Raw genomic sequence first — 143,845 nt, 5'->3', positions numbered from 1 at the left:
TGTTTGATCTGTTGTTGTTGCTGTGATCAGAATCAGAATACTTTATTGATCCCTGGGGGAAATTATTTTTTGTTACAGTGCTCCATTTTAAACCAACATGTGATGAGCTTTGATCACCTACTGCAGTGTTTATCTGCAGTGTCTTTTGTATTGTGTTCTCTTATCAGAGCCACAGAGAGTAAAACCGTGGAGTGATATCATGCCAAGTTGTTCCCTGTATTCTAGTTTTGATTTATGTTGAAATTCCTCAGACGAGAACAAAACTTGGCCAAGGAGAGTTGTAGGTTTAGTGGAAATTTGTGTGTTGGGGGTGAACAAACAAAGGAAACAGAAGAAGGAACAAAAGAACATTTTGATTTTATCATGATTTATCATTCAGATCAGTTGCACTTGTCTGAGAACATGTGTATATCTTACAATAGAGAAGTGAGGAAGAGAGGAAGAGGCAAGTTTCGTTGGAGAGATGACTTTTAAACTGTGAGACATAAAAATATTGAGATGAACAAGACAAAGCCATGAACAGCAGGTCACTGTGCCTATAAAGAGAAAATGACTTCACAGTCCTCTCTTGCTCTTTACAGTGACTGAGCCATGGATATGTGTGCACAGACAGACAGAGCGTGAAGTCAGGAACTACTTGTCCTGCTGTGAAGGCTATTGTGCGCTCCAGAGTTTCCATAGGTTCGTCACTACTGACAAGATGTGATAGATTCTAACGGATATTTTCTCAGAAAAAAAGTGCGCGTGTATTTCCATTTGTGATTGCATGCACATGTATTACGCACGCCTCTAAAAAGTGTATATTTTTTCATATCATAAATGTACCAGAGATAGGCGGTGTATGTGTAAAGCCCAATGCATTCTTAATGAATATAAGCTACACAGTAGTTGTAGCCATTCTCCACATGATTAAACAAGCCACTTTCTCAAAATATTTTACCATACATCCACAAGATTTGTAACACACACACACACATACACACACCTTTCCGTTTCCTGTTCCCGTGTTACCTAGACTTGTGACTTTCTTTGGGTAAATTATAAAACACATCTGTAGACATACATTATATAGCAAGAACAATTGCAAAGATGTCGGCGTGGATGTATGCAAGAACCAGAACATGCTTCCTGTCTCGGACCTTCAACTGTAGTCTAGTTGTTATGTACACATACAGCAAATGCCACTGATCAAGTTCTCTAAGTATAATAATTATATATCTAGAAAAAAGAAACTAAGAAAGGAGGAAAGTAGAAATTGTGTTCTTACTCAAAATACATGTATTTTTACTTACTACCATCCCACAGGACTGCTTACCATCCATTGTATATTTTTGCTTCTTTATATGTGATTTTATCACAAACATTAAAATATCTTTGAACATCTAACCAGATAGATCCCACAATGTGGTTCCCATTAGAACTAAGCGCGCCTCTGCAGGGGGCACAGCGCAAAAGTTGTGCAAACAGTGGTAGCTGCAGTAATTACAGCAGTGCACTGTCAGTCAAAAGCTTTGCTCAAAGTCAAAGAAATTCATATTAATATACCAAGTAAAGCACGGGAAAGGAGGCCGGAGAACAGAGTTTAAAGAGTGTGGAAAGATGGGGATTTTAAAAAAGAAAGAGGGAGTGCACTTCCTCGGGGGTACAATGAGCATACCCAATGGCTGGAGATGATTAAGTGATTTTGAATTTTATAATATGCACTGTTTTTTTTACTCTGGGAAAACTCTGGGAGACACGGGGTCAGCGCAGAGCAAACTATTTACCTTAATCAGTCCTGATCTACTGGCATTGAAGGTTTTTAGTTTCATTTGAGTAACTTTGTCTACAAGAGCTGCCAGCTCACAGCCCTGCTCAAAACTGTGTAGTAGTGTAACTGTGTATGTGGCACAGTGTAAACACCAATGGTCTATTTTAAAATAATAATTATGAAGCAATATTTTTTATCAAACATTACCATGCAGAGTGGGCGGCATTTTCATGACAAGTTGTGTTTTTTTTATACAGCAGAAATGTGATGCAGCTCAAGTCATCTGTGACTGTTTCGGTCCTAAAAAAGCAGATGCTGTAGATTAAAATATAACGGACCTCTCTCAAAATGCTGCATTTAAAAATGATCAAATCTGTTATCACCTCACAACTGCAGGTAACATGATCTCAAAGTTGGCTGCACTCACACGAACTCGAACGAAATGTATGAATTTCACCAACATGATCTGAACCTGAAGGCTGTTTCACACTAAAATGCATGAGCTTTTCATTTTATTTAAGAAATATAAGAGAAGGAAAGTGGAAGCTAAAGTGACCGTATAAAGTTCAGTGTACACCAAAGGGTAAAAGAGAACTTGATAACATATGTGGGTAAAAAACTCGCCTCCTGAAGCAGGTTGTTCATGTTGTTTCAGGCTTAGACTTTCTCTTTCTGATGATTATTTCCCAAGCTACAGTACTTTCACAATTAACTATAGAGGTGTAGTTTTAATTTTAAAACTAACAAAGTTACTTTTGCAGCCAGGGTTTTTACATATTTGTAGGTGTTTCCCTTTCAGAGGGCAACATTTGGAAAAGAAAGTATTCAAATGGACCGCAATATGTGTTTGTGTTAGCAAAGCAGCTTACTGCATTATTTATTGCAAAACAAAGGGCAGAGCATCATATGTTTCTGGTCTTCAGTACTTCTTCTGGCGTATGGGCGACATGGGAATGCATGTGTTATAAGACACAAGCATTCTATTGCATACAGGTATAAATTTCTGTACCAATTTACAAATCTTGCCTGTTTTTTTTTTAACACTTGGATGTGTTACATATTGAAATGCCTCCAGATATAAATCTTAATGTTACTCCGATATGGAATGTTTTCAAAATAATATCGCAATGGCTAGGCTAGGCTATTGTGTTTGCATCCGCTCCATTTTGGTAGCGCTAGCTAGATTCTGGAGGAATTTAGCTAGTGCTATAGCTATTCTGTGGGATTTCATTATTTTCTCATTACTCAACAACTCCAGGCAGCAGCGCAAAAACATTTACGCATCCAACACTGTTATTCATTCACCTGCCTATCAGATTTAACTCCTTATATTCCAAGTGGACAAGAATATTATACCAAATTGCTGACTTTAGCCCTAGTTAGGTGTTGGTTACACTGCATGGGGTTTGCAGTAATGGTGTACATCCGGTGGAGATTTAGCACAGAAGTATGAATGCATTGTAGCAGTAATTTCATTAACACAAACCTGTTCCAATGAATCCTCCACTGAACATTTCCTGATGCTGTACAGTACTAACTCTGTTCATTAAATTCAGTGTAAATGTGTGTCTTGTATTTGACTCATCCTACAGTTAACTTTGACAGCGCCCTTGTTGTGTTATTTGGATTGGCACATTCATCGAGCTCTCATTGGGTCTGCTTGTCTTTGACTCACTGCCCTTGGTAGTAAGAAATCATGGAGAAATCAGTCACAACAGCTTGCCTGTTCGTTAACGTCTGTGGAAAAGTTTTAATGTGTGTTCTGTATTTAAGTTATGCTAGACTTTTACAGCATCAGGTGTTATTTGAATTGGCAGATTACTCAATCCTCATTGGGTCTGCAAGTTTTTGCCCCACAGCCCTTGGTACGATAATAGTCTCTGTCTCTGTGTTTATGAAGGAGTGCACTGTAAGGAGATCACCCTTTGTACTTCCATTCCTGATAATTTGCCATGCAAATTACATTAATTCTGCCATAAGTGTGGCATCTTCTTTTACACTGTAAGTAGGGCTGCCACAAACGATTATTTTGATAGTCGAAAAGTCACCGATTATTTTTGCGATTAGTGGACTAATCAGATCATGCATCCATTGGACGTAAAACCTACAGCTTGTTGCACCAGCATGCTCTTATATAACTATCATTAGCTTACAGCTTTAAGTGTTTAAGGTATGTGCTAACTAAAAATAAAGACAAGATGATAGTTTATTAAATTTTAATGAAACAGCCGTCTGCTCCTTGCTATCTAACATATAACAGGACACCGGAGTATAATCTCGAGCATCTCACACTTCTGATAATCAGCTGTCTGCTTGACGTTTATTCAGCTGTGTAAAAACTATAACTTTAATCTCAGCCAAACCGATTTACTCAGGAACAAATAAAATACAAAAAAAAAAGCCAAACAATAACATTTTTAAGTTATCTAAGTGACTTATATATATTTAACCTGAGTAGCAAAAGACGGCGGTGGGTTTGAAAACGATTTGCCGGGAGTCCGGTGTTCTCACCGGCTCTAGTGAGCCTTGAACTTCGGCTAGCTATCGAGCTAGTGGATAACAGACGTCTCCGAAAACGTCGGAGCGCTTTTGAAAATATGTGGTGTCTTGATAAACCAAGCAGATATTTCAAGTTCACACAGCTACATTCTCGCCTGAAAATATGTTAAACGTTTATTTTGTGACCCAGAAAGTATAATAAGAGTAATATTAAAACTAACTAGCTGCCGCCATTGTTGGAAACTGAGCAGGGCAGCGCTATGAATTCTGGGATAGGTTGGGCCACGAAGTATACACCCGACCGATCCTTTAAATCTGGGGAAACGAAGGCCGTATTTGTCGGTGTCTTCGAATTTGGAAAGTCTTTGTTGTGTCGCTGTAACGTAATTAGCCTACAAATGTGGGCACAGGAGGATGCTGTTCCTGAATTTGGACACAGCTACGATACCGGACACTACTTCTTCTTCTTCGGGGTTTAAGGGCAGCTGGCATCCTTATACATGCAGTGCTGCCATCCTCTGTTTCAGTCCGTTATTAAACTCCTAAATCCTACTATTATTAATTTTGGGATCTTACAAAGCTTCAAACGACGCGTCGACTATTAAATTCGTCATCGACGATTTTGATAGTCGACGTAATCGTGACTAGTCGACTAATCGTGGCAGCCTTAACTGTAAGCTACAAGTTTATCTATAACTTCAGTTCTTATATCTGAAGAGATATTATCAGTATAGTCTGGAAATCTGATTTTAAAGAGCAGGAATGGAAAAGAGTGGCTGATTCAGTTTTTCTTTTCTGATAAACAGACAATAGACATGGCTCAGTATTTTTCTGTATTCATATTCACATGAAGACTTACATTTTATCTTGTAAGTCTGTGTCTGTGTGTGGATATTGTGTGTTGTGAATTACAAGTGTCTTCACCAAAGCGCAAATCAAACAGCTTAGAGTTTTCCATTGTGTATTTAATAACAACAGACACTAACAGGCCAGCATGTAGAACAATACAAACCACTGAATAAGCAATTAGACGTTGTTTTTATTTGTAAATGTAGAAATTTACGTACAAGATGGCGCCGAGTATGGCAGCCTTGTCGCGAGCTCCCCCAAGCAACAGCTTTTTTCTGTGTTTAATTTTACTTTTCCTTTATTTTTTCGCGAGTAGCACATGTCTCCTTGTGTACGACTGACAAACCTTACTGGACATAAAAGACGGTCTTTCTTATTACTTTCTGGAGTTCAAGTTTTGCAACACGGACGCTCCGTTTGCAGACCCCCCATTCATCTCACCTGAGACGCCTTTGTTCTCTGGCCCTGGAGGCCGCAAACGCCGACGCAGAGGGAGAAGATCTGGCGTTCTGGTTCCACTGAGACGGCGCACTAACAGACCACCGTTACCCAGTTTATTACTGGCTAATGTGCAGTCTCTGGAGAACAAGCTGTGCGAGCTTCGGGCACGGATCTCATTCCAGCGAGAGATGCGGGACTGCTGCGTGATCTGCCTCACAGAAACCTGGCTATCGGACAAGGTACCGGACTCCGCAATACAACTACCGGGGTTCTCTGTGCACCGCGCGGACAGGTCACAGGATCTTACTGGGAAAAGCAGAGGCGGTGGTGTGTGTTTCATGATCAACAACAGCTGGTGTGATTATGCGAACGTGCACCCGGTCAAATCCTTCTGCTCACCGGACCTGGAGTACCTGATGATTAAGTGCCGGCCATTCTGGCTACCGAGGGAATTTACAGCAGTGATTATTACGGCTGTTTACATTCCCCCACAAGCCGACACTGACCGAGCACTCAGGGAACTGTACAGCACGATCAGCAGCGAGGAAACCGCACACCCAGAGGCAGCGTTTATCACAGCCGGAGACTTTAATAAGGGAAACCTGAAGAAAGTCTCACCCAAACTCCACCAACACATCCATTTTAACACTCGTGGAGATCGGCTACTCGACCACTGCTACACCTCTTTCCGGGATGCGTACAAAGCCCTCCCCCGCGCCCCATTCGGCCAATCAGATCACCGCTCCATCCTGCTCCTGCCCGCCTACAGGCAGAAGCTGAAACAGGAAGCTCCAACCCGGAGGGCGGTGCACTGTTGGACGGACCAATCGGAGTCTGCGCTGCGGGACTGTTTTGATCACGCGGACTGGGAAATGTTTCACGTGGCTGCTAGGGACATTGATGAATACACAGACTCAGTCTGCGGATTTATCAGGACATGCGTGGAAGATGTCGTCCCATCCAGAACAGTTAAATCCTTCCCAAATCAAAAACCCTGGATTAACGGAGATGTTCGCGCGGCACTGGCGGCACGGAGCACCGCCTTTGCCTCCGCGAACACATCGGACTACAAACACGCACATTACCTACTCCGGAAGACGATCAAAGCAGCCAAACGTGAGTACAGGGACAGGGTGGAGCAACAGTTTGACAACCCTCGGAGTATGTGGCAGGGACTAAACACGATCACAGACTTTAGAGGGAAAACCAGCACACCGCAGACCACGGCCTCTCTGTGTGAGGATCTAAACGTATTCTACGCTAGATTCGACACAGCGAACACCATGAGACCGGACAGTGTGCGCACCGCGGATGACGTCAGTGCGCACACTGTGTCTGAGGAGGATGTGCGGAGGTGCTTCAGGAAGGTGAACGCACGCAAAGCTACTGGTCCGGACGGGATTCCCGGCCGCGTCCTCAAGTCATGCGCGGCTCAGCTGGCTGGAGTGTTCACGCACATCTTCAACCTTTTCCTCTCTCTGTCTGTAGTCCCAGCCTGCTTCAAAATGGCCACCATCGTCCCTGTACCCAAATCCTCCACCATCTCCTCATTGAACGACTGGTGACCTGTAGCCCTGACCCCCATCGTAAGCAAATGCTTCGAGAAGCTGGTCAGGGACTTCATCTGCTCTGCACTACCCGACTCACTGGACCCTCTACAGTTTGCATACCGCCACAACAGGTCCACTGATGATGCCATAGCCCTGACACTACACACTGCCCTGTCACACCTGGAGAAGAGAGACACCTATGTGAGAATGCTGTTTGTAGATTACAGCTCAGCATTCAATACCATCGTTCCCTCGAAGCTGGACAGGAAACTGCAGGATCTAGGACTGAGCAGCTCCCTCTGCAGCTGGATCCTTAGCTTCCTGTCTGACAGACGCCAAGTGGTCAGACTGGGCAGCATCACCTCATCCCCCATCACACTGAACACTGGTGCTCCACAGGGGTGTGTACTGAGCCCTCTCCTGTACTCACTCTACACCTACGACTGCACAGCCACTAACAACTCCAACATCATTGTGAAGTTTGCGGACGACACTACAGTGGTGGGTCTTATCACCAACAGTGATGAGACGGCTTACATGGAGGAGGTCAGCGCCCTGACCCACTGGTGTCAAGACAACCATCTCACCCTCAACGTCGCAAAGACAAAGGAGTTGATAGTGGACTTCCAGAGGTGCAGAGAAGTACACACCCCCATCACCATCAACGGCGCTGCTGTGGAGAGAGTGAGCAGCTTCCGGTTCCTTGGAGTACATCTGGCTGAGGATCTTACGTGGTCAGTACACACAAACAAAACAGTGAAGAAGGCGCAGCAGCGCCTCTTCTTTCTCAGGAGACTGAAAAGATTCGGCATGAGCCCCTGCATCCTCAGGACCTTCTATCACTGTGCCATTGAGAGCATCCTCACTGGATGCATCACCACCTGGTATGGCAACAGCACCGCCTACAACTGCAAAGCTCTCCAGAGAGTAGTGCGGTGCTCTGAACGGATAATTGGAGGTGAGCTTCCCTCCCTCCAAGACATCTACAGGAAGCGCTGCCTGAGGAAAGCGGGGAGGATCATCAAGGACTCCAGTCACCCCAGCCAGAAACTGTTCAGACTACTTCCATCAGGAAGGAGGTTCTGCAGCATCCGGTCCCGTACCAGCAGACTGAGAGACAGCTTCTTCCACCAGGCCATCAGACTGCTGAACACTTCATAGACACCTCACCTTCACTACTGGAACTTTAACATTATGCACTCCATACTGTACAGTAACGCCACTGTTTTGCACATGTCTCACTCTGTATATTTTATTTTATATATTTTATTTATTGTTTACTCTATTTAATTTGTAAAATATGTGTACACACACACACACACACACACACACACGTAGAAAAATATTTAGTATACACATCCAGAAATCAAATCAAATCAAATCAAATCACTTTTATTGTCACATCACATGTGCAGGCACACTGGCACAGCACATGCGAGTGAAATTCTTGTGTGCGAGCCCCACAAGCAACAGAGATGTGCAAACACAACAACACAAACGAGCAAAATACAAGAATGGCCAACCTGAAACTAATAAATATATGTACAATATATAATAGTGTATGCATTTCTGGATGTGTATACTAAATATTTTCCTACGTGTGTGTGTGTGTGTGTGTGTGTGTGTGTGTGTGTGTGTGTGTGTGTGTATACACATTTTTACAAATTAAATAGTAAAAAAATAATAATAATAATAATAATAATAATAATAATAATAATAAAATATATAAAATATACAGAGTTGAATATGTGCAGAACAAGTGGCATTTATATACAGTGTGGAGTGCATAATGTTGAAGTTCCAGTAGTGAAGCTGAGGTGTCTATGACGTGTTCAGCAGTCTGATGGCCTGATGGAAAAAGCTGTCTATACTATTATATATTGTACATATATTTATTAGTTTCAGATGTAGCCATTCTTGTATTTTGCTTGTTTACATTATTGTATTTTGCACAACTCTGTTGCTTGTGAAGCTCGCACACAAGAATTTCACTCACATGTGCTGTACCAATGTACCTGCACATGTGATGTGACAATAAAAGTGATTTGATTTGATTTGATTTGAAATTTGTAGTATTACAGTAACTGGTCAGCAGAAATCTAAGAATTGTGCAAATCTCACATATTTTAAATATGAAATCAGTGATTTGGGTTTCTTGATTTGAAATGGGCCTTCCTTTTCTTGAAATATCCTCAACTGCAGAAAATGTTTTAAAGGTGCCATGAGGGTTTTTTGGGTTATTTGATGGTAACATAAGATATCCTTTTCTCTAAATTACAATAAAGGCCAGAAAAAAAGTCATAAGGCATGCCAGCAGAAATCATACAGACTTAGAAGACCAATTAGCAACATTGCCACATATAAAAACATATTTCCTGATCAGGTCACAAAGAGGCTGTTGCGCCAAAAACCTAGTTGTAGTGTAACTTCAAAAAGCGCAAATCAAATCAAACTGGAAACTAAGATTTTTTTCACCTTCAAAGTAAAGTTGTGCACAACTTTTTACTTTGACAGAAAATACTTTGTTTCTAGCTTACCTTGCACTCTTGATAGTTTCACAGCTACTTTCAGAAGAGTTTGCAAATATTTGCGGATAAGATGGCCTCTTCCATACAACTCTTGAGTGATCGTGGCTCAAGAGTTGGGAGGTTGCCGGTTCGGGCCCCGGCTGGAACAGCCTCGGTCGTTGTGTCCTTGGGCAAGACACTTCACCCGTTGTCTACTGGTGGTGGTCAGAGGGCCCGGTGGTGCCAGTGTTCGTCAGCTTCGCCTCTGTCAGTGCGCCCCAGGGTGGCTGTGGCTACAATGTAGCTTACCATCACCTGAATGGGTGGATGACTGGATGTGTAAAGTGCTTTGGGGACCTTAGGGACTAGTAAAGCGCTATACAAATACAGGCCATTTACCATTTACTAGCAACCACGAATATCAAGCTTTCAGTGCAGCACCACATAAACCCAATATATTTGACCAATTTCATGTAGCAAAAACAATCACTCACCAACCGGTTGGGGGAATAAAGATTTTTCCCAGGCAACTAGTGGTTTTTATGGGTACTGACCAATGTGTAAACTACCAGTCTTCACAGCAACCTTCAACAGCCACACGCAACCACTCAGGGAATTGTACATCGAAACTGGAGTCTCTAATCCTGTGTTATTTGGGCCTTGGGAAGACCACAGTGTTTTAGAATAAGTACTAATAAGGCACTCATAATTCTAATATTTGTATGGTAAGGAGTTATAGGGTTTACCACTCTAGTGTATTAGTATGCCATTATGCTGACATTTTCCAGTTAAAGCTGATAAATCCTATTAGTTTTAAAATTAGATTTGGACTGTGAATGTTCAGTTATTTAACATGTGTACCATTTCATGAAGTAAAAGCAGCAGAGGCAGTGACTCGCACTAGAGGAAGGGTCAGAGAAACATCAAAGTTATAACACTTTCTCCTTGTTGGCTGTCAAGCTCACTTATTGTTACGTCCCTCTGCAGCCCCTAATCTCCTCAGTGTGTTCAGCTGGTGCTAATTGGCCACACCTAGTCAGGTGTTGATAAAAGCACCTGAGGCAGGCTTTTGGCAGCCTCACTAGCTGTGCCTTGGTGGTACCAGCCATGTTAGCCAACCTGCTATGCATTTTAGGATTAAAACCTCTTCTCACCTACAATCTGGTGTTCGTCTCCTTATTTATGTTGCGGCTATTGAGCCGGGTCGGAACACTTATTTAAAAGCAGGACTCAAGATGCAGGGTTCCAAGTGAAACGACAGTGCCTTAATTTACAGTGAATTTTTAACACAGTTGAGAAAGGCAAAAAACAGTCCAGTGTCTGAACATTTTTCTATCCAGACAGTATCCAGTTCTCTCCCAAATCTACACAAACATCACCTAACCACTCCACATCAATCTCCAAGCAAACCTAGCCACAAGGACAGGCAGGTAAGAACCTCTTTGCAAACAGAAAAACAAAAGAGCAAGCTTTGGAGGCAGCCTTTACTGTCCCACTAGCAATGATTCAGCAAAGACTGATTCTCTGCTGCTTCCTCGTGAAGCTGCCCAGATGAGGTCATCAGGAGCAGGTGTGTGATTAGCACTAGGTGTGTGAGCCAGAAGGCAGGAAACTAGCCAGGTCTGAAGCATGCGCATTAACAAGTGCGCACGTGCACACACAATGACACATACAATGTCATTAAAACATATTGGAACGGTTTTAAATAGATAATAATGGATTTGGTTATAAGTGAACTATATATTTTTTTAAAGCGCACTACTGAGAGTGTTTTCTCTACCTTCTGCTTTTCTCTTCCTTTCTGAACCCCTCAGGTTCTCTTCCCTGAAACGTATTAAACAACACTCTATTGTGACAACACACCACATGTAATGCAGGTTGCAGTCTTCATAAGGTTTAAGCACTGTATGCCCTGGCATGTAGATTGACATATTATAATCAAACTGAGACTTGGAAGACAACAGTTTAGCTGATGACTGATACGCTCAAGTGACAGGATTTTAACCCTTGTGTGGTGTTCATATTTTTGTTACTCAGCCAGTGTTCATGGGTCTGGTGGACCCGCTAGAGTTTTGGCTTTCCAAATTAACACTATCAAACAATTTTATGTTAAATTACTCAACAGATGTTTACTTCATCCCAATTACAAGCCATATGAACAGCAAACATGGTTAATTTTTTCCCTTTACCTTTGTTAGATCACATTTATGAATTAATGTGCTTCTCGTTTTTGTTTTTTTGTTTTTTTTTTATAAAATGTTATAAAAACATAAATCAGTTATAATCAAGTGGAGTGAGTGGAAAGACAACACATTTACACGTGAAGCAATATGTTTCACAACTAAATGGGATCAGCTGCTCATCAATGGTGACATTAGGCCCAGGGTTGTAAAACAGGGGTAGGTGGTGCACACACTTATCCCACACTGTCCTGATGGCAGCTAGCTTGTCTCTCTGCCGTCGAGCTGGTCTGTCGTCTTGGCTATCAAAACGGATAATCCTGGAAATTTTGTGGAAGTTTTCCAGAGACATTGATGCACGGAAAGGTTCTTGCCGGTTTCTGCATCCCACAGGATTCTGTGGATTCCCCTTTGGACCTGAAAACTCCTGCAAGGATAAGAACCCCAAAGTAGGCCTGCAGATCAATTTGGTCCATCTCCTTCCACCTCTCTCCAAAAACACACCTTCCTTCTAGATTACTGCAATCCAGAATAATTTTCTAGATGTAATCTGGGATGAAAAGCTCAAATGAAGACTTGATGTCCTGCACATGAGTAACTGTCAGCCATGTTGGCCCTGGCTTATCACAGTAGCAGCTCTGCAGGGTGGCTCATTTCTTGGGCAAGAAGACCATTCAATTTCACCAGTTATTGACATCCATATTTCTTCACTTGCTGTCTGGTGGGCTTGTTCTGGTCCTGGAGCTGGCTGCAGATGGGGTACTCGTCTTCGTTTTGTTACTAAATGGTGCTCAACCTCATCCTCTTCTTCAAAGTCACTGTCAGACTCTAAATTTTCAGAAATGTGAAATATTCTGAAACCTCTTTGTCAACATCATCATCCGAAGCCACTCTCTCTTCCAAAATCAATTGGATGGCCCTCGCAGCAGATAATCTTTTGCCATCTTGATCAGTTGTGATAAAGAACCACACTGGCAAAGTCTTATTTATAGTATTATGCCCCTAATTTGCAGGTGGGACAGGGGATGAGAAAATTTGGATCCCTCAAGAAAGAGGGTAAAATGTGTGGAAATGTAAGAGCAGACGGTGTTGATAGTTGAATTTTCAACAATGTTGCAACTTTGTGCGGAGCAGGAGGGGAAGAAAACACCATCAGCAGCACCAGAAAGGAGGAAGACAGAGTGTGGGAACACAGGACCTGCACTTTCAACACTTTTATTAGGCCTGGGTCCAGTGGACCCGAACACCTTGTATGTAATGTAAATGCGTGGGGGGAGGTACAGTATGAGGTCATTGAAAATTAGTTCGGATTCATGTTCTTCACAGAAAATAAGCCAAAGCCAATGAATTTCAGGTTGAAAAAATAATTAATTGTTTAATTTTTCTTTTGAGAAAAACTGAAAACGGGTCTCACAGACCCGAACACCATACAAGGGTTAAATAAACAGGGTTTTAAATTTTTTTTAAAAAATGCTTTTTTTTTTAATTTATTTTTTTTACTATGGGTGGGAAAACCGTCCATCCATCCATCCATCTTCATCCGCTTTGTCCGGGGCCGGGTCGCGGGGGCAGCAGCCTAAGCAAAGAGGCCCAGACCTCCCTCTCCCCAGCCACCTCCTCCAGCTTATCCGGGGGAATACCAAGGCGTTCCCAGGCCAGCCGAGAGATATAATCTCTCCAGCGTGTCCTGGGTCTGCCCCGGGGCCTCCTCCCGGTGGGACATGCCTGGAACACCTCACCCAGGAGGCGCCCAGGGGGCATCCTTGTCAGATGCCCGAACCACCTCAGCTGGCTCCTTTCGATGTGGAGCAGCAGCTGCTCTACTCTGAGCCCCTCCCGGATGGCCGAACTTCTCACCCTATCTCTAAGGGAGAGGCCAGCCACCCTTCGGAGGAAGCTCATTTCTGCCGCTTGTATCCGCGATCTCGTTCTTTCGGTCACTACCCACAGCTCGTGGCCATAGGTGAGGGTAGGGACGTAGATCGACCGGTAAATTGAGAGCTTCGCTTTTACACTCAGCTCCCTCTTCACCACGACGGACCGGTGCAGCGTCCGCATTACTGCAGCTGCAGCCCCAATCCGTCTGTCGCTCCCTTCTCCCATCACTCGCGAACAAGACCCCGAGGTACTTGAACTCCTCCACTTGGGGCAGGAACTCATCCCCGACCCGGAGTGGGCACTCCACCCTTTTCCGGCTGAGAACCATGGCCTCAGATTTGGAGGTGCTGATCCTCATTCCCGCTGCTTCACACTCGGCTGCGAACCGTTCCAGTGCGAGCTGGAGGCCCTCACCCGATGAAGCCAACAGAACCACATCATCTGCAAAAATCAGAGATGAGATTCTGAGGCCACCAAAGTGAAAGCCCTCCGCCACTTGGCTGCACCTAGAAGCAAGATAGTACACCAAGATAATCTAGGTGGAAATCAATTACAGTGTCACCATTTTATAGGACACTGACATGTGACTACACCTAGTTCAGTGTTGGCCTACAGGTGTTTCCCATCAGCTGTTGAAGGAAAAACACCCGGTGCGTGACATCATTGAGGTTTCCACCCTCAGCAGATTTGTTACACTCTGTCATTTTGTAGTGAAATGTTCCTGAACACATAAAGGAGAGAGGAGTTTAGGCAGGCCTCTCTCTAAAACTGTTTAGGTATCTTCCTCGTAGAATATGGCTCAAAAAATTTTTTTGCAAGGCATTAATCTTCTTTAAACCTTAACACACAGCAAGGAAGTCAGATGAGCTTGCTTATCCAAGGTTTAACATATAAATATAGTGTATTGACGTGGTTAGATGACAAAGTAAACTTTATTGGACTAAATAAAGGTCCCAATTCTAAGAAAGACTACAGTGATAATAGCTGTAAAAATATCTGTAATGTATTTATTCTTCCATTAATAATAGCAGAATATCGTAACTTCCAAACCTCTGACCACTAATCCTGTGTCACAGGAAGTTGTCCGATAAGCGGTCCATTTGTGGCAGAAGCTTATCAGCGATACAAGCCAGACCTGGTGAGTAATGACGAAAATGAAAATATAAACCACATACACTAAACAAAAGACAAACCTACAGATCTGTATCTGGGTAAAAAACGTCAGCACTAATATTTTAAACAGACAATATAATGACTTAAAATGTGTAAACTATGATAGAGTCTGGTAGGGGGTCATGCAACAGAACATTTAAGTTTTCTACAGCCAGAAAAAGAGAAAGGGCAGAATCAGATTAAATGCACAAGCAGCAGAAGAATCAAAGCTTTGACAATAGTACAGTGTGGTTTGTTGTTTTAAGGATTGGCTCCTTTGCTTTGTCACTCCAGTCTCCATCAGAGAAAAGCCAAAAGCTGGACTGAATACACATATGGAACTGCTACATTCTCCCTGTGTGTTTATGTTGCTCAACATCTGTTGAGAGTAACTACACTGACCACAAATCTCTGTGCCAAAATAATGGTTAAGTATTAGCATAGAGATAAAAGCAAAAAAGCCATTGCCGTTCTCTTAGACTTTATGGAGTTATATGGCACATATGAGGTGTTACACCTGATTAACTCATGACAAAAACATGAAAGTGTCACGGTCCTGGGTCTTATGACCCAGTGTTTTGAGTTTCAGTTCTTTTGATGTTCATAGTGTATGTTTAAGCTTATCAGGTTTCCTAAGTTTATTTGTTATCATGCCTAAGTGTTTCTAGTTCTTATTATTTCCCCCTCGTGTTCCAACTATGTTAAATCTCCCTTGCCCTTCGTGTGTTTCATGTCTGTTGTCTTATGTTGTTATGTCTGCCTCTCATGTTCCTGTTTCATTTTGGAGAGATCTCGTGTTTTTATATTATGGATTATGTTTTGAGTCCTTTGTGGTACTGTTTCGTGTTTCCCTAGATCTCAGTTATGGTTATCTTAGGTTTTGCTCTTTGGCTTCGTCATATGGCTTCCCTGTGTTCCATGTTATGTCCACTGTGATGGTTTTGTACCATATTTCAGGTTCCTATATTCTGTCTCCCCAGTTGCTGTTAAGTTTGCATGTTTAGAATTCAGTCAGTGTGTTTCCTGTTTTACTTTGAAGGTCCATGTCTCATGTGAGTGTTTCTAGTTTTGCTTCCCTTGCCTCGTCCTGCTTTATTACCCTCAGCTGTTCCTCCATGTGTTCCCACTTCCCCTAATCACCTCCTGTGTATTTAAGTCCTCTGTTTTCAGTGTGTGATTGTCAGGTCGTCTGTTGTCCACGCCATGTTTCCTATGCCATGCTTCCAAGTTTCTTGTCTAGGTTTTTCTTATTGTTTGTTTAGATTTCCCAGTTTAGGTTTGTGTTAATTTTGCTTCAGTTTGCCTTGCCCTTTGTTTGTACCTTTTTTACCAGCCATATTAAACGGCTCGCTTTTTGTTAACATTCAAGTTTTGTTCCCTGTTCCTTGGAGTCTGCATTTTGGGTCCTTTTTCAATTCATACAGTCTGCCCTCGCCAGACTGTGACAGAAAGATTAAAAATGGGAGCAAAGGCAATGTGTTGGATTGAAAACTAAAATACCACTTAAAGAAATAATTTACCATGTCTATACAGCTCTGTGGCTCCATATGTTACACTACTGCCAACAGCCTTTTTCTCCTTCATGCACTACAAAGGTTTTATATGTATATATCATGCACATTATCTTAGAACAGTATCTTAGCTGTTCCTAGGACTGCGCTCTTCTGGACAGAGATCTCGGATGTTGTTCCTGGGACCAGCTGGAGCCACTCGCCTAGCTTTGGAGTCACCGTGCCTAGTGCTCCGATTACCACTGGGACCACTGTTACCTTCACCCTCCACATCTTCTCAAGCTCTTCTCTGAGCCCTTGGTATTTATAAAGCTTCTCGTGTTCCTTCTTCCTGATGTTGCTGTTATTCGAAACCGCTACATCGATCACTACGGCCGTCTTCTTCTGTTTGTCTACCACCACTATGTCCGGTTGGTTAGCCATCACCATTTTGTCCGTCTGTATCTGGAAGTCCCACAGGATCTTAGCTCGGTCATTCTCCACCCTTGGGGGCATCTCCCATTTTGACCTCGGAACTTCCAGGTCATACTTGGCACAGATGTTCCTGTACACTATGCCGGCCACTTGGTTATGGCGTTCCATGTATGCCCTCCCTGCTAGCATCTTGCACCCTGCTGTTATGTGCTGGATTGTCTCTGGGGCATCTTTACACAGCCTGCACCTGGGGTCTTGCCTGGTGTGATAGACCCCAGCCTCTATGGATCTTGTACTCAGAGCTTGTTCTTGTGCTGCCATGATTAGTGCCTCTGTGCTGTCTTTCAGTCCAGCTTTGTCCAACCACTGGTAGGATTTCTGGATATCAGCCACGGTATGTACCGGTGGTACATACCGTGCAGGGACCTGTCCTTCCATGATGGTTCCTAGCCTCCCTCCTCTTTCTTGGGTTTCTGCTGATGGTTGCAGCTTTCCTAGCGGCCTCTTCATGGTTCCCATTTACCTGCGGGATCCCCGGGTACTTGTAACTGTCCTCTATGTCTGCAATGTTGCCTTCTGGTAGCTCGATCCCCTCATTTCTGACTACCTTCCCTCTCTTTGTTACCATCTGACTACACTTCTCCAGCCCGAACGACATTCTGATGTCATTGCTGTATATCCTGGTGGTGTGGATCAGTGAATCAATGCCTCGTTCACTCTTGCCATACAGCTTGATGTCATCCATGTACAGGAGGTGGCAATATATATATATATATATATATATATATATATATATATATATATATATATATATATATATATATATATATATATTGCGAGAGAGGGAGAGATATGTACATATATATGGTGTATATGTACATGTACATATATATGTGTGTGTATTTTCCTTCTTTACAAGATTTAGACTGGAAACATGTAACAGAACAGGAAACAGGATAAAGAGCTCTATGTACCACAAATGGAGTCTGAAGAACTTTGACCCTTCTGCTAGTCTTTCATGGTAACTAAATTTATGCAGGACAGGTATAAATGCTGAATTACTTAACAACTAAAATTGAGGAACCGTGCATCAGTGATCATTTCAAATCCCCAAGAATAAATGACACAGTATGTGAGAGAAATGGGGGTTTCCATTGTTCTGACGTCTGTGACTGTGTGTCTGTCTCAAAGATGCACATTATTCAGACTTTCTCATGTGACTTGTAGCACTGTTGTTTGATGACTCTTATCATCAAGCATCAAAGAGAATACAGCTCCCTAAATTCCAAAAGCGCCACTAAGAGCTTAGTCCTTACTTATGGCTGCCAAAAGACTTGTGAATCAGCACACAAACTATACTGTATGAGCTATGATTTAAACCTAATGGTATGACTACAGCACTCTGTAAATCACAAAGTAGATGCAACTAAGATGTAAAACAAGGCAACAAAGTGCTTAACTGTATGTATAGGTATCTCAGTTCAAGTGCAGAGTGGCGTTTTTAAATTAAATTAAATATTTGATGCTAGCATGGCTACATGCTCTCAGTGACAATGCCAACACTATGATAATGACCTGGTGTTAGTCAAAGCCATACTGTAGAGCCTATTTACTTCCTGTAACTCCCAGTCAACAAAAAGTGGTTGCAGTTCCCCTAGAGGGTGCTGGATGAAAGTTCTCAAAATAAGTGGCCACCAATCTTTCAGCACTACAGATTCTTGCAAGCGCTTTTCATGACAAAGAAGCTTAGAGAGTGGGTGCTGTGCTATTTTAGAAAGCCAGGGGTCAGCAGAGTGAATATAGTTCACACTAAAATTTGAAAACAAAACAAAACAATTGATTGTATAGATGTGTCACTTTATCTATTCACTTAGTCCAACAGCAATGCTGACTTTACACTTGCTAACTAACACCAGATGCTAACAAGATGCTTTTAACAATCAGCGTGACACCAGAGCATTGTCATGTTTGCAGACCTAGTCCAGTGCTATTACACTGATAACATTCCCACACACAGAAAAACAAAGTTCATCCCATGGATTTATTTGACTTTTTCAACATATTTTAACCTGAAAATATATGACCATCATCTCTGAAGCAGTGTGTATGAACAGAATATACTTATCAAAATCGATGAAATTGACTTTTTCATCCATTTTTGTAATTTGAATAGATAACCAAAGAAAAAGAGTGTAAAGGTGAAACTGACATGGTCAATCTGCATTTGCACCATTACCTATTTGTACCCTCACAAGCTCTGGGTAGTGACTGAAAGAATGAGGTCATGGAAAAAAGCAGGAGAAATGAGTGTCTTTAAAGGTTGGCTGGGCTCCCCCTGAGGAACTTGGTCATTCAAGAGGGACTTAACTTACTTTAAATGAGGTAGTTGAGGTGGTTCGGGCATGCCTCGGGGATGCCTCCTAGGTGATGTGTTTTGGTCATGTCCTAAAGAGGAGAGACCCTGGGGCAGACGGAGGACTTGCTGGAAAGATTATATGTCTCAACTGGTTTGGATCCAGTGTTCGCCCAGATGAGCTGGAACAGGTGTTCAGGGTGGGGGAAGTCTAGATTTCTCTGCTTAGAATGTCTTTCCTTAATCCTTCCACGACATGGAAGGATTAAGGACAAATTGATGTAAGAAAAAAAAAGTTAGTACCCAACATTTATCTTTATCATTTATGCCTTTTAATTCCATAAAGTGTCAAGACATGCCTAGAAGCTCTTTACCCTGAGTTATTTAAACATTTGATCTGGTGTACCCATTACTAACAAAAGCACTTCCCACATGAACTGTGATACATGTTGATAGAAATGTTGTGGTCTGACACTGGGAAGCCTGTATTCATTCTCCTCCAAGTCTCAGTCACGTCAAGTAGTGGAAGACAACACAAAGCCATATGTCCAAAGGTAGAAGAGGCATAAGCCCTCAGCATGATAATGATCCTTTAGCACAAAAGCTAATCCACCAAGGAACAGAAGACGAAATAGAGGCTTATAGAGGGCTTCAAAACTATGATGCAAGTGAGAACCACCTTTACCCGCAGGTGGTGTTTTATAGATAGGGATGGGTATCGTTTAGGTTTTTTCCGATACCGGTGCTAAACCGGTACTTTTGAAACGGTGCTGGTGCTTAAACGGTGCTCGGACCGGTGCTTAAAGAATGGAGAACACAAACTTTGTCCAAAAACCTCTTTATTTTTAGCAGTCTCTTTTTTTCTGCAAAATGATTACCAAGTTAGCCTTTTCTGTAGATACAACATACCTCTTTTGGTTGGAACCGGTGCTCAAACAATGGAAAACATAAACTTTGTCCTAAAATCTCTCATGTTTAGCTGTTTTTTTCTAAAAAGATAACAATGTTAGCCATTTCTGCAGCTATAGGGCAAATATGGTATCACTCTATCAAACAAGAAGACAGCTGCATGTAACTACAACGGTGTTTGCTAGTTCACATTACGTGCATTAATTTAATAACGTGGTTAGCCTACTCAACGTAAATTACACGCAAACAACATTAAGCTACTCACGCAGAGAAGAACGGCTGCTGCTGCCATCATCATCCGTCATCATTTCTGCTACACTGGCAGGGCTAGGGGCCAGGACTCTCCTCTCCTCGTGTTCTTGGGGGATGTTGCTAACTTCGGGTCCGATAACAGGCACCACACCCGCAGTGGATGTGCACGGTGTGAGGGCTTGAAGCAAGCTATCAAATACGGTGCATTTCTCGGCTTTAAAAAACGCTATGCATCGCCAGGTGTTTCATCAGATTCGAGGTGTTACCTCCTTTGCACAGTATCAGATTAAAGCACTTGTTGCAGGCTGCTGAGTTTGCACCTTTTGCTGTGAAGGTACAGCCAGACTTTTGACCGCTTCACCTTGGGCATTGTTAATCTGTAGCTCTGCTCTAAAAGAACGTTCGTACCTGGGCCTCCCTACTATCCTTGGAAAGGTAAAATGATTGGCTAGAATCAAAAGTGTATGACATCTCAGGGGGGGGGAAAAAGCACTGAAATAAAGCACCAAAATGTGCACTGCTTTTCGGTCTGGTTACTACCGTTTACCCATCCCTATTTATAGATAATCAAATCTTTACTTGTCCAAGAAGCCAAAAATGTTCCCACAACTGCATGAAATGACTTTGTTTCTTTTTTTTATTTCTTTCAGACACACACATTAGCATTGCAAAATTCAGCTATAACAAGTGGCAAACTTTCTCTCTGTGTTTACCCAGCTCCATAGTGATAAAAATAATCCAGATACAGAGCTGCTGTGGAAACATTTAATTTTCTGATTGGGTTAACAGGTGGAGTGAAGTTACGTCGCACCTCTAAAATTGTACTCGGGTGTGCTTTCAAGGTTCCATCCATCATTAAGAGGAGTGTGCTATCATCAATACCACGGAGACTGAACAAGTTCGGCTCTACTGTCACTCTTAGCTGAATCATTTTATTGCTGCGCCACCCTGACTCGGTCTCATCCAAACTCGGAACTCCTTGAAAGAGTTTCTGAAAACATAGATGAATAAATGCTCTGCTTTGTATATGTTGGCAGAGAATAGATGACCACCTGTAGGTAACAATGCGAAAGCACCTTTTCCTTATTTGGCTAAGAGAGGGGACACATTCTTTAATTCTATTAGTGTAGCCATTAAATCTGTTTTCATATGCGCATACTCTCTTCTCTCACCCTCACTTTACCTCCTGCTGTCTCTGATTTGCCTCACATTTATTCACTCCACCCTTCTCTCTTACTGAGATATATACACAGTGTGGTTACATTAAGCCCATTAGCAAACAGTATGGAACCAGTGTGAGTCCTTGCATTATTAGTCATGAGGGCCAGTACTCTGTGGGCCTAGCTGTGTATGTAATTGCACAAATTCATCATCATTAGGAAAGCACAGCACAACACTCCACTGTGGTCTGAATGGAGATTAAGAGGAGCAGCTCAGAGAAATGTATTCTTGTGAAACTTTCTATGTTCTAATCTAATCACATGATGTGATCGAATGTGATATAATTTTATTTAGTTTAATCTATTTGTACACTTCTGGTCCATGTTTCTAGTCATTAAAATGAGGAAGTAGGAAAAAAACTGTAAATCTCTGTATCATGTATATATGTATATTACATGCAGTAAAACAATTTCTCCTTGTTTTGGGGGGGGACACAACTATAAAAACTGCCTCCATGAATTTTAACCAAAAGCAGACCCTTCATAACCTTTAATGCAAATTTGATTAAACAACGAGTTGACAGATTGTGGCTGCAATAAAATCAGTGAAAGAGACACTTTTTGTCTCAGTTCCACACAGTGAGGAAATACTTGGCTGACAGAAACTGCAAGAGTAATCCACAGCAGAGTGCCAGTGCATTTTCTGTGCCAGAGCAGCTCATACAAGTGTGTAAACACAGACTGAAGGCACAAAATTGATTATAAATCTGAATCAAGTAATTATCATGTAATTAAGGAACCAGAGTAGTCTTCTTGAGGTTTTGCAGACACATGACTATTAACAACATATCATTAACTTGTTGGAAACTTTGGATATGTGATAATCATAGTGACAATGAGGATCAAAAGAATAAGACCCCACCTACACAGGCTTAGAGACTGATCAAGGACCCCATTTTTACCTAGCAACCCACCTGCCATAAAGGAAAAATGTGAGTTTCTCATACAGTTTTTGAACATCACTGATGAAATCACAATCACAATGTTGGCAAAAACCGCTAGCATGTTGCTGCAGTCACACAGAGTTTGCATAGAAGTGACATACATACCTACACTGCTCATTTACTCTCCTAGCTGTAGTGAAACTGCAAAGTGCAACACAAATCAGACACAAACATTTGCAAAGGAAAAGCTGGCTGCAACACTGAGGCACAACTTTTCCGTTTCCAGTTGGTGTTGCACTTTTTCGAGTTTTGCTGCCAATAGCCTGGTCACTAGCAAGTATTTGCAACCAAACAACTAACAACCAAAGCAACAGGAGGTTTTTGGTGCAACACCTTTTTTGGAACCAGTTTTATCTATCAAGAGACAAAAACTTCCTGGAACCACTTCCAACCTATAGGGAATACATGCTTCCTGAGCAACCACCAGTTGCATAACATGTCATATGCTGGATAAGTCTTTACCAATGTGCGAATGAAGTCACAGGAGAAAGTTCAGTACACTGTTATAAGCTGGACAGAGCTCTCAGATGTTGATCCAGGGAGTTGCTGGAGCCACTTACTAGCTTGTGGATCACTGCACTGAGTGCTCTGACTACCACTGGGACCACTTTTACCTTCACCCTCCACATCTTCTTAAGCTCTTTTCTGAGCCCTTGGTACTTCTCCAGCTTTTCGTGTTCCTTCTTCCTGATGTTGTTGTCATTCAGTATTGCTATATCTATCTCTACGGCCGTCTTCCTCTGCTTGTCCACCACTACTGTATCCAGTTGGTTAACATTGCCGTTTTTTCTGTCTGCATCTGGAAGTCCCACACGATCGTAGCTTGGTCATTTTCCACCACCCTTGGGGGAGTCTCCCATTTTTACCTCAGGACTTGCAGGCCATACTCGGCACAGATGTTCCTGTACACTATGCCGGCCACTTGGTTATGGCGTTCCATGTATGTATGCCCTGAATGCTAGCATCTTACACCCTGCTGTTATGTGCTGGATTTTCTCAGGGGCATCTTTACACAGCCTGCACCTGGGGTCTTGACTAGTGTGGTAGACCCCAGCCTTTATGGATCTTGTGATGGGACCTTATTCCTGTGCTGCCATGATTAGTGTTTCTGTTCTGTTTTTCAGTCCAGCTTTGGACATATCATATAGGAGCCTATCCTTCCCTGATGTTTCCTCTTCTTGTTTGGGTTTCTGCTGTCTCAGCTATTCACTGAACATGTGGTCGGTTGTGGCCATCTTCCTGATGTATTCATGGATGTTCGTTGTCTCATCCTGGACCATGTTTCTGATACTCACTAGTCCTCGGCCTCCTTCCTTACACTTAGCGTACAGTCTCAGGGTGCTGGATTTGAGTTTAAACCCACCATGCATGGTCAGGAGCTTCCTGGTCTTGATGTAAGCAGCTTCTATCTTCTACTTTGGCCAGCTTATTATCCCAGCAGGGTGCCTGATCAAGGGCAAGGTGTAGGTATTGATCGTCTGGATCTTGTTATTCCCATTCAGCTGGCTCCTGAGGACTTGCCTGACCCTCTGCAGGTATGTGGCAGTTGTAGCTTTCCTTGCAGCTTCTTTGTGGTTTCCATTTGCCTGTGGGATTCCCAGGTAATTGTAGCTGTCCTCAATGTCTGCAATGTTGCCTACTGGTTGTGTGATCCCATCAGTTCTGTCTATCTTCCCTCGTTTCATTACCATCCGACTACACTTCTCCAGTTTGAATGACATTCCAATGTTGGTCACTGCAATATATCCTTGTGGTGTGGATCAGTGAATCAATGTCATTCACTCCTGGCATACACCACTCAGCAGCTGGATGTCATCCATGTACAGGAGGTAGCAGACAATTGCTGGTAGATCCCACACTTGATGGTGACTTGTGCTATTGGCTTGAAGTGTGTGTGTGTGTGTGTGTGTGTGTGTGTGTGTGTGTGTGTGTGTGTGTGTGTGTGTGTGTGTGTGTGTGTGTGTGTGTGTGTGTGTGTGTGTGTGTGTGCATATAAAGCCACAGTGTTCCATGCTCACACACACACTAATCACACAAAATTCTGCCATTACAAAAGGATAAATAAATATTCTACTGAAATAGATTTTTTTTTTAAAAACAGTCTGCTTTGATGATAGGCTTTTCATGCCTTCCTGCAGAGCATCATCTGCAGCGCATCACCCTCTTCTACCAACATCTGCAAATTTATGGACATGGAGGATGCGTCCTGCTACTGAGAGTAACCGCAGACATTTCGAGTTTGACAGTCAATAAATGAAGCTACTTTCTGCTTGCTTACTGACAAGGGGTCGCCACAGCAGGCAGCACAGCATATTTGATGTTTTTTTTTGCCAAATGCTCTTCCGGACTCCCCCACCCAGAGGAAGGGATATGCAGACTGGAGGTGAGAGAGAATCCCCCATCCCTTGGGTTATCCTGATATCAGTAGCCAATACTGGTGCTCACTGGATTTCTATGGTGAACCAAGTGTTGCTTAAAGACAAGGCAACACCAAGGGTCATTTTAACCTTTCTGTTTTTCTTTAATCATCTTAAGGACGCCACACTAATATGTGAGCTTTAAATATGTTAGTTTGGTAGCTTTTTCCTTTGCCAGGTTAGCTGTTACCTCGTAATTCCAGTCTTACTACACAGCTGAGATAACATCTACTCGCTCCGGCTATATTTTTAGTTTAAAAATGTGAAAGCAGTGTCAGTTTTTCCATTATTTTATACTTTTGGTTTGGAACATGTTTTACAGTATATTCACTCATGAGCCAGCATTAAGGGAGAAAAGCAGCAGTCCTTTATATTCCAGCTGCAATTGAACAGCTTGTATGGTTGCATTCTGTCACTGAATACTAAGTAATAAAGTCTGCAGCCTAAACTCTGCTAATAGGCCCATTGTTACCTCACTGTTTGTAATCTCTCACATTATTTCTCTCCCTTTCTCAAGACTGAATATAGTGGAGCAGTCTCAAAACTATTTGATTGTTCACAGTTCTGCATCCACACACAATAAACCAGTGAGTAAGGAGGAAAAAGTTGTTTGGATACTGCTAAAGATCTTATACTAAATCATATAAAACACCATTTCCCTTTACTATACAGTATCTCCTTTTTGTTGTCCATGCAGTAGATTTATTGAACACCAGCTATATGTAAAGTTTATTACAATATATTATCATTTCTATTACAGGGCTAATACAAAGTTAATCCCGTGACAGACTAACGACAGATCCAAGGTGTACCCTGCTTCTTGCCCTATGGTAGCTGGGATGAGTACCAGACTCCCCGCGATCCTGAGTAGGATGTAAAATGGATGGATGGATATTACAGTTAGAAATGGTATTATAATTATTACATCATTTTTATGGAATATTAACACAATAGCATTTTTGTTTATTCATCAAATGTGTAAAAGGGACTAGAGCCCTTTAAAAAGTAATGGTATGCTTAACTGTTCTCTGACACACATGTAATCTTTCTTAATGCTACTTTATTCCTTCAGTTCATCATTTACTTTGCACAAAAACAAAATTTTCCTACATTGGTTCTTACTATTACACAATGTTTCACACTTTTACATTTAACTAATTCATTCACGCTTCCATTCGCTAAACAGAAACTTGACACCAAACATGTAATCACCTTACAATGGCTGATTGTCTCCTGTCTGACTGCTGATGACCTCTCAAGCAGGGAAGTGTTATTTTAGGAATAAGGCCGTATAGACCACACATGCACACGCAGATATACTTACACATACAAAAGCACAAACAAACACATAGGACAAACCTGATCTAAGACTTCCACTCGTGGGAACTTAAAGAGCCATTTAACTAAAACCAACTTACTACTCTGAAACGAGCACATAGGATGGCGCAACCTGTAATTTAGGTACAGCAAGCTGGTCATATTATACGTTTTTCATGAGTCTAAGCAGTATGAATAGGGGTGTGAGGAAATTTTCTGCTTTTTTTTACCTCACAAACTTTTAATTTTGTTTGTGAAGAGTCACTGAAAAATCTTTTTAAGCTTAAAAGGACTCAATCTGATTCCTCAGAAATTACACAGGTTATTTTCATGCTCTGGTTAAGTGCAGTCGGTATGCTTTATAAAGTCCTTTTACTCAGGGACATCTGTCTGAAACTGTGCATCACATTTTCACCTCTGGTAAACGGTAGTCTGTGAGTATTTCTAAATTAGATGGCCATTATTAGAAGTCCCAGACTTTTCTAACCCTCTGTCAGCCAAGTGGAAGCTATCTTGGCTAGTCTTTTAGCATCAATTCATATGTAAATTAGGTCATTACCTGAGAATTCTGGAGGGGAGTGGGGGTGTGTGAATGATTGCTGATTTCTAACTGCCAACTGCCTCTTTGTTTGTGTGTGGGGGGGAGCTGCTAAAAGCTGTGAACTTCCTTTTGTGTTGAGGTGGATACAATCTCACTGCATTTAGCCTAATCCTTCATTGCCCTGAAGAATTCTGTGGTGTACGAACCTCCTCTCCAAGGAAAGAAAATGCAGAGAAGACTCACCACTCAGCAGGCCTTGGAAATGATCCTGAGTGAAGTCAACCCTTGTGACTCGGATGGAGAAGACCTAGAACTTCAGCCGGATTCGGACTCAGAGCTGTCTGATCAGTCTTCCGGTTAGGTTTCATTTCATATCATTTCCTATTTCATTTCAAACAAGTAAGTGGATGTAGTAAGTAAGATATTTCAGACATTATTCCGATACAGAGGAGGAGATACTGGAATTATAATTAGTATCTATGCATGCATTTGTGATTTCGTTTGACCTTCCCATTGCTCACAATTTGAATTTGTTCACACTGCAGATGAGGAGACTACTTCTCAACCTAAAAAGAGAGCTTGTTTGGGGACTGAGACAGCGAAAGATGGCACAGTGTGGCGTGAAGAACAGGTGGGGACCTGTCTCCCTTTCACCCCAATAGAAGCGTACGCTGCAGATGGAGAGCCAACGGCTAAGGCCAGGAAAAGTATCTCGAGTCGCCTTCAGACCTTCCTGTGTTTCATCACTCTTCACATGCTTCATAGCATTCAAGAATGGACTATTCAACATGCACAACAAACGGAGCATGTTCATTGGTTCATGGACCTCCCTGAACTAATGGCATTTATTGCAATTGTCATCTTGCGGGGGGTTACTAGGGTTCCATCACTACGTGACTGCTGGTCAGCAAACCTGGGAAACCCACAGATCATTGGAACTATGCCGCGTAAGTGCTTCCAAGACATCATGCAACACCTACGCTTTGATGACAGGTCCACCCGCAGTGATCGAGCAAAGACTGATAAGTTCGCTGCAATTTCCAGTGTGTGGGGATCATTTGTCACCAACTGCATCACGTGCTACAACCCTGGTCTACATATCACCGTTGATGAACAGCTTTTTCCATCAACGACTCGGTGCTGTTTCCTGCAGTATATTGCAAGTAAACCTGACAAGTTTGGGATCAAGTTTTGGGTGGCTTGTGACCTAAAATCCAAATACATTTGCAATGTCTTCCCATATCTTGGCAAGGACCCCAATCGTCCCAGTGGGGAGAGACTGTCTGAAAATGTAGTGATGAGGCTGATGGAACCATTCCTAGACAAGGGCAGAAATTTCTTCTCATCGCTGTCACTTGCGCAAAAACTTCTTAGACAGAAAACCACCATCCTCGACACAGTCAACAAGATTCGCCGGGAAATTCCTCAATCCGCTAGACACACAGATCGCAATGAATTCACCACTCAGGTATGTTGCAGGTCTTTTGTGGTTCTATGTTTATGTGTTTCATTGTGTGTAAAAGTGCTATGGAAATAACAATTTATCTTATTTCTTAGGTGTTTTCAACCTCTGCTGCCACGCTGATGGCGTATGCGGCCAAACGGAAGAAGACAGTCTATATTCTTAGCAGCATGCACAGCGTGGTTCAGACTGATAACACCACCAAAAGGAAGCCAAACACTGTCACCCTTTACAACACCACAAAGTGTGGCGTGGGTGTGATGGACCAGATGGTGCGGGAGTACACTGTCCACAGAGGATGCTGTATCAAGCATGCACCGGGACGCAGGAAAGACGGGTGGACTTCCTGGTGGAGCTTGCAAGAGAGTTGGCTAACTCTCATATGGCTGGGAAGAAGGCAAGAAAAGAACAGTTGCTTCGGACACAACCCTCCACACGACCCCTGGAAAAAGAGCCATGTGTCAGGTCAAACACAAATGCAAGAACAATCATGCCACTGTGCGATGTGTTCACTGCAACAGATACACATGTGGTAAATGCAGACTACAGATACCATGGCAGTGCCAGGATTGTGAGTGATTGCTGAAAATGTTGAAATGTACTCACTCACTTTTTATTATTATTTGTAAATATGTGTACAAATGGTTGGTTTTTTGTACTGTTTTTATCAATAAATCTCAGCAACAAGGAAATACACCCATGTGTGTTGATTTCTCCCTAAGATGGCAAACTGAAACACAAGTTTCCTTGTGGCTCAGGAAACTAACCACTCCAAGTGGCTCAGCATGGCCCCACCTTATTTACATAACAAAAGCAGCTGTTCACAGGTGATTAAGGATATTAGCTAAAAGCCTACCAGCCATTTGGCTGGAAGGCGGGTTTTAAAGGTAGAAAAGCCAAATAGCTACTCTCTGGGACTTCCAGTGATTTATGTCATGTTTGCATGTTCAATCCCTAGGTGAACATGGTGGTCACCGCAACGTCTTGCAATTGGTCACTGAATGCAAAAATCACGGAGCAGTCACTGATTTTTCTAGTCATGATGTCATAATGTCCTAGTTTTAATCTAGTATGTCTGACCCATAACCCTGATACTAACCATTGGTTTATATTGTTGTACCTATGTCCATCTTTTTCTACTCTTTATTAACGAAATAAAATAGACTGTAAATTATTTTCTGGTCAAATGTATGACATATATCCTTAATAGAGATCAATGATATATCTGTGGGGAAAAATAGCCTCAAACGGGTCAAAAATCCTGAAGAAAGGTGGTGGGATTGATATCGCCTAAGCACAGGCATTCCCATTATTGTTGATGCATGTCACTTCTATTCACTTTGACTTTGAGTATTTTGTGGCCAATTTCTGATCATTTTGAGCATTTAACTTGATTTATTACACTTCCTCAATGTGCTACATCCCTGTTTCAGAGTCAGGAAGCATGTAATTGGCTTAAGTGTCCTGGATGTTTTCTTAGAGACACTGGAGGGGGAAAAAAAGCCAGTCACGCATGCTTTCACATGAAAAGACACCACGATGGAGAAACAAAATGAAAGACATAAAATGAGACAGACAAGAAAAGTAGCCAGTGAAATAACCATTGTTATAATTAAAATTGGAAAATGTCTTGGTGGAGCTGAGCCATAATTGATCTTGCGTGTGAAGCATCGGGTTGATAACATGGAACAACCACAGCTGTAGACTTACTGATTAGCTACAGTTGTGGTTTTATCATCTCAAACGATTATGTAAAAGTGTTTGAGGGAAAGTGGTTAACATAGAGATCTTCAATCCAGAAAATACAGAAAATTAAGAGGCGGAAGAATGAAAAGGTTTTCAATATTCCTCTTGCCCACACTGAGCTTTTTACAACTCATGTGAAAACCAGTGATATCTGTTTAACGTTAAGCACAATATGAAGAGATATATCATGTTTCATAAAATAAAATTTGTAGCCACTAATACTGGTACTGTCACTAAAGATCTCCCTGCAGAGGTGACCTCAATGAACTCAAACAGAGGTTTCAGCCAAGTGACGCACATAAATGCAGCCTTAAATGTTGGACAGAACTATTTGGCAATGTGTTAAGGGTCACTTAACAAAAACATACTAAGCCATATTTTCCAACTAGCTTGGACAATTTGGTTCATGTGGACCATTGTGACCACTGGGAGTTTCTCTTTATCGCATAGAATGGCCAAGAAAATATTTTGCTAGTAAAACCTTTAATGAACTAGATGAAGTGGGGCATTGTTTCCTGGGATAAGGGTGCTAATTTGTCTCACATCTTTAGTGTTTCATCTTCAATGATACACTTGTTTCTACTTCTGTTCATTCTGGTTTGCATCTCCATCCTTCAGCCACTTCCAGCTCTGCCTCCTTTCTTTTTGTAAGTGCTACTGTCTCCAAACTCTTCCTTGCATCTTCCCCCTTCCACCCGCCTCCCTCTCTTTCACACACATTTATGCTGTAAACATAAAATTCATGTGTCAGTTAAAATCTGTGCTGAAGAGGGTCTGAATACTTTGACCAATTTGGAAAATGTTTTGGAACATTTGGCAAATTGAACATTTGAACCCATTTCTTTAGTTAAATCTATTTAAAAAATGCCACCAATAACAGAGTTTGACAGGAATGAACAAATATATTTTCACCAACATCTTGATTCCCAAATAGCTATTAGCTAAGATATATTTCTATTTCTGCATGGTGTGGAGAGCTCCTTACAAAATAAAAAATAGGAAACTGGACAAGTGAAGGACAAATGAAATGTCAGGGCTAAAACTTTTCAGTATCCGAGTTATGCCTAATTACACAAGGCCTGCCAAAAGATCTTATGGAAAGATTAATCTAAATTTGAGGCTTTTGGTTAAAATCACTATCAGTACGTACAGAGCAGATCAGAAGAGGTGCACAACAGTGAGTCTCTGCACCATTCTTTAAACATGGAGGGTCTGTCATGGTTTGGTGTTGCCGATTTTGTTGAAATTGATGAAAATTACAAGAGAAAAAAAAGTACAGAAAAGTACTTTCAGATTGCGATCCACCATGTACCATCTGGAAAGTAATTGGCAACAGCTTTATTTTTCAGGTTTTGGGGGGAGGGAGGGGGGGGGGGGGGTTAAACACTGTCAGTCATGGATTGGCCTCCCCAATGCAGCGGTGAATCAGCTTGACAACAGAACAAAAGGCAGTCAGCATCCAAAGATGAGCTCTGAGTATATTTCAAAAAGTCTGGAGAACCATACCTGAAAACAAAGAAATTACAAGCTTTCCTAAGATAGTTCAGGCTGCGTTGTAGAGTTAAAGGTGGCCGTTCACTTTTAAGCTTGTTAGAAATGTACAAACCATATTAACCTAATTTCCATGTCTGTTTACACATTTCAACAAAGCTGCTGCTCCTACTTCCCATTTCGAAATGTAAGGAAGTGGCTCAAGACTTGTGCACAGTGCTGTACATACAGACAAAGATACTGCATAGCCCCACACATTTAGTGCATCTGTTTTCTTTTTTTCATACACTAAATAATGATACTTTCAAGAGGTTTTCCCACAAGAGTTTAATCTTGCCAGAAACTCACTTAACTTCTTATTGGCATCGCTGTGGAGATGATAGGACATTGTATTTCTGATTTATATGCTGGCATCTGCCATTGCTTCATCTTCAGACGGTTAGCAGCTGGAAAACAACAGAAACTCCATAAAACGAAGCCCAGAAATTCTTAAAGATTATTAGATTTCCTTCTTATATAGCCAATATCAATAGAAAGTTTACTGTTTTTTGCATAAATTATATGCGTTCAGATAAGAAATGTATTCCCATTGTAAGGATAATGAGATAAATTAAACTTGTACTATACACCAAATGTCAACTGTACACTGTACATTTCCTTTCAAATGGTAATATAAAAGAAATGGCCCTAAAAACCATAGTTTAAATCATCCTGAACCCTGTAAGATCAATGCTTTTTTTTACTACTTATCTATACTGAAATGTTCATACAGAAAGAAGCATTTTAATGCAGTCTCATTAGACGTGGGCCCAGGCAGCTCTTTGACTGTGACTTGATGCAATAATCAGACTGATCTCACGCACAGCTTGTCATACATTGAAATTTATGCGGGACGTGTTGCAGTCTGATTTTAAAATATTTAGTGTATTAAAAAATAAAGCTATGACATTGTATCCACTGAGCTCCCTCAGTCCAACATGAGAAATTCCTGTCATGATTTGAAGGTTAAAGGATTTAAATGCAGGACTCAGAAACAGGTTGTAGTAAACAAAAAAAAAACAGAACCTTTCATTGAGGTTGACATCAGAGTCCCAAATTACAGCAACCTCGGAAACATGTGCATGCAGAGGAAAAACAGACAGTAAGAATGAAAGGAAAGACCGGATTATACATGCACATAAAGGTAATCTGGGGCAGGTGAAAAAAAAGACATGGCTGAACATAATCAGGATAATCACACACAAGACATAAAACTAAAGTCAAGCCAGAAACTAACGACATCAAACACAAAGTAACAAACTACACACAGAAGTAAGACACTGACACTCAGAGGAATACTTGGGGAGGGGAGCGGAGGGGAGAAAGAATCCGATGCAAATAATTAATAGACTCTAAAAGGAAACTATATTTAAGAAGTGGCAAAATGTAAAGACTAAGGATCCAACAGCAAAAATTCATAAACTCCAACAAACCCCAATTATTAAAGCTCATGTTTCCATGGAATGTATGCTCCTATCACATTTGGTCTAATTGTTTTGGTAGCTAATTAAGTCACCCCTGTGGGCTCTCTTTATCCTTAAAGCTTGGGCCCCCTACCAGAGCAAAGATACTCTACCAGACGTCCTGCACCTGTGGTAGAGCATCTTTGCTGTCCCTAGGACTGCACTGTTCTGGACTGACATTTCAGATGTTGTTTCTGGGATCTCCTTTAGCCACTTGCCCAGTTTGAGGGCACCTACCCAAATACTCCAGTTACCACAGGAGCAACTCTTTCTCTCAGTCATTGGTAAAATGCCCCAAATCTTGTGGACAAATAACCCTCTTTAAATGAAGGGACAACAATGTTATCTGAAATCTGGCCGGTACAAAGTGTGGATGGTTTTGAAGGGGTGACACTGAAAAAGAAGGAGAAGTCGGTTAATGTTCTGAGTGTTCTGAAATATCCCTCATGCTGATTGCCAGCGATGAGGAACAGGTGAAGGAGGCAGGTGTGGCTCAAGCCAGCGTGGAAAAGCACCACACACTCTCTCGGACAGTCCGAGAGAGTGTGAGACACTGACACTTTAAACCAGTGGGTCAATTACATATCATTAGCATGAATGCAGTTTCTAAGTGTATTCTATTCTTATCTTGCTTTTGCACTTTTGGGTAATTTATGTTTTATGGGGAGTTTAGATAATATATTATACTGTTTACTATTAACACATAGATAACATCACTATAAGCACGGAGTCAGCGGTTTGCTCTGGACTCTGCAGTTGCAGTTAGCGGTCAGCACATTCAGCACAGCAAACTTTTGTTAATCTTCTTACACCTTTACACACACATATGCGCACACAAGGCAAACATAACTAAATTTGGTCTCTTACATACAATTGTGACATTTTTCATTTAGTCACAGTTGGATATTTTGTATAGATGTTCTCTTTGATTTGGTGGCTGCACTCCAGTGTTAACCTTCATCGTTAAGTCAAGCATTAACAGGTGGATTACAGCGTGCTTCTCAAAAATATCCCAGCAGGTGAATACTGTGCGGACACACTCACTACATCCAGTGTGCCTGTGCCTCTGTTAGAGGAAGTATGTCTGGTGCCTGATTGTGTGCCTTTATTCCTATCTGTTCTTCCTCTTCACACAGAGCCTGCTAGAATTAAAAGCTAGCCGGCTAATTAGTGTTTGGCCTCTGCTTCTTCTCTAACCACCCCCTGGTGCTCTGTGTCCTGAGTGGCTTTGACACGGCAGGCCAGCACCTAATTGGATCAACACAGTTATTCACATTATTATCTATGCTGAGGTTTTCTTTCTTCCAAAATTTTATTTGAAACACTTATAGATATAAGGATGTATAAACTGAACATTATATTCGCATGCATTTGTGCACAGTCAAACACATCGATGTTATCTTACATATGTATGTAAAACGGATTTTGTAATCTCATCTATTTGATGATAAGGTTCTGTGAGCAGTTTGCTGTTGTTGTAATGCTATTTACTATGTAAGTAAAGACTTGGGAATTAAGATAAAGACTAAGCTAAGTGCTTTATTGAAAGCTGAAGCTCATAGGAAACCCTATTTCGACAACAGTTTCATAACTGGAAATCAAACATGTCAAATTTTTCAGCATCTCTCTATTGTATTTACTTATGTCTTCAATTTAGCAATCTCTTAGGTTTCTTCTTAGGGTTTTCCTCTATATTGTCATGTTTTTCTAACTTGTCTTTAATAAGATATGTTGCTTTTTTGCCTGACTCCTTTTGATTGTTTAGTCTGCAATGTAATGTTTTAAAATCAAAAGTGGAAATCAAAAAAGTCCCTGGAAAGGGCATTTGGTTGTCTCTTCCTGTTGTATCTAAAGATTTGAATAGCTTTTTCTTTCTCTTTATTTGTGTTCCAGAAGTGTAGTTGTTAACACATTTGCCTATTGTGTGAATGAGCCCAGTCAAAGACCAAGAGGAGTCAGAAATCCACACGAGCCATCCGAAGATAATCCACAAAGTCTGTGTGGATCCACTATGGCTAAAAGACTTATTTGAACATTTGCAGTCATTTTATTTTCCCCCATGCTTTAATATTCTGTATGCAGCAATGTAACACAAAAGTTTACATTATATCCTCCAACTTTTTGTTGGAGGATATTTTGAATGTCTGTGAATACTGGCCGTGGCTTCCACCATCACCCGAAAATATACAAAGCTAGTTTCTGTTGAATACATTGGAGCATTTGGTATTTGGTATTCTTAATATACCTGCCTGTTTGTTAATGCATCAACAGCCATATAAGTTAATTTAAGTTTGTCATTACGGTTAATTGTCTCCCTGTGATCGTATATATTTATCCCGTGGGATTTATAGTCCAACACTGTATGTTGTGGAGAGGGGCTGAGCAAGAGAGGAAGATGAAAAGGGGATAAAACACAAAGTAATTATGCAAAACTATATTGAAAAAGACAGATAAAGAACAATGAAGACAGAGTGCATGTGTATCTGGGTGTGTGAATGTTGAGGCTACATAGTAGACCACTTCATCTGCTGCCCATTTGGCTCCAATTAGCTTGCAGCCCCCTCTAGCTCCAGCTTCCTCTTTCTCTACCTCCCTTTTACTCAGCCCCCTCTGTTCTCTCTTTACAGCTACCCCCTTTGCTCAGCTTCCTACACCAAACATCTCTGACACAATTACCTCCAGTAACCTTTCTGATGAGGCTCTGTGTGTGCAAGGGGGGAGGGGGCGGCAGCTACGTGCGCGGATGCACATGTATCTATGTCCGTTTTGAGGCACCATATGTGTGTGTGTGTACCTAGCCTCCTGCTGCCTTTTTCCATAACAGGCCACCACCAGGGCAGTCCCCACCGTCTGTTTTAAAATATAGGCTCACAGACTGAACAAAGCCCCCACAGTAAGCCCACTGAGCTGCACAGGGGTTGGACTGCGAGTCACTGCATTGGTATAATGAGCACTTATGGGGATTTCAACACATTAGATCAGAAGATTCCACTGTGATCCATTTTCACATGCAATGGGGAAAATGTCATTTCCTTTAAAAAAAACAACGTTTGAATGATACATTGTGCTTTTGTACAATTCAGTGATGGTCAATGGTCACTTCCTATGTCATCATGCTTACACTGAAAATATCAACCAGCTTTGTCCACATGCGTGTATAGGCACGTGTTTCTGTTAATGAACTCTGTAAGTGCCGGACCAATGGGTTGTTTTAACTGCCGTGACCTTTGGTATCAAGATTACATCAGCCTGAGCACATACACGTATATTCTCATGGTCCAGTTATTAACTCAAGCTCACTCTTGGTGTTTGTACTTTCTCTAATTGGCCTGGGGTCCCCTCAGGATGAGCACTTATTGAGTCATTTGGAGTCCCTATACCAGTAGACCACCCAGGGTTAATTACTGCGAATGACCTTTGACACTGTGCCTCTGTGTTGGACATCACACCCTTTATTTCTCTCTGTTGTATCTCTTCCTCATTCAGTAATTACACATGCTGTATTTGGACTTTTTATTTTATTATTATTATTATTTATACAAAGTCATAATCTGTTCTGTAGTCCACTGCAATCTTTAAATTCTGGGATTTCTTTCTTTCTGTCAAAAATTGATAATGTTAGCAGTTTTGTTCTGCATCTGTGCTTTGACCTGCGTGCTAAACTTAGCATTCTAAAAATGTTAGCATTAGCACTAAATTACTAATAGCTCATTAGAGCTAAACAACAAATAAAGCTGAGGTCAGTAGGATAGTAATTAGATTACCGATTGACACTTCATCCTCACAAATTTCTGCTAAAAGACCAAAATGTCTGTTGTGTAGTAAAAAAAGAAAGACTAAGGGATCGCTCAAATCAAGGGTGGGCAATTAGTTTCCCCCGGGGGCCACATAAGAAACTGCGACTGTTGTTGTTGTTGGCCCCCACCAATAACATGCTCAGTATTAATTTTTTTTAATCTCTTTACACACACTGGTGGGGCCCTCCACAACAGTCCCAGTTTGTCACGTGGCCCCTTGGGAAAATGATTGCCCACTCTTGCATTAAATGGCGCTTAACACCCTGGGGATCACAAATGTCTGTGCAAAGGTTTCTGGTAATCCCTTTAATGACATTTTTTTTAGGTCTAAACCAAAGTGGTGAACCAGATGGGATACTGTCTTTGCCTATCCGGAGCCCAAGTGGTAGCAGGGCTATTAATGTTTAACTAAAAATTTTAAAGACGCTGTCAGTTTTTTGGACATTGCCTTATTTGTAGACAATGTAAAAGATGTATGTGGCTTCCAGGTCTAAAAAGTGAAAGCAATGAAGTGCTTTAAACCTGCAGTCTTAGTGTGCTACCAGGATTTCTGTTTGTGTTATAAAGCTGGCAGGATGTTGATGTACACTACAATCTAAACTGCAACTATACTGTTGCACATAGCGCAGCCTACCATCAGGGCTCTTAAAAATTTCTGGTATCTATTTACATTACATCAGACTCTCTATGTGATAATATGATATGGATGCATCTCATGAAAGTCCTTATGAAACCGTACAGTTTCTAGAAGCTCCGTGTTGAGTTCCTGCACATTACAGTTTGGAGCTATGAGCTGTTTGGCTAGTCTGATTTGGAGATTTATGCATAGCTCCACTTTTCTCTTCGTTTGGGACAGAACAGCTGCGAAGGAAGTTTAAGACGGATGCATTATCCAACCATCTTTTATTGGTCAAAGACATGAGACTTATCATGCTGTGTTTGAGTGAGTCATGAGTGCTGGAGCAATACTCCCATTGTTGATGACCGCACCAGGCTAAAGTCCAGCTGATAGACGTGATTTATATTTAATGTTTCCTGTTTAAGTACCGTGAAAACCATAATGGTGGATTTGTTTAGTTTATCGGAAAACATAACAAATCCTTAATGGTACACTTACTATTCTGTGATGTACTATTTGTCCACACTTCAAGCAGCCAAAATGACAATATGAAAGTTATTTTACATAGGCGAATTTTTACATTTCCAGAGCAGCTGCCATTATTAAAAAGTTTGAAAAGTGAGATCAAAGTGAAAGCTGTGAATGGCTCGTGCAAAAGGAGGAAACTGGTAAGACTCTTGCAATTAGTGTTATAGCTATTTAGCTATCTAGTGACATCATTTGGTTTGGTCCAGAAATGCATCTGAATTCCATGTGTTTGGTAATGAGTACAAGGTCTTCAAGACGTCCTTATTTTACTAGGCACGGATGTGAATCACTTTTTATTGTAATGTTCAGTGCTTCAGCATTCAGAAACTGCAAAATGGCCTGTGGACAAGGCTAACCCAGTGTTGAGAAAACACTAAAGATCAAAGACACTGCCCATTGACATTAAGTGCCCCAGCCTCCAGGTGGTGAAGGTACAGCAGAGTATAAGCTGGTATGGATGCAGTGGTTTTTATTTCGGGTTAGAGTGGGGACAGAGGTTAACCGACTGACAAATGGTCTCCCAGCTTTTATAGATCTGAGGAAAGGAAACCAGAACACACACACACACACACACACACACACACACACACACACACACACACACACACACACACATGCCACTAAAAAGTGAAGAGGAGGGGACTAACTGTGGCCACATTTACAAGAAAACTTCAACAAGCAGCCTAAAGCGAAGAGGGTTTCCTTTAGGAGTGCATGCTCTTTTTTTACCTCCTGACACAAACAAATGATTGGTGTTATCGAATCAAACATTAATGATAGACAATGACCATTTTTGGGCAGGGCTACTGGTGGAATGGATCTTTAAGAATTCATTTCCCCCAAAGGGTGAGTGGTAAAACAAAATAAACTAAAATAAAAAAAATAATTTATGTTTTGCTGCTTTGATGAGATGCCCATCCATGAGTTTGGCAAGCAACCAAAGCATGGTTACCAGTAAGCCTAACTAGAAACCACCCAAACAGCACGTATCTCCACACGGCCACTTCATTCTCTCAATTCATTATCTTAATGTTAGAAAATGTCCATCTGGAACCAGATCAGCACCAAATTGGCCACTGCAGTAGACATTAATTTAAAAAATACTTGGATGGGGCTTTGTGCATGAACGAATTCTGAATATGTTTGTTGCTGAGATTATTATACGACTATTTTGTAGAGGCTCCCAAAGCCTCTTTTAGTCCCCTTTGAGATGCACTCTTTTCGTTTAATCTGACAGCATCTGAAGGCATCAGTTTCATGTCTGCCCGCTTTTGTCAGTTTTGCTATTAACATTTACCTCTCACTTTTATCACTGTTCAAGTCTGCGTGCATAGCCTGACCTTTATGAATAGGCACAAACAATAAAGGACTGTTTGTCAGTGTCTGCATCCTGCATTGCTCAGCTTACTAAAAGACATGTATTGGAAACGCCTTCAAAAGCAACAACATCAGAAAAAAAACAGACTTTTGTGACTCACCCATCTGTCAGACTCTGTCTCTCACAGTTATATGCTTCTGAAACTAATGTCACAGAAGCCGCCTTTGTGGCGTCAACAAATATCAAATATTTGTTAAAACCAGCTTTTTTTTCTTTTCTTTTTTTGCATACTAGACTAAATCTGAATATGTGTTTTCATTTCAACACTAGACATCTCTCCAAAATCACCAAACACCTTTTTTTTCTTCATGTTGAGGTTTGTCTCACTCAAATGGAGGCACAGTCTCAGCAGTAAAGAAAAAGAAAAACAGGAGTAAAATCATTTATGAACATTTCCAAAGCGAGAAAGTTTATTTATTTATGCATAGCAACTTCATTAAATAATCCCAAACACAGAGACAGGTCATCTTCTAACAGTAGATGATACTGTGGTTGTCATTTTAGGGTCTGCATCTTATAGACCCTGTGCACGAGAAAATGCTAACTTCCTGGTTTGAGACTGAATGTGGGGTTGTACATTTCCGGTAGCTTTACTTTGCGGTCAATCGCTACTGCGAAGATATACTCCAAAATCATGTCCAAAACTCGAAAACGGAAAGATCGCGTTAAGTTACAAAGAGCAGAAGGTGGGAACACTCACCGCTGTTGTGTCATAAAAAATCTAATGATCAATTTTGACGTTTAAAGAGTTTAGATCGATCAGTTGTTTACATCACTCAACACAAGCAGAACTGCATCACTGCAGCAGAAGACACATCATCCACATTCAGAAGCACATCTCTGTATAGTGACTGGTCTTATGATTTAAACAGGCAAATGTTCAGCATTCAAACTACAGGTGAAGAATAGTCAAACCAGATGTTTCCCCGTTATGTCGAGATCAGCTAGTCAAGTACACACCTACACAGCATGTTAACAAACCGTGAAAAAAGCCACACAAAAAATGAATGATTGCTGGTAACGGTTTCTATACATTAGTATTTACGAAGGGTATGTTGTGACTTACCTTCAAAATTACAGTGGTCCCTTGCTAATAACACGGTTCACTTTTCACCTCGCTGTTTCACAGATTTTTTTAGTGCAAGTTTGCACGGGTTTTTTTACGTCACATTGTGTCCTGCGTCCTGATTGCTGCAGACGATCTCCTCCGTGACGTCTCTCCTGTACAGTACAGAATCGCTGCATCGATCGCTAGCAGTGTGACTCTGAAGTGCAGTACTGTATGTCCACGATGTCCACGAAACGCTTTGCATCGTCAAAAAATAAAATTGGCTACTTGATTTCACCTATCGCTGGTTATTTTTAGAACATAACACCCGCGATAAACGAGGGACAGCTGAGAAATATAACATTTGAATCCCTTTTCTCTTTTGCTCTGAGGCACGGGGAAAAAATATCGACAAGTCGATGAACATCATTTACAGATATATTGGGTAAATGCCCAAGACATCTATAGAAATGTAAATCACTGCTTGATTCATTCATTTGCTTAACTTGTTTTGGACCATAAACAGGGCGTGAATAGGACACCGGAAACAAAGCTCCCCACAGGAGTTTCCACACCGGAAGTAGCATGCTAACGTGCACATAGTCAATTCCATGCTGAAGTTTACCAATTGTCTAATTGGTTTGCTAAAGCGTGCATGGATAGCTAGATATAAGATGATTCCTCTCTAATTATCTAAGTGTCAAAGTGTAGCAAGAATGTGAAGAAACTTCTCAATCCAAATTTCAGTTGATGTGCAGTAAGTTCTTGAGGGATGGATGAGTACTGCCACTTGTTCCATCACATTTCCGGGTATGCCTCAATGAACTTGTAAAGAACACAAAGATTAAAGTGACTAGTGCTGAGAACTGCATTACATTGGTAAACATCAGCACTAGTCACTTTTAAACTTGATTGAAACTGCACAATGAAGCACTATGCCAGCCACGGCTAGTGCAAAATCTGCAACCAATTAGAGAAAATCAATAGTAACTATTAGTAATTAAGATCTATGTACAGTACTTGCATGTTCTGTGGCTTTTGACCATATCGCAGTAGATGACTGTGTGACATGGTTAACTGGCACCGAATAAAATCTCATTTTGTCTCGTGACAATAAGCAAACATGTAGCAGCTTGCTACCCTCCCCTTGCATGCCCACATTAGTGGTTTTCTTCAGTCTTTGCTACATGAATACACGATAAGATTAAGAGATAATCATGTTTAACTGTGATTTAGATGGAAGGAAATTACCATTAACCAAGAACAACCTGAAGTATTACATCCAGCAAGTTAGAAACAATTTAAACGTGTACAACTTTAGGCCCAGAATAACAGCGTACGCAGTATCCATCACTTTTGGTTCTTTTGCCGTCTCTTAAATAACCAGCCAAAACTGAATTTGTTACAAAACACAAAGAAGAAACAGCATGAAATCAGGGAGCCCTCCAGAACCCATACTGGACATCAAACAGTGTTCTCAGGGTTCAAACAATTTTCCTCTTCAGCGATCACATATCTATTCACTTCTGTTCCAGCCCATTATTCAAGCAAGCTGTTTAACCCGCGCCCATGACCATGGGTCAGACGTTCAATTAAACTAGTAAATCTGAGTGAATCAAGCTGGAATATATCCTGCTTCCAAGATGAACCCGATTCAAGTTGACCGGCTCAGGCTGTGGTCACAGCAGTGCACCCATTCACTCGTTTGCTGGGTTTTTTTCACTTGGCTGTAAACGGACACCATTAGCCAGTAGGGTCGTTAAGCCACTTTAGGCCAATTAACGTTCCTTGACACGCAACACACTCAGCTGGAAAGCTCGTGTTTAGGTTTTAACAAAGACAAAAGAAGTGGGAGACTGTGAGGAGCACGAAAGCTGTTTTTTATTTAATGCTTAATAACAAAACATCCATTATTGTGTTATGCTGGCTGCAAATTAAAGACTGACGCTTTTCAAAGAGGGAGTGAAAGGAAGGAAATGAGAAGGAGCGGAGAGGTAGAAAGGTCAGGTAAGGAGAGACCGAAAAGGAAAGGATGTGAGGCAGTGAATCAGAACTTGGTGTTGATTTCAGTCTGTATCCCACGGTAATTTACAGTATTTTTAGTCTTACTAGAGGATTTTTGAGCATCCTGAAATGCTTTAATGACTACACGAACACATTGCTCATTCAATAACTACAAGACATAAAAGGGAAACAGAAAAGCACTTGCTACAATATACTGTAACATCTGTAATCAGCAAAATGAAATGATGACAGAGACAGACGGGGGGAAAAAAGCTAAAAAATGTTGCGGTTTCCAAATAACAGAGAAGAGAGGAAGAGAGAGAGAGTGAAAAAGGGAAACCCTTAAATGACTCAGTGAAAAATATTTATTCAAAAACAAGCAAAAACAGAGAAAAATGCTGAGATGTAGTGCTCTTTAGGTGATTATAGCCTTAGTCCCCAGCCCTGCAATAAAAACTTCATATAAATATATAAGCTGTGTATTTACCAAATACAACCACAGTGCTGTTTAGAGCCCTGTCTGAATTCTGCTACAAGGTACATGTTAAGTTCCTACCAGACAAGCAAGAGAGAGGTTCTCTGACACGCTGTATACAACCAAATGAAAGGGGAAATGGGAAGCACATTGCAACAGATTACATAATGTTGGTCTTGTATACTTTGATTACAGACCATGAGGCCAAGTGCATCATGCATATATAAACGAGGTAGATACACAGTGAAACTGACATAAGTTTCACATATATGCGCACACAAATGCGTCCACTGAAGGGAGGAAACAAAGAATCAGCAACAAGGTGGATGGTTACAGAGTAGATGAGATCGGTTTCTATGCTTTGACATGCAACTGTGTTTTGTCAGGCCTATCCATATGGCTGCACTGACTATGCCACAAAGAGAGCATTGTTTCTGTGTGGAGCCTGATTTCCTACTCCAGCTAGGAAACACAGTTAGTTTGCGTTGCGCTGAATCCCACTGAGGTTTCTGGAACTATCTGCATGTAAAATACATTTAAGCATATGTCCTGCTAAAGATGTTATATTTAGTAACGTGTTATCATGTCTATGCTTCCTTATTCCGGTCCTTTGCTGTGTCCCATACTACACACTGAACAAACCATTCTTGTATTCTTCGGGTTTTCCACCACTCTTCTTATATTTGCTGTGGCAGCAGATTGCAGTACATTCTGCTCTCGTGCACTTCCCAAGCCAACAAACAGTCATTGACAGTCACTCACTGAACGCATCAATTTGTCAAGTGTGTGATGGTGAGAAAAGTTGCCTTTCATGTGTAGTTAACTGCAATACTTTACCTTAACATGACCCTCACTGTCACTTGTACAACAAAAATAGTGAATATGACCACTTTCCAGCAGAATTACACAGCCTCGACATGTACTCATGAAATCTTCCAAATTTGTAAATTTATGGTTCAGTGTAGCGTGTTCACATTCTTCACCTGTCCAGGGACTGCCCATCTACCTGCCACATGGAGGCAGTGTACAAAGTATGTGCAACAACCAGTCTGCGGGCCACTCTTGCTTCTGCTGTTATTGGTCCATCAGCTAGCCGCGTAGAAGAACGAAGTTATAACACACAAAGCTGAATGTAACCAAATGTTAAAAACAATGACAAGTATCTAGCATGGTTAGTGCTGTTCATATTGTATTGTTTGATCTTTTATGGCTTTTTTTTCCACAGTTCTCCTGTTCCCAGTTAGCTCCTCAGTCAATCCCTTCCGTATTCCCACGCGTTTCTCAACCAATCAACATTCGTGAAATGCTTATGTCATCAGTGATGCACAGTCAGTCAGGCTCTTTCTGGCCTGCACGAGAGCATGTCTGAGGTGGGTGAACCCCCTGTCCTAACAAAAACGTGTATGCAGACGGACAAATTTGCGGAACTATAAATTAGCCATAACTATACCTTGCTGGAAGCAGATGACATATGGGTATGCCGGAGCAGGAATAGGAAAGAAAAGGAGAGGGAGCAACAATAGAGTTCAGCAAGAGAGTTTAGACTGACTGGTTTCATTGTGCTGATCTGGGCCCGAAGTGCCACTTAGCCAAATGATGACAAGTAAAGAGACAGTTTGTTGCTCACACCTTAAAATAAGTGGCTGTAAGTTTCTTGGAGCCACTCTTTCATTGTCTGCACCCTTGCTTTGTTTTTTGCTTTCTAAAAAAAATCATTTTTCTCATTATTGTCTCCACTGTCTTCATCTTTTGCCCATCATCTTCTCTTGTTTCCCTGCATCACGCTTTCTGCTTACCTATCCCTGTGATTTCAGCTAATCGGCTTTGCCTCTGCTATCTCTCCCTCTGCTCCCACCCCCAACCCCAACCCCTCCCCTTCGGATACTCAAAGCCATATCTAATTGTAACCATCTGTGTGTTTGATGATTACAGTGGTAGCTCTGTCAGACTCTGAGAAACGCAAGTATAGCACAGAGAGGCGGCACCTACACATGCACGTGTGTGCAGATAAACACACACATACAGACACACACACATCTGTGCCATTGATGACTCCAGAGAAGAAGGGAAAAAAACGCATAGGAAGCAATTTCAAAGTGTCTCCTCCCAATTCATGTCACTGTGGTAAATATTTTCATATCATGGTTTTGTGAAGTGACAGTGGTCCAAACCGCAAGGATAAGGATTTCACAGAAATGGAAATGGGGGTGACAAATCATTGGATAAATGGTCCTCTTCCTCTTTTCTGTATGCCCTGGGAAAATATAATAGTGCCAGGCTTTGTGCATTGTGCTGCTGATTTTCTCAATTAGAAAGAATGCTGTTTTTGTCCTCCAAAACAAAAGAATTACATGGATTTGAAATTAAAGAAAGCTGGGGCAAAGAGGGAAGAGAGGCAGGAGCAGAGGGCATGAGAGAAGAGGAAGAGCGGCGATCTGGTTTCCTGCTTGTTAAGAGGAGAAGAGTAAGGGTTTGGGCTTTTTTCCTCATCAAGTTAGTAGAAGCAGATGGGAATCTCAAAAACACATTTGAGAAAATGCCGTTGTATATTCTCACTTATAATCACCTATTGAAACCCAAAGAAATCTGAGACTCTCTGTTCCTCTGAAGGATGTAGTAGAAAGAAGGATCCAGGTTTCTCGCATTTTCTTTCTGCTGCCATTTAAAAGTAAATCCACTTAAGTTTATTACTCTGGTATAAATGCCCTGTCCTCCAAAGCACATTGTTATAAACACATTAAGTAGTTCCTTTAAAAATTTTTAAAATGCTTGATAAATATTTTGACCTACGAAGGCCAAGTTATAGGTTGTATGTGCAGTCCGTTCTGGGCCACTCCAGTGGCACTCCAGCACGACCATTAGAAAGCTGGATTTTCTTACAGCGCTGTGCTACTTTGGATTGTGCTCTCAAGTCGAGCGAAATGAGCAAGTAGTCGTTACGGTTTTGCTGTCAATAAGAATTCAATTCAATTCAATTTTATTTATATAGCGCCAAATCATAACAACAGTCACCTCAAGGCACTTTATATTGTAAGATAAAGCCCGTACAATAATAAAAAACCTGACAATCATATGACTCTGTATGAGGAATCACTTTTGCGACAGTGGTAAGGAAAAACTCCCTTTTAAAAGGAAGAAACCCATGGTAGACCCCGGCTCAGGGAGGGGCAGCCATCTGCTGGGACCATTAAGAGGTGAGGGGAGGAAGACAGGACAAAGACACGCTGTGGAAAAGAGCTACAGATGAATAATAACTAAGAACATGTGAAAGGAGTAAGGAAAACATTTGTGGAGGAAGACAACTTTCAAAAGACCTGTAGCTAAGAGTATATTAATGGTTCTGCTTATAAGCTATGACTAAAAGTGAATGCAGTATGTACAATTTTCTCCAATAAGGAGTCTAAATTCTTTCAGCTTGTTAGTGAAGATTGGTGTAAAAAACATGAAAGACAGGAAATATTAGTCGCTCTCCTGCCAGGCAGTGAGCCCTCTGCTACTGCCAGTTTGGTCCGCTCACCAGTTTATAAGCGTTTAGTGTTCTCCAGTTAAGAACTATGCAGCCACTCTTAAAAATGCAGACACACAATGCTAAGGTGGTGAGCAGATGTGCACGAGCTGGTAATTCTGGACCATGATCAGCATGTGAACAAGCACTTGGCGTGGATGCAGTGGATTCTAGTTTATGAAAATGCTTTCTGTTGAATATGTTGCATCATTAAGATGACAGAAAGTGAAGCTCTTTACAAGAAAGAACTAGATCTTGGCAGTAGGCTAAACAAGGGGATCCTAAGATTCTCCGGAGACTGAGACAGGACCATCTGATACTACAATCCAGGATGCATTCCTACCTAAAACACACCGACAGAGGATTTATGCATAGCTCTTATTCCAAAAATGTTACCTGTTCCACTTTTTAGCTGCTCAACTCTGCATCCTGTTTCTCATTTCTTCTTGTCTAGCTCTTGAGATATTTTACCAAGCTGCTTTGCCAGAACACGCTGTGGGAGCGCAGCTGTAAGAACATGTTCTCTTTAGCCACCCAGCCATCCCTTCCTCTTCCTTGTATCTTTCTGCCATTCCTTCTCATCTCCCTCTCCCTCTTCATAGTATCCCCACTCTTCATTTCCTGTATCATGGTTGTATCGGGATGTGTGTGTGTAATGTGGGAAGAGCCTTGACAGGATTTATAAACTCCCAATGGATCAGCTGTCTGTGAATGTATTGTTACCAAAGCAGCTTCTTGATAATATTACAGCTGTCTAATGTGTGAATGGGCCAAAACTTCTCGCAGGGGAAGAACATGCACAACTTGGAGACAACATCTAAACACATTCACATCATTCACTAACTACATCCTCCACAGAGCTCATTACAAATGAAGACTCTCCAGTCTCACCTTTTGAGACTTTTAAACAAGTCAGCATGCTTTTGAATGTTTTCTCTCATATTTATGTACACTGTTATGGTCATGCTCATACTCCAGGCCTAAATTTGAAATAATGGGGTCAGTGTCTGTGCAAGTCCCTGAGAGCCAAAAGCTCCTCTAAACATTTTAAGATTTTCTTTTTCTCTTTTCTTGGCTCTGTATGATGTCACTGTGAGCCAGTATCCCGAGCACACAGCTCAAGCTGTGATCATAGAACAGCCACCCAGCTGCTGTTTATACCTTGTGTTTATAAGAGACAGCCAATCAGAAGAAGGTTTGCTTAAAGGGAGGAGCAGAGTTGTTTAGGACAGCTGATGAACTCTGGGGCAGCACTGCAGTCTAAGATAAGATAAATGCGGGTTATTTTGAGCCGTGCATCATGTAAAGCTTCTCTTGTAGTCAAGAATAAAAAAAGTTGAGAAAGAACTTAGCATAACAGGTCCAAAAGGCCAAGCTTATATTATTTCTGGAAGCCAAAAGAACCCAAGCACTTATTGGTACTAACAAATTAATAATAATAAAGATAAAAACATTAGTGAGGTGGCACTGGTGGTGCTGTTGTGAATGGATCGCATATTTGAGGGGATGACAGAGTGGGAAAACTGAGACTTACCACGTGTGTTAGAAGTGGTCAAAATTGTATGTGTCCTGGCATGAGGATGGTAAAATGGTATGCCATATGACAATCTGCAGCCTTCTATATTACGTTTCACTTGGACCGGAGGCAAACTCAGAGAAAATAACCATTTTTAAACTTAATTGTTGTTTCAGCACAGTTTTTTCAACATGCTAAGCTGGAGAATCCACCAAAGCAAGTTCAATCTGTGTCAATTTTAAGGTCTTAAGACCTTTGTGATATAGATTTTTAATGCTTAGGCGTCTGGGTCTGAACACATCATCTTGTCACTCCATGCACTAGCCCTAGGCTGTGTAAGAGGAAGCTACCAATAGCTGGTCAGGAAACATTTGTGTGGGGTTTTTTTTTAGCAAAGCCTGAAGACTGACAAATGTTTCTGTTCTGATGATGTGTTCTTTTTAATAAGCCTGTTGGTTACAAAGGAAAAATTAACTTGGAAAACTCACACAGGCTAGCTTTATTATTATTTGTATTAGTCAAAAATCAAATGTCTAACAAATTAAAATCCAGCAGATAAACACTGTTTGAAACTTAAGCATCACTCTACATATATGAATCTACACAAGAGAGATTTTTCCATGTTACATAATCACTATGAGCAAGCTTCCGTGCACATACCACATGCTGACACTTTCATTTCAACAAACCACCCTGTCAGAATACTATATCATTATTAAATCAGCTTTCCTTGAATGCATCTCCCTCTTTCTTTCTCAGTCTTTGAACCTCTCCCAGCTCTTTTCAACTCTATAGTTCCTGCAGTGATATTAATCTTGTCAGAATCAGGAATAAGTAAAGGAATAAGTAATAAGTTAAAAATGTTCGTCATATTTGGAGTTGTCTTTGAGGCCGCAAATATACTGGCTGACTAACATGTTAAAGACATCTTTATTTAAAAATATAAATGACAGTTAACGTCACTGTTTAGCTGGCAGCACCTCCAGTCTTCACAGTGTGCACATCCAAACACAACAGCTCGATGCCAGTCAGGCGTGATGCTACAGTTATTTGGCACCATCTAGTGACCATTTTTATCTATCACGATTATCTTGGGAAGAGTAATGATTTTCTGATCTGCACACAAGTCCTGATGCACATCTGTTTCTACCATTAAAAACACAGAAAAAATGAAGATGAAAATATTTCTATCAAGTTTCTCGTAATAAAGTTCGTCATACCTGATTCCCTTTCATACAGCTGCCAGTGTGCATTAGCATAAAAAAAGATCTTTTGGATGAAATAATTAAAAAAATAATATATATGCCTAAAATTTTGATTTTAAGCAGTCTGATCACTTGAAATATTTCCATGTAAATTTGTTCCCTAAGCACAATGTAAAACATTAAATCTCATCAAATCTGGTCAAATGAAATTTACTCAGCTGGTATACAGTGCCAAGCATATTTTGCTTAATGATCAATTATTTTAATAAATAAACCTCTATTTTATATATTTAAAATGCATTTAACTTGCACAGAATTATAACTGTTCTGCTTGACAGATATCATGCTGGAAGGCTTAAAATGTAACCATAAATATGCATCTCAGCTAGCATTTTACAGCAAAGAAGGAAGTGAGATCTTCAAATGAAAGAGCAGCAAACTCAATGTAGTACGGTACCACAGTTAGAGACGCACATTTTACCCACACTTTTTTTTTTTTTTTTTTTTTACAACTTTATTTATAGTTTTCCAACAAAACAGCCCAGAATTTCTTACAAAAGTTGCAAACCCTACCCCCCACCCCCATCCAGGTGGCATCCCCACAACCAGGAAGCACAATACACACAACACAAAAAAAAAAAAAAAAAAAAAAAAAAAAAAGGGGGAGAAACACTCAAACCAATCTGTGACAGTCATTATAGCACCAACAGCCGGACCCCGGCACATGGGAGAAGAAACAAAGAAGAAAAAGGGAATAAAGAAATCCCAACAGTCAAAGTACGGGCATTGAGGAGACTATGGACAGCAGTCCGAGAAGAGAGCAAGAGCATAAATTACCAACAAGTAAAGAACAATAAATCAGGCAAAAGACAAACTCTTGACATGAGTTATGAACCGTGACCAGGTTTTGTCATATTTACTCTCCAAGCCGCGCACGGTATACCTAATTTTTTCCAGAGCTAATCCCAACATCACCTCTCTAATCCAATGGACGTAGGAAGGAGGGTTCGACGCCTTCCAGCTCAGCAGTATCAGACGGCGGGCATGCAACGAGGCAAAGGCTATTGCGTTTTTGTGGAGGGGAGAGAGTCTCAGCTCTTCCCGAGGTACACCGAAGATAGCTATCAAAGAGTCAGGCCGCAGTGTTTCACCCGATATAGCTGACAGTGATTGAAAAATTGATGTCCAGAAACCATACAGGGAGGGACATGACCAAAACATGTGCCCCAAAGAAACAGGAGAGTAATCACATCTAGGACAATTCGGTGCAACATCAGGGTACAGTTTAGACAGTCTGTCATTAGAATAGTGGAGCCTGTGGACGACCTTAAATTGAATCAGGCCATGTCTAATACAGAGAGAAGACGTATGTATACGCTGTATGGCTTTCTTCCAGATGTCTTCTGATATGAGTTCTCCAACCTCCCCTTCCCACGCCGCCTTAGGTTTGTCCCATGTATGAGGGCAGCTTTCAAGAATCAATGCATAAATCTTCGATATTGCTCTTTTAGTGGGCTGACTCACATTAAGAACTAGATACAGTAGGTCCTTAGAGGGCAGAGACGGGTACCCTGGGAGAAATTTAGAGGCAAAACTCCGAGCCTGAAGGTATCTGAAGTAGTGAGACTTTGGTAAGTTATGGTCTTCACACAAATATTTAAATGAGACAAAGCCATCCTCAGTGAAGAGATCTTGAAAGAAAACCAGACCGTTTCTGTGCCAGACTGCAAATGAATGATCTATTTGAGATGGTGTAAAAAGATGGTTGAACATTATCGGAGAAAAGCTACAAGTATTTGTCAAGTTAAAATGTTTCCTGAATTGACCCCAGATCTTAATTGAATTTTGAACCACCAAATTGGAGTTCAGCCCAGATGCTTTGACATTCAGTGGGAGAGGGGCAGTTAAGATCGAAATCGGAGAGATTGGGAGTGTAGCTCTCAGTTCCATATCTGCCCAGACTGGGCCCTCCCCATCCGCAAACATGGTTATCCAATATGTCAGCTTGACAATGTTAGCAGCCCAATAATAGAATAAGAAATTAGGTAAGCCCAAACCACCATCAGCTTTAGCTCTCTCCAGGCTTGCTCTCCTTATGCGTGCAGGTTTTTTGTTCCATATGAACAAAGAGACAAAGCGATCCAGCTGGGCAAAATAGGATTTGGGGAGAAAGATGGGGATCATTTGGAATAAATAAAGAAACCTGGGCATTACAGTCATCTTCACCACATTTATCCGTCCTGCCAGCGAAAGTGGAAGTTTTGACCACCTACCCAGATCAGATTTAGTACTGTCCAGAATAGACCTGTAGTTATACTGGAAAATAGTCTTAATCGAGCCAGCTATTTCCAGTCCCAAATATGTGAATTTGTCATTTTCAATTTTAAAAGGCAAATCGTCATAAGTGGTCTGTTTTGCCAGATTGTTCAATGGAAACAGTAAAGATTTTGATAAGTTAACCTTATACCCCGATATGCTGCTGAACTCCCGCAGCCAGCGGAAAAGGTGGGGCATACTCCCAATTGGGTCTGATATCTGCAAAAGGAGATCATCAGCATAAAGCAGAGTTTTATGAGTTACCTCACCCCTGGATATACCTTTAATCCTCTCATCAGATCTGATAGCAATTGCCAGCGGTTCGATCGCAATGTCAAACAGGAAGGGTGACAGGCAACAGCCCTGCCTCGTCCCCCTGTAGAGCGAAAAATATTCCGAAATCAGACCATTTGTCCTGACTGCAGCCATAGGCGTTGAATATAGGACTTTAATCCATCTACAAAAAGTAGGTCCCATGCCGAATTTCTCCAGAACTGTGAAAAGGTAGGACCATTCGATTCTATCAAACGCCTTTTCAGCGTCAAGGCTCAGAATAACTTCCGGTTGTATTGTCGAATGGGGGGAGAATACCACATTGAACAGTCGTCTCACATTAAAAAATGACTGCCGTCCGGGAATGAAGCCCGTTTGGTCCTCATTAATAATGGTGGAAATAATAGGGTCCAACCGTAGTGCAAGAGTTTTGGTTAAAATCTTATAGTCACAGCACAAAAGACTTATTGGCCTGTATGAGCTACACTGTACAGGATCTTTATCTTTCTTTAGTAAGACTGAGATCGTGGCCTGGGTAAGCGTCTGCGGCAGATTGCCAGTAGCAAAAGATTCAGCATAAACTGATTCTAAAATAGGTGTGAGCTTCGAAGAGAATTCCTTGTAAAACTCCATGGGGAAACCGTCTGGACCTGGCGACCTTCCAGTCTGAGATAATTTAATAGCGTTCGTTATCTCTTCAATCGACAACGGCTGTTCCAAAGGCGACTGAGCGTCCGGAGAGAGCTTGGGAAGATCCAGCGAGTCAAGAAACGAGTAGATCTCGGATGAATTACTGCCCACCTCTGATTGATATAGGGTAGAGTAAAAATATTTGAACTGGTCATTAATGACTCGGGGGTCGTGAGATATCGAATCAGCACCTATTTCAATTCCCGAAATCACGCGCTCAGCTGACCGCTGTTTGAGCTGAAGTGCAAGGAGCCTCCCCGCTTTATCTCCATGCTCATAATATACCTGCCTGGATTTAAAAATATTTCTTTCGGCTCTCCATGTCATAAGCGTGTCAAATTCAGTTTGCAACAGTAATTTCTCCTTAAAAAGATCTGGCGTAGGTGAAAGAGCGTAACGCCTATCCATATCCGCAATCTTGTCAGCCAGTTCTTTAAGTTGTTTAGAGCGCTCCTTGTCTCTGTGTGCCACATAAGAAATAACTTGGCCCCTAATATAGGCTTTCATAGACTCCCACAAGACTCCCCTCGACACATCCTGGGTGTCATTAATTTCTAGAAAGAAGTCAATCTGATTGCTGAGAAACGTTTTAAAGCGTTCACATAAAAGTAATAGGGGGTCTAGCCGCCACGTTCGTTGGGGCGCTACATTACCTGGAAAAACCAGACCCATCTGCACAGGGCTATGATCTGACAATACTATACTGTGGTATTTGGTGCTGGAAATTAAGGGAAGTAGCTGGTTATCGACAATGAAGTAATCAATCCTGGAGTAACTATGATGTACAGGGGAAAAAAAGGAAAATTGCTTCGTAGATGGGTTTGTTGCACGCCAAGGGTCTGATAGGCCGTAAGAACGAAGTAGGGAATTAATAGCCACTGCTGCTGACGAGAGGGTGTTGCTCGACCTTACGCTTGATCGGTCCAGCTGGGGAGAAAGGACACAATTAAAGTCTCCACCTAGAATTAGTTTATAGGAGACAAGGTCTGGGAGAGTCGAAAAAAAATTAAGAAAGAACTGTGCGTTGTCCCAGTTAGGTCCATAAATATTAGCCAGTATTAGTGGTGTGTTAAACAGCTTGCCCACTACAACAACATATCTGCCATTAGGATCTGATATCACTTCAGAGTGTTCAAATGGAACCCCCTTCCTAATTAAGATTGCTGTTCCCCTGGCTTTGTAGTTAAAACGTGAATGATATATTTGTCCAATCCACTTACAACCTAATCTTTTTTGGGAGTTAGTATTTAAGTGTGTCTCCTGTAGAAACATCACGTCAGGTTTGAGCGATTTCAAATGACTAAATACCTTGCTTCTTTTAACCAAATTATTCAGCCCTTTGACGTTCCAGCTAATGAATGAGACCGATTTCTGTTGATTATTCACATTATCCAGAGTCATAGTGCCACAATCGATAATAGACTGATCCTGCACGTTGGTTATATCTCAGTGTTTCAGTGCCTGTTTGAGCCACAACATAAACCACAGATAAACCCAAAGCAAAACTAACAAAAACAAACAGAGAAACATAGATAAACCTCTCACCATCCTGGACCCCTGGGCTGGTCTTCCACAAACCTGAGACTGCCCTGAAAACACTCCTCTCTCTCCTAGGCATATAACACGTTTACACTAGCTTAAACTCTTACATGAACTCAGCAAAGACAGAACAAAGTATAATAGGACCCTTGACTCAGCATCATTATTGCCGCATGCATGTCGGCACCCATCCACTTACAGGCCGGTACGGCTCTGAACACTCACGGTTGGAAAATAATCCCACAAGAAAGGGGTAAAACCCAATAAAAATAATGACACTGGTGATAAGAAAAAGGGGATTAATCAATCAGAATACATCAAAAAGCAAAATAAAAGCACTGTTGGGGTTATGGTGTCGGGCTGGAACTAAGACCAATGAGGATACCGAAGATATTCTGAAATAAAATATTCCCCAGGCCACATGACATCCACAGAAATCCCCAACATCTTATAGCTATACCTTGTCCAATCATAAAGGGCATCCAACCGTAGCGTGGCGACGTTCACCAGTCAATGCACAGCCTGTGCAAACTACCTCAATGGTAGCACGCAGCGTGTGATACTTGTTGTGGTCCGTGAATTAACTGTCACTCTCCCTCCGTCTCCCGCGGGCGCAGATTGGTCTCGACGTAGTGCCTTGCCTTGATCGGGTCTTCGAAAGACATCTGTTCGCCAGCCGGGGTCGTGATTTTCAATGTAGCTGGATACAGGAGACCATATTTCACTCCCGTACACCGGCGAAGCAATCTTCTCACCTCGGTAAAGGCCGATCTCTTCTTTCTAACGGTGGCCGAGTAATCTGGGTAGATGTAGAAACGCTTCCCATTACGGGTAATGGGACCTGCCCCCATGGCCTTTCGAAGAACATCCACTTTCTCCTGAAAATAGTGGAACTTGACGATTATCGGTCTCGGGGCATCTCCATCCTTTGGCCTCGGCTGCAGGCTCCTATGCGCCCGATCGAGCGTCGGCGTATAGTCGAGGGCGAGCGCTTCCTTCAACAATTCAGCCACGGCTTTCTCCGGTCGAATATTTCCGAATCCCTCTTCCACTCCAATTAGTCTGCAGTTATCACGACGTTGCCGGGACTCCAAATCATCGGCCTTGTCTGCCAACCGGACGACTTGGGCAGATAGCGCATCAACTTTAGCTTCCAGTGCTACAACACGGTTAGCCTGGCCATTAGCTTCCTCCTCAAGATCATCAGTGCGGGTCGAGAGCGTGGCGTTTTCTTTCTGCATGTCTTCGATAGCCTTCGCAAACTCTGCGCGCACACTCAGGACCTCTGACCTTAAATCACCCGCCAAGTCGTCTATTTTCTTGTGTAGTTCACCTGCAGCTGTCATCACAGACGAGTCGATCTTGGCTAGCACATTCTGCTCCGTTTGCTTTATGGCAGCCATGATTGTGTCGAGATCCGGCCCGGCCCCCACCCCCGCGGCCGGATCCGCACCAGGCAAGTCCGAGGCATCAGGCCCTTGCTTCTGCTTGAGCGATTTAGGCATGTTGAACAGCTTTAGACCACAAAATACAACTGATTCGAAAGATTAGGCACTTGTGAGACGGGCTCGCGTCGGGATGTACTAGAAGGGGAGCGGGAAAATTACGCAAATGGTCAATCTAAGCAGAGCTCGCAAAAACACGTCTTCACATGTCGCTGCTCTCTCCCCTCTCCCATTTTACCCACACTTTTAAAGGGAACTTATCTAAAGTGTTGAATACACAAAGGTTTCTATGAAAACTTTGCCACTGGCTCAGCATGCAGGAGAACTTCATGTAATTGCGTTTTTTTGTTTTTGTTTTTTTTGTTACACAACACATCTTGTGAGTTAACTCTCATTTTATGTGCATGAGCTTTCTTCTTAGCAAAGAAACAGATGTCTTCTAATTCAATTACTTATCCTTTGTGCTAAGTCATTTATCAAAAAGAGTTTTAAGGCCCACTCAAGCCTTGGCGAGTGTTTCAGCAGACATTATCTACAATAAAAACGCACAAGACTTCAACCTCCTCAAAGTAAGCAGCTCTTACCTCTGTATTTCTTAACAATGACCCTAGATAGTTGTGTACAACTGAAGCTTTAATGAACTTGTGGGCTTGTCCTAGTCAATGTCTGTTCTGTTCTTGTTTAATTTTATAAAGAAAAATGTCCGTGATGAACTAAAACTAAAACCTTAAGACTGCACTGCATATATTTGACCCCAAAACACTTGTTTGCTAAATGAAACATTTTTAAATATTCAAAGAGTGTGTGAAATGCCCCCAACAGAAATGCAACTGGTTGAAGATCTGACTGCACTGACCTGTTCTAAAAAAATGCTGACAGGTAGGCAAGAAAACCTCTCCCTGTTATATTTTGATAACATGGTGCTTTACAGTATTTCCCCAAGGGCCACATGAGATCAAGACATATTGTGACAGGTCAATTAATTTCATCTACTTCAGCAGAAAATCCTTAACGATATCAAGGCTCAACTAAACCACTGTAGGTACAGATTAGGCAGGAAAGACACCGGTGAAGAGGCACTTAGCTTTAAGAACTAGCGTGATCCCAGCATCATTCAAACAGTGGGGCTGTTTTGTGGCAAAGGATCTGTGCGGACAGTTTGATCATTAAACTCAAGTCCTTATTTTTTAAAGTTTTTTAGTCATATCTGAAACCTTGATATTAACGATTGTGAACTTCCTCTGGAGGTGTCAGTACCAGCGCTGTAATCTTGAATCAATGGCCAAACACGACAGCCCTTCAGATTAAATATTTGCGTTCATTTAGCCAGATGAGTTTGTAGATTATCTGCTCTAAATGCAAATAACAAGCTGCTGATCAAGTTTTTCCTCTTTATGACTTGACTAATCAGGAAATCAGGGACTGAAAAAAATTATATCGGACATATACTGCCCTAAATTATATAATCCAATGCATGCCATTTCTGCATAAATAACAATTTATCTATTTTTATATTTAGCTGGTATTTCTGACCTTAATATTTAAGATGATTTGTGGCTGAAATCTGAATAGAAGCCATTAGCTTAATCAGCATACCACACCATCAATCAAATAAGTAGCCACAGACAAGTAGCTCTCCTGCAACAAGTTAATTAATATGCCCAATGTGCACAGAGCTAAGAAAACCAGATCAAACATCACTGGATTAACCAAGACAACAAAACAGTGGTAGCATTGTATGCAACACACTGATACTTTTAGTGACCTTTTGCAGTTGTCTTCTAAATTGCTAACTGTTTCTCTACACTGTTATTATTATTATTTTTTAATATCTGTATTTAGTGTGGGGCAGCATGGTGGCACAACAAAAATGTCCTGGGTTGGTTCAAATCCACCCTGGGGTCGGGGTCTTTAAGTGTAGAGTCTGGACGTTCTCCCAGTGTCTGCATGGGTTCTCTCTAGGTGCTCCGGGTTCCTCCCACAGTCCAAACACATGCATTCAGTGGGGTTACGTTAACTGGTGATTCTAAATTGGGCCATAGGTATGAATTTAATTATGAATGGTTGTCTGTCTCTATGTGTTAGCTCTGCTACAGACTGGCGACCTGTCCTGGGTGTACTCTGCCTCTCGTCTTATGGCAGCTGGGATTAATGAATTGATGACTGATGGATGGGATGAATTCAGTGTCCTCCTGCATTTACAGATCCCAAATCTATAAATATTTTTGTTACTTTTTTAAAATCCCAGATACTTTCCTATTCAGACCAAGTCTTTATCTTTGCACTACTTCCAAGCACTTTGCAACTTGTTCTCTAATGTGTGCATTTCTATTGTTTTTGTATATATTTCTCTTGTTTTGTATATATTTGTATTGTTTGCTATTAATTCCTGCTGTCTACTACTATTTATATTTTATTCCGGCACAGTTGGTGTGAAGCACCCACAATTTTGTTGTACATGTACAATGACAGTAAAGGCCTATTCTATTCTATTCTTCATCAACCTCTTCAGTGTCTCCACATCAACAACAAGCTTCGCAGTGGCTTAATCCTGCTCATGTGTCTAAGCCAAACAATGAAAACTCCAGGGTCATTGCTCTGTAACAACCAACCCTGGCCTATCTAACCTCCACTGATCTCTGATTGTCGAACATTTCTTGACACTGACTTTTGTGAATACCAGAGAGAATCAGAGCTTCTTAATATTTCTCCTGAATCCATCAGTATGCAGTTAGAAAACATGAATGACACATGCATGGATAATCCAAGGTCAATATCAGTTCTAAAGTGAATCCAGTGGAGGTCACTGTTGCGTGGGAGCTGGTCCTCATGTGTCACCTCAGGGCAGAATTTTACCAACACAAACTCCTGAGTATGAGCTGACCTCAGAGTAACCTTCTTGGATCCAGATGTAAGCGTGTTGCAGAGGCAGAGGTGAATACAGGATTCCCGTCTGCATAATGCAGGACAGCCTCCAGCTGAGAAGGCACTGCAGCAGCAGCCCCACACCTCACATCACATGCACGTTGCATACAGGGAGATACTGGAGTGGGCGTGGTAACAGGCGGGGGGCGGGACTTTAAGGGCCGCAAAAGCCCACCCCCTGAGCTTCTTAAATATTCAATTAGCTCCGAGCAGAGAGGCAGGCATCAGCACGGGGGGAAACTTGACGGCAAGAAGACTCGGTTCATTCATTTTTGGAGCAGCGGGACTGCTTCATGGAGACACTAGCACTCCTGTTGTGTTCCCGGAGAGTTGTTTCACTTTCTCCGGCCTGCCGTTAAACTTTTCACGGCCGTAACACCATGGACCCGCTGTGGACGGGCACCGGCGCTTCGGTACGGCATGCAAATACGTACTCTGACGTCGGCGATCATGTGGCTTTTGGCGTAGATCCTCCTTGTGATCGCCAATTTTTTCTTTCCTGTCGCCTGTTGTCTGCTCGGTTATCGAGCCGCCGAGAGAGTGTTTGAAACAGATTCGGCGTGTTTGTCGGCTCTCCAGCGGCTCTGGGATTGTACCGCACTACCTGAGCGTCGCGCCAAAACGGTGGGCAGGTAAGAAATGGAGAAACTCTTCTTCGTGTTTTTTTTCTCTCCCTCATCTCCCTCCTTCTCCCCACGGCTCCCCCCTCGAAAAGTCTCTCAAGTTAAAACTGCGTGTAGTTGTTTGTTTGCGCCCCTCTCGCGGCTCGTTCGGGCTTAGCGTGGTTCCCAAAACACCCACGCGCCTCTGGATAAATATTTTAACTTGTCTGGCCGCGTGAACTTTGCCTGCCCCTGCCGTTTCCACCTGCGTGCTCTCGCAACGTTTCCCGACAACTTCTTAATTGGACGTTTTCGCCTCCTCCGCGTTTCAAGTTGTGTGTTCGGTGTGTTGTGTGACCGTGGCGGGGGAAGGCAGACGGGAGGAACATCGTGCCTACTTTTCCTCCTCCCCGTGTCGACATAACCAGCAAAACATGGCCGTCCTTTGCCGACATGTTGTTACGTCGATGGCGAGAGGGGGAACATTTGGGGAGAGTATTTTTTTTTTTTCCTCCCTGCGCCCCTCTGTCACGTTTTCGGGCTGGCCAGAGGAAACAACCGTTGGGACTCCTTACCAGCGGCGTGCACCAGCTCGCATTCAGGCGTGCTGAGGTTTGAGTGTAACTTTTGGAGTCCGACGTTGTTTATAGACTTTGATTCGTGCGTCTCTGCGATGTAGGCGTAACGTTACCCCTGGTGATGCCTCCTCCCCTCCCGAGACCGCGGTTCTTACTGCAGGCAGGCAGTGCTGTTGCAGTGGGTCTGAAACTGCTGTAAAAGCCAGGCGTGGTTCTCTTTTATTAATAATATGAAGTTTGGTCATGAGGCCCGTGGCCCAAACTGTGAGCAGCCTCTGTAGCATTCAGCTGGGGTCAGTGCTCTCTGTCCACCAGTACGTTTTTGGAAGTAACCTGCGTGTACACACTGAGGTGACAATGCCCAAACACAAATGTTAACACATTGCCCAGTTATACATTTAGGATGTTTCCTATATTAATCGTTGTTTATTTATTTTTACACATAACAGTGCATACAGATCTGGCTCTGTCATCTTTATTACTGGATAAATACTCATTATGAACATTTGAGGTGCTTTAGGAGAGTTGGGTGATACCTCAGTCTGGCACTAAATTTCTTTACCAGCTATGCAGTAAAATGCAGTGCCGTTGGCTCTGTTAGCGCTTCATTCATGTGGGCAGTCATCATTATTATTTTCCATGCAGCACATGGGAAAAATCATTAATGTGGGTGACTGTTAAATGTTCTTATTTACCAAATAACAGACCGAGGTGTTTGTAATAAGGAAAATTAATGGTGACGTTCAGTTACAGCAGTCTGCAGCAACTGCCAGTGGCACTTGTGGTTTGATTATCAGTGCGCAGATTAAATATAAAGCCACACTGCAAATACTGTCTATAATAATTAAAAGTGCACGTATAGTCGGCATGGTCACTCCCTACAAGTGAAAAAACTAGTTGGTTAAAAAAGAAAACATTCCCGCAGTTGTCTGTCTGGTGTAAATTTTTAAAATGTGTTGTTCATTTCACGCTGTTCCCTCAGCTCTACGATGACCTGATGTTTTGTGTTTCTAGGCTTTCTCTGATCAACAGCGATTCCTCCCCTCCCACCCTCTTGTGTTAAAGATGTAAGTGATTTTGATCAGAGTGCAGTTAACCCTCCTGTCAGCCGCGTTACCAGCAATTCCTCTGGGTATAAACTTGGGCTCCGCTCACTAAGCCACGCACCCTTGCTCTTTCTGTGTGAAGAGACATTTGGCTCGTGTTTTTGTTCTTCGCGTGGTTTTCCACTTGTGATCTGCCAAAATCAGAGAAGATGTTATGTAATTTGGAATGACAGCCGGATCGTTTTCATTGGTAGCTGAATAATCAGAGCGGATACCTTCTTTTCTGGATTAGAAGTACACAATCACATTTCGTTTTTTTCTCTTTTCTTTTTTTAATCGTAATTTGCTTTATTGCAGAATGGTGTAGGGAGCGTTGCTGCCAAAATTAATAAGAAACCAGAAAATTTGCTCAACAAACAGTCTGTTACAAGCCAGTAAAATCCCTATTGCCATCTGAAGTCAGGTATATGGGACAACATTACTGATTTGTTTTTACAGTTTGGCAGATGTGTTTAATCCCGTGAGAAACAGTTTTATTTATTTATTTTTAAGGGATGTGTTCTCGGTATAGCTCTAGGGATTAGCGAAATGCACAGATGTCGGTGTCCTACCTTGTCCGATGCATCAGCCATCGGTCCACCATCACAACACTGTGGAGAATTTTAGCAAACAGACAATCATTGGGTTTATTTATTAAAGCGTTATGCTGCTATAGTTTTTAAAGAACTGGCATAAAAACAAATCTGCTCTTGTTTAAAAGCTGATTTTATTTATTCTCTCCTTCCTAGCTTCCTCAACAGTCTTTCTCAATGTACTGTGACCCCTTCGAATGTCACAGCCAAAACATCCAGCTGGGAAGTGAGCTGCTCTATTTGTTCCTAGAGGCGTTTTATTCGTTTGCTCTAGTCAGATGGTGGAAAATGAACAAGACTCAGTCTGTCACAGTTATTCAAATAACGAGGGGGAAAAAAAAAATCAGAGCATCAAGAATTGTGTCAAATTATAACCGAGGAACTGAATGAAAACAAAAAGATCTTTCTGTTTGATTCACTCCCGACAGCCTGTACACAAGCTGTTCCAAATCAAAGCAAAGCCAAAAGGTGCGTTAACAGCGGGAAAAGTCAAGGCTGATGTTTTGTTTATTTAAAATAAAAAAAAAATAAAAAATTACACACACGCTGCAACCAAACTAGCTTTTAATCTTTCAACATTGTTTTTGTATTCTGACAATGAATTGAGCGCAGTCTCGTCAAATGTGACTTTTAGAGAGGACGTGTGATATCTCATTGTTGACAGTCATCAGGATTGGCACAGATGTTGTATGTGCCAATCATGCTAGCAATCTTGTGAGATTGTCAGAGTGCAAATAAGCTAATATGGAGCAGAAAGCTATCAGTTCAGGGTTTTGGGGGTTTTTTTTGTTGTTGTTTCTGTTTTTGTACGGTAATAGAGAAATTCTGTATGGTGTTTTTTTTTTTTTTTTTTTTTTTCCGATAAATGAAAGTGGACAGGCAGCTTGAGGGTTTTTTTTGTTTTTTTTTTCCCCCCTTAGGGGTCTAAGCTTCCTTGAAGGCAGAGAATGACATTAGGATTAGATAACATATTTGATCAGATTGAACTGTTCTTGGTTTTTGGATTGCTTTTCTCTTCCCAGTCCAGCTCTTGTGTAATTTGTCATACCTTCCCTTCCTTAAGTATGGTTGCTTGACAGCCACCCTTTCACTAAGACCATTCCTGATGAGACTTTAGTAAACAGTTGATGGCTCAACTGAAGCGTCAGATGCATCTGTGCATTTCATTACGTATTACATTTGCTGCCCTGGATGTTAGGCCTGCCACTTCTTTTATCCTCCAACAGAACACTACACGCCATGGAGAGACATGCAGGTTTTTGGCTAATAGCTCTTTGGGAATCATCTTGTTGGTGCAAAAATGTTATTTTGCACCTCTCAGACTTCTATCTTTGGCATATTTTTAAAAAAAAAGTAAATTCAACTAAAGAAAGGACAGAATGATGTTTTTGTGACAGGCTGCTAGTAACAAAAGAAACCTATTAAAATTGGTTATTTGATAAGTCGTCTGTTATGTTTGCACACAATAGTTCATATATCTTGAGTTGGATGCCTACTGGAATTCATAGATCAGTGTTAAATCTCTTAACAAACAAAAATCCTCTGAAGCAAATGTGGTGAATCAAGACTTTTACACAGTACTATATATAATGTGTACTTTTAAAATATACTTTCTTTTCTGCTGTTGTCAGCATTTGAAGTAAGCAACAGGTTTCCACATTAACCCCGGGCAGATTGTTGTAGTTTGTTTAACTCAAACAATAATCTGAAGCACGATAACATCAGAGCCTGTTCAATTTACAGTGACAGTTTGGAGGGTGTAATGATGGGAAATTTGTGTTAAAAGGGGTCATTGCCATAATGTACGCTTAGTAGCTCGATGGGCGTCTGCTTGATTTTTTATTTTTATTTTTTTACAGCCGTATGTTAACAGTGAACCATCAACCCACGTTGCTTGTTTTTTTTTGTTTTTTTTTCCCTCCAGGTTTATGCATCCGGATAGAAATAATATAAACTGCATGTGAGTGCACAAGCATCAATTTATGGTCACACATTTTTATGTTTGTCTTTAGCTCACGCTTGTATTCCACAATCTACGGCTGCTGTTTTTTAGAGACTAGCAGACCTGTCGTGGGTTTTTAACACAGACTTTTTTTTTTTTTCTTTTACACTAATTGGGAATGCATTTCCTGACCACACATCACATTTCCACATCAAACTGTGAGTCCTATAATGGCTGTCCATTCTCTTGGTGAAACACTGGAATGAGTCATCACGGGTTGGAGGATGGAGGTTGTTGCTGTCATCACGGCCTGTCGTGCTCAGCTTGGCACAGTACTGACATCACCAGCATCTACGCTGTGCTTTGTTCCAGTGTTTTCTCAGTTCAGGTCCTCCTCTCCGCTGTGCTTCCGCCGGCTTCCCAGACGTGTTGTTAGGTGACTAAGGCAACCACAGAGATGAGCTCATCACCTGTAGGTGGGGCTGAGAGGGAGGATGTGAGGAGACAACTTAGGGAAAACAAGAAATCAACACTTGTATTAGAGACGACTTGTGATGTCTGAGCTTGGTACACAAGAAGACGTTGGTTAGCACTTACCGTACTGAAAGTGATGCAGATGGACAACTGGAGCCAATGGAGACTTGAGCCTCACACGCATTTTAACCTGTAAAAGTAATTCTCCATGTTAGCATCAGGTCGATATTTCAGCTTAAAAGAGCTGCCATTCGTCAGCTCAGGACCTAGTTGAATTCCTTGAAATATTCCCCCACAGCAGAAACATTTCCAGGTAAAGCACACAAAAGGTCGCAGCGTTCTTAACCGCTGACAGTTTTACGTTTCCACTAAGGCAATCCCCATCTCTTAATGGATCACTTGATATGGTGTCGCCCGCTCGTTCTCTTGAAAATCTTATCGCCGAATAGGGGGCGGGTCACGGATAAGGAACTGAATGTACGTTTACAATGCTGGAAATTCAAACTGAATGAAGGGTGTCGAGGAGAAAACTGGTGACACGGAGAGAAAGAAGGGGTGACAAAGAAAAGAAAGGAGACACTAGAGCCAGAATGTCTAAGCAGTGTGAGAGAGAGAGAAACAAGAGACAGTCTAGCATTGAGACTGCAAGATAGGTGGGTGTGTGTGGGAGAAAACTGTGTACACTGGAACCCACCATTAATATCTGCAGTCAGTCATTTTATAAGCAGTGGATCATTGTATTTTATTAAAGTGTTCACTGCTTAATTGCCACATTGCTATTCACCAATAGGCTTAAATAAGTCTTTTTTTTCCTTGTGTAAGGATTTTACCCTCCTGTGTACATCATCCATCAGCCAGTGGTCTTGTTTCTCACAGCTTCTGCCGCAGGGTCAAACTTAAAATAAGTTGTGCTGAACAAATCCACTGGTGAAATCTGAACTTAACAACCACCACATGGAAGTTAAACAAAAAAAAAAGTTGGGTTTTATCTTCCTGCACACAGTCATGTAGACCATTTGTGCCTGAGGATGTGTACACACTGGCTTCCCTGCTACCATTAGGCTGTGTCCTCAAGAATTTCAAGTTTAAGGGAAAGGGAGAGGGTGCTTGGAGAAGAGGGAGCTTGCTAAAAGGCTTTCTGCACTGCACCACGTCAACCAGTGGAAACGCTCAGACACACCCCTTCTGCACAGCCGAGCCCAATGGGGAAAGGCTGGAGATCGTTCACAACATAAGCCACACCCACTGCAGGGAAGGCAGAGATTGACAGGTGGGAAATCCATCCGCACAGAGCATTGACTGCTCACCGAGGCTCGTGGCAAACACGAAACACTCCATTGCAAGGTAGTTTAGAGAAATGTGGAGGCAGAGTGTCCTCTGCATATTGAGGACATACTATATGCAAACATCACACCGCATTACGCTACAGTGCAATTTCACTTGGGGCAAACTTTGGACTAAAGCTTTAAAAATCCCTCTCATGTTCTGTTGTTGACCTGATTTGACCTTTGCCCTACTTAATTTGTTCCCTAAATATAACCGAATAATCACATTTTTGCCCTTCCCGGAGGGATCGGAAAAGCCTAATATAGTAAGGTTTGGCAAGTCGTTTAAGCTTTTAAAAGTGTGTGGAGTACAAGAGTTTTATCTGACGGGAGAGTGAAAAAAGAGTGCACAGCTGGGGTGGGTGTGGTTGCAGTGGATGAGTAGTGTGCAAAGAGGAACACAGAACCAATTCGCCTAAACAAAAAAAAATGTTAATGAGAGATATATTTTTAAACTTTTTTTTTTTCCCATTTGTGGTTACCCAACACCACATGTGCTATCAATTCCTTACTTCTTGTAGTTGCTGTATCAAATGAGTGCTCAATGACATTTTGGCCCTCATCATTTGGGTCGCCAGGGGAACCTCATCAACGAGTGTTCATCACAATTGTTATAACATATGTTATAATGACAACAGTCCTATAAAATGACAGGTAAAACGTTACTCTAGAAATGGCAGAGACCAAGTTTGTTTGTGTAACAATGCCTAAGACTGAGCTGATGGTTATGAAGTAAATATAAATACTGTAACTAGCTTCTACACTCTTTCAGCCTGCAGTTAACTGCTGGTATCCCAAGTCTGACTCGCAGCTGTACGCATACGTCTCGGTCATGTCAGCAAAGCTTAAGCACCAGGCTGCTCTGCTAGTAAAGTTAGCTAATGGCAAATATGATGATAGTGGAATTTACATTATTCAAGTGTCTCCTTGCCACACATTACACTAGCTTAGCAGGCCTCAGGTACTGTCCCCTGGACTAGGGTCCCAAGTAAATCCTAGTGGCAATAGCTGCCCACATGTAAGTTGTGACTGTGTACGTGTTGCACAATAGTGTTGGCTACAAGTCAGTTTCTGTCACACTTCAGGCAACACAAAATCTAAGATAGCCCACCATAGTGTGACTCATATGTTTAAGATGCATCCCATAAGAGTCCAGTAATGTGGGATCCAATGCCATACAAATATATTTATTTTTTAGGATCTAGCGCCCCCCCCCCCTTTTTTTTTCCCCAAAGACGAAACTCTTTTAAAAAAAAAAAAAAAAAAAAAAAATCAACATTGAGTTGGATTATTCACATCGCAGCTGTCGTGACACTGATTGACCTCTGCAGCATCTCTGCTCTTGGATGCAAGCACACACTCACGCACATTTTCTGTTGGTTACAGTGTTACCATAGTAACACAACCATCGGTGCAGAGTGGGTGACACTTGGATATTTTTATAGCCTGCCCTTTTGTGTGTGTGAGAGACGGTGCTCTTGTGTGTGTTCAATGAAGAGACAGGTGTGTGTGCTCGCGCAGTTTTAATGTGTGAACAAGATTAAATGGAGGACTGGATTCATGATCAAATGCAGTGTAGCCTGCTGGACGGCGTTTCCTGTGTACTGCATGGGGAACTTGTAATGAGGTCACCACAGGGATGATGAGCCTAGTTTCCTGGAGATGTCATATCAGGATTTGGTGAATTGATCTATTCTAGTAAAGAAAACTCCTGCTCAGTCCCATCAACTTTAGTAGCTTAGAGAGTACAGTAGGGCAGGTAGATTTGAAAAAAGTAGTCCTTGTACCACTATTTTAATCACGACTCCAAGATGGCACATGTAACAATAAAATGCCATTTAAGAAGCATAGGACGGGCCACATTCCCTTTTGGCAGAATCACCATTTTCATCATTAGTCTTCATACCAGCCCAGCAAAAGTAGCACTGCTCTGTTGCTATGCAGAACATACCAAGCCCTCAAACACAGTGCAGTACTTCGCTTTGCTCTAGAGGAGCCGCGTGATGAGATTTAAATTAATTCTGCGACGGTCCGAAATTCTGCTCTTCTCCCCTCCCCACATGTACACGCACACACACGCCCCAACTGGGACACGTTGTATTAATGGCGACGGTGCTTCTCCTCAACCACACAAGTGAGACGTACGCATTGTCCTCCTCACTGCAGTGGCTGACTCTTGGAACAAGCAGTCAGGAGGGAAAACTCTCAAAACAAGACGGGGAGAGAGGAGCACGCCCCATACAGCAAAGCCAAAAGAGCAGTGCGTGCAATACGTTTTAGTGATAGATGTGTGACTGAGCCATGGAGTCTTTTTTTTTTTTTTTTTCTTTCTTCCCTGTGTTAAAGTATCAGCAAAGTCGTGTCACTCTTATAGTCGGTGCAGTTGCAGTTTTTTGGTTTCTCTGCCGCCTTCTTGTCCTCTGCTTGTTATTTTAGAGCTTCAGTGTGCCCGGTTGGATTGTACTTCATGCATGGCTTCAAGTGCGGTAACCGCAGAGGTTGCCATTCATGTGCCTTTGTGACTGGATGCCTGAAAACTCTGGTACTATGTATGTGTTACAACATCAATTTCCTCAGTCGTATTTGCTCCTCTGCTAACAATGAAATCCACCAGCTGTTTAGCTCAATATTAGTTCAGGTTGTATAGAGCAATGAGTCAACGCTAACCATTTCACATTTCAGACCCAGTGTGGTCTTGCAAAAGACTCCTGATCAGTTTTTGCTTTATAACTTTGATTCATTGCAGTTTTTTAAGTTATCCATTAAAAAATGCTAACTTCTAGAAAAATAAAGCATTGCTATGAATTATTAGCAGTTTAATAGGTAGTGACAAGCTGGCATGTGGGCTTTATACTCCTGATAGGTGTTTTTGTGCGACAGAAGGCTGCCCTGCTTGACCAAAAGTCCGGCCTCTGAGACACTTTTATCCTTTACCCCACTTTGAGATTATGTTAATGACGTCCAGAAATAGGAGTTGAGTTGAGAGAGCTGCTGTGACTCATCTGCTCACTGTCGTTTCCTTCTCGCTACCGCTTGGATAGATGTCCCGCCTTATACCACTGTTATGTTTCTGTCATATTAAATCATGATGTCTGTCTTCATACATTAGACAGGCTCAGTGGTATGCAGGGTTTGTATTGATTTCCCCTGTGTCCTCCTCAGTATGTATGCCAGTGTGTATCTTACGCTGATTACTGCCTGGGATGATAAATGTATTCGCTGCCTGGCAGCATTAAAATGTTGCTTCTTCAGAAAGACTGCTCCACTAATATAATGCACCAAGCAGACAGACAGCTAGACAACGGGAAAGTACAGACAGACAGACGGCAGCCAGGCAGGCAGGCAAGGGGGCTGCCAGGCTGAGTATTCATACAAGTTTAATGAGCATCCAGACAGTCGGGAGTTTGTGACTCCAGCTCGGAGCTCACTCTGCACACAGACGCTGACTGGCTGATGAGGTTAGACACACTAACAAACAGGTGGGAGACTGAAGGTTTCACCTGGGTTGTGGCCGTAGCCAAGTTTGAGTACGGAGTGATTAACATTTTTGGTATTTGGTATGAAGTGAAAGTTGCCATGGCGAAAGCTCAGACAGCCAACTAGTTCACATTTCGTTCAGCTCTGCAGCTGAGGTGTTTAGAGCCAAGTAATCATTCTGGAAAGGCCTCATATTCTTTTCAAGGACACCTGATAATATATACATATACTTTTTTTTTTTTTAAATGCGTGAGACTTTAGAGTATCCATTAAAAAGTTTATTAAGGTATCTAGATAAACCTAGACAGTTTTTCAGCACTGTGGCTGTTAATCGTACTTGTCTTTTCCATCATTGGATTTGGGGCTCCCAAGTAGCCAGCGGGAGTGCAACCCCTCCCTCCTCTGCTGAAAATGACAGAGTAGAGAGAGGAAGAGGCTGTCTGTGCCAGTGTTTCCTCAGTGTTCACCAGTATTTACACAGGCTTTTCTCTTTGTTTGAGACAGTCCACGCACATGTTTAACTTGACTGCAACAAATCAGACTGCAGTGCGGTCTGTGTTTATGTTGTGTAATATGATGGACTTCTATCAGATTCTGAGCAGTGTCTGAGTCAAACTTGTTCTCGGCGTGTTTTTTGTTTTTGTTTTGTTTTTTAAATAAAACCGGTGACTCAGTAGTACTGACTTATGAAGCAAACTCCTCCTGATGTCATTCAGTGACTTGGTGAACATTTTTGAGAAGCTTGGAGCAGCGAGTTGAAAGCACTGAGTCATTGTTGAGGCGCGTAGAAATTGCTATAGCATACAAATACAGATGTTGCGTAAAGGAAAGCGTTTAACTTGCATCCACCCTGCTTGTGTGGGTTAAGCTCAGTGCTCCCTCTGCCCTGTTGTGCCTCAATCACCTACAGTGGGGCAAAAAAGTATTTAGTCAGCCACCGATTGTGCAAGTTCCCCCACTTAAAATGATGACAGAGGTCAGTAATTTGCACCAGAGGTACACTTCAACTGTGAGAGACAGAATGTGAAAAAAAAATCCATGAATCCACATGGTAGGATTTGTAAAGAATTTATTCGTAAATCAGGGTGGAAAATAAGTATTTGGTCAATAACAAAAATACAACTCAATACTTTGTAACATAACCTTTGTTGGCAATAACAGAGGTCAAACGTTTACTATAGGTCTTTACCAGGTTTGCACACACAGTAGCTGGTATTTTGGCCCATTCCTCCATGCAGATCTTCTCGAGAGCAGTGATGTTTTGGGGCTGTCGCCGAGCAACACGGACTTTCAACTCCCGCCACAGATTTTCTATGGGGTTGAGGTCTGGAGACTGGCTAGGCCACTCCAGGACTTTCAAATGCTTCTTACGGAGCCACTCCTTTGTTGCCCGGGCGGTGTGTTTTGGATCATTGTCATGTTGGAAGACCCAGCCTCGTTTCATCTTCAAAGTTCTCACTGATGGAAGGAGGTTTTGGCTCAAAATCTCACGATACATGGCCCCATTCATTCTGTCCTTAACACGGATCAGTCGTCCTGTCCCCTTGGCAGAAAAACAGCCCCATAGCATGATGTTTCCACCCCCATGCTTCACAGTAGGTATGGTGTTCTTGGGATGCAACTCAGTATTCTTCTTCCTCCAAACACGACGAGTTGAGTTTATACCAAAAAGTTCTACTTTGGTTTCATCTGACCACATGACATTCTCCCAATCCTCTGCTGTATCATCCATGTGATCTCTGGCAAACTTCAGACGGGCCTGGACATGCACTGGCTTCAGCAGCGGAACACGTCTGGCACTGCGGGATTTGATTCCCTGCCGTTGTAGTGTGTTACTGATGCTGACCTTTGTTACTTTGGTCCCAGCTCTCTGCAGGTCATTCACCAGGTCCCCCCGTGTGGTTCTGGGATCTTTGCTCACCGTTCTCATGATCATTTTGACCCCACGGGATGAGATCTTGCGTGGAGCCCCAGATCGAGGGAGATTATCAGTGGTCTTGTATGTCTTCCATTTTCTGATGATTGCTCCCACAGTTGATTTTTTTCACACCAAGCTGCTTGCCTATTGTAGATTCACTCTTCCCAGTCTGGTGCAGGTCTACAATACTTTTCCTGGTGTCCTTCAAAAGCTCTTTGGTCTTGGCCATGGCGGAGTTTGGAGTCTGACTGTTTGAGGCTGTGGACAGGTGTCTTTTATACAGATGATGAGTTCAAACAGGTGCCATTCATACAGGTAACGAGTGGGGGACAGAAAAGCTTCTTACAGAAGACGTTACAGGTCTGTGAGAGCCAGAGATTTTCCTTGTTTGAGGTGACCAAATACTTATTTTCTACCCTAATTTACGAATAAATTCTTTACAAATCCTACCATGTGGATTCATGGATTTTTTTTTTTTTCACATTCTGTCTCTCACAGTTGAAGTGTACCTCTGGTGCAAATTACTGACCTCTGTCATCATTTTAAGTGGGGAACTTGCACAATCGGTGGCTGACTAAATACTTTTTTGCCCCACTGTAACTGCAGAAATCCAAAAAATGCATTCAAGGCCGGTGAGGCGGCACTGGTTCAGTGGGTCATATGAAGTGGCTCTTCAGATGCAGCTGACAGATGCATCTCCCATTCTGCCCTACCAGATGTGTGCTACAGTGCTGGATTTTGGGCAAGGCCAGTGAGAGACACTGATGGTAAGTGGTGCTCTTGAGGGCTCAAATGGGTTTTGTTTTTTTTCCCACATAAAAAGCATCCCAAGGAGGTTTTAAACTGAGCCAAAAACAGAACTGCAGTATTTTTATATCCGTTTTGTTAAATGAGCTCAGCCATAGTATTTCTCTTTGTTAAATGGCCAGAAATAACATGGCATACAATAGCTCCATATTTACATAGTAGTGTAAAGACTGTCTGCCATACTGTAAGTTTGCTTACTTTGCTTTTGGATGGTGAAAAGACTGAGAACTCTCTTCAAAGTGCTGCTCATGCCTTGAAGTCAATATTCTGGAAAGTGGGTTTTCTTTTTTCTTTTTTTTTCCTTCCCACTGACTGTACCTTGACCTTCCACAATGGCTCAGAAAAATACAAGAAATGTGCCAGTGTATGGATCCAGCAGGATTGCAAATTCCCAGACTGTCAAAACACTGAGCCTGAAATTTATTTTAGTTTTTGTCTCTAAAAGCACCAAACACAGTTGGGTGGTGTGTGTGTGTATATACAGCCTCCGTCAGGATGTAGCAGCCACTTGACTACAGCTCCACAGTTGCTATAGCGACACCATGGTAATGAGTCTGCATTTTAATGATGCCTCAGTGGGTCGTTTGAGGGGATGAGATATCTCGGGACAATGAGTGGACTTGCGAATGATGGCGTGTTGAAGGGGAATCGCGCCTTTTGATTAATGTGTAGCTGATGGAGAGATCCAGGAAAAGTATGTGAGACTCTCGCATGATCGAAGTTCAGGCCTAATATTTGCAGCTGATGGATTACCCTGAAGTCACATTGTTGCTCTTGCTCTGCCCTGCATCGTACAATCATACTACTTATCGTTCTTCTGTCCAGATTAAATTGCCATGTGATGCTTCTGGGTAAATAGAAGTATGAAATATTTAAATGGTGTTGTATACGTGGGATTCATATTTGGAAGAGGTTTTCTCGTCCTCTGTGCTTATGCGGGTTGATAGAAGAGCACCGCTGCTGCATCGACTCATTTGATTTTTACTCATGTGGATATGAGTATGAAGCTTCAGCGTGAGGCCTCCAGAATATCAATAGACTTTTTCAGTCAGATAAGCTTTTCTTTTTCCTCTCTCTTCCCACTCAGTACAATATTACCCAAGAAAAGTTTCCTATTCTCTCAGTCCTTCAGCTTTTTGTAACTGCTGCTACTTTATGAAGTTCTCATTTCCACTAAAACTCAAATAAAGAAGCTCGCAGCTTTAAAAGATTTGGATCAGAAGCTGCTTTATCTCTGGTTTCTCACTCTGTTCACGCTTGGCAGCACAATCTGATTTATGAATGATTAGTCAATATTTCTCAGGACAACTTGTCTTACAGCAGCAGACCTGTCAGCTGCATATATTTGCATACCGGCCGTGTTGCCGAGTCACAGTGATGAAAGTGTGATGATTAAAAGTTTTACTCTACATAAATAGACAACACTGGAGCACTGTTGTGGAACTTAAAATAAAAATCATCTCATCTAGTTGAATATATCTGCCACTTATGAAGGCCAAGTGAAACTGACAGACTGTAACAATAGCAGGTTTGTGTGATTTAAATAAATGTTGCTTGAGTGACAGATTGGAGAACTGGACTCGTGAGCTCCTTTAGTCAGGGGATCCAGTCATGCTGTTATGGATGGCATTATACTGGCGTTGTTTGGGTCCACTGGTCTCAAACTGTCCAGAGTCTTGAGGCAGAATCGATGCTGGGACAACACCTGACAAGACCAGGTTTGTGCTCTGTTGTAGACTAAACACAGGGAGCTACAAACCCCATGGACAGAGAGCCCTTGAACCGAATGAGACTGTTGCAGGGAATAAAACACAGGTGTAATGTATAACAGCGGTCTCCAACCTTTTTTGCGCCCGACATTATTTTCACGGACCGGCCTTTAAGTGCAACAAAATAAAACTAGTACCGGTACCAAAAAAAAAGAAGATTTATTCATAACACACGTGAAAAGACCCAGGAAAACCGAGTTAACGATAAAAACGATAACAAAATAACGCTGAAAACCGATTTAAAAACCCTGAAAACCATACATTTCACACCTGAGCCTCAACTCTCACGGACCGGTACCGGTCCGAGGCCCGGGGGTTGGGGACCGCTGATGTATAGTATCTCGGATTTTCTTTTAATTTGTCACATATTTGTATTTATTCAGTTGCCATTTCAGAGAATTGCTGTTTGAGCCAATATTCATTTTTCATTAGCCACGCACAGGAAGATGTGTCTGATCAGTGAATAATTAATCCAAATTGCAGTATAGACAACCCACCCACAGGAGGTCACGAGCCAGTGTACTGCTGGTAAATTAGAGGGTTGCATGAGGTACAAAATATTTGCCAAATCAAATATGCAGATCAGAAATAATAAGATTTTCATCCTCTGTGGCAACTTTAAAAGGAAGCAGTTGAAAGAAGAAAAAATGATTATGCTGCTCAAAAAATTATAAGTAAAGGATTTCAACTTGAATATTTCATTCATCAAGACTTAATGTGGGATTTAAATATCCCTTGATCCCTTAACCCCCATACCAGTTGCAGCTGCACCCCTCTGAATGGTATCTTCCTGATAAATAGACGTCCTCTTTCTCTCCACCATTGCCATGTTTGCTCATAGGTGATCATCTGATTCTTTGTTTGAGTTTTTTTTTTTTAATATGTAGCATGCATGTTGAGTTCCCAGCGGTTGTTGAACTTGGCAGTATATGAATTAAAATGAAGAAGTACAGAGTTATGCATCAGTCTTCCAGTGTATAGTGTTGTTTGCTCTTCTAGTTTACTTCACCTAGCTTCTAAAAGGTAGTTGGCCAGAAAAGTCCAAAGCACTGTTGGACTTTTTCTGTTTCCCAGTCTTTCGAGGGCCAGCTTTGTACTGCTCTGACCACCTGTAAGCTTTCTGCTGTGCTTATGTATCAGCCACCTTTTTTACTTTGAGCCATTTTTGCTCACTGCCCAGCAGTTGGCTTTACCTCCTTTGGACAGTGGTGTGCTGCACCCCTACATGGGTCAGTTTGGTGCCAACTCAAAAATATTCATGTTTCTTCTTTCCCATGTTGGTTTTTTGTGTGTGTGTCTGTTTAAAGGGAACTGATGTTGTGGGAATGTTTATGGTTCTTACTTTGTGGTGCATTGCATATATTGTACATTATAGAAAAAACATTTTATTTTATTTTATTTTAGAGCCCAACACATTTTATTTATTGGTGTAATTCTTTAAAATCATTCCTGTGAAAAGCTGGTATGACTCATGTTATTCATATATTCCTGCGTCTTATGTAGACACATTAGGCCACACATGCCTTGCTGATATAACTGTAACATGCTGCTGTCTGCATACAAATATGTCATTCTAGCTCAGCTTTGATTTCCTTGTCTTTAAAGTTATCATAGTGTCATAGATGTGTTTTAGGAAGTAGAGTACATGCAAAGAAAAGGGAAATATATGTTTTTAAACATATATAAAAAATACACTGCTTTTTCTCTACTTTCTGCCATCTAGGTAGCATCCTATCATGCAGTCCGAGGAGATCAGCCAGCACTGGAGCTGACACTGTCAGTGAGCCCAGCCTACATGACACTACAGGAGTCCCATCTCTGCCAGACTTTCACCGCCTACTGTCCTCCTCCTTTCTCCAGCCAATAATTTTACTCTGGGGGGGGTGAGTGTTCCTCGGACTCTGATCCCAGTCTCACAAGTTGTCCGGTGCTTGCTACCTCGGGATCTATATCTGTATTCTTCTAGTAGGCAGTCCTCCTGACTGCACTTCAGCACCTTAAGAAGGTCTTTGCATACAAGTCCTGCATCCTGGAACTTCAGCCATAGCCTCCTTTATAGCATCCCTGGCCAAACACGAGCACCGGGACAAACCCATCCACCAACATGTCCAGTCGACGTAAGGCCTCCACTCCCTGTATGATCCGACCAGAGCAGACAATGGTGGAGCTGGATGATGAAGTGGAGGACTCTCAGAACATGGAGGTAGGCTCTGCCAACAGCATGTGGGTTTTCAGTATTGTTTTATTTATTTATTTTTTAATGGTGTACTTAGTTGAATTACTTTTAGTAATCCATATTTGAATAATTGTTGGGAGGAAGAATTAGATTTGTTTGGAGTTCAGTGGGCATGATTCAGATGATAAATTGATATATCCAGATTTAAAAATGTAATTCTGTTGTACCTTCTCCTGCCAGACAACAACAGAGAACCATACCCAAGGGGTGCCTATGGATAGCAGTTCAACACAACCCGAGCAATCCATGGACTTGGATGTAATGGAAAAGGCCTCTGACCCTCCTTTGGCTCCTGACAAACCAGCAGCTGAGCCACCAGACGTTTCTAAGCCTCAGCGCAGACAGCAGGGGGGATATGAGTGCAAATACTGCCCCTTTTCTACCCAGAATTTAAATACTTTCAAAGAACACGTAGACGCAAACCACCCAAATGTCATCCTTAACCCCCTGTACCTGTGTGCTGTCTGTAACTTCAACACAAAAAAGTTTGACACCCTGACGGAACACAACGAGAGGTGCCACCCAGGGGAGAGCAACTTTAAATTTAAACGTATAAAAATGAACAACCAGACAATCTTAGAACAGACGATAGAGGGGTGCAGCAACAACGCTGTCATTTACAACACTTCTGGTGCCATTTCCGGCAAAGGGGACGAACTCGGCACTGTGCCTCTGAGCAAACCCACCACAGTCAAAATCGGTAAACCAAAAATAATGACATCGGATAACAAACGGACAGACTCCCAGTTGGGAAAAATAACTGCGGATCTCACCAAGAAACCAATCACAGCTGTCAATGTGAATGGTACGGTCATCATCCCGGAGTCGACTCTCCTTAAAGCAGACGGCCTTTCTCACATCATGCCTTCCCTGCAGCGGCCTCTAAACTATACCCAGGTAGGAAAAAGTGGAGGAACAGTAAGCAGGAATTAGCTTAGCTTACCTGGACATGAGTGGAAACAACTAACTTCATTCTGTTCACATTTAAAACCTTTATTTTGAAGCAATTTTTTAAAATAAAGTCATTGTTTTAAATTATACAAGATGTAACATAATTATTAGTTAGCTTAGTAGCCTGGCTAGCTTTTTCTCCTGAAGAATTTATGCTAACTATGCTAACTCTAATTCTTGGGCTTAGCTTCATATTTAGTAGATAGTAGTTAGAGCGATATCGCTAGAACCATACAAAAGTTGGAAGATTTTGCTGTTAATGCTTTGTTACAACCATGCACTCAATAACCCAGTTAGTTTTGTGATATTTGGATAAGTGTTTATTTTGTGCAGTTTATCATTGCATGCAAAAAAACACGATCTTCATCTGCAGTCTATAAAAGCAGAATAGCTTACATGGCGAATTAAGTTTTCTGCAGGTTTCTTCCTGTTAAAATAGAGTTTTTTTTTTTTCCTTCCCACTGTCACCAAGTGCTTACTCTTAGGAGGGCATCTCATTGTTGCATTGCACTTTTTTTTTTTCTTTCTTTTTTTTAGGTGCCGAAGATTGCAGTGCCCCTCAACACAACCAAATACAACCCCACATTGGACGACAACCTGACGCTGATCTCGTCCTTCAACAAGTTCCCCTACCCAACACAGGCTGAGCTCTCGTGGCTCACCGCAGCATCAAAACATCCAGAGGAGCAGATCAAAGTCTGGTTCACCACACAGCGGCTCAAACAGGGTATCAGCTGGTCACCTGAGGAGGTAGGAGAATTGTGTTTATTTTTGTCCCGGTTTTTCACAATAAACATAAAAACAAAACATAGTAATATAAATAATAACTGTATTTAATTTACAGTCACTAAATGTACCAATCAGGTTGTGGGACATGTATAACATGTCTGTTTTTCAATGACAGGTGGAAGAAGCGAGGAAGAAAATGTTCAATGGTACAATATCCTCCGTGCCTCAGACTTTCACCGTGGTTACTCCTCAGCTCAACTCCCAATCATCTACCAACCAGTCCACCTCAAGCACGCCCTCCAAACCCATGCAGCCAGCAGCCTCTGTCCTGCAGTCCCTGCCCTGTCAGCTCCTGGGACAGACCAGCCTTGTGCTGACTCCTGTAGCCAATGGCTCTACTGTTACTTGTGCACCACTGGCACTCACAGTGGCTAACCAGGTACAAAACTCTAGGTGGAAAATGGCAGTCTTTAAGGCAGCAGAAGCAGGGGAGGGGTAAAGTTTGCCTTTGACCAAACTGTTTTAACTTGCCTTAGCTTTGAGCATGGAAAATGTTCTTTCATGATTACTGCAGGTGGCGCAGTCGCTCAAACGACCCTTAGCCTCTCCTTCGGTTGCTACAGAGAGTAAACGGCCCTCCATCATTCAGACCATCTTTGCCCCGATGGCCACATCCAAGCTGGCATCATCTAAAGTGCTGAGTTTCACCGTTGACCCCAATAAAACATCAGAGCAGCTGTCTGTGCTGAGGTCCAGCTACACACAGTGCCCTTTCCCTGAGGAAGATGAGGTAAGAATAAGCGAGTGAGAAAAGTTTTTTGTGCTACCGTGATAGGTATCACTGCTTGTATTTTCTAGTTGTTGTTTTTTCCCCAAACACCCAGGTGGTTCTTTTGTTTTTTGTTTTTTTCTTCTTCTTTTGGCTGCTCCTTTTAGTTGTTGCCACAGTGGATCTATCTGACTTATCCATAGCATCCTGATCAGTCACACTAACCCTCCATGTCCTCCTTCACTACAACCATGAATCTTTTCTGGGAAGATTCATGGATGTGGGGAAGAGGTAGTCCTCTTTGGTCTTTCCATATCCCATATCCCTGCTGTGTACATGTCCATTTCCAAACATGCAGTTGAGGGGAAAATTACTGTAGTTATTACTTTGATGTATCTTGTCATGTGGTAGATTTACAGGCTGATAGAGACCACCGGGTTATCCAGAGGAGAGATAAAGAAGTGGTTCAGTGAGCAAAGACTCCTCAATCTCAAAGGTATGTGACGTATTTAGTGCTGCAATAAGGAAACATGTGAAAAACAAGAGCACTGAAGGGCAAGTGCTATACTAAAACTTGTGTTTTATGATGTTTTTATTACAACATACTGACGTCAGTCTGTTTTTTGGGAATCCCTAATATTGACCTCTGTATTGTTTTCATAGATTATTTGTGCTCATGTCAACATTTAAATTTAGTGTAGTATTTTAATCTTTTTCATTCATTGTGAAGTCAGAATATTGTACAGGGGGGATGTTTTAAAGAGCTCAAACAGAGTGCTTATGTCCTCCAGTGACTAATACATTGCTTTAAAGTTTGGAGATGATCCAGTGGAAACTAATTCTTTTTCCTAATTCATATGACCCGTCATGAGCTTGAAGCATTGCCTACTAAAATAGTGTATTTTATTATCTTTATAAGCAATAAAAAATTACAAGATTTTATCTTTATTTTGCAGTGTCTGATTTCATTTTTCGCATTTGGTGTGACTGTGACCTGATTTTCACCTAAATTAAATTAGTTTGAGTTTCTGTTATTATCTAATATTCTACAGAATTTGAAAATGATATCTTTGAAGACTGGATACTAATCTGCTAACGGACAAGTCATTACAAACTGCCTCTTTTTGGCAAGAGAACTACATTTTTCTCTATGTGCAACAAGTACATTTAGTACTAAAAGGTGGATTTCAATGGCTACATCACCATAATTAGAAAATTATACTCTAAAGCTGGCCTTTAAGGATCGTTTCTAGGCATTGTGCTGTATCATCCAGAAATAATACTCACATGTGTTGTGTTAGAAGAATATCCTAGCATGTTTTGGTCCGTAAATATTTCTTTCTGTCGTACTTGAAGGTGTTCCTCCTCCACCTGTGCTGGTCAAAGCAGAGGTAACACCACTTCCTAAAGATGCCCCAATAAAGAAAGCGGTCCCCAGCCAGTTTCCACTGTTAGAGAGGGTGAAGGGGAAGTCGTCGGAGCAGCTGAAGGCGCTGGAGGAGAGTTTCCAGAAAAGTAGCTCTCCAACAGAGGCAGAGCTAGGTAAAGCCTGCAGCAAAGTCTCTCTCACAGGGGGGAATAGCTGTGTGCATGATAGGGAAAAGTATTTAAAAAATAAAAAACAAGGCTGTGGGTCAAGTTGGAGTGTTTTACATTAGCCTTGTCGTTTAAATTTTGCCGGGCAGTACTGCACAAACATCAGTGACGTATATCACAATAAGCCCAAGCCCAGAAAGCCCACTGCCTTGCAACACCCCTAGTTTGTAATGATGAACTCCAGTGGTTGCACAGAAAAGCTGGATGTAGCAAAATGATACAAACGCGTTTCTTCAGGAAAGTGTTGGCAAGTGTCCTGCTCATGAATATAAAACTGTCATGTTATATGTAACACCAGCTACAGGTGGAGACATCTGTCCTGTCAACTTGTGTTCTTCTGATACCTCATTAGGCCTTTTTGAGCTTCACCAGGCTTTGTTGAAAGATTAACCTACATTTTAGTTAGCTAGCATCTTTCATGACAAATCAGTGAAACCCAGGAACAAAACTTTCAAGCAGAGATGAAGAAACAAGAAGAAACATTAATGGGTGGAGTAGGGATTTATGTTATGAAGATCAAGGTCACCAGAGTTTAAATATTTCAACTGAAAGTGGTGATGAGGACCTGACCAAGTGGTCAAAATCAACAGTGAAAATTAGTCCATAGTTGATATTGGCATGTTGGTGTGGTGAGCTAGAAACATGCAGGAAGCTCTCCACCACGGTTTGGTGCCCCTGTTGAGCGCAGCAAAGGCCAGATAACATGTCCCATTTCCACCCAGGAAAAGTGAGAAAAATGAGCCGAGGGAAAGTGAACAGACACAGAGCCCAGTAAAGGAAGGACACCAGCCAGCACAACCAGGGTGCTGGGACATAACCGCGGTGGCACAATATGACCCAGCCCCACAAGGTACCCACCTGATCTCCACCGTGACTGAGGGGGGCAGACCACGGGAAAGAAAAAGAGGCCCCTATAGATCCACGTCCCACAACAACCCATACCACCCAAGGTAGAGAGCCGCAGCTCTTAGATAGGGCCTGAAAAGAAAAATGCTTTTCCATACGTCTACCAGCTGCAGGTCACCCAGTCCAAAGCTAACCTGGCAGAACCCATTGGATGCCATCCTTGGGGTGGATCCATCCCCCATCCAGCACCGAACCCGCTCTGGCCAGTGCCAGGAAATGACCTTCAACCTTCCCACCACAGCAAGACACCAGGCCAGCCCCCGCACATCACAGATCTTGCAGTAGACAGAAACATTTGAGCACTGAAGGCTTCAGCCAAAGAAGTTATCTGCAAACTTTCTAAATTTGCTGAGAAACTGATGTCATGTAATGAATGTAATTTTTCTTTTATTTCTTGGTGGTTAAACCATCTGACTCCACATTTTTTGATGTGTGCAGATCAGAGACATAGGACAGTCGCCTTGGAGATCAGGAGTTAATTATGCACAGAGCGCTCTGTGTCAGTCAAAATGTTGTGAATTACAGAACTTTTAATGTACTCGTTAAAAAGTGAAGTGGTATTAGCCAACTAGTTAGTTATGTTCTATATCATGGTCCTAAATTTAGGATGTAAATGTTAAAATTTCTTTAAGAAAAAAGTAATATTTTCTTCAGTCTTTACTAGTTCACAGCATGCGACTTAATTCCCTTCCGCCCCAGAGGAGCTACGGGCTCGTCCCTGGTGGGTGCCTGGTTGGCAGGAATAGCAGGAATATTTTTAATGAGGCCATTTTTTAAGACCCCCAGAGACAGACCAAATTCCAAGGTTTAAAAAAAAAAAAAAGAACTTAAATAAATAAAACTGTGAGCTATTGAACTCCTATTGTTCTCCTGCAGATCAGCTGGCCCAGGAGACCAGGCTGTCCAAGACAGAGGTTGACTGCTGGTTTTCGGAGCGCAGGGCACTGAGGGACAACATGGAGAAGACTTTACTCACAATGGCTGCTAAGAACACGGAGGACAGAATAGAGCGGCCGGGTGCGCTGCTTAATGGGGCTTCTCATCGAGAGCAGGACGGGAAGCCTCTCCGCTCCTCTCCGCATCCGCCTGTCCTTTCCTCCTCCTCGTCTTCCTCCCCCCCTGTGCTTGCCGCTTCCTCCCCTCGGCCTCCGACCCAACCCTCATCTGCATCGCCTCCCATCCTCACGTCATCCTGCTCCTCTTCTCCACATCCTCCCATCCTGTCAGCCTCCACGAGCCCAGCTCCCATCAGCAGCCGCTCCCTCGCCCTCCTCAGGGAGGTAAGAGTTGATAAAGACACATTTCCATTTATGCTGATTACATAGCAGAGTGTTAGAATATGCAACAGAGTATAAACATGAACTAATGTAAACCTAATTTTAGGAAAAGGTATTTTAAGTTAGTTGGTGAGATGTTAAAGAAGTGAAACATTGTGGACGGTTATCATATAGAAAAAATCTACATGATTGACTCTGTAACACACAGCAAGATAATACCGTAGATGAGTTTCACGTACGGTACTCTGCAAATTTGGAACAGAAAAATTTTCACACATAACATGCGTATATTTTTAGCACTTTGTTCACATATTATCTTCCACATGAAAACACCTAATAACATGTTGCATAACCATTAACACACACTGCACATGCCTGCTGTAAATGCTGGCAGTTGCAATAATAAAAATAAATGATAATAAATTTTATTTGTGGGCACCTTTCAACACAAAGCAACAAGAACAGTATTGAAAGGTCAGGATAACAAAAATATTAAACATAGAACATCTAAAACAGGATCATATGTAAATGAACCAAATGGGATTTCAGCTGATATTTGAACTCTGTCAAGGAGTCAAGCTGACGAAGGTGCTATCGTAACAAGTTCCAAGAAATGGGGAGCGAGTGAGCTGGGTGGACGTAATATGGTCCGTAGACTTGTTGCAGAGATCTCTACCATCTGGAGCCAATTGGTGTCCCAGAAAAGAACTCCTCAGAAAGAATGCAGTTAGAATAATCCAAATGAGGTGACTGGACTATGAACCAAGGCTTGTATGCTGTGTTGAGAAAGAAAGAAAAGGGCGAAGTCTAGAAATGTTACAAAGGTGGAAGTAAGCTGAGCACGAGACGTTACTCATGTGGGATTAGAGTGACAATCATCCACTAGAGATTACAAAAGGTTTTATTCTGGAAAGTGAGGCTTTTTGATCTTTTGATAAGAATAACTTTACTTTTATTGCCACTGATACTGAGCTGATTGACTGTCATCCAAGTGGTGATGTCCTGTAGAGGAGGTGAGGAGTGTAAGAAGTAATACTGCGTCTACAAAAGAGCTCCTTGCACATGTAACCCGCTGATTTCACCGCTGCTTGTCAAGGCTGCTGCCTTTTTCTGCTGGAAAAGGTCATGTGACTAATCGGCAAAGGACATACTGTGATTGATATTGACATCATTTCCTGTGTGCCAGCACTGCATGTGTTATCCAGGGTGGAACAAATACATTGTCATTTTGAACGCTTTATTTTGGATAATGTTATAAAGTACATAAAATATATTTACGTGTTCCTTTCAGGTGAGCATTTTTAAGTTGGCTTTTGTAGTTAGTTTTGGTTGGTTATTGGTGCTCTTTACAAATTTTTACATGTCATTTAATGTATAACACTGCATTCCAGATTTTAATAATCCATAAGCCAATTGTTAATATTTGTATGACAAGTTATTTAGTTGCTAATTGTTTAACTTGAAGCAAGAGCACAGAGGCCCAATAAAACATGTTGTTTTTGCTTTGTAATTTTTGAATTCCACGTATATCTTTGTTGCTTGCCATGACAGACGTTTTGCCGGACCCAGTGGCCATCTCCTGAGGAGTACAGTCAGCTGGAGGTGCAAACAAGTCTTGGACGCACTGACATTGTACGCTGGTTCAAGGACCACCGCTCTGCACTGAAGAACGGCGAAGCTCTCGACTGGATGGAAGGTTTCCAAGGCGTTGCAGAGAAGCAGAAAGCAAGCCAGGAACAGAACGGTCAGAGTTCTGAGAAGAACAAGTGCATTTCCTTGGAAATCAAGGCTGTAAAAGGTAAGTTTTGGAGGAGAACATAGAGTAGTGTCATTTTTTTTCTTTTCTTTACTTTTTTGTAGAGTCTGAAACTCTTTGGCTTGTTTTGGTGGTGCTTTTGCTCATTTTCCAAATTCTACATCTCTGTGTTCAGTGGACAAGGCTGTTGAGAAAGTATCTACTCCAGAACAGTCCAAACAGCCAGAGCAGGACAAAGTCCAGCGGTTGACAGACAGACTGGCAGATGGTGTGACCGACCTGAGCCGGACCAGGCCGGACCAGAACAGCTCAAATGCCACTGAAAAAGGAAGGTGAGTGAAGAAGAGGCAAAGAAAGTCTTTTATCTTCTATTGTCAGAGTCATGTTAGGCAGAACAAAAAAAAAAAAGAAGAAACTTGCTGCCAATATTTGATTTTTATTTATGTATTTATTTTAAACTCCTATCTGAGGAGTTATTTTAAGATACCTTTCCAAGAGCAGTCCAGAAGTACCGCATCATATGGACACTCTAAGCTGTGGGTGCCGAGCTACTGATTTTCATGAAGGGTTTATGCTGCATTTCTTAGAAACATCAGTGCAAAGCTTAAAGAGAAAGTCTTTTCTTTATTTCCAGTTCCCAGAAGCAGTCTGTTTGTGTTCAAACTTTCAGTCTGGTTTCTTGCCAGGTGGGTAAAGGTGACCTTGGCTGTGGGGGAGGATGGTGAAGGAGGAGCGGAAAGACAAAGGTTGCCAACTGACACGGACATTCTGACCTTGGAGCAACCGGGGAGGGTCACTGGTTGATGGTGAGTTGAACTGGGTGAAACAGCCCTTTTTATTTGTTAGCAGTGTGAGCTTAAATCTGTTGCAGTAAAAACAGAAGACTGATGTGTGAAAGCATTGCACCTTCAAAGTCTGCCACAAAGGTTTCATGGTGTCTCGCTGCCTCTCACTCATGCTGGGATATGTTCCAGTCCTCTGCAACCATCCTATAGGAAACATGGATCGTGCTAAGAGATTTATTCATGCCAAGTGAAGCTTGGCTTAAATAAATGGTGAACTGCTCCTTTTTTAAGATGCCACAGCTGCAGCCTCCGGCTATCCAGGAAGTTATTAGTGTGCAATTACCTCTGATTGGTCCTTCACAAAGATAGCAGACACCATCAATTAGCATGGAGATGGACTACATGTTCACACACAAATCATTACAGTCACAAGAAGGCAGAGCAAAGGGAGCAGATGACAATAGATTTCTGTTTCTACTGTATGTCCACAACAGCAAACTGTCATAAAAATATTGAATTCTAATCTGGGGAAGCAGATGAAACACATTTAATTTGAACACGAAAGGAAGAACTGTAACACAAGTATTGATTCAGGCTTTGTCTCTGGTTCTGTACAGTACATCACTGACTGCTGAGTCACCGACGACCTGAGATGGCCAAACATGGAAGCAGTGATGTCATTGTCTGCCTGTGATGTCATCCCAACATCCTGGGGGACTGTGGAGTTGCACCATTAAAGCACTTGATGGAAGCGTAGACCCTGACATTTAGAGGAGTGCCAAAGCTGGACTTGATGCATTGCTCTTACTACAGTGCTCGCTCTCTTTGTTTTTTGTTTTTTAAGAAAAAAAAGAGCCCTGTAAATATTTTCTGTATTACTAGAGTTTGTACAGTTTTCCTGAGAAAACGTTTTTTGTTTTTTTTGTTTTTTTTAAAGAAAAAGGCTGACTGTTGTCCCAAAAACCTGGAATGTTCGGTTTGGTTTTGTTCTTTGAGATCAAACTGTATGATATAGTCTGTCATTTGCTGAAGATCAGACGTATTTTTTGAAAATCACTACTCATTATGAGTAGACTTTGATGGCACTTGCATATTTCCCTGTGGTAGTGATAGATATTGTCATGACCGCCTGAATGAAAACTGTTAGGAACTTTTTTGTAACTTTTTGCTTGTCTTCTGCACCTTAACTCGCCCTCTGTAGAATTACAGTAGAGAAGATGGAAATCACTCAGAAGTGTCAGAGCAAAGGAAGTAGAAGGAGTGATGGTATCTTTTTGTTTTTTCTTTTGGGCAAACTGAACACAGCTACAGCTTCACCGCTGAGAGACCAGAGAATGAACACAAACAGCCACAGACCAAGACTAACCGCATTAGGGTGGATGCATGAACGCTCCGTACATCCTAAACTCTGTTATCTTTCCTCATCGGCTCGCTCCTGCGTCAGAACCCGAGGCATATCCAAGACACTGAAACAGTACAGAATGTTCACGTTCCTGATTAACTCCACCGAGCGGAGGGCGGAGTGTCTGTTCGATCGCACCGTGCTGCCTTTTCAGCTCTCTTATCAGACGTTTCCCGTCGGCCTCAGAAGTGGGCAGAGCACAGCCGGGCTGAGGATTTCAGCTTAGCGGTCCAGTGTTTTTAAAAACTTGCCTGAAAACGCCAAAAGCATATTTTTGAAAAACCTTTTAATGCATGGCACACAATAATCAAAGCTCCTTTACTTGAGCCGTGTCAGGTATCCACTTTGCTCAGCTGCGATCTGTGAGCACACCGCTGGTGATTACGTAGGTTCTTCTGATCAAAGCCAGATCGGGTTCAGCTGATTTCTGTACAGACAGACATTTGGAATGTCACAGCACCCAAAGCTGTCATGAAATACTTGCATGTACTTCAACTTTTTTTTTTCGTACTCATTTTCAAGAATGATTAAAAGAAATAAATATTTAATAATAAATATTAAATATTTGTGCAGTCAAAGAAAGTTCAGTTAACCCTCGGTTTAACAGCAGGTGTATGGCTGTGTGCTGGCTGAATGTCTGTTGCTGCTGCTACTGCTTTAGTTTCACTTTCAGTTATGTATCTGGGATACTGTAATTTTGTTTTTGTTTTTCTTTTTTGCTAGTATGAAATACAGCTTGTATTTTCATTTTCTACTTACAGTCTGCTGTAACTCAATAAAAACACAACCAACTGTAAAGCCTTCCCTTGGTCTTCCGGTGTAAATGATACACACCAAATTTAAAGCCTTTTGTGAAGGTTTGGCATTAACAGAATTTCTGCATTCAGTGCTCATAAAATGTGGTCTAATCTTCATCTAAGTCACAATTGCAAACACAGCCTGACTGTAGGGGGTTTGCATTGAAATGAACTGGGCTATCACTGTGTGGGCTGGGGGAAAGGATGTCTGTAGCTGTAGCTTGTGTACAAAGATGCGAAGGAATTTAGAAGAACCCCACCCACACCTGTTTCACTTCAATATTTCTGGAGTGTTTTGACTGAAGAACCCTCATCAAGTCATACCACAGAATTTAAATCAAGATCAGGTTTTTTCCCCCCTCTTTAACCATTCTGTTGTACCTTCAGTTGATTGACTGCTGCTCTGATAGTCTTCTGTAACATTTCCTGGCAAAATTTTGAATTGTTTCACTTGGCGATCGCAAATGTTCCAGGCCAGCAGCCACAAAATGTACTCTCTCCACCATGCTACAGAGTTGGGATGAGGTTTTGGTGCTGGTCCTAGCACCACGTATTCACCAGGCTTCAGTTGATCCATCTATTGTTCACTGAAACCTCATCAGAAATGTTCTCCGTGGAAGGATGGCTGTCAAAAAGCCATTTATAGGGAAGGGAAACAAACGAGGTAGAGACATGCAGAATTACGCAAAAAATGAACTGAAAATCTGGCAACTGTTCCTATGGAGAGATGAATCCAAATTTGAAATTAATTGCTGGTTCAAACTGTTCATTGCCATGATGGAGAGAGGTAAAACAGTGAGTGTGTACAGCCATCTGTAAAGGACGGTGGAGGCTCTGTCACGGGGTGCAGCTGCACATCAGCCAGTGGTTTTGGAGATATTGTCAGAATTGATGGACACAGAAACGTACGTTGATCCTCGTGTAACAGAATACGGAAAGCATCTGATTGGCAATCACTCCATTTTCAGCATAATGATCACAAAAACACTTACAAATGCAGTAAAATCATACCTGGATAAAAAAAACCACACAATGGAACACCATCAGAGCCAGAGCCCGCACCTCAACATCCTTTCAAGAAGTCTGGAGAACCATCCCTGAAGTCTGTTCTGTACAACTACTCTTTTTTTTTTTGGCATTAAATACAGCATGTCCATGTATGTTTGCACATTGTAATAAATCACTGCACCCACTTTCCTAGCAAAATATAAAGAAATCAGGAATTCAAGACTTTTGCACAAAGAGTTTTGACTTTACTACTTGTGGCTGTTGTAAACGTTACTTTGCTTCCTCCGACTATTTCCTGATATTTAGGGAACAAATGATTTCCAAGTTAATATCCAGATGGATAAATATTGACAATGAGTGCTAAATGTGTGTTTTATTATATTAAGGTGATTTCCAATATGTCTTGTTGGCACCTGATTGGCTGAATGGTTGTCTCCTGTATAAGTAAGACAATGACACACTGACTCACTCAACCTTTCAATAAACAATTGCTATATTTACAAAAAAAAGAGCAGGATCCTATCTTTACCTATATTTTTTTTTTCAGATGAAATCAGTAAAAGATCCAGGTCTGTGCCACAGAGGCTCACAAACATTTCACACCAATGTAGAATCAGACCTGGAGACAGTGCTCTCTAAATAGCTTTGCCCATGTTCTGCTGAGGGGACTGCTGGGAGCACGCTCCCAGTGCATTGGTAATTACAATGTAATCTGATATGGCATCACAGAGAGTGAGAGGAGGAGGGGGAGGAACACAAGAGTTGAAATCCACAGCGTGCTGGTGTGCAGCTGCAACATCTCTCATCTTGACAGTCCAATGGCAGGGTGGGTTAGAAAGGCGGAAGAGGGATGGTAAGAAGAAGATGAGAAAGAAAGAAGAAAATAGACGCGGCAGTCAAGAATAATCACCAAAACAAAAAAAAGAGAACAATTTAATTTTCTATCTTCCTAACATGGACACATTTCCAGTAGTAAAAGTAGAGCTGACTTTACTTAGTGAACAGAGCCTACAGCCAGAGTCCAGGTCCTGCTGTGCAGGGCAGTGAAATGCGTGCCTTCTCAAATTTGATCCTGTTGCATCTTCTAAAGTTAACCATGAATTAAATTTAAAGTCTCAAGATTCAACAAGAACAAATTCAATGAAACAAGCGTTTAAATCTGAGAACAGCTGCCCAGCTCTTCTGGCAGCTGAGAGAGTGCAGTTCTCTCTCATTCGCCCCCAAGTCGGAAACCTTGCCCCCAGTTGTGACGTCCTCCGAGTCCCCCTGCATTGTCCTGGGGAGCTTGCCTCCTGGTCGGAGGGACTCCAAATCCGGACACCCCTCCCCTCCTGTTAGGAAAGAACCGGTACCTGCAGAGAGATGTTAAAATGTGATCTCTGAACTCAATCAAGCAACAAAATCTGTTTGGTTTTGGTGAGAAGAATTAGCATTATAAATTTTAAGTGTGACAAAAGCACCCATAGCTACACCACACAAACATATCTGTGTTATCGGTTTTTTGATAATTTGTTGTCTGCCTTGACTTTGTTGTTACATGATTCTGTGGCAGACCCTCAGCCCCTCCACTGGGAAATTAATTTTCAAACATTTGACTCAAATAAGTGATTGGACGGGAAATCAGAGGTAAAATCAACCCTTTTAAAAGACACTTTAGATATCAGTTTGTGTTTGAAATTTTAACCGAGCAACAGAGGGTTTCATAATTGTGGAAATACAACCCTATCATTAAAAATAAACAGTACCCAATTTAAACAGGACCACTCTCCCCTTCGTGGTCATCTCCTCAGGCAGTGCAGCAATGTTTCCAACACCACTGCTGCATTTGAATCATTCTGTGACAGTCTGGCCATTTCCATGTGTGCATGACTGAATCTCCTTCAACGTCTCTGAGTCATGCTCACTTGCACATGGTCCGATTAGGACCTTCAGAGAGTGATCTAAATATGGGAGCCTTGCTAGAAGCAGTGCAGCTCTTCTAAAGAGCCAAAACCACAGATGACTTCATGATTGCACCTTGCAAGGACGAGCAACAAACACTTTCAAACCCCATGTCATTACAGTTGTGGTTACCCCTTGTGCTGCTGGTTTGAAAAGACTATATAACTTTGCCTGTTAGTTATCAGTGTGGCCACCAGTGACAATTACAACATGACATTAACTGATAAAACAGTCTTGGAGTTGCAAAGAAGTAAACTGTAAAACTGACTCATTAGGCAGGAATGCACATTTTCTGTAAGAGCCACAATAACTAAGTCTTCTCACAAAGTAAGGCTAAAGCAGCAGATTCTCCAAGTGTACTGAGATAAATGAGAGTTTAAACTCTGGATTGTGACAGGCGATGTGTTAATAAAAAGCTCCATAGTGTTGTTTTAAAGCTGAGTGCACTTCAGTAAATGCAGTGATAACACTTAAACACTAAAACGGCGCTTCTGAAATGCTGCGCGTGCACACAAACGTACAAGAACTCTGGCGTGGAGAGGAAGGCGCGTCCTCCCAGGTCCATGGGGTATTTGAACATGAGGAAGAAGTAGAGATGGCCCACCAGGTTTCCTGTCAGTTCATTCACAAATCTGCACAAGAACAAAGAGAGGAAGATTACTCACAGGAACACCATTACACAGTTAGTACAAGTTATTCCCCAGACTGGAATACAGATTTAAAGGCTTTGATCTAAATTTGTTACTTACGATCCTCCGATGATAAAGTTGAACGCCAGAATGACCCAAGGTAGATAATGAGCCTAGAACAAAGCAGCAGAAAATTGTGTTCATAAAAATCCTGGAATTATTTATGCTGAGTTAGCATAAACCGTCACAGTTACGTCATTGGTATGTGTATTTTATCCTTTCTGATATTTCTGTGAAACGTGAACCTGACAAGAAGATAGAGCATTCAACATTTGATGGCCGTACCTTAAACTGCGTTCCAAACCAGAAGGACACCACGGTGTCTTTGTTGAACTGAGCCCAGATGTACAACACAGACATAATCAGCGGGATCATCAGCAGCTGAAAAGATGAACAAAACCAGCAAGTCACAATCAACATGCCAGGAGTATTTTTACAGTACGTTTGCAAAACATCTAGTTTATGTAAGTCTGATTCATTTTTCTGCACATTGTCATCCCACGACCACCACAAGTTCATTGTCACATACCATCAAACAACACAACAGCCTGGCTCTGTCCAAAGACAGTCAAATCCACTTACCGGTACTAGCACACCTAATAGTTAATGCGCTGCTCTTTAATCTGTGCAATTTTATTTTTTTCCTAATGCAACTTCTTGGCCAGGAGCAGAAAGAAATGGTCTGGATACGCTTTGTGAAATGCCGCATAAATTAGTAAGCTTTAGAGGAGCAGGTGGCAGCGTCTCTGCAGTGTTTATTTTTTTTCTCCAAAATGTAAACCTTTCCTTTTTAAAGTGGGTGTCTTGTGTTATGAAACACTCCTAAGATTTCAAAGGACAGTTGTAAACAAATGCTTTATATAGACGCTACAGCAGTCTACATGCAAAGAGAGAGACAGACGAGGAAGATGCTCACCTGCATGTTTATCAGCAGCCCGGTTATCTGCAGGTTGAGTCAAGGACGACAACAATAGAATCACAGCTGGAGCTGTACAATTAGAACAGCTGGGGACCGGGAGGTTGCCAGTTCAAATCCCCTACACCAGTTTTTGGAAGCTGCCAGTCACCTCTGCCGTTTCCACTTGAGCAAGGCATCTGACCTTGGCATGGGAGACCCCCACTTTTTTTTTTTTAACCGTTCTCACCATTTAGCTGAACTGACAAAGACTGAACATGTTGTTTGGATGAGGTAGAGTTTTGCTGCTTTTCCCATATAAAGGAGAAATGTCTGAGCAGCAAACACCCAATCTGAGCTGAACTCTCACAAGAAGACAGAGAGCTGAGATGTGGGCCTGAGTGTACTGCTGGTGCTGCATGTGACCTAGATTAGGTTTCTCTGCTCTGCAGGGGCAGACTGACACTGGGCCGCTGGCACAGAGCCACCCTGACATGGCACACTGCTGCAGCGAACGAGAGAGAGGCAGAGAGAAGATGAAAGAGAAATGCAGGAGGGGTCAGAATGAATGGTAGAGTGGGAAACAGGCTAACAGGGAGGTAGCTGGATGATGAAAGAATGATTTCCTGTTAGGTAGATTAAAATGTGAGATTTTAAAACAGGAATTGCCAGTTTGAAAGGATACAACTATGCAAATCCAGTTGAAGAGAAGCATGAAGATATAGTCTGCAGGCCTGCCATCAAATGACCCTGGTATAAGAAAAAGAAAATCAGGACGAAGATGATGATGATGACACAAATGAAAACAAGATGCTAGAAAGAGCACTGTATGTTTATAAACCGCCTAGGCCGGTGAGCTTACCTGTCTCTAGCCGAGTGGAGTAATGGTAGAGGAAATAAAGGTTGACCAGGTACAGGAAGCCGGTATTAGGGGTTATTGGGAAATAAAGAGTGGCTGTCACTGGTCTCCAGATCTGAAATAAGCAGAAGAGTTATTAACCCAACAGAAAAATCAGTAAGACATCAACGTCGCTGTGCCTGTTTGCACATCCAGATGTTCACCACCAAGTCTGTAACACATTAAGTCTCATGTGGGTTGCAAATTATTACTTCCTGTGTGGTATTCCTCTGCAGAGTGTGTGTTTCCTCACAGTAATATTTGAAAATTGGTAAAAGAAGTTGAATCAATACCACATTTAAAAAATTAATGGGAATTAATGGTTAAATTCCCATTAATCCGGAGGCAAAAGACAAGATGCAGTTACAATTTAAAGGAGTGTCTGATCATACCATTATCCAGTTTTTGTGCCGTCAAACAAAAAAAAAAAATCTTATTTTGTTGTTTGGGACTTGACAAAAGATTAATAACCAGAGGTGGGACCAAGTCATTGTTTTGCAAGTCTCAAGTAAGTCTCAAGTCTTTATCCTCAAGTCTCAAGTCAAGTCTCAAGTAATGTCAGGCAAGTCAGAGTCGAGTCTCAAGTCACTGGTGTAAAAGTCCGAGTCAAGTCACAAGTCTGAAACTTTGAATTTCAAGTCCTTTCGAGTCTTTAAAAAAAAAAAACGAAAAAATAATGTTGCAGTTATGCTAAATGTAAATATTAGACCATGTAATTTTAAAATCTGTGTTTTTCTCAACACATGACAAAATAGTGAACTTAGAAAATATACACAAATTGTGAAATTGCACCTCTTTAAAATGCAGCTCAATTAAACTTAGCTCCAAGAATAATTTTCACCGACAGTTCTGAGATAAGCTGCATGTTATTCTTGGATGCGGTTGTAGGACCGGCTTTAAAATCGCATGACAAAAATATCATACATATTTAAAAAAACTGTATCACCAACGTAGCCTGGAAAACATTTGCTAGTTAGATGAAGTCAGCCATCTCATCTTAGCATATTTATATGCATTATTTATAATCATACGGTTCTTGGAGTGAGTGCATACACTCATGAAGTTTAGTAACTTCAGGTCACTGCAACAAGCCCAGGTACAGTTTACCGACGGATGGGTGCAGGACCTTGAAATGCACCGTGTAGAACGAAAGACCATCGTACGTATCATAAGTTTACCAGTCTCACAAATCGTCGTCATAAATACACATTCCTTAACCGTTTATTAATAGGACCTTTGAGCTCAACGGTAATTAATTAGCAGTGGAAATAATTTCTGGTAGCATCACAGAAATGTAGCAGTGACAATAATATTGTATGCTGTAATCGCACTGGGCAATTAGTGATACAAAAAACCTGTTTTATCCTGTGAATAAAAGTATGTGTTTTTGTCAATGTACCATAATAACAGAAGCGAAACGCAATATTGTGTCAGGACAATTCACTATTTATGCACAATAAACAAAGGAGCATAGCGCCACAATTTCTGTTCAGCGCCAGACTTGCTTGTAACCTATATCACCAATTATGTTAAGAAAAATGACGCATTAACTACAACAGCAGACTGACCTTCGCTTGGAGCAGACTAACCTGTGAGCTGGAGGGTTCTGGGACGTTATATTTGATCTTTGAATGGCTGCAATCCAGGCCATCCGTCGCGTCTTTGTTACTTTGGAAACATGGCTCGAACAATTTCTCTTCAACGACGTAATCCGATAACAACCGATCTCTTTACCCGTCGGCTTCCCGTGGCTGTCATGCGACCGGCTATTGCAGTTAATAATACAACAGCTTCTTGACATTTTTGTGTTTCTTTTTATTGCTGTGTGACTGATTTCAATTGAAAGCCTGCGTGCGCTAGTACCGCTTGCCACGAGTTCCCAGAATCCTTTGCGGTTCTACCCGTGAATGACGTCACATTTTCAATCTCTATATAATATGCATGTTAAATTTTATATTTGGGGTAAAATATCAAGTCTTTTCAAGTAAACCGGTTCAAGTCCAATTCAAGTCCCAAGTCATTGGTGTAAAAGTCCAAGTCAAGTCACAAGTCTTAGAACATTTTTTCAAGTCAAGTCTAAAGTCATAAAATTAATGACTCGAGTCTGACTCGAGTCCAAGTCATGTGACTCGAGTCCACACCTCTGTTAATAACTTTTCAATCAACAGAGTCTCATATTCAATGCTTTCACACAGCTTGCGTGACCATCTTAACTATAACTTGACATTTTATAGGCTCATAAAGATCAGGGGGTTATATATAGTATACTGACTCTGCACTACACTTTTATTTCAGTTTATTTTGCTTTCTTTCATTAGCCATACAATAGGCTGCCTACATAATGAAATTAACTGTGGTTTTAATCAACATGTCCTAAGATTAATAATCCACAGCAAGAAAGTCCAATAATTCCAGAAGGTGCATGGATTGTTCAGTGAAAAGAACCTTATTCCTTCACTTAAGAAAACACAGTAATACCACTGCAAACAAAGTACATAGCAAAGTACTGTATTAATGCTGTAATTATTTATATTTAATATTCTTCAGATTATCCCTTAACTATAGATGCGAGATACATTTCGAATTACTGAAGGTGGAAATCATGACATGTCCTTCTAAGTTAAGTACTAGAACTGATATGAAGTGAATTACTTGGTAGCTACTTTTCAGCACTTAAAGTGATCACACTGACCGATTCCCTTTGCCCTGAGCTGTGTTTGATTACTGATTTACACCTATGCCCTAAGCTTGCACGAACCCACTTAGAGGCCTTCACAGTGCCTGAGGGCCTAATTTCATAACATCCCCTGCAATACATGTCTCCACCTTGTGGACGAGAGCGCACTAAAACTAACTTATATTTCCACAACAAATACTTTAAAATAAAACATGTCTATACTTCTCTGGTAATTAAATTATAAAAAATATGTATTTGTTTTCATATTTGGTTTACATTTCAGCGTCACTACATATCCAAGCATTTTGACAACATCCGGAAGTCCCACCCTCCTGCGTCTCGCCCTCTCATTGGTTGCCCCACACTCAGGCCTCCTGAGTTAGCAGTGCTAGCCACCTGCTAACTAACTCCTAGTTTCCAAAAGACAGTAACTCAGCATTTATCCGCTATCTAATCCAACAGACAGACAAGTTACCAAAAACCAAGAAACACTCACATGAAATCTGCTGAAGACCATCTCCGGAAATAGCAAGAGATTCCTGATATCAACCAATCCCAATTTGCCTATAAGGGGAACAGCAATGGAGGCAGCAAACCAGTACCGGGTGATGAAAGGGATGCTTCTGAACCAGTCCCCGATATCTGACATCTTTCCATAGGATTACTGCCAACTTTGAGACCTGAAATAAAATTTCTTCTTTAACAATTCCCTAAAGTCCTTCCCAAATCAGCGACTGCTTCCTGTCTTTATATCACAACTGCTCCACTGTTAAGTTTACATGACGTGGCTAATCACGGTGAGCTAGCTTCAAAATACGATGAAGCCACTGACATCAGAAAGGAAACATCCGGTTTAGCTTTCCAAAGTAAAACCCAATTCGACAACTGTTACCACAGACTGGATAAAACAAAACAAAAAAATTTACTTACTATATGACTATTACTGAACTAGAGACAAATAAAATCAAAAATATAATTTAAATTATTATTACCAATTAACAAACTACGTTTATCCGAGGCAAATAATGGAAAATTACGCATTTTTGAGCGTACTGGAATGCTTTCATTTTAAAGTTAAACGCTTGTTGCAGAAAACAGCACTTGTGATTGGATACACACATAAAATGAAGAATTTTAGAGAAACCATTCCTGTTCGCGCTGTGTAAAAGTGTTACAAAGGTCCTTAGGCAGTATGATCAGTTCGTGGGGTCATTTATAATATTAAGGATGTGCACAGTTGACGATAAAGTGTAAATACATGCCAACCCGTGTGTGCTTGCACATATATTGACCAAATTCGTTTATAAAAAGCTCTTAATTTAACCATTTAAACCGGATGTGTTTTCAGTATCTAACAATATCTTGTTTGCCTTACATTTTATTGCACTTCCTGTGAAATTTGCAAACACGCTCACTTGACCATCCAGAGGCAGCCAGCAACACAAAGAGGCGTGCCGAACGACGCCGTTCTCGCAGCCCCCTGTGGAGATCTAAAAACAGACCACAAGAAGAGAACTGGGCACGAAATAATGCTTTTTAAAAAAGTGGTGGCGATCAGTTAATCGTAATTAATTATCAGTTCAGTTCAGGGTTCAGTTGCTGGAGTTTACCTTTTATCTTTCACTCTGCCTTTAAAGAAGTGGGTGAAGGATTTGGATATTTTACTTACATACTTAAGTATTAGAATGGCTTTTGGAGGTCTGACATATGAGATAAGAAAACTTATGATAATAAAAAGAATAACTGAAAAACTCGGAGCTTTATTGTGTGGATGTAGATGAATGTATGAATAAATATATAAAATAAACAAATATACACTAATACATAAATAAACGTCACGTATTTATTTTTTCAATTTTATTTTTAAATAAAAATTTACTTAATATTCACTTTTTTCTGGGTCTTGTGGAAAAAGAAATCTACAGGGGTGGAAAAAAAACCTCGCGTTCATGTTCCTTGGCCACGCCTTCTGCCGTATTTCGTCAATTTTGGGCGACAAAATAACTGTTCTTAAACCCAACCAATAAAATAAACAAAACAATAACAAGTGAATACAACCTGTTCGTAGGGGGTCAGCTAAACCTTTAGGGCACTACTTAAATCTGAATTACATTGCTAAGCCTTAATCGAGGGCATTAACGGTTTCTCTCATTACCGCACTTCGTCAATGTTACTCTTTTAAATTTGCCGCTGTTTACCCCGCCTGTAAAAAGATTAGCCGGCTAACCTGCTAGCGGGGAAGCCATGCTATTTCATAGTGACATTAAGTTAACTCAAGCGGTGTTTTGTAAATTTACCTCCTGAACTGTGTGGACTTTTTTGAAAATGGAGGTGACGGACATTGGGAACAAAGAGGAGGGTAAAATCTGGCATCGAAAACCAACACCGGGGAAGAGGTAGGTTTAATTTTCACAAAAGTCTTCTTTAGTTTCTCAGACTGTCAGCAGCTGATGCTGCACGGACTCATTTACATGCGGGGCATCTTTATTACACATAGCGCTCTAAGTTGTCAGTCTGTATTCCCGTGATTGCTGTATTTTGGCACTCTTACTTTAAGTATTTTTGCTGTCTGTTGGTATTTACATAACGAATACTGATTCGTTACTACTGTTGTGATGAGTTATTTTATTTACTAATTGCAATCAAAGAATTAGTTATGTTTTACTAGTTCATTAAGGCAGCAGTAATCCTAGAAAACTATGAAACTTTAACTGTAGTTCTAGCAAATCGCAGATTTACAAATGATTTATGTTTGAATGTGAATCAAATTAAAGGAAATTTTGAATAAATAAATGAAAATCTTCTTCACAAGTCTCTGACTGGCTTCATGAATATAAAAATGTTGCGACTAGTGCACTGTGACCTCACCCCAAATTTCACCCCAATCAAACATCCGTGGATGAGACATGGATGAAATTGTCTATGGCAATTATTTATTATTAGTCCTTTATTTATCCAGGTAAAAAACTCATTGAGATTAAAAATCTCATTTCCAAGAGAGACCTGGCATTTATTTGTTTGCTGTTTAGTTCAGTTTCTTTTGAACATGGAAGCAGTACACAGAAAGTCATGCAAAATACACTGCTTCACTTTGGCTGACTTAGTTGACATATCCAAAAGAGTGGGAAGAAGTGCACACTTATTTAACCCGACTCTTTGCCAGTAAATCCATTATTGTTTATCCTGCCTCTTTATTGATATTAACCTCAATAACAACAATATACATATTTATAATTTCACTTTTACTTGCATTTACATACACTGTGTGAAATACAAAATCCAAATACCTCCAATTTTGGTGTGTTGATTGCAAAAAATGAATAAACCTGGAATTCTAACTAATTAACCAGAGACATTTATTGACATTCAAACATCTCTCTCTTTCTTATACCTAACGAAAACCTTATCTTTATACCTGTTTCTGAACTGCTTTATCTTTGCACATTGCTTCAGTTCTAGTTTCACTCCACACACAGAAACACAAAAATATTTTCTTGTAGTACGCACAGTGACTGTTTTCAAGTTGCAAAAACCTTTAACTCTTTACTCCTTGAAACCCTACTAGGAGTAAAACCTTGGAGGTCTTTTGTTGCTTCCTGTCATATTTGGTTGTAGAACAGAACGAGTGAGTGTGCATCAGAAGTTAAAGAGGGTGGTCTCTGCCTCTGCAGCTGCCCTTGAAAAAAACTGGAAACATCACATGGTCGTCACGCCACATCTTTGACTAACGTGTCATAACTCGTCATTAAGGGTTCATAGGAGGTCGTCAGATATCATCTTGGGGTTGTTAAATTATGTAGTTAAATTCTTTCTCTTACAGAAAACATGCTTTGAATGTCTCGTGCTAGTTGATCATATTTTGCTGTGAACGAAATTTATGCAAAATTTGTATAATACTTAGTAACAAGCAAATTTTGTTCTTTTCATTTAGGTCGAATCCTTGTTGCTAATCATTCATTTTTAGGTTATTGTTTTTAGAAAATATTAAATAATGCAAGAATGATCTATTCACTCATTTTCTTTCTAACATTCTCTCACACCACCATCAAGGAGCCCAGAGATGAAATTTGATTTCGATTTCAGTTCTTTTATAAAGAATCTGTGCCAGTGAGAAATTGTTCTATTCCTAAGGTAATGTTAACATAGCTCATATCCCACACCTGTGTAAGTAAGACCTCAGGTGGTTAATGCAGACAGGTGCAGAGAGATCGTAGTAGATCTTTTCCTAGGTGACCACTAGGGAGCAGCGATGATTCACTCAGACACTATTTTGTCTCTGATGAGGTGCCTTGTTTGCCTTTTTCAGTGTGTTAGTGACTGTGGTCCGCACTGCTCAGCAGGCCAAGACGGTGCGTTTCCTCCACGTGGCCTTCGACACCACTGGTGATTCCTTCCTGGCTGGGGATCACCATGGCAACATTTATGTTTTTGACATCAGTAGAAACAGGTGTGTGGCTATGAGGGACACTTGGTTATTTAGTATATAAATGTACAGAATTCTGTATTGTTTAGGATTTACTTTTATCAACCAGGATTGTTTGATTCATAAATGTTCTTCCTTTGAATTAGAATATTAAATATATTCAGAATGGAGTCTTAAAACCTTTGATGCTTTTGAAATTTATTTGATTTTATTTTATTGATAGATTTCGGCTGGTGCAGAAAACAGGACAGGCGTGCACTTCTTTGGCATTTAGCCTCCGCAGGACTACAGAGTTCCTCGTGGCTTTGGCTGACTACACTATTAAATGCTTCGACAAAGGTACGTCCTCACACATAAAGTGCTGCTTAGTTTTTCATTTGTAGTTCATTGTACGGAATTATTGTAGGGTCTACCGTACAATATAAAGCGCCTTGAGGTGATTGTTGTTGTGATTTGGCGCTATATAAATAAAATTGAATTGTAATTTTATTCTTAACAAAAAAATTTTAAAGGATTTTCTTTATTGTAACCACAGCCAGCCAGCACTCTGCGGGTTTTTTCATTTCTCCCAGTAGCAGCTGGTCATTTTAATCCAAAATGTGTAATTTGGTTCTTCTTTTGAACTACAAATTAACTTGTTCTGGTTAATTACATAGACACTAAGCAGCTGGTGAGTTGGATGCGAGGTCACGAGGGAGCAGTCTCATCCATCTCCGTCCACAGCTCAGGCCGCTATGCAATCACCACATCCTCAGACACAGCGCAGCTCTGGGACCTGGACACGTTCCAAAGGAAGAGAAAGCTCAACATCAGGCAGTCTGTAGGCATACAGAGGGTGAGCATGCAGACATGCTCTGCAAACTATCCATCCATTTTCTTCTGCTTAGGCAATTAATGGTTGCAGGTGAGCTGGAGCTTGTTCTAGGTGCTATAGGTCGAGACGCACTAATTTGATATAAATGAATGGACATCCACACTGTAGACTGACCACGTCAGGTGTTGTTTGCATTGCAGGTGTTTTTCTTGCCTCTCAGCAACACCATCCTCAGCTGTTTCAGTGATGATTCCATCTTTGCGTGGGAGAGTGACACACTTTTCTGCAAATACCAGCTCCCTGTTCCCGATTGTGGACCCAGAATCTTCTACAAGGCCTTTGCTGTCACACGGTGGGTCTCTCATCTCACAGCCACTCATTAACAGCCCCTTACAAAAGTCTCTAACTAATGCATACTTGTGCTGTGTTGGCAGTGACGGTAAGAGCCTTGCAGCAGGTGGGCGCTCCAACCTGCTGCACCTGTGGTGTCTGGACACCAAACAGCTGCTCAGGGTGATTCAGATGCCCACGCAGGTTCGAACTGTCAGACAGCTGGAATTCCTGCCCGACAGCTTCGACGGAGGAGCCAGCCAGGTACAAACAGCACTACCAGAAGGGTTTAGGTTTTTTCCAGTTTTCTTGTTTTCATGTTAAAAATAACGTTCTCAAAAATTATTCCTCAAGTAGATTTTTTTTTAAGATAATCTCATATCTTGTACATTGAAGAGAAAATTAACTGGCATGTAACTAATATGGCTATATGCTGTTAATTTGTACATTTCCTCTGAATTTCTCAGTTTCCTTTTTGGTTATAACTTTAATGTCTTATAGACACTGGGTGTGTTGAGCCAGGATGGTGTGATGCGGTTCATCCACATTCACACATGCAAGCTTCTCTTTCACGTGGGTTCCCATGATGAATCCATCACTACAGTGGCAGTAAGCCCTAACGGCCGACACATTGTGGCGATCATGGATAATGGAAGCGTCAATATCTACAGCGTCCAGAGTCTCACGCAGGAATTAAACAAGGTGACAAGCAAGAATGTGATGAATAGGGTTCATACCAAAAGTTACCACATGTCTTGATTGGAAATTTTGTGTGTGCGCGTGTGTGTGTTTGATTGTTTGTTTTACCCTGGCACTCTCCACAGCCGCCTCCCTCTCAGGTGGCAGTAGTCTCTGGTGGTGAAGCTGATCAGGACTTTTCAAACCTAAAGGTCAAGGTAAGGTCAGAGGCTGTTCAAAGACCAACCAAGAGTTCAGGCAGACGCACACAAGTGAAGACCCTTAGACCTCCTGCTGGGACTACAGCTGAGGATAAAGAGGTAAACTGCTAGAACACACATCATTTTGTGGATGTAATGACTGTGTAAGCTAAAGGGTTGTTTTGAATTTAGTTTCTTTGTGAACAGAATGAACTTCCAGCTGGTTTAAATAAGAAGAGACTGGTGGCTCTGCTAAAGGCATTTGGAGAATACCCAGCTAAATACAGGTAAACACAACTTTCACCAGGAAGATTTAGGCATGCATGTAGAAAAATAATAAGTAATTTTCTATATTTGCATTGCAGAATGTTTGTGTGGCGGTCCTTGCTGTGCCTGCCAGAGAATCATGCAGCATACAGCAGTCTGACAGACAAAGGCCTACATTCAGCCTTCCTCACTCTGCATGAGAAATACCCCATCAAAAGTCACAAACTGCTGAGAGGACTGCAGAGGTGCTCACACTCACGCATATAATCCAATTCAATGCAGTGTTAATTATTTAGAACCAGGTCACAACAACAGTCACCTCGAGGCCCTTTATTTTGGAGGGTAAAGATAGAGTACCTATTTGAAAGAAACCTTAACAATCACGCAAACACTTGGCGACAATGGGAAGGAAAAACTCCCATCCTCCGCAACCTGTTGGGGGTGAGGGGAAAGAAAAGAGAGTGCGAGACAGGACAAAAAGGCAAATCAAAAACTTACACAAGTGTTGGTGTCTCTCAGTCCATCTTGACCCAGTTTTACTGTCAAGAAAACTATAGAAGACTCGATGTTGAAACCTTAACAGGAACTTTTCCTCCGTGTGTAAAAGGGCACTAATGGGTTAACTCAAGAACCACCACCGCCAGATTTGTATGTTTAATGAGCATACAGCATAGTTGGACCCAAAAACATTGTGACTGCTTGTTTTGTCTTCTTCACAGGGTGTTGTCTGCTTTAGCTCACTGGGCAGCCATCTTTGGAGAGGTGGAATACCTTCCTCTGGTAGCTTTTCCTTTTGTCAAGCTCTTCCAGAACAATCCGATGCTCTGCTTCGAAGTGGTGGCCACTGTCATAGGTATTTTCTTACAGAGCTCCATCATCGCTGTGTGTTTTTGCAATATTACATCGGCAAACATTTGAAAACTTGATCAGTCTGAGAATGGTACTGCTACAAGCATGAGGTCAAAATACACTGCTGCTTAGAGTGTACAGACACTTCTGATTGCTATATAAATTTGATCCAGATGCAAAAGTCCTCTTTTCTTTTAGTCAACCTGAACCTTTCACAGGAATCTCTGCTGATTCAGTTGTTTGGTTGTGCAGTGAACTGGTGCCAGCACTGGTTTGAGTATTTCCCCAACCCTCCACTGAATATCCTGAACATGGCAGAGAATGTCCTGGCTCATCATGACAAGGAGCTGCTGCAGCACCTGGTGGACTGTGGCGTTACTTCGCAGGTAACAGAAGCTGCAGAACCACAGAGAGGCTGTCAGATAATGTGCCATAAAATTGCACGCGCTCAGTGGGATCACACGTTCTCTGCACTTTTATGACACTTCTCCCCGCTTGCTCTAGCTCTTCGTGTGGCCCCTGCTGGAGACCTTCTTCTCAGAGGTTCTGACTCGGGATGAGTGGCTGAAACTGTTTGACAACATTTTCTCCAACCATCCATCATTTCTGCTGATGGCCTGTGTGGCTTACATCATCTGTTGCCGTGAGCCTCTCCTCCTCTGCTCACAGAAGCAAGACTTTGAGGTACTTTTCCCATAATTTTTTCTCATCTAATCTAATCCAGGAGAACACAAATTTTGACACATAATGAACTTTTCTGTCTCTCCTCTTCTGTAGTATTTCTTCCACCATCGTAACAACCTGGATGTTGGAGCAATGGTAAAGGAGGCCTACCGACTCATGAGCAGCACACCAGCTGACATCCATCCCAGGGCCATGCTCTCTGACTTTACACCACTGACCAAAGGCCAGTACCCTGTGTTCAATCATTACCCAGAATTCATAGTGGAATACCAAAGCAGGGAGAAGGAGAAGATACGACTGCAGGAGATGGAGTATCTCAGAGAGAGGTGAGATTAAAACAAAACAATAATAAAGAAAGAAAAAAAAGTTTTTTGTAATAGTAAATATTAAAACTTAATATAAGGAGGGAGGAAGAAGGCATAACATGTAAGTGTGTGTTCAGGCAGGAGGTGTCAGCAATGCGTGCAGATTTTTTACGTCGCCAGGCTGAAGAGGAGGCCTTTTATGCACAACAGGTAGATTAATTTTTCCAAATTCTGAAAGGAGTATATTACTGTAATCCTCAGACTGTGCGGCGTTCAACACAAACAAACACTTAAAATAAAGTGGAAATAAAGGGAATCAGTTTTTACTGTTTTAATTGAATCTGTTTTAGGAGCTGCTGCAGAAAGCAGAAGAACAGCGCAGAAACATTCTGTCACAGGAAGAGGAGAGACTGACACAGCAGAGGGCAAAGTACACGTTGCACCTTTGAAAATGAAGTATGACTTAAATGAATGACGGGAGTTCAGAGAATGGGTTGGTGACACTGTGCTGTGTTGTTCAGGTTGGCCGCCATGAAGAGAGAGCTCAAGGTGAAGGAGTTAGAGCTGCTGGACACAACCAGAAGACGCTTTCTCAAACACCAGCAGGACCTGAGAGCCTCACAGTTACAAAGACTAGACCAGGAGATCAGCAGGAAGGTAAATGCAGCAAGTTACACATAAAACATATATACTGGTAGATTTCAAGTTTCAATGATTTATCTCTTCTGTGTATTGTGGATGGTAATGTTTAGCACGTGGCAGCACGGTGGCACAGTGGTTAGCACTGTTGCCGCACAGCAAGAAGGTCCTGAGTTCAATCCCACCATCAGGCCAGCAGGGTCTTTCTGTGTGGAGTTTGCATGTTCTCCTCGTGTTTGCGTGGGTTCTCCCCAGGTACTCCGGCTTCCTCCCACAGTCCAAGTTAATTGATAAATCCAAATTGTTAATTGATAAATCCAAATTGCCCATAGGTGTGTTAGCCCTGTGACAGACTGGTGACCTGTCCAGGGTGTACCCCGCCTCTCGCCCTATGACAGCTGGGATAGGCTCCAGCACCCCCCGCGACCCTGAAAAGGATAAGCGGATGGATGGATGTTAATGTTTAGATGTGTATGTGTACACTTCACTATGTTAGTAATCTGGTTCATATAGTGGAAGTTTAGCACATTATAAATCCTGTAATGGACCGGAACACCAAAATGACTCAGTGTATTGTCACAGAGATTTATGTGCTTGTTGATATTTTGTGCTGCAGATGACTCTTTATGACCAGGAGACAGCTGCAGCAGTCCAGGATCTCGAGGTCAGACAGATGGAGATGGAGGTTCAAAGGAAACAACTTGAACAGGTGACAAACACCCTCCTGACTCCCTACCAGCCTCACCTCCTTCACTCTGCACTTCTTCCCTTTGTGTTAGTACATTTCTTTCCAATAGTGACTCTCATTAACCTGGAAAACAATTTCTAAGTAAAATGTGTTTCACGAACCAAGTTTTGGTTATAGCCAAAACAGTTACAGCTTCCAGTTAAATGCTCAATTAAGATCACTCAAGCATGAGACCTGTTACGCTTTGGGTAAAGTCTTGTGAAATGTGGTTTCACAGATGTTTATATAATTCCCAGCACTGTGACTGTTATTAAAAGTTCCACTGTCTAATCAGTTTTGCTGCTTTTCTTTCATGGTTTTTCCACCACTGTCCCAGCGTTTGTTGAAAGAGCAGGAGCGTGCAGGACGAGAGGACGAGGAGCAAGTGGAGAGGAGAACGAGGCCGGCGGAAAGAGAGGGAAAGAGTTGCACAGAGCTGCTGCGTAACGCTGAGGAAGACATGCAGGCTAGTTACAAATTCCAGTGTAATTGTCAAACATGAAGTCGTGTGTCCATCTGGCTTTTCAACAGGAGCAGTAGAGTCACCTAAATCATATTTCTCCACAAACACACACACAGAGCCGGGAGGAGTTCCTCGGAGGGGCAGGTCAGCTGGGCCTGGAGTCAGACTGGAGGGAGGTGAGGGAACGCCTGCAGCAGGCGGACTCTGGGCAGGACAGGACGAGAGAGGGACTGACAGAGACGGACACTGTGGGAGATGTGGCAGGAAGGAAGGTGAGAACAACATGCAGAGCTGGCAAAAATACAGACATTCTGCATTTAAGAAGTACATACACTTGTGTTACAAACTTGAGTAAAACTTGAAGTACTGATTAATGGGGGAGGGGCGGCATGGGGTGTACTAGACCATATTTATTTCAAGGCTTTTGTTTTTCAGATTTATAGAGAAATAAAATATTTTGTTTTAGATTATAATTCTATAAAGTAAAATAAAAATAAACATAAAATAAAAATAAAAGATTTTTATAAAGCCCGATAAAATGTACATATACCAGTAAAAAGCCACTGACCTTGGGCTGTTAGGCTGGACACTGAATTATTATTAAAAACATCATAACAACGACTTGGTATCACAGCACAGGGCACACGAGCACACACCAAATCTATCCAGTCTCTTTTTGCCTCCTAATGTCAGAAAGTCCCCCCTTCAAGAAAATAGAGTAATGGGAATTTTATTTTATGCCTTAGTTTAGATTGCATGTATGCTTTATTTGACATTACTGTACTTGAGAGTGCTTATATATTATTTATAACCAGTGGAATTCTTGATTACTAAAATAACTGTTTGCTGCAGCCCTGATTTTTATTATGTGTCGGCTTGAAAAGTGACAGAATATATGAGTTTTTATTGGGCTTTTATGTGAGACCTTAAGACAAATCTTTGTGATCCCAGTTTATTGTTATCATCATCATCTGATGTAATGTGAGCATTGTTCATTTAAAGAATGACTGCTTGTTAATTTGCAGTGGGATGAGGTGATGACTCTCAGAGCTCTGCTACAGGATCATCACCAACCATGCCCTTCAGCATTTACAGGTATTACCGCCTCACTGCCACACACAGACACACACACAGTCTATTATTCAGACTCATCTCAGTGTATTTATTGTTTATCAGATGGTGAGGGGCAGACGAGGATAAGGTCACCGTGTTTGAGTAGAGACCCTCTACACAGACACGGTGCCGTCACTCCTGTCAGGACTAACTCCTTCACCACTGCGAGACCAGCAGGAAGTCAGGTGTTGTGTCTGAACAGCAGCTCACCCTCAGAGAGCACCTCCACCAACTGTAAGTCCTTGTTATCACCATGTTTTTTAAAAATTAAGTGGCAAAATGTATTTCCCCATCGGTTTACCAAAGCTGGGTAGTATTTCAAGTAATGATCTATTGTAACCACCGCACGATTATAATCTGATTATAATAATCTGTTACTAATCTGTCAAGTGTTGGAGCACAACTACAAACTGTGAAGCTGCCTTCCTTCTATCCTCCTTTGTCAAATGTGTTTTTGTATCAGTAATCCTTTCTTTCTTTTCCTGTCAGTCTCACTGGACCGAGGTCGGGCCCAGCTGGACAGCAGTGAGAGAGAACTGCTGAAGGAAATCAGAGAACTGAGACAGAAGCTGGCAGCAAGAGCCAAAGAGGGCAGCTCTGCCTCCTCACAGTCTGTCCACACACTGTCCTCCCAGTGACCACAACTCCCTCAAACTCTGGCTTCACAGAGTCACAGAAACATATTCTTATCTCGAGACCTCTGGAACAGACGGACAGTGAATCAGACCGATGAGCTAACTGCTTCCAAAGAATGTTTTTGCCATCCATCCCTCCACCTTAAAGTACAAATGCAGTCAAACAGCTTCCACTCTTCATCCTCATGAAAACTCATGTTTTAGCAAAACACAAGTCGAGAACAGAAACAGTTTATTTCAGTTTCTGGCTTTGTTTGTGCTTCGTGTCATGTGCACATTGTTGCTCGCATCAACCTGTAATGTTTGGGTGGTTCTCTCAAAAACCAGCTTTGACTATTTTTCTTTAAGCAGTGTGTAAGACCATCTGACATACTCTCGGTACTGTGTGTAACGGACTCACACGCTTCTTCTGCAGAGTCCATAGTGAAGAATAAACTGTTTAAATTTGCTGTCATGTTTTTAACAGATGTGCAGTTCTTACATGAGTCCTTTTTTACTTTAATGTATTTTGTATTTGCTTTATTTAAAATCTATTTGCATAAAAACATTTAAAAATCTGCATTGATCTTTGTGTCATTATGACTTTCTTTATCAGAGTCATGTATTTTTAAAAAACAAAGTTTAATTTAAATATCTGCAGTCACACTTTTCTGTATTCAGAATGCATTTAGGTTGGGTTATAATTTAGATGAGAGGATTTATGATTTGATTAGAGTTAGAGATTAGACTCTACCAAAGCAGAAGTGCAAAAACACTGACCTATGGGCCTCTTCTCACTGTCTGGGTGTGGCATTAACTGTCATCACTTTTGGTCTTGTGAGCATCCAGGTGTTATTTGACATGAGCTGAACTGGCAGCGATCTCCATTCCTGTCACTCACTGCTTTCTATCTCTCCACCCATGTTTTATCTGTGCTCACCTGCTCTGCATCACTCTGTCACAGGCCATGGGAAGGAAACTGCAAAGCATGCACTGCCCTGTTGTCACTGCCAAAGTTAATTAACAAACAAAAGCACAAACAGGGAGGTATTGGAGCCACAGAATCGCATCTAAAAGCAGAATTTCTTTGAATGATGTCTCAAATTTTACAGGCTAATATTTTTATTCTATCTTTGCATCATTTCCTGTAAATTTCTTTATCTTTACCTTCACAGTTACACACTTGAAGGTCACTGTCTTACACCCACAGTCTGACTGACTCACTTTTCACCTGTCACTTCTCATTATGTTTTAGGAAACCATCTTGCCCTCAGCAGGGGTGGATCTACCTTTCTCTCTTTACCTGTCTGCATGTCTGAATCAGTAGATCTCTCTTAGAGAAACTGATTTCCAGAGCTGTAACGTCAGCATGCTAACTTTTCTCTAACCTGAAAATAAGGCTTTGTATCCATGGATGCCTCCAACAGTGTGTCTGCGCTGTGGTACAGGACGTCCAAGCCGCTGGGGAAGGTAAGGCGACGTCTCCAAGACCTCCGCATCCCTTCCTCCTCCTATAATTTCATATCTAGCAGCTCCACAGTGGACCTGAGCCACAACGAGAGCGCTCGTCTTGCAGCGGACTGTCTGCTCAGCCGGGGCTTGGAGGATTACCACGAGGTGTTGAGAGCAGAGGGAGAAGTGGACTTTCTGTCAGAGCCAGAGAAGAATTACATCCTGAAGAATGGGAGGGATAGTCACACAGGTTAGAAATATTTCCGTGCATCTTTAATGTTCCCATTATCCCAGGTTGAGTTGCTTTAAATGGTTTTCTGTCTCATGCAGATGATCCTAGTGAGCAGCATGATGATGGCAAAGAGTTGGAGAGTTTATCTGCTGGCTCAAACTCTCCCACACAGTGCTCTGAAGTGTCAGCAGACAGTGACTGTACTCTGGCAGAGTCAGGTCAGTGTCAGCTGAAAGGTACTAATGGAGTACTAAATATTTTGTAAAAGTGTTTAAATCCTCTGTAGGTCAGTGCACATTTTGGGGGCAATGTATTTTTGAGCTTTCTGTTGCAATTCACTGCTGTTTATAGTTTTCTTTTGCTCCTTTTCATAGACGTGAAATCGAGCGGTCCTGTGTTGGTTAAACAGATGATTCAAGTTTTCTTCCCCTCAGACTGCAGAGCAGCTGGCATGAAAGACCTGGTTAGGCAGTTCATCAGAAAGGCTAAACTGGTATGCCTGGATGTGTCTGTGTGTTTCTTTGTGTATGTTTGTACATGTAAAAAGGAATATAGCATGCATACCCGCGCATGTGAAATAAAAACCCAGTGCTGGATCTTGTGAGCTGAGGCAGTGTGAGTGATCTCTGTGACTGCAGGTGTTTGGTAAAGTGATTCCTCAGTAACTCATAACCACGTGTCTATAGGCCCTGGCTATAGTGGTGGACAGCTTCAGTGACGTGGAGCTGCTTTGCGATCTTCTGGAGGCGAGCAAGAAGAGAAACGTGTCTGTACATCTGCTGTTGGACCAGCTGAACCTGAACCTGTTTGTTAGCATGTGGCAGGACCTCAAACTCGACAGTAAAAACTTTCCTGTGAGTCCACTCGTCATTCTCTTTCTCACTACCTTCAAATTGCAGCACTCTTCTGAAGAAATCAAGAGTAAAAACGTTAAGTATCCATATACATGCTTTATATCTTGTTCTTTTTTTATCTTGTAACCATGCAACCTTAAATCAAGCCTGCCAGAGAACCACAGTATCTCTGATGCAACAGTACAGCACAAGCAAACACTGTACATGGAAAGCACCTTCACCGAGCTCTATATGATGACCATGCTGTTTTCTTTTTTGTCTGATGTGATGTTTTCTTCTTTCATGAGCCAGCATTTGATCTTTAAGGGACTTTTCCTAAAACACGCTGCTGCCACTGGATCATGTAACAAAAATGGCTGATGCCCATCCCTGTTGTTCTGGGATGGGCATTTTAACTCAGTAATCTGTAGTCTAGGCAGGTACCACAATTATCACTTCCAAATTAGGATTTGTTTTCTTAGCCCTGGAAGTTGCTGCTTAAAAGACTGCTTATGACAATCAGTAAACAAATGATATGTTTGTCAAGATAAACATCTACATCCATCAATGATACAGCAATAAAAATACAAATGATACAGTTTGTGTTAAATAATTGTGTGTGTGTGCACAGAAACTGTCAGTACACAGCGTCTATGGACAGACCTACTGTGCAAAGACAGGCAGGAAGCTGAAAGGTCAGATTGCAGAGAGTTTTATCATCAGTGACTGGACTGAAGTGCTGACTGGTTCATACAGGTATAAACATGCAGGAACATCATCATTATCAACAATTTTTGTATGTATTCTCTTAAATTTTCTGTTGTACAATTAGTAACCGTGTGTGTGTGTGATCGTGTGATCCCTTCAGCTTCTCCTGGTTGTCCTGGCAGGTCCATCGGAGTCTTGCTGTTCTGTTAAAGGGCAGCGCAGTCACATGTTTCCTGCAGGAATTTCACAGGCTGCACTCCAGCTCCAAACCCGTCACCGGCTTTGTCACCTTTATCACTGTGCCCCACACTCTTTGCCGACACGCCACATCACATGCGGCTCTTCATAGCGATACTGGTATCAGTAAGCAGACATCAAACCAGACAGGTCTTCAGTGGGACTGGAATAAAGATGCTGAAAACACTCAGACAAAAGCAGCTGGGACAGTTCTACATAAACCCCAGAGCCCAGCACTGGTGAGCAGCCGGGGGGATAACCAACCTCAGCACAGAGCAGACACTGGTACACAAATCCAAAGAAAACCTCTGCAGCTGTACCCGAAGCCTTTGATTCAACCAGAAATGGAGCGTGAGGTGCAGAGTAAATCTGTGGAAAAGCCCAAATATACAATGGAATCTGGACACACAAGGCATAATGAAAAAGAGAAGAGCGAATACCAGATTCAGAGCCACCTAAACCTGCCTGATCATACCCACTACATCAGCACTACAGCTGAAAAGAATGCAGCGATTCAAGAGTCAGACCCTCTGCACACTGTGTCCCCGACACACAGACAGCACAGGACTGTACTCTGTGAAACACCTTTGAAGAATTCAAATCTTGATCCTGCAGACGTGGCTACCGAAGGGCTCTTCTTTCAGCAGAGGAACAGAAACACAAACCCTCTGAGGACTGCTGCAGACCTGAACACACAGAGAGGACAGCGGAGCTCCTCACACAGTTTCAAACCCAAACCGGAACTTCAACATGATAATCCCAAACTCCACCCTCCTCCTACAACACAACACAAACAAGCAAACACCACTCATCAGTTTCTTTTTACACCTCTAAGAGGACACACACCTGGTGTGCAAACCAAATTCTCCTTTCTAGAAACCAGGAGGCAGGCTCAGCCACAGAGGTACTACCAGCCCCAGCTCCAACCACAAACTATCAAAGAGCTTCCAGCTTCAACAGGAGCTCATCTTAGGCCTCAGCTTCAGAAAGACCCAAAGCTCTTTCTTCCAGGTACAGCAGCCCAGATTAATCTTCAGTCCCACGCTTTCCAGCAGCCTAATCCCCTTTGGAGGCTCAACTGGAGCCCCCAGAATCATCCTATGGAGCGTCACAGCTCCTTCAGGACCCCCCATAGGATGGGACAGATGGCTGGCTGGGGGCCTTTACAGAGCAGCATGAATACACCACTGAGAAGAAGCAAGAGTATGAACGAGAGACAGACAGCAGGGTTCAGTCTAAACAGAACGTTTAGCTAACTCTATATTGGTCACATTTATCCACCCACAGACACACAGGAGCTGCAGCTATAAAAACAACACAATATCCTCATAAGTTTCACTGAGCTTGGGTGATATTTTAATGTAAACCTCTTGAAATTATACTAGACCAAGAGATGAGCTTATTATTGCTACAAGTCCAGCAGCTGTATCTGCGTATTTTTGTTAAAATAAAATATAACTTCATGACAACGTGTAATCTGTTACATGTCTTTAATCCTGAAAGGTGTGTTAAAGTAGAACATTTGGGGTAATTTTACAGCCGCTACACACACTCACGAAAGTGCTTTCTGTTATTAAACATCTGCTAAGGTTGATGTTGAGTGGAGCGATGTGAGGAGTTAATCTGTTGCCACTAACGTGAAGAGAACAAACAACAAGCCTACACTGTCCTGAGAGATTTTATTATCTGCATAATGCTCAGAACAGCTTGTCTGATACAAACAGCATCTGAAACAGACTTTTTTTTAATCAGAAATATAGAAATACTGTGTTTAAACTAACAACCACAAGCAACATGTGAAGCAGAACATGAAGCAGTTAAAATAATTCACTTTGTTTCATGGTTTAATGCAAAAAAGAGTCACTGCTGTATAGTTATTGAAATAGTGATGGCTTAGTCACTATGCTCTTTGTCTGAACCATCTTCAGCTGGTTCTTCACTTCCTTCCTGTCTGTGTTCACCTTTGTAAACAGTCAACACTGCAGCATGAGGATATTGTGCCCGTCAGTCTCTAACACGCCTGTCAGTAAGATCTTGTTCCACCAGCGCTGTCTGAAGATGTGCAAAGAGACACTGGTCAGGCTCTCCCCATCCTGGTAGTCCTCCCTCATCTTCTCTGGGATCAGGTCCTCTGACATCACCAAGATCAAAGAGAGAAAAACTGTTGGTTTATAAAAAGGAGCCAATTTAATCCAAACTGTCTGGAATGTAAGCCTTGTGACAAGAGCAACTTTAAATACAAAAAAACCTGAAAAATTACATTTTGTAGGTCTTAAAGGCAAATTAAATGACAAAATAAAGGTGAAAGAAAATTTGTCAAGTTCTTCTTAACTTTCAATAAAAACACAATGTAACACAGTGCTGACTACATCTGTGCACTTTGGCTGTGTGAAATGAAATGACAGAAATGTCCTTTTTAATGAGACAACTTGTTGGGTAGGAAACATGGAAATGAGCAAACTAGGATCAAGACTCGGGGAAATATTCAAACACTGATGCTGCTGATAAAAATGTAAACTGATGGTCATGAATGGACACTTGTTTATCAGCTATAAAAGTACCAGTTAACTAAGCTGGATGTTTTTTCATGAAGTGTTTGATATAAGAGAGCACAGACTAAATTGAATGAGTGACAGTACCTGATAGTTTCCTTGTCTCACAGCCAGCTCACCTCTGAACTTGTAAACTTTCTGCTTCAGTATCCAGAGCAGCACTGTGACAAAACCACTGCAGAGAGAAACAAATTTACTACACAAAGCTGTTAGAGGATGCTGCTCAGTCAGTCACTGCCAGTGAAGTGCATGTCCTTACTTTTGCCATGATCCAGCAGCTACTCAGCTTCCTTAATGAAGGAGTTAATGTGTTCACAAAGTTGGGTCTCCAGATCACCCATCCACCAGGTGGCGTGATGATGTGGTGAGATGAAAAAAAATGAATTGACAAACATTTGTGCTCCATTTGCAGTTTTATTTTTACAACAGGTTCACACATGACAGACATTAATAAATCATGTTTTAAATTAAGGGAAAAGATAACTAATTATTGATTCACATAACCATCATATCAAAATACATGCAGCAGAAGCTTGTCCTAAATGTAACTTCCGACACACAAAGGAGGCAGTGAAGACAGTTAAATAGGCTGTAGAAGATTGTTAAAAATAAACAATAACATCTTTCTGAGTGTTAATAGAAAAGTTCTGCTTAATTTCTCCACTGTTTATCTTCCTGCTACACTGAGCCTGAACCCATCACCTTTGATTTATTAGAGGAAAGTTTGCTAGAACCCAACAAGCCACTACTGACACCTGTCTAACTGAATAAACAAAACCAACCCATGGATCTTCTTACACTGCACAGATGAAATTATATTTATCATAAACAGACTTCTTGTACCACAAATGGTTCCCACCTTTATTCATGGCAGTGTTCATGCCACAGACTGCTGTTCTTGTCTCATTTGGAGCCCACTGATCAAAAAATACACACTGATCGTTGACCCAGATCCAGAAGTCGAAGCCACAGATGTATTGAAGACCCAGCCAGACAAAGGGAGTGTCAGCCTTCTGAGCCGCCAACCCAACCCAGACCTGGGTCTCGTTATCAAGGATGGAAACCAGATGCATGTGTTCCTCTCTGCAGTGGTACCGGGCGTCTGCCCATGTCTTGTTCTCTTTAATCAGTTTAAAGGGCTCTAAAAGGAAAAACATCAAGAAAATGAAACTTAGAAGCATCAAACCAAACAGTGTTTCTGAGTGTCTAACATGCTGCGTTAATCCAAGCACATAATTCTTACTGTCAACATTTACACATTTATATTGACTCTACTGACTGACCAGTTAACTTAGTGGGTAAGAATGTTTTATTGTACCTTTTTTTCTGCCTTTCATCGTCACCTCACACAGAATTAAAAACCCAGATGTGTTTTTGTACACAGTTACATAACGCCCCCACTTTGTTCCATTTTCACAGTTAAATGTTTTAGTTTCTCCTCTAGTAGTTGTGTTGATTGTTGCACACCTGTAAACAAAGACAAAAGGTTGGACAGATGTACAGAAAGAGTTTCTGGCTCTGTTTGATTAAATCATGCTGTAAACAGTGGAGACAGTCGAACAGCTGGATAATAAATGTGAGCTGCTGTCTGAGAACATTTTAGAAAGAAGGAAAACACCTACAAATAAACAACAAAGGAAAATGAGAATAAATAAAGATTTTTATATTCTTCACATATACGTGATTATTACTCCAAACCACATCACACCATATTAGACCTCCTATTTCATCTGATAGAACTGATACAGGGTTCTCTGTGTTTGTCATGGTCGGCTGTGTGGCAGGCAGGCAAGAGTGGTGGACCCAAAATGCAGAATTCTCAGGACACGAGGTTTAAACAGAAAATGCAGCTTTATTGCTGGAGCAGAACATCAAGATAAAATAAAACTCACAAAAGCAAACAAAACTCTAAACAGAGATGCAGGAGGACTGGAAATCCTAAACACGCAGCAAGTGAGGGTGAACAGACGTTAACGACACGACGCTGACACAAAGACACACTGGGCTTAAATACACTGAGGGAGTCATCAAGGAGTTAGAGACAGAAGGGGGACACAGCTGGGAGAAATAAGACCTAACGAGACAGGGGAGAGGTAAAACTGAACACACTGACATGAGACATGAACTTTCAGAATAAAACAGGAAACTTAACAGACACAGAGAACCAGACAGGACACTGAACTTGACAGGCAGACTCATGAGCAGACACAATAACACCATGGACAGACAGAGGGAACACAGAGAAGTGGGAGCAGGCAGGCAAGGAACAGAAACCTAACAAATGGCAAAAATCACAACAGAATACACATTTGGAATGAACAAAAGCATAAGGAAACACAAAACACTGAGTCCTCAGACTCAGGACCATGACAGTGTTACTGTATTTAAAGACATTTAAGTGTTTGGTTGAATTTTATGTTTGACAACATTTTTCTCTATTCAGTTCTCATTTTCTCACTTTAATGTGATAGAAAATGTTGAAAATATTTTCCTCATTTGCTTTTGTTTTGCTTGTTTGCAGGTGTTTTCTAACTTGTACATCATCAGCCTCTCAGTATATCAGCTGTGACATCTATCATTTACATTCAATCAGCAAAATCAAACCACAGAGGTTTCTCTACAGTCACTGTGACATACAAATTTCACTACAAGCATAATAATCAAAGTGTTTTAGAACCAGAAAAAACTCCAATATTTTGTTCTTGGTTATTAAAATCCTTGAAATTATTCATGGACACCATCTAAAAATATTGGACTGACTGAGAACAGAATGATTCAAAGTAAGATGAAGGTATTACTCTGTGGTGTCAGCAGGATTTCTCTCAGATGAGTTCCCGATGAGGATGTGAGCGCCTCTTAGATCAACATTGTCTTGATTTGTGTTGTAAATTGTGATGCAGGAAATTTCCCATAGACCCAATAAGTCAACTGTCCACCAGGAGTTGGTCTCTTGTGCAGTGTGAGCAGATATCAAGATATTCCCATCAAAAGCTCTGTCAGCACTGAATTTGACACCATTCTTATCTGTGTAGACTGAAGACTGAAATGCCACTTTGTCATCCAGTTTGATAGTTTCCCAGCCTGGACTACATCCTGATGATGTAACAGAAAGTAAAGTTAAAAAATAAAAAAAAGCAATGTCAGTGGTAAGAATACTTCAGAAATGGGCAATAGAAAACGGTCAGTGACTATGCAATCCCCAAAATTTGCTAGCATGATGTCAAGGCAGAATGGGTACGAGCAACTTCTTTTTTTGCCATGCCATGATGCCGCCTTGACCATATCAAAAACCACTACACACACACACACACACACACACACACACACACACACACGCATGCAGATTATTCCCAAGCAGCATCACTACATTACATTGCAGTTAATGTTGAATAGTTATGCCGTTAGCCAGTGTTGGGGAGTAATGAAATACATGTACCGCCGTTACGTATTTAAAATACAAAATATTATCTACTGTACACTGTGTTCGTGTTTTCCTCCGAAACAATAAGTTCCTTTGGAGCAGCCTTTTAACACCTCTCTCTGTCTCAAACTTGACCCAGACAACAAAGTAAAGCTATTTTTCGGCTACAAGCCCGACACGGAACCCAATGTATTAGCCAGATGTCCCTTTACTACGGTTCAGAACCTTCCCAACACTGTCTTTAGCAAATAAAAATTCATCAGAATTAATGAAATTTTATAATTTGACTCTAAAAACATCCCGAAGGATGACCCAGTTTAATATAATCCACTCACACCCACACACCAATGACTGCATGTTTATAATCACAGGGATCATGTATCCTAATAACATAATTCAATATAAATTTACATTTATAACATATTTATACAGATATTTGTAATATTGCTTTGGTCCAACAGAAAATCCCCACATGAAACATTTTCCCACAGATGCGACGTCTACTGTGATGCATAAATAAATGAATTGAGAAATAGGATATTATTTCCTTTACAAATAAGTATATTCACAACAGAAGCACCATCATACTTTTCGATATAACCTGAAGAAACTGATTAGAAATGCACTCTTACCTGGATCCTGTTGAGTTGATCTTTCTGTGAAGTTTCAGAGAACGATGTAAGAATGAGTGAATTACTACTTTTCCATTCTTTATAACGATCATTGAAACATCACTGTGCCAGGCAGGAACATCAAATGATCCACTTACCAATCAAAGTGATGAACAACAGACTCCACAGCATCTTTACTTTAGACTCTTTGCACAAATGTGTCCTCTAATAAGAGAAAGAAAAGACTTCTACCCTCACTCTGGAGTTTTCTGTAGACACACTGATGTTGATATGATCCCCTCTCTGAGTCAGAGCTGGATTTGTATTTCTGTCACTCCCCTCATAGCTGCCAACATGAAAATATTCATTTCTCCTGTTTAGACTCAGAGTGAGGCTGTTATGTTCAGTAGGCAAAGCATTCCCAGACTTTTACATCTGATTTGCAGATGTGAACATAGCGTGATTGTTATGATCACCATGTTCATCCTAGATTGTGCGTCCATCCAAGTAGCAGCACAAATGTAACATGTAACTTTCTAAATACAGAAAGTTACATGTTTTTGAAACTAGACGCTAAGTGGGAGATGAAGAACAAGAAAATGTTTATTGCTAAAGCAAAACTTGTCACAGACCACCAGGGGGCTCCACTTACACCCAGCAACAAGGGTAATGTTTTTGGGTTTTTGCCACCTTGTGAGTTGAGTTGTGTGAAGCCCAGATTAAAGTTGGAGTAACATATTAAACCCGATTCTTTTATCCCCTGAACTGAACAGAGAAAACCCGACTCAGTGTGGTCAAAAATAATTATTATTTTTATTCAAGAATTATTTCCGGAAAGGGATGTGCTCAGGCAAAATTCTGAGCAAATCTAAAGCATTACAAGCCAAATGCATATAATATAGTTCTGTCATACGTCACACACAGTTTCGATCAAAACAACTCTGCAGTACCCTCTGCCTAGTTTCACTTCCTGTCTACCTGTTCTTTTGCAACGGTGCACAAAGCGTGCAGAGTTTCCTGTCTTACACAGTACTCTGTGACCTTTAGCTCACATTATAACTCAGTGACGTTTTTCTACACTGGCCTCTATAAAACAATATAAACAAAAAATAAGCACTAAGAATATATATTTATTCTGTAACAAACACTATGGCATAATTTTTGTGCCTCTATTCTGAGCGCACTTAAAAATAATAAAAAAAAAACACTAATTAAAAATTGCAAGTGCAAATGTTGCATTTTGAGGAGAAAATTATTTTGAGCAAAGAGAAGTTTAATTTGAGCGAACAAAATTCCCTTCAACAAAATTCAATTCATTAATGAATGCTGTTGGTCCTCTTTCAATATTTGTGAAATCGTCTATCAGGAACCTTGGGGTAACCTTTGATTCTGCTCTTACCCTGGATGTCAACGTTAAATCTCTGGTTCGGTCCTGCTTCTATCATTTAAGAAACATTTCTAAATTGAGCCCTATAGTATCTCATACTGAACTGGAGATTGTTATTCATGCATTCATTTCATCACAATTAAACTACAGTAATTCACTGTTTACATGTCTAAACAAAAACTCCCTGGAGCGTCTGCAGATTGTCCAAAATGCTGCAGCAAGGCTTCTGACAAAAACATCTAAGTACTCTCATGTAACACTGTTGCTTATACAGTTGCACTGCCTCCCCGTTGAATTCAGAGTCCACTGCCAAAGCCTGTCTTAGGGGTAGTATTGTATCATACACCACAGCGCAAAAAAAAGGCATCAATGAAAGAACAACTCGATCTAGAACACACAATACAAAAACTGGAAGTACAGTTTATTTTATTTTATTTTATTTTTTTTTGTGTCCCATTTGGATCTTTAGCCATCAGAATTGTTGTCTTAAGGCCAAGAAAGATGCCAAGCGGATTTATTTTACCAAGTGGATCATCATGGCCTTGCCATATTGGTCCATTTGATTGACCTTTATTATAATTATGAATTTATTTTATTTTCGGTTGCTACAAACGGGACAGACATGACTGGGGGATAGGACAGGGAGAAAGAATGAAAGAAAGAGAGGGAGAGAAAGAAAACCAAAGGGGAGAAGAGATGGTGAGAAAGGGGGGAAGAAAGAAAAAACAAACAAACAAAACACCTGGATCACCTGTATGGAGAAAAAAAAACAGAAGAGAAAGCAAACAACAAAGAGCAACATGATAAAAAAAAAAACCCAGCACCATCACAATAAACTAGCTAGCAGTAGATAACAGTAGATACTAAATATTAAACGGTATTGTGCAGCACGCAAGATAGACAGCGCACAATGTGCTTTGAGGCAGCAGCCAAGAGAGGTGTAGTCCGCGTCTGTGAATACCCGTGTGTACACCTGTGTGCATACCTGTGTGGATCAACATGCTTGTATTCCAAAGGTTTCTCCATGTAACGATCTGCTAGGGAGTGTGGGGAGCCACAGCCCCGTCCTCCAGGGTATGAAGCAGGTATGGAGGAGATCCAGGCCCCAGATATCCAGAGGCCCCAGAGTACAAGGACCCGAGGAGGACCACCAAAGGGGGGGGGGGGGGGGGGGGGGGGGACCGTGCCACCCTCCTGGGAAGAGCTGAGTACTGAGTAGAGCCCCAAACGAGAGGTCACCCCGCAGCTACGGAGCAGAGGCCAGAGGGGGTTGCAGTGGCGTGCCCGCGGGCTCTGCCGGCAGCCAGCTGTGCCAGAGAGGACCGAGCTTCAGGCCCAGAGGCCAGAGGCCTGAGGGCATCCCGTCCCCCGGAAGGAGCCCAGCCGGGCCACAGGTGCCCGGCCCCGCCAATCAGCCACCAGGAGTGAGCCGGTACATACATGAGCGCCCAGACGACAAGGACCACCAACACACCAACGTCTGAGGGCATCAGCCACCGGCAGGGAGTGTGGTGAGGGGAGATAGGCCTCCGTACTTTAGAAGGCCTGAGATGTACCCAGAGAGGTTGAGTCTAAGACCCAACCTGACATATAGACACAGACGAACAGGCACACGCGGACACAGACGTGCATTCCCACCCCATATGCACAACCAAATACTCGGCACTCACCCAACGTGTAGACAGACACAAATAGACACTGCACAGACAGTCGCACTCCCCAAACATACTCTATATCTACTATAGTAGATAGCAGTATAGCTACTGCTACTACTGCACATTCACCCAATGTATATACTGCATATATATATATATATATATATATATATATATATATATATATATATATATATATATATATATATATATATATATATATATATATAATGTTTTTCCTCTACACCCCCCCCAATTTTTTTGCACATGTTGAGGAGCGTGTCAGGCTACATTTCACTGTGTGTTATACTTGTATAACTATGCATGTGACAAATAAAGAACCTTGACCTTGACCTTGACCTTGATATCCCAGGTCCAGGTACCCCCGCTCCCAGAGGGGCAAGCCGCACCTAGACCCAGGAGATGTAACCCTTCTCTCTGGGGTGGAGGCAAGCGGACCACCTTATCTGCAGTAGCAGGGAGGCCCCGCATTCCAGACCCCAGTCTGACGGCCAGCACCTCCTCCCAGCCCCCCAGCCCTGACGGCTAACAGAACCGGGGTGAGTGAAGACCTCAAACCTCCCTACGCCCGCTCATATGTAGTGTTGCTGTGTGCTGTTCTAAAGTGCATTTAAAACTCAGGAGAGCATGGTACTTGCTTCCTCTCAGAGAGCAGCACGGCTCCTCCCAAAAACCCTTAGTGTCTAAATGCATTTAAAATTGAGGGTAGGGCACCAGCGCCAGAGGTGGGTTGGAGTACACCGACCATCCTCTGGATGCTGTAAAACGTGCCCACCCCCAAGGCCCTATATTTATGTGTTATGTGAGAGTGTGAGTAATTTTGATGTCTAGGCTGCAGAATAAAATTGAGGCACAGGTGGCCAGAAGGGGACGCGCTTGCTTCGGCAAGCGTATACGCTAAATTGGATACGATACAGAGAAGATTAGCATGGCCCCTGCGCAAGGATGACACGCAAATTCGTAGAGCGGGAATAGGGAGGCAGCTGAGGATGGGGAGGGAAGAAAGGGAGGGGCAAGCGGCCCCTCCCTGGGGACAGCTCCCCCGCTGGAAGTACAGTTTAAAGTCACTAGGTCCAAAACTATATTGAACTTAGAAGCAGCCTGCTCAGTTTTAAACCAATTCTTGTCGTTTAGTGGGCGACGAGCGGCGGTGGTCGTCGGCCGCGCAACCAGTACGCTGCTGTAGGTGCCGCAGGTTCTCCTGCTTGACCAACGATTATCTTCCACGCTTTTCGATCTAAGGCGATGGTTCTTGCCTGCTCGAGGTCAAGTTGAAGGGCCTTGAAATCATCCTGGATTTGTTTCATCCATGTCTTTTTTGGTGCATTTCGATGCACCCTCCAATCGGTGGGGCAGGTCAACCAGAGTAGTCAAGTCAAGTTTATTTATAAAGCACATTTAAAAACAACCAAGACTGACCAAAGTGCTGTACAATAAAATACAAATATAAAATACAATAAAACACAAGTACATAAAACACCTCACTGATAAAACAATAAGTTAATACAGTAAGTTAAACCTTGCTAAAAGCCAATGAGAAGAGGTGAGTTTTAAGAGCAGTTTTAAAAGTTCCTAGGCTTGTGGAGAATCTGATGTGAGGAGGTAAACTGTTCCACAGTCTGGGTGCAGCCACAGCAAAAGCCCTCTCTCCCCTAGTCTTTAATCTGTACCTGGGAACATCTAAAAGCATCAGGTCTGCTGACCTCAAAGATCTCCTGGGGCAGTAAATGCAAAGAAGCTTTGCCAGGTAAGGAGGTGCAGTACCGTTAAGAACCTTAAAAACCAGCAGTAAAATTTTAAAATCAATTCTAAAAGCAACTGGGAGCCAGTGGAGAGAGCAGAGGACCGGAGTGATGTGGTCTCTCTTTTTGGAACCGGTCAGCATGCGAGCAGCAGCGTTCTGCACCAGTTGGAGGCGATGCAGACAGAAACGATCTAAACCAGCATAAAGGGAGTTACAGTAGTCCAGCCGTGATGTAATAAAAGCATGGACCACCCTTTCTAGCTCGTTCCTGCACAGGTAGGACTTGACTTTAGCTAAAATCCGTAGATGATAAAAGGATCCCTTGACTACGGAGCTGATTTGTTTATCAAATTTAAAAGCACTGTCAAAAGTAACACCGAGGCTCTTAATGGAGGAAGTACATTTGGAAGTTAGGGGTCCCATAAAATCAAAGAGTAGGCCATGGGGGTAGTGGCTCTGGTCCATTCGACAAATGTGGCCAAACCAACGGAGTCGGCGGCGCTGGATTAGGTCGCCGATCGTCGGTTGGCTGCCGCAGCTGGTGAGGATGGTGTCATTCGAATGACGGTCGCGAAGGGAAACGCCGAGAACGCATCTAAGGCAACGCATTTGGAAAACTTCGAGCTTGCTCAGGTCGCGTTTGAGCATTGTCCACGTCTCCGCGCCGTAAAGAAGAGTGGGCAGGATCAGGGTTTGGTAAAGGCGGATCTTTGTCGCCAATGAGATGTTGTTCTTCTTCCAAACGCACCAGTGCAGGGAAGCGAACGCTGCGCTGCCTGCCCAATTCTGGAGCGTATCTCCACTGATGATGCCACTTTCTTCTCCTCGACGAGGGACCCCAGATATTTAAATTATTGAACTTGTTTGATCTGCACACCGTTGAGGTGGACGATCGCTGGTGAGCCGTCAGTGGTCAGGACTTTGGTCTCGTTGAGATTCTATTGGTTTCGAGCCAAGTTTCCCCACAAATGATCCACTTACGAATCAAAGTGATGAACAACAGACTCCACAGCATCTTTACTTTAGACTCTTTGCACAAATGTGTCCTCTAATAAGAGAAAGAAAAGACTTCTACCCTCACTCTGGAGTTTTCTGTAGACACACTGATGTTGATATAGAATAGAATAGAATAGAATAGAATAGAATAGAATAGAATAGAATAGAATAGAATAGCCTTTATTGTCATTGTACAGAGTACAACGAAATTGGAGTGCCACTCCCTTGGTGCAAGTTTCAATAATAAATATAAATGTAAAATATAAAAAGTACAAAAAAACAATCGTAAGTACTCAAACAATAGTATGTACAATATATACAGGATAGCAGCGTTAATATAATGACAGTATGAATAGCAGCATAATATAATGACAGTGACGGTATGGAATAGGTTCAATTGTTTTTGTGCTTATTTACTATGGTGATAGCTCTGGGAAAGAAGCTATCCCTGAATCTGTTTGTCCTGATTTTATGTGACCTGTACCGTCGGCCTGACGGTAATAGTTCAAACAGTTGGTTGCTGGGGTGAGAGTGATCCTTGATGATATTGCCAGCTCTGCTGAGGTACCGAGAGTTTGCAGTGACCTCCAGGCTGGGCAGAGAGCAGCCAGTGATCGTTAGGATGCTCTCTATGGTGGCTCTGTAAAATGTCACCAGCAGCCTCTCCTCCAGGTTGTTCCTCCTGAGCACTCTCAGAAAGTGGAGACGCTGCTGGGCCTTTTTAACCACCGCCGTGGTATTTGCAGTCCAGGAGAGGTCATCAGATATCTGCACGCCCAGAAACCTCATGGAGCGTACCCTCTCCACACAGTTCCCGTGAATGTAAAGTGGGGCCGGGTCTGCTCTGCCCTTCCTGAAGTCCAAGATAAGTTCTTTAGTTTTCGTGGTGTTCAGTTGGAGGTTGTTAACTGAACACCACTCAGTCAGTCTGTTGACCTCATCTCTGTAGTCCGACTCATCCCCCCTTGAGATGAGTCCAACCACTGTGGTGTCATCCGCGAACTTTATGATGGTGTTTGAGAGATGGGTAGGGGAGCAGTCGGATGTGTAGAGCGTAAACAGGAGGGGACTCAAAACACATCCTTGTGGAGACCCGGTGCTGAGTGTGATGGTGCTGGACCGGTGGGGGCCGAGTCTGACAGACTGTGGTCTATTTGTCAGGAAGTCCTTGATCCAGAGGCAGATGGGGGTGGAGAGTCCCAGGTGAGACAGTTTCTGGACCAGGATCTCCGGGATGATATGATTGAATGCTGAGCTGAAGTCCAGAAAGAGCATTCTCACATAGCTTCCTCGGTGCTCCAGGTGACTCAGCGCAGTGTGGAGCGCTATGGTGATAGCGTCCTCGGTGGAACGATTTGTCCTGTAGGCAAATTGGTGGGGGTCCAGAGTGGGAGGCAGACCGGCCCTGATGTGCTGACAGACCAGTCTCTCAAAGCACTTCATCACTACAGGCGTAAGTGCAACAGGCCTGTAGTCATTTGGGCTGGCCACAGCTGTCTTCTTGGCGATGGGGATGATGGTGGAGGTTTTGAGGCAGGGCGGGACGGTGTTTGATGACAAGGAAAGGTTGAAGATTTTAGTGAAGACTCCGGTCAGTTCGTCAGCACATGCTCTGAGAACCTTTCCATGTATTCCATCAGGACCTGCCGCCTTCCTGGGATTCACTGACCTTAGAACACACCTCACTTGGTGCTCCCTGAGTGTTAGTGTGCCAGTGCTGGGGGCGGGTGGAAGTGGTGTGGCAGCTGAGGGCCTGGTCATCTCAAAGCGGGCAAAGAAACAGTTTAGATCCTCAGCCAGTGAGGCATCAGTCCTAGATGTTGCCTGGTTATTGCTTCTGTAGTTGGTAATGTGATTGATCCCCTGCCACATTTTTCTGGGGTCGTTGTCAGCAAAGTGATCTTCAATCCTCCTCCTATAGGCAGCCTTAGCTTTCCTGATGCCTCTACTCAGGTCTGCCCTGGCCGCCCTATATGCAGCCCTGTCCCCTGACTTGAAGGCAGTGTTGCGGCTTTTTAGGAGGGATTGCACTTCGCTATTCATCCAGGGTTTTTGATTTGGAAACACCCTGACCCTTTTGTTGACGGTGACATTGTCAACACAGTTCCTGATGTACGAGAGTACAGTGTCCGTGTACTCCTGGAGGTTGTGGCTGGAGAATAAATCCCCTCTCTGAGTCAGAGCTGGATTTGTATTTCTGTCACTTCCCTCATAGCTGCCAACATGAAAATATTCATTTCTCCTGTTTACACTCAGAGTGAGGCTGTTATGTTCAGTAGGCAAAGCATTCCCAGACTTTTACATCTCATTTGCAGACGTGAACATACCACGATTGTTATAATCACCATGTTCAACTTACATTATGCGTGCATCCAAGTAGCAGCACAAGCAAATACCTCAGTATACCGGGAAATTTACTTCACCAGTGGAGGCTGTGTGAATAAGATATATTCAGTGACATTTGGTCTACTTTAAAGAAAAAGAGCCACTATTAACAATCAGTCATTCATTAATAAGCTGCCGGGGAAAAAACCTTCACAAGTCCATCATTGTGTCTACTTTCTGCTCTGCATTTAGTCGGGACTTCATGTTTCATGCAGAATTATTTAGAGCAAAGCGCTTCTCACACTGCGAGTATTTGTGTGTGCATGAGGGTGGGAATGCATGTTTGTGTCTGTGTGTGCCTGTATCTCTGTCTATGTCTGTCAGTCCCCCCCCCCCCCCCCAGGTGTGGGGGCCAATCTCCCCGACCACACTGGATGGAAGGTGGCGGGCCCTCAGACCTCGGGTGGCTGAACCCAGGCCACAAACACGCTCATGCACACAGATACACACTATATCTCTATCTAGGTAGCTCTAACTAAAGACCTACCTAGATTACTTAAATTACACAATTGAAAGCATATGTGTTGTGATGCCTCAAAGGCATTTATGTTATTTATCTTTAATGTTTGCTTTAAAATAATTCTTTTGTATGTATTTAAGTTAAAAAGAACAGTAAAAAGAGTTAAAAATGTTAAGAAACTTTAATTTTGAAGGTGAACTTGCTAATAACCTCACTTCCTGGTGGGTTACCTGTATTGCTTCATTTCCTGTTTAATTCCTCTTCCTGGTTGCTCTAAGAGGGAGAGGGACATGCGGTCTTGCTCTGAGGCTTATCCACAGCCATCCACTTGGGAACATTGTTCAAGCAACGCCGTAAATGTATATATTTAATGATGAAGGTGTTAAAAAGGCATAAATAGCGGTATTTGTTAAAAATTATATTTTGTTTGTGATTCATGGAGGTTGATTTGTACATGTTAAAAAAGGCAGTTTTGATGATCATTACTGTTGCTAAAGCTAACACGAAGGTGTAAGGTCACATTTTGAGTTATTTCGTGATGCAATATTTATGTAAACGATCATTTTTTCTATTCTGTATTTCTTTTCAACTACAGTTTTCACCGCTTGTCAAATCAAGATTCTGAGTAAAAAGTCAACTCTACTCGGACTCGTGTATTCATAGACAGAGGTTTAGCTTGGTGTTTGATCAGAGTTGCTACACTCTGCAACAGAACACTACAGTGAAAAGGCGGCACTCGATGGTCCCACGTGTTCGTGATGGCAGCAAGCAACAAGTCATCAGTATCAAATACCAGGAGCAACGTGACATCAGCATCATCTGTAAGTGCGGCTTGCGCCAGAGCTAAAGCAGAAGCTGAAGCAGAAGGTACGAGCATCATATGCTAGCCAGGAGGCTAAATTAAAATTGGAAAAGGCTGCTAGAGAAGCAGAAAGGAAAACTCGAGAAGCTCAAAATCAGTTGGAAGCCGCTAGAATTGATACAGAGCTGGAAGTGCTAACATTAAATCGTGAAGCAGACGCAGCCATCGCTGAAGCACAGGTGTTAGAAGATGTAGCAGAAATGCATGGAAATGTAGAAAATGTGAAATCTGAGTCAGAAGACAGGCTTAGATTGCAACGTACTAGTGAATATGTTGCTCTCAAATGATCAGAATCAGTCTACCTTCGCACCAGTATCTGTCCCACCTGTTAAATCTGTAGACCGTGCAGAATCACAAGACAGTTTCAGAACATGGCATCCACCTGTAAGCTTAGCGGAATTCCAACATAGCAATAGCAAGCCCAAGCCTGAAGTGGATAATGGGACGCATCCACCCACAACAAACCTGTCTAAACTGACTAGAGCTGAATTGAAGACCGACGTCGAAAGAGCAAACCCTCGCACGTATATAGGTGCTCAATCACAAACACCCCGGCATATGCTTCCAATGAGCGTGTCACAACCACCAGACCCTCTGGCACAATATTTGGCGCGACGTGATCTCGTTACGTCAGGACTGTACCAATTTGATGATAAGCCAGAGAATTTCCGTGCATGGCGGTCCTCATTCACTAACGCTGTGGCTGAGGTTCAACTTACAGAAACACAAGAATTAGACCTCATAACCAAATGGTTAGGAAAAGAGTCTGGACAGCAAATAAGATGCATACGCTCAGTGCATGTGAATAATGCTGGTTTGGCTCTGCGCAAGGCATGGGAGAGGCTGAATGACTGCTATGGTGCCCCTGAAATGATCGAGCAGTCACTGTTTCAGAGACTTGACAGTTTTCCAAAAATTGCAGCCAAAGATCACATCAGATTACGTGAACTTGGGGATTTGCTTATGGAGATACAAGGCGCCAAGGAGGATGGATACCTCACTGGGCTGTCATATCTAGACACTTCCAGAGGTATTGGACCCATAGTAGACAAGCTCCCATATGGGCTCCAGGAGAAGTGGGTGTCATCTGGGTCGTGGTACAAAGAAGAGAATAACGGCTGCTTCCCTCCCTTTAGTTACTTTTGTAACTTTGTCTGTCATGAGGCAAAGAAGCGAAATGACCCCAGCTTTATTCGTCAAAGCAACGGCGCAAACCCCACAAAATCAGAAAGATTACCTATGAAGAGCTTTAACACCAACAAGTCTATCGCAGTTCACAAAACAGATGTCTCTACAATCAACAGCGACCCTAACAAGAACTGCCCATTGCACAATAAACCTCACCCACTTAAAAAATGCAGGACATTCAGAAACAAGTCCATGGATGACAGGAAGGCCTTTCTAAAACAGAAAGGAATATGCTTCAAGTGTTGTTCTTCAACTTCACATGTTGCCAAAGACTGCAAATCTTCCGTGACATGCTTAGAGTGTGAAAGCATCTATCATGATGCAGCCATGCACCCTGGCCCACAACCTCAACTCACCAAGGCTCCTCCACCACCACAAGAGAACGGCGGGGAGGGAGAAGATGACTCTAATGTAACTGATGTTAGAACCAGCTGCACAGAGGTTTGTGGCCCCGGCCAGTGGGGTCGTTCTTGCTCTAAGATCTGCCTTGCAAAGGTCTACCCCAAACATTCAAAACACAAAGCCATTAAAGCTTATGTAATTCTGGACGACCAGAGCAATCGCTCATTAGCCAGGCCAGAGTTCTTTGAGCTGTTTGGTGTGGAGAACAAACCACTCTTATACCATCTCAGAACATGCTCCGGCGTCATCGAAACGTATGGCAGGAAGGCAGAAGGATTCCAGATAGAGTCGTTGAATGGCAACGTTCTCATACCTCTTCCACCACTCCTTGAGTGCCCTGAAATCCCTAACAATCAAGCTGAAATTCCAACACCAGGTGCAGTTTTGCATCATCCTCATCTCCACCATATAGCCAAACACATCCCTGATCTAGACCCAGAAGCAGAGATACTCCTGCTGCTCGGGAGAGACGTGCTTAGAGCACACAAGGTCAGGCAGCAAGTTAACGGGCCGCACAACGCTCCCTTTGCACAACGTCTCGATCTAGGCTGGGTGGTGATAGGGGAGGTGTGCCTAGGTAATGTGCATAAGCCAATAGTTGACACATTCAAGACCCATGTGCTAGACAGCGGTCGCCATTCCATATTTCAGCCCTGTGCAAGTTTCATGCAGGTCAAAGAAATACAGCCAAGCTTCAACGAGTCTAACAAAATGCCAGAGAGGATGCTAGGACACACAGTGTTTAACCAATCTGAACATGATAACAAACCTGCCCCATCAATAGAAGACATCCTCTTCCTAGAGATCATGGATACAAATGTCCACAGAGATGACACTGGTAGTTGGGTTGCTCCATTGCCGTTCAAAGAACCACGGCAACGTTTGCCAAATAATAAAGAGCATGCGGTTAAGAGGTTTGAATCCTTGCAACGCCAATTCAGGAAGAAACCCGAGATGCAGAAGCAATATGTGGCATTCATGGAGAAGATCATTGCCAACGGTCACACAGAGGTGGCACCACCCTTGAGGGAAGATGAAGAGTGCTGGTTTCTTCCATCATTCGGGGTATACCACCCACAAAAGCCCAACCAAATCAGGGTGGTTTTTGATTCCAGCGCTCAGTACTGCGGGGTCTCCCTCAATGACGTGCTTCTGACTGGTCCCGACCTCAACAATTCTCTCTTGGGTGTCCTTCTACGCTTTCGAAGGGAGAGAGTAGCTATCCTCGCCGACATCCAACAAATGTTTCACTGCTTTTTGGTCCATGAAAGGCACCGCAACTTCCTCCGGTTTTTGTGGTATGAGGACAACGACCTCACCAAGGCAGTTATCGACTATCGCATGAGGGTTCATGTCTTTGGCAACTCACCATCTCCGGCTGTGGCCATCTATGGTCTGCGAAGAGCCATTGCTGAAGGTGCCCAGAAGTACGGTGCCGACACAGTGAAATTTGTGGAAAGGCACTTTTACGTGGATGATGGCTTGGTGTCTCTCCCATCTGAAGCAGAAGCAATCAAGCTTCTCCAACGGACTCAGGCGTCACTTGCTGAATCAAACCTCCGCTTGCACAAGTTTGTGTCGAACAGTCCAGCAGTCACTGGAGCTTTCCCGCCAGAAGATTGTGTCGCGCTCATCAAGGATCTGGATTTGAGCGGAGAGACAGCACCCATGCAGCGCAGCCTGGGTTTGCTTTGGGAGATCAGAAAAGACACATTCACATTCTCTGCATCAACTATTATCAAACCTTTCACCCGACGTGGAGTCCTCTCTACCGTCAATAGTGTTTTTGATCCAATGGGTATGCTGGCACCCGTCACAATCCAGGGACGAGCTCTTCTTAGGGAACTTAGTTCGGAACTGACTGAGATGCACCTCTCCCAGAAGACAAGCTGAAGAAATGGGAAACCTGGAGAGATTCTCTTCAAGTCCTAAAGGAGCTTCATGTGCCACGTGCATACACATCAACCTCGCTCACCAAAGCTGTGCGTACAGAGTTGTTTGTATTCTCAGATGCCTCAACTATGGCCATTGGGGCTATCGCTTACTTGAGAGCCATCCAGGAGGATGGAAAAGTGGAAGTAGGATTTGTTATGGGCAAAGCCAAATTAGCACCCCAGTCTGAACCAACAATCCCGAGGCTCGAACTCTGCGCTGCTGTCCTAGCAGTAGAAATGGCGGATCTCATCCGGGAGGAGCTGGATCTGAAATTGGATGCTGTCAGGTTCTACACGGACAGTAAGGTGGTACTCGGGTACATTTGTAACATGACAAAACGCTTCTACACATATGTCCATAACAGAGTCCAACGTATCCGACAATCTACCAGACCAGAACAATGGCATTATGTGTGCTCGGAAGCAAACCCTGCGGACCATGCATCCAGATCTTTGCCTGCATCCCATCTGACACAGAGTTCTTGGTTCACCGGACCTTCATTCCTGCATCAGTTATCTGCAGAAACAACACAAACCAGTGAGACGTTTGAGCTCATCGACCTGGGAAATGACTCAGAGATTCGACCACAGGTACGCACCTACACTACTCATCTGAAGGAACCTGTACTTACCCCTGATCGCTTTCGCCGTTTCTCCACCTTTACCTCTCTACTGCGAGCAGTGGCTTTCCTTATCCATGTGGCAAGATCTCACAAACATTCAAACCAAAACAGCAGGTGTACAGGATGGCACACATGTCGCTTACCTCGTACTGTGGATGAAATAGCTCAAGCAAAACATGTCATTCTGCAAGCAGCACAAATGCCAGCCTTTGCCAAGGAACTGTCAGCCTTCCAAGCAAACAAAGTGGTGCCCACAAACAGCCCGTTGCATAAACTCAGTCCAACTTTGGAGAGTAGTCTCATCTGCATTGGAGGCAGACTGGAACATTCTCAACTAACGTGTGAAGAAAAGAACCCAGTAATCCTACCCAAGGACAGCTACGTTTCCTTACTGCTCGTACGACATCACCATGAGCAGGTGAGACATCAGGGTCGACATCTCACAGAAGGTGCAGTAAGGGCAGCTGGACTGTGGATTTTGGGTGGGAAGCGACTAATCAATTCAGTCCTACACAAATGCGTAATCTGCCGGAAGCTGCGTGGGAGACCGGAAGAACAACGTATGGCTGACTTACCGCCGGAACGTCTCAAGGTTTGCCCTCCCTTCACATACGTGGGGCTTGACGTCTTTGGACCTTGGTCTGTTGTAACCAGACGCACCAGAGGAGGACAGTCAGAGAGCAAACGGTGGGCCATGATGTTTAGTTGTTTGAGTTCAAGGGGCGTCCACATTGAGCTGATTGAGCCTATGGACACATCTAGCTGTATAAATGCTCTCAGGCGGTTCTTCGCTCTCAGAGGCCCTGCAAAAGAACTTCAGTCTGATTGTGGGACCAACTTCATTGGAGCTAGCAAGGAGTTGGAGATGGATAATACTGTACAGGGGTACCTCAGCAAGCAAGGATGTAGCTGGAACTTCAGACCTCCACATGCTTCCCACATGGGAGGCTCATGGGAACGGATGATTGGTGTTGCCAGGAGAATCCTTGATTCAATGCTCTTGCAGCAAAAGAGTCGCCTGACCCATGAAGTGCTGTCAACACTAATGGCAGAAATTACAGCCATCATCAATGCACGTCCACTCCTACCTGTGTCTACAGACCCACACCAACCTTTCATTCTTTCACCAGCCATGCTCCTCACACAGAAATCAGGAGTTCCACCTCCTCCAGGAGATTTCACAGATAAGGACCTCTTCACAAAACAATGGAGGCAAGTTCAAGCACTCGCGAACCAGTTTTGGGCCCGTTGGAGCAAAGAATACTTACCATCCTTACAACAAAGACAAAAATGGACAGTGATACGCAGAAACCTTCAAGTTGGGGATCTGGTCCTCCTCAGGGACAAGCAGACCATCCGCAACTACTGGCCCATGGCCATAGTCACAGCAACCTTTCCTGGGAAGGATGGACATGTGAGAAAGGTTGAAGTAAAAACGACCGACCAAGGTGACACAAGAACCTTCCTTAGGCCAGTTGCAGAAGTAGTTCTTCTTCTGCTGTCGAGATGAAATATTATTTTATATTCATAATCCTTATTATTATTGTTGCATCATTTATGATTTATCATTGTTATCATTTCATTGACACATTTATTGAAACTGGTGAGGTTATATTAAAGTCTGTATTTCAGGTGTTAGCATAAGCACATAATCTTTCATTGCAGGTGCAACTGTAATCATGTTATACACATATTGCATAATTAAAGGGTTGAAGCTCGGTTAAGTTAATTAATGGTTTGAAGCTACGGGCAGCGCGATGTCTGGCCGATCAATGGAGCAAAGTTCAGCTATTGAAAGGTTGCCTACATGTTTACAGTATGATTTACTACATATTGCCTGTGTGCATTCGGCAGGCTGCACTGGAGTTTGCCTGGTAACAGATGATGTGGGGGGGGGGGGGTCGTGCACTTAGATTAACGACACTGGTCGAACTCCCTCCTGTGGTCTGCCAGGCCCTCTTATTGGCCTCTCTGGGATCTCTCGCAGGTGTGATCAGTTTATTATCAGGTAGGGGCGGAGTCTTTCCAGGACAAGTCACCAAATAAATACCATTAAAACATGCAGTAAAACTCATAAAAATAACCCAATGTACAATATTAAAACATTAAAAAGACAAAACACAACAAAAACATGCACAACAAAAAACCTAGGTAACTTGTCTCTCTCCACCCCGTGACACAAACATGACACATCAATATTTCATTAGTGTTGTCACATCCTGTAAGCAGAGTCTGCCTGTGTCTTTTCCCTGGAAATTAATATTTCCAGCCAATATAGGCAATCCATCAACATGGCTGGAGAGTTGGTAGTTATATACAGTCTGTATAAGTGTGGTTAATCTAATGATCATTTGTAAGGAGATGGCAGTTACTGTGAATTCACAGCAGTTACACAGTGATTAGTAATAAAAAGCCAGTGAGAGTGAGTGGATTTAAGAAAGTCAGTGACTCAGGTGTGTCGCTTGGTTTGTCATCTGTTTGTGAGACTGGAGGAGACGTAGAAATCCTTTGTTTTAAATCTTAGTTAGGAAGGTTCCTGTTTGAAAACAAGCACTTTTTGTGAGAAATGCAAGAAGTACATCTGCAGAAAGCACACAGTTACATTCTGTCCATCATGTGGACAAAATAGAAAATGTTGAGCATTGAAAAACTGAGAACGTTGGGCAAGTTCAAAATACGTGTTTGTAAGAACGAAAAACCAAATTGTTCCTAAAATAGTTATGGAAAGTCTAACTGTTGTATGTCTGTGTTCTACATGTTTATCTAATGGAAAATAAAGTTGCTATTGTTTTATTGCAGTTTTTGGAAAATTCTGAGTGGATTTACACAGTACGGATCTAAATGACCCGCAACAAAATCAATGTCAATTGTTTGTTCTTCAACTTAATACAAGGGTTAATTTCCAAAACTTGCTTATGATCTTCAATTTGTAGCAGATCCAGTATCACACAGCAGCTGGAGCAGTCTCCAATGGAGGTCAGTCCACTGCTGCCACCTGTGGCCAAGTACCATAGCCTACTACTAGATTAACTTGTGACACATCTGCACCTGCTGCTATGATCACATTGAGTAGAGGCTGAGTGGCTGCACTTACCCCTGGTACATCCAAATCTACCCACAAACATGTTGACAGATACAATCCCGGCAATGTGGATTGTCAACACTGAAAACAATCAGTAAGCAAAGACAACAGGGATCTGTTAAGAGAATTTTTATTTTAGTTAAATCATTAAAGTATAATCAAGTAGAAACAAGTATGCCTTATAATCAAGTGTTTATATATTTTCACACGGTAAAGCTTACTGTTGAAAAGAACACAATGTATTCCTTGCTTAAGTGTGTGGGATGTTTGACAAAGACAGGATATATACATGCATTCTTTACTTCAGTGTCTGCGATGTCAGATAAGCATGAATACTGCTGTGTCGTTGTTTTTCAGTTTGTGTGCAGAAGTTAGATAGCTAAGACAATGCCTGAGCTCTCCCCTCTTCAGTTGAAAGAGGAAGTACTATGTAACCCATTTTGCCTTATAAATAAAGCGAGTAAACGGTGCTCGGTGTGTTAGTCTGCTCAGAGACTCTCACCCGTGCGCACGTCTTTGAAACTCTGAGTCGGTCTGTCAGTGTCTCATTTCTCTCTTACTGTGTTTGAACAAATTGTCAACCCCTTGACATTTAATTGGTCCTTCGTAGCCGGAGAACTGACTGTTATTTTTAACGTCTAGTTTTCCACAGACGGTCTCCATCGGATCCTGACGTCGTGACGCCTGCGCTGGAAGAAATCTGATCAGTAAAACGAAAAACCCGGGAACGTGAAGGATACAAAAAAACAACAACAGCAATAGAATAATATTAAACACAAAGTGAACCCGTCTTCCTTCATTAAATAGGTTCTTTTAGATGTTAAGGAGGAATTGACTTAACCAGGCTGGCGGAGAATGAAGACAACCGGACACCTGCGGCAGATGGGGAATCAGTGAACTTTTATTGAGACAGAGACAACCTCTCAACACAGCTCACATCAGGAGATTCCGAAGATTTGCTGTGAGGATGGGTATATATTCTCTAAAACTTACAGGAGGGGGTTGTGAGGAAAGTGCTGCATTAGCAGAAAAACAACTCCATAAAAGGAAATCGGCCTTGGGTGTTCTAGTCTCTTCGCTTGCAGATATCTTGCACCTGCAGGATGAGGCGATCGCTTCTTATCGCTCTCAAGGCCAAAGTCGTGAGCACATTTTTATTACACAGTTGCACAGTAACTTTAAAGCTGAACAATATTTAAAGCTGAATAATGTTTGATCAGATTATATTTTCTTCAAATCCCCCTTTTGACCCATCTTAAATGGGTCAACACACAAAAATAAGTAACATTCAAAGGAACACAGAGACGTGTCGAAGCCTGGCTCGAAAAACTCCTCGGGTCTTATCATTTGTCTTTATCTGTCATTGCAGATGAGGAGAAAAGAGTCCAGGCACCACCCTGCCCAGGGGTCGGCTGCAAGCAGTCTCGGTTCCAGACGAAAGCAGTAACAGCTGTCCTGCACACAAGGATACAACGAGTCAGTGCAACCAGGGTAGTGACACAAAATTAACAGTTCCTGTAACCCAGCAACCAAAAAGCATAAGTAATGATAAAAATGTGGAGAGTACAGAGTATACTATAATAATGAGAGATATAAACGTGAAAATGTGAAAGAATAAATCAACAGTAAAATAAACCCAGAACGGTAACTGCTAAGGACATTCAAAAGTGAATATGGTAAAACGTGAGGAAGGGGTGTGGAAAAAAAACAATTTATATCCAGTGGTGGGAGTACACATTCGCTCAGGCTTAAGTCCGGAGACCCTGAGAACATCGCTTAACCCTCACAACCCGACCAGACACAGTTCAACCAGATATATCCTTCAAGAGGAAGTGGGTGAGGGAAACAATTAATAACAAGCCTAATACAAAACACCACAGAGAAACAACCATTCTAGAAGCATTTAAACAAGAGAAAGACGATAATGTTCGTCACCCTCACGATCAGAGTTTTCGTCATCCGTTGGCGAGGAGGTAACCGTGTCTCGTTTCTTTCTAAATGGATCGGGCGTGGGCAAAACTGGAGAGGAAGTGGTGGGCAAGACCCTAGGGGCTACATTTGTCAGATTGGGACTGTCAGAAGGGGGCGAAGCTTTTGAACTTGAAGGTGTCAGAAGTTTCGGGGGCCCTTCACAGATCAGGATTATGCCAATGGGAATGAGACCCAGGGCCAGGAAGCAAACAAAGACGCAACATCTTTGCCTGCCTGTCATTTCAGGGGGAAAGGGCCAAGACATGTTTACTTAGCTTGGATGTCTTCTAATAGAGGATGATGGGGCACAGAAAGGTGGTCCAGTTCCCCCCACCTCGCCAAGGGCGTGTTCTAGGAGCTAAAGAGCAACAAAAAGTATCAGTGACACAACTTTAAATGAGCTTTCAGCGGTTAAAACTATTGCAATGTAAAATGTAAATCTTAAAAACTCAAGCCAATATAAAAGCAAAGTCATAAAAGATGTTAAAAATAGAAAAATAAAAATGTTTAGTTCAGTATGAAGAACACCCCCTTTTGTAACCAGCCGGCTTGTAGGTTGAGTTTTGGCTCCCTCAAGTGGTTGGTGATGCTGTTGCAGCTCCTTCTGACAGGTCCTTCTGCACCTCTCTCAAGGTTCTTCCTGGTTCGGTGGCAGCAGCGCACTGTGTGTAATGAAACCAGGTGTCACCTTTCCCTTCGAGCCTGACAGCGTGGGAGGTCCGCTCTGTTATGCGGTAAGGGCCTGTCCAGCGAGGCTCAGCCCACTTTCTCTTTGTGACTTTCAGGAGGACGTAGTCCATTCCAGGTGTAGCCGCCTCTTTCAGCTCTTGCTGGTTTCTTTCAGCGACCTGTGAGGAATACTGGGCAACAAAACTGCGGAGCATGTTATAATATGTCCTCGGATCGAGGTCTGAATCAGCTTCATCCGACATTAACAGGCGAGAGGAGGGGCCAGGAAAAGGCCTGCCATGCTCCAACTCAAATGGAGTGTAACCAGAGGTTTGATTTACTGAGCATCTTATGGACATTAATGCAAGAGGCAATGCCTTAACCCAATCTAATTTGGTCTGTGCACAGATTTTAGCCAATTTAGTTTTTAGAGTTTGATTCATCCTTTCCACTTTCCCCTGGGATTGGGGGTGGTAAACTGAGCCAAACTTATGTTTCAAACCTAATGCGGCTTCAACCCTCTGCAGATCGTGGTTCCTGAAATGTGAACCATTGTCCGACCTTATGACCTCGGGAAACCCATGCTGTGGTATATAATGATTAATCAGACACTTCACCACAGTTCCACTGTTTTCACTTGCTGTCGGCCAGGCTTCTGGCCAACCTGAAAATGCATCCACAGCCACCAGCAGGTACCTGTAACTACCTACTCTGTCCACCATGTCTGTGTAATCAATGATTATTTCTTTCCCTGGGCAAAGTGGGATGGGGAAGTACCCTGCTATTGGCTTGAAGGTGGGCTTGATTCCAAATTGGTTGCACTCCTTACAGGTTTTAACCATGTATTTTGTCATGTCTTTTAGATAAGGGTGCCACCAGGCGGCTAAGTTCCTCATCATTTGTGCAGGTCCCACATGCCCCACTCCATGTGCCTCTTCCATTGCTGTCTGTCTGACCCCTGGCGGTAGAATGGGCCTTCCATCTGGGCCACGCCAAACATCTGTGTTTGTGGCCCCTCTTGTTACCCATAATGATTTTTCCTGGGGGCTGGCTTTGTCCTGTAACTCTCTGATTGTGGCTAGGCCTAGTTGTATGGGTGGTCTTTCTGGAGGGGGTGTGGCTTCTGGGTCCATTACCATAATCAGGGAGGGTAAGTAACCAGCTGTCTGCTTAGCTACTAAGTCGGCCTGTTTGTTACCTAATGCCACTAAGTCCAATCCGGCACTGTGTCCTTTGCATTTTACCACTGCCACCTTAACAGGTAACAACAGTGCTTCCGCTAATTCCCTCATTTCTATCTCATGTTTAATAGGCTTTCCGCTGGCTGTCAAAAAACCAGCTCTTAGCCACTGCTTGAGCTCCACATGCACTGCTCCCACAGCATAAGCTGAATCACTGTATATATTCACTTTCTGTCCCTTTCCCATCCTTAAGGCTTCAATCACCGCTCTCAGTTCAGCTCTCTGTGCAGACTGTTGTCCTGTCAACTGCTCTGCTTTCACTGTTTTCCATCTCATGTCTGTCTGTTCCACTATTGCCCATGCAGCCTTCAACATTCCACTTTCAGTTCTGAAACAACATCCATCTGTGAACCAATCTTTTTCTGCATCCATTAGAGGTTCTGCCTGCAAATCTGGCCTGATTTTCTCCTGTACCTGCACAACCTCTTCACACATATGTGGTTCCCCTGATCCCATGTGATCAGCCATGTTTATGCCTTCATGTGAGTAGGTGATGTGTGGTGCTTCCAAAATGGTACTGAGGCGTCTCTGCCTGAGTGAAGTGAGTGTGAAGGCCTGTGAGGAGACGTAGGCCACCACACTGTGTGATGTCAAAATTTTTAGTGGGTGGTTCATCACTATGTGTGCTGTTTTCTGAATGATTTTTGCAAGTCCAGAAACGTGTTGTGTGCACGGTGGGTGGCGTTTTTCAGTGTTGTCAAGCATTACGCTTACATATGTCAACACTTTTCTCTCTCCCCCTTTTTTCTGGAACAGGATGCCATTGATATGGGTTCCAGTTCCAGAAACATCAAGATGAAAAGGCAACGCATAATCTGGCACAGCAAGGTCAGAGGCGACAGAAAGCTGTTGTTTTAACTTTATAAACGCCTGTTCTGTTTCTGTAGTCCATGAGAGGGGAGCAGAGAGGTTTCTCATGCCTTGTTCATTTACCAAAACGCGCAAAGGGGAAGTAAGGCCAACATAGTCTGGCACATAGGTCCTGCTGTAACCAGTCAGGCCCAAAAATGACAACATGTCTTTTACAGTTAGAGGTTTTGGATGGTGCAAAATGGAGTTCCTGTGTTCTGGGGACAAGGAAATACCGGACTGTGAGACCATGCGGCCTAGAAAAGAAACCTGTTTTCTTGCAATCTGTAGTTTGTTTTTGCTCACTTTAAAACCTGTGTTGGCCAGGTGGTGAAGTACCACTCTGGTGGCCTCCAAACAGATGTCATCCGTGGGGGCAGACAGCAAAAGGTCATCCACATATTGTATTAACATACAGTCAGATGGTAGTGGGCTGGTTTGTAAAAGTTCTTTCAAACACTGATTAAACAGTCCTGGGGAGAGGGCAAATCCCTGTGGTAAGCGAGTGTAACGCCATTGTCGGCCTCTAAATGTAAATGAGAAGATGTCACGCAGTGACTCACGAAGTGGGAGGCAGAAAAAGGCATTCGCCAAGTCAATGCAGGTGAACCAGGCATGAGATGGTGGGAGGTTGGTCAAGGCAACATAAGGATTAGGCACAGGCAAAGTAGGAGTGCCAAGTAAGGCATTAATCCTTCTCAAATCATGTGCCATTCTGAACTTCCCCGTGCCTTTTTTCTCAACGGGTAGGATGGGCGTGTTCCACTTAGAGCAGGAGGGCTCCAAGACACCGGCAGTGACCAAACCAGAAATTGTTTCTGCAATCCCAGCCTCAGCCTCCGGTCTGTGTGGGTACTGAGGCTGCCACAAAGGGGTAGCAGATGACAGTTGAAAAGAGACTGGCTCCACATCAACTAAACCTACATCAGCATCACAGTGGTCTGTGTGTTCTCTTCCATGTGACCCGCTGACCACTCCATGTTGCAGTGTTGAGGAATTAAAGCAATCATTTAAAATTTGGTATGTCTTGGTAGATGGAGAAAACAAAACCTGTGGGAGTTTTGTAGGTGTCCAGTCAGTGGCCGCAAGGGAACGTTTAACCATTCCACCCAGCTCCTTAGCCTGGTGTCCAGGATGTAAGGCCAGTGACACATGGGGAGCTGCCTCATCAGACATCATGTACCACTGTAATTGATCTGTTGTAAAAGTAACCGCTGCTGCCACTCCCTCCGGTGCCGCAAAAATGCACGACATGTTCAGAGACCAAGCCCGCCCCTCACACTGCTTTTGGAACATGTGCTGGTACCAGGTGGTGTCATGCCTGTCATAAAACAGTGTAACATGAGGTGGGTCAGGGGGAGGGACATAAGGATGTAGGAGTGAGAGCCACGGCCGCCATTGCTGAAAAGCAGTCCAAACTCCTGGTTCAGCAGGTGTTTCAACTTCCAATAATGCCCAGTAGATGTCAGCAGAGTCCGCCAAACAGGAGGAGGGTTGCAGCAGAAACTGACCACCTCCCTCTGGCCCATCAGAGCAGGGAAGTACAACCCCAGTAGGGAGAGTCACAGTTAGGCCTTGTGAAGAGCAGAGTATTGTGGCTCCTAATTTAATCAACAAGTCTCTTCCCAGTAAATTCACAGGCGCCTGTTTTGAACAAACATAGCTGTGTAACAAGGTCTGATCTCCAACCGTTGTGGGGAGGGGCACGGTGTAAGGCAGAGTTTTAGGTTCCCCAGATATGCCCACCACTGTAATCACTCTGTCAGTAAGTCTTTCACGAGCAACATCCTTAATGGTGGAGTACGTAGCTCCAGTGTCCACTAAAAAGCTGCTTCTTCTTCTATCTACAGTTATGGACAGCATAGGGTCCGCCGTTGTCCCTTCACCGTCCTGGGCAGTCTGTGGGGTGTCCTATAGCTGGGGACCACCCTCGTAGTACTCCCACCCCATCACAGGCATCTGTGGGGCCGGGGGCACTCCAACTACAGCACCACGAGGTCCACCTCTGTGGCCAGGATGCTGATAGGGCCCACCACGGGTTCCCCTGCCTCTTCCAGCAGCCGGGTTCAAAGGGCACGCTTTAGCCCAGTGTCCAGGTTGTCCACACCGGAAACAAACATACATCTGGCCTCCCCTACCACCTCCCATCTGACCCCTTCCCCTGAAACCACCTCTGTTTCCTCCAAATGGGGAACCTCTCTGCCCATAAGGGGCCGGGGAGTGATAAGCACCATACTGGGGGGGCTGTGGATCAGTTGGCCATGGGTTCGGATACAAATCAGGGGCAACTGGACCAGGAGGGGGAGCCGCAGCGGCCACAAGCTGCTTTTTAGGCTTGTCACCTTTTCCACCCAGGTCGTTTTTAGCTTTCTGCAGCTGAACCTTCAACAGTTGCAACTGTAAATCTTCGACGCTCTCCGCTTTATCATCAGACTTAATCTGCACTTTGTTAAGATTAAAAATCAAATGTTTCTTCCAGATTGCAAAGTCACAGTCCTGCAAATCAGGATTATCCTCCATTTTCTGGCTTACTGACTCCGGAATGCCCCTCAGCACCGCCCTTCTAAACCACATGCTCTGTGAACAAGTCCTACTGGGGTGATGACCTGTATGGTTCACCCAGTCTTCAACAGCCTGATTTAGATAATGGGTGGGATTTTGCTTTCCCTCCCATTTAAATTTCTGTAAGGTGCCTTGATTTTTGGGTGGGAATTGTTTGCGCAGGGCCGGTCCAATAAACCTCAAGGCCTGCATTAGTGGCACCTCGTTCTCATGCATGGTAGTACCCGCATTTTGTTCCAGGTCCGCTGCCTGAGATCGGGATGTGCACCTAGTTATAATAGCTCTAAAATCTCCCAGTGCGAGGTCCTGTCCAGCTGTGTATTTATCCAAACCAGCCAACCAGGCATTCCCTCCCTCCGTTATGTCAGGGAGTTTGTCCACTAGGGCCTGGACATCTCCGAATGAATAAGGTTGATACACTGGTCTACGTTGCGCTTTAGTCTGGACCAGGGGAAATATGCCTGGAGGCTGAGGCACAGGGCCCTTAGATCTAGTCTGATATCCTAAACTGGGAGGGGTAGAGGGGGGTGTATTGTTAAGGTCACTGAGTTCATCATCAGTATCCTCAGTTTCTTCCCCGCCTGGTGGGGTAGCAGTGTCAGCAAAAACGTGGGCTAAACTCATCTGTGTTTCCGGATCCTGACGGCCCACCAAAGACATGGTAACTGTGACATTTGGTGAAGTGCCAGGCTCAGTTTTTGCAGTAGCGGTCAGATCTCCTTTAACAGCGACAGGAGTGCTGGCAAAGGGGTTGGACCGGGAAAGAGGGGCTGACGCAACACGATTATTCACCTGGACCACTGACCTATGTTCATTTAAGCAGCGGCGTAATGCTGCTTCTTGATCAGTTAATTGTTGTTCAGTGGGTTCCTGTCTGTTCATTCGAACCGCAAATGGTGCGCTCGCAGGGGGGTCAGTTAGGCCCTCAGATCCGGTTCCAAAACAATGGGACATAGAAGAGGGGGCTCTACTACTAGCTGAGGATGTCGCCGACAGAGAGGAGCTTCCTGGGCAAAAATACTTGGTATCTATGGGAGTTGGAGCTACGGGCGGTTCTTCTCCAATAGTCATTATTCCACCAGAGATATTAAGTACCGGATATATGCCTGCTGAGGGAGGAGTTGAGGCAGAATAGGGAGGTGGCTGAGACCTATTTTTCTTCATGTGTGGTTTTGCAGTTTCCCATAAACACACCCAGTGATTAAATTTAGCTTTGCGGCCTGCGTGCTTATCTGCTTCCTTTCTGTGTCTCACCCCGCTCATCACACCTGCACCTGCTGCTGCTGAGTTGGCTTCTTCCTCTTTCTCTTTTGCCTGCATAGCCTTATTCTGCCAAATTATTCCCCAGTTACCACTACTCCCCTCGTCCTTTCCCTTTTCTTTCATTAACCTTTCAGCTGTTTTCCTCAATGACTCTTTCTGCTTTTTTGCTTCTTTAGGCTGGTGTGTGGAGTTGATGACTGTCTCAACACATGTTAATTGTTCTCCCAATGTGCTAAGAATAACACCGGGACCCCAACCATCATCATTAGTTTCTCGATCTAATTCTCCATCCATTTTACTGTCAATGGAGGAGTGTTCTTTTATTGATTTTAAAGGAGAATTTGGGCCAGCTGGGTTTCTGCCTCTGTTAGGCACTAACAGCTGGGGCGCTGCTTTAAAGGTGAGTCAGCACTGAAATATCCCTTCAGGTGTTACCAAGCTTCTACCAAACCGGAGTCTGGCGGGTAACCTTGCCTAGAGCTTCCTGATAGGGGTGCTAGTTGGTTGTCACCTTGTTCACACGTCTCATTCACACTTCATACATTACCTGCAGTCACTCATTACCCTCCTTATGTATGTAATAAATGTGTAAAAAAAATTCTATGTGTGGTGTATTATTTTAACCAAAAGAGGAACCTAGTTCCTTTAATTGTGTAATCTGTGAACAACGGAGAACCAAACTGTCCTGCCCAGTGTTCCACAGCAAGCATTCAGCGTGTATTTATGTGTGTCCAATATCAAACAGAACATCAAAACATTTAAAACACTAAAATCATCGGGGTTTTAAGAAGAGATCCGTTTTCTCCTATTGATCAAAGGGACCCCTCCTTTGGACTCCAACCAGTACTTCTCCTTTTTAAGTTTTAGAGGATCTTTTCTAATAAAGTCCTCTGGGCCTTCCTAACCCTTCTGTAGTTTAGAGAATATTACTAAAAAATATTCTCAAGGCCTTTAACCTTTTAATTTGTTTAGAAAGGCGTTACTAATAAACCCTTTCAAGGTCCCAGACCTGCACTGAGGTATGTATCCGACACCGGAGAGCAACCCGTCGGCTGCAACCGTGGTCAGACCTCAGTTCACTCTTATCTTTATTCACTTATTCACTTATTCCTTATTCACTTATCTCTTATTCACTTATTTCTTATTCACTTGTCTGATTCTCAACAAGCCTTAAGTAAGCCAGACAATTTTGGTTATGAATTACTAGGAGTTTGGACACTAAGTATTTTTATAATGTTCAATATAGCAGAAATAAAAGGTCTGCTTACCTTGTTTTTTGTGTGCACACAGCTTTTGTCCAAACTCCGTTCACTCAGACCACGGCCGAAGTCCTCCCATCCGTTCCAGTTGACCTGGAGCGGATCCCTGTTCGTGACGCCAATTGAAGGATACAAAAAAACAACAACAGCAATAGAATAATATTAAACACAAAGTGAACCCGTCTTCCTTCATTAAATAGGTTCTTTTAGATGTTAAGGAGGAATTGACTTAACCAGGCTGGCGGAGAATGAAGACAACCGGACACCTGCGGCAGATGGGGAATCAGTGAACTTTTATTGAGACAGAGACAACCTCTCAACACAGCTCACATCAGGAGATTCCGAAGATTTGCTGTGAGGATGGGTATATATTCTCTAAAACTTACAGGAGGGGGTTGTGAGGAAAGTGCTGCATTAGCAGAAAAACAACTCCATAAAAGGAAATCGGCCTTGGGTGTTCTAGTCTCTTCGCTTGCAGATATCTTGCACCTGCAGGATGAGGCGATCGCTTCTTATCGCTCTCAAGGCCAAAGTCGTGAGCACATTTTTATTACACAGTTGCACAGTAACTTTAAAGCTGAACAATATTTAAAGCTGAATAATGTTTGATCAGATTATATTTTCTTCAAACGTGAATTCGATCTCCGGTCAGCGTTCGGCCTTCACGGCTCCAGGACCCGATGAGCACCGGATCTTAAAACGCAGCGCCACAGTAGAGGTGAATATGACACGCATTCCACCAAGCGCTAAAATACGTTGATATTGAGATTTTCCTTTAAGTAGTGTGTAAACCTAGGTACGCCGACAGATCTCAGTGTCCATGCGGGACTAAGAAGACGACAGGCAAGAGCGAAATTCTAGAAAAATCGCTATTAAAAGTTCCGTTCGCTCTGGGAGTGGCTGCAACGGAACAGGTTTCCGGTCACTCAAGAAGAGTGGCTGAAGGTGAAGGTGTTACACAAATAAATAGGCCTACGGAAAATCTCAATAAAAATCATAGAAACGCGCTTTGTTTGTGAGGAGTGAGTTGTTTTTACGACCCAATACGCGGTCAAACCACTTCTCAAACTGTTTTCCTGTGTACACTCACGTATTGGTAAAGGTGGAAAA

The 143,845-nt window shown here is 42.4% G+C and overlaps 5 protein-coding genes, 1 long non-coding RNA gene and 1 other non-coding gene across 13 annotated transcripts; 4 read left to right on the top strand and 3 right to left on the bottom strand.

Annotated features, from left to right (window-relative positions):
* The first annotated feature begins 58,337 nt into the window (after positions 1-58,337).
* Positions 58,338-85,923, top strand: zhx2a (zinc fingers and homeoboxes 2a). 4 transcript variants are annotated; one of them, XM_026183585.2, is made up of 14 exons: positions 58,361-58,780; positions 70,749-70,909; positions 74,442-74,921; positions 75,135-75,851; positions 76,443-76,655; positions 76,810-77,073; positions 77,209-77,424; positions 77,815-77,899; positions 78,760-78,945; positions 80,782-81,185; positions 82,734-82,980; positions 83,114-83,270; positions 83,625-83,744; positions 84,341-85,923. In XM_026183585.2, the coding sequence occupies exons 3-13, from the start codon at positions 74,823-74,825 to the stop codon at positions 83,740-83,742; spliced, it is 2,706 nt and encodes a 901-aa protein (XP_026039370.2). In that variant the 5' UTR covers positions 58,361-58,780; positions 70,749-70,909; positions 74,442-74,822; the 3' UTR covers positions 83,743-83,744; positions 84,341-85,923. The 4 variants fall into 4 exon arrangements, with proteins under 4 accessions (XP_026039367.2, XP_080163950.1, XP_026039370.2 ...); XM_026183583.2 differs by lacking the exon at positions 70,749-70,909 and adding an exon at positions 60,343-60,395; XM_026183582.2 differs by lacking the exon at positions 70,749-70,909 and having other exon boundaries at positions 58,338-58,780.
* Positions 61,839-63,970, bottom strand: LOC145431762 (uncharacterized). The gene is made up of 2 exons (XR_013912058.1): positions 63,546-63,970; positions 61,839-63,430 (listed from the first exon to the last, which is right to left on the bottom strand). It is a non-coding gene; the product is annotated as an uncharacterized LOC145431762 (long non-coding RNA).
* A 1,927-nt stretch (positions 85,924-87,850) lies between the features above and the next one.
* Positions 87,851-94,941, bottom strand: derl1 (derlin 1). Its single transcript, XM_026183581.2, has 8 exons — positions 94,527-94,941; positions 91,318-91,429; positions 91,141-91,205; positions 90,477-90,503; positions 89,846-89,941; positions 89,621-89,673; positions 89,393-89,503; positions 87,851-88,282 (listed from the first exon to the last, which is right to left on the bottom strand). Exons 1-8 carry the CDS (start codon positions 94,677-94,679, stop codon positions 88,141-88,143), a joined length of 759 nt encoding a protein of 252 aa, XP_026039366.1. The 5' UTR covers positions 94,680-94,941; the 3' UTR covers positions 87,851-88,140.
* A 507-nt stretch (positions 94,942-95,448) lies between these two features.
* Positions 95,449-106,716, top strand: tbc1d31 (TBC1 domain family, member 31). 2 transcript variants are annotated; one of them, XM_026185103.2, is made up of 23 exons: positions 95,449-96,426; positions 98,337-98,477; positions 98,677-98,792; positions 99,110-99,288; positions 99,468-99,619; positions 99,702-99,861; positions 100,099-100,299; positions 100,422-100,595; positions 100,683-100,762; positions 100,841-100,987; positions 101,462-101,595; positions 101,844-101,977; positions 102,096-102,275; positions 102,369-102,601; positions 102,718-102,790; positions 102,931-103,010; positions 103,102-103,237; positions 103,836-103,928; positions 104,284-104,412; positions 104,526-104,681; positions 105,435-105,504; positions 105,586-105,756; positions 106,012-106,716. In XM_026185103.2, exons 1-23 carry the CDS (start codon positions 96,356-96,358, stop codon positions 106,158-106,160), a joined length of 3,159 nt encoding a protein of 1,052 aa, XP_026040888.2. In that variant the 5' UTR covers positions 95,449-96,355; the 3' UTR covers positions 106,161-106,716. The 2 variants fall into 2 exon arrangements, with proteins under 2 accessions (XP_026040888.2, XP_026040887.2); XM_026185102.2 differs by having other exon boundaries at positions 100,668-100,762.
* Positions 106,717-106,855: 139 nt separating this feature from the next.
* On the top strand, positions 106,856-111,067 carry fam83a (family with sequence similarity 83 member A). 3 transcript variants are annotated; one of them, XM_080307826.1, is made up of 6 exons: positions 106,856-107,838; positions 107,919-108,056; positions 108,195-108,313; positions 108,507-108,674; positions 109,285-109,409; positions 109,544-109,717. In XM_080307826.1, the coding sequence occupies exons 1-6, from the start codon at positions 107,547-107,549 to the stop codon at positions 109,569-109,571; spliced, it is 870 nt and encodes a 289-aa protein (XP_080163952.1). In that variant the 5' UTR covers positions 106,856-107,546; the 3' UTR covers positions 109,572-109,717. The 3 variants fall into 3 exon arrangements, with proteins under 3 accessions (XP_080163952.1, XP_080163951.1, XP_026041637.1); XM_080307825.1 differs by having other exon boundaries at positions 106,886-107,838; positions 109,522-111,067; XM_026185852.2 differs by having other exon boundaries at positions 106,887-107,838; positions 107,919-108,038; positions 109,522-111,067.
* LOC113032082 (fucolectin-7-like) lies at positions 110,339-119,299 on the bottom strand. Its single transcript, XM_026184745.2, has 7 exons — positions 116,341-119,299; positions 116,204-116,227; positions 114,949-115,243; positions 113,469-113,617; positions 112,410-113,291; positions 112,238-112,325; positions 110,339-111,759 (listed from the first exon to the last, which is right to left on the bottom strand). Exons 1-5 carry the CDS (start codon positions 116,372-116,374, stop codon positions 112,945-112,947), a joined length of 849 nt encoding a protein of 282 aa, XP_026040530.2. The 5' UTR covers positions 116,375-119,299; the 3' UTR covers positions 110,339-111,759; positions 112,238-112,325; positions 112,410-112,944.
* Positions 119,300-120,119: 820 nt separating this feature from the next.
* On the top strand, positions 120,120-120,226 carry LOC113032888 (U6 spliceosomal RNA). Its single transcript, XR_003273960.1, has one exon. It is a non-coding gene; the product is annotated as a U6 spliceosomal RNA (small nuclear RNA).
* The last annotated feature ends 23,619 nt before the right edge of the window (positions 120,227-143,845 follow it).

Source organism: Astatotilapia calliptera, chromosome 11 (assembly GCF_964374335.1).
Source record: "Astatotilapia calliptera chromosome 11, fAstCal68.1, whole genome shotgun sequence".
NCBI classification, from domain to species: domain Eukaryota; kingdom Metazoa; phylum Chordata; class Actinopteri; order Cichliformes; family Cichlidae; genus Astatotilapia; species Astatotilapia calliptera.
This window is presented reverse-complemented; position numbering and strand designations above follow the sequence as displayed.

Excerpts from the sequence above, each read along its gene's own strand:
- tbc1d31 (XM_026185102.2), top strand. The coding sequence starts at position 96,356 with ATGGAGGTGACGGACATTGGGAACAAAGAGGAGGGTAAAATCTGGCAT. Across the intron at positions 99,289-99,467 it reads AGTCTGTAGGCATACAGAGG|GTGTTTTTCTTGCCTCTCAG; the intron begins GTGAGCATGCAG and ends TTTGCATTGCAG. Across the intron at positions 103,238-103,835 it reads ACCAGGAGATCAGCAGGAAG|ATGACTCTTTATGACCAGGA; the intron begins GTAAATGCAGCA and ends TTTGTGCTGCAG.
- LOC113032082 (XM_026184745.2), bottom strand. The coding sequence starts at position 116,374 with ATGCTGTGGAGTCTGTTGTTCATCACTTTGATTG. Across the intron at positions 116,228-116,340 it reads GTTGTTCATCACTTTGATTG|AAAGATCAACTCAACAGGAT; the intron begins GTAAGTGGATCA and ends GAAACTTCACAG. Across the intron at positions 113,292-113,468 it reads GATGAAAGGCAGAAAAAAAG|AGCCCTTTAAACTGATTAAA; the intron begins GTACAATAAAAC and ends TTTTCCTTTTAG.
- zhx2a (XM_026183582.2), top strand. The coding sequence starts at position 74,823 with ATGTCCAGTCGACGTAAGGCCTCCACTCCCTGTATGATCCGACCAGAG. Across the intron at positions 77,425-77,814 it reads CTTTCCCTGAGGAAGATGAG|ATTTACAGGCTGATAGAGAC; the intron begins GTAAGAATAAGC and ends GTCATGTGGTAG. Across the intron at positions 83,271-83,624 it reads AATGCCACTGAAAAAGGAAG|GTGGGTAAAGGTGACCTTGG; the intron begins GTGAGTGAAGAA and ends GTTTCTTGCCAG.
- derl1 (XM_026183581.2), bottom strand. The coding sequence starts at position 94,679 with ATGTCAGATATCGGGGACTGGTTCAGAAGCATCCCTTTCATCACCCGG. Across the intron at positions 91,206-91,317 it reads CTCCACTCGGCTAGAGACAG|GGTCATTTGATGGCAGGCCT; the intron begins GTAAGCTCACCG and ends TTCTTATACCAG. Across the intron at positions 89,674-89,845 it reads GGTTTGGAACGCAGTTTAAG|GCTCATTATCTACCTTGGGT; the intron begins GTACGGCCATCA and ends GCTTTGTTCTAG.
- fam83a (XM_080307825.1), top strand. The coding sequence starts at position 107,547 with ATGGATGCCTCCAACAGTGTGTCTGCGCTGTGGTACAGGACGTCCAAG. Across the intron at positions 108,675-109,284 it reads TCGACAGTAAAAACTTTCCT|AAACTGTCAGTACACAGCGT; the intron begins GTGAGTCCACTC and ends GTGTGTGCACAG. Across the intron at positions 109,410-109,521 it reads GTGCTGACTGGTTCATACAG|CTTCTCCTGGTTGTCCTGGC; the intron begins GTATAAACATGC and ends TGATCCCTTCAG.